General features: G+C 38.9%; 6 protein-coding genes and 1 long non-coding RNA gene across 9 annotated transcripts; 3 read left to right on the top strand and 4 right to left on the bottom strand.

Annotated features, from left to right (window-relative positions):
- Positions 1–22,787: 22,787 nt before the first annotated feature.
- Positions 22,788–29,672, bottom strand: LOC138879140 (uncharacterized). Its single transcript, XM_070158728.1, has 3 exons — positions 29,361–29,672; positions 24,134–24,345; positions 22,788–22,944 (listed from the first exon to the last, which is right to left on the bottom strand). The coding sequence occupies exons 1-3, from the start codon at positions 29,670–29,672 to the stop codon at positions 22,788–22,790; spliced, it is 681 nt and encodes a 226-aa protein (XP_070014829.1).
- Positions 29,673–31,575: 1,903 nt separating this feature from the next.
- LOC138879139 (uncharacterized) lies at positions 31,576–33,321 on the bottom strand. The gene is made up of 4 exons (XM_070158726.1): positions 33,216–33,321; positions 32,439–32,620; positions 31,986–32,370; positions 31,576–31,883 (listed from the first exon to the last, which is right to left on the bottom strand). Exons 1-4 carry the CDS (start codon positions 33,319–33,321, stop codon positions 31,576–31,578), a joined length of 981 nt encoding a protein of 326 aa, XP_070014827.1.
- A 31,414-nt stretch (positions 33,322–64,735) lies between these two features.
- Positions 64,736–90,411, bottom strand: LOC104228159 (uncharacterized). Its single transcript, XM_070158725.1, has 7 exons — positions 89,388–90,411; positions 89,140–89,171; positions 88,729–88,927; positions 87,535–87,920; positions 87,108–87,214; positions 66,749–67,341; positions 64,736–65,559 (listed from the first exon to the last, which is right to left on the bottom strand). Exons 1-7 carry the CDS (start codon positions 90,409–90,411, stop codon positions 64,736–64,738), a joined length of 3,165 nt encoding a protein of 1,054 aa, XP_070014826.1.
- A 3,924-nt stretch (positions 90,412–94,335) lies between these two features.
- On the bottom strand, positions 94,336–104,532 carry LOC104228157 (protein TORNADO 1). Of its 3 annotated transcripts, none has more exons than XR_711271.2 (6): positions 104,255–104,532; positions 101,496–103,008; positions 100,162–101,402; positions 98,609–100,025; positions 96,056–96,162; positions 94,336–94,728 (listed from the first exon to the last, which is right to left on the bottom strand). XR_711271.2 is itself a non-coding variant. In XM_009780562.2 (4 exons), exons 1-4 carry the CDS (start codon positions 104,294–104,296, stop codon positions 98,640–98,642), a joined length of 4,182 nt encoding a protein of 1,393 aa, XP_009778864.2. In that variant the 5' UTR covers positions 104,297–104,532; the 3' UTR covers positions 98,542–98,639. The 3 variants fall into 3 exon arrangements, 1 of the variants encoding a protein (XP_009778864.2); XR_711272.2 differs by having other exon boundaries at positions 96,056–96,145; XM_009780562.2 differs by lacking the exons at positions 94,336–94,728; positions 96,056–96,162 and having other exon boundaries at positions 98,542–100,025.
- Positions 96,172–98,253, top strand: LOC104228156 (uncharacterized). The gene has a single exon (XM_009780561.2). The coding sequence runs from the start codon at positions 96,647–96,649 to the stop codon at positions 97,574–97,576; it is 930 nt and encodes a 309-aa protein (XP_009778863.1). The 5' UTR covers positions 96,172–96,646; the 3' UTR covers positions 97,577–98,253.
- A 27,909-nt stretch (positions 104,533–132,441) lies between the features above and the next one.
- On the top strand, positions 132,442–135,330 carry LOC104228155 (F-box/LRR-repeat protein 25-like). Its single transcript, XM_009780559.1, has 2 exons — positions 132,442–132,966; positions 134,227–135,330. The coding sequence occupies exon 2, from the start codon at positions 134,229–134,231 to the stop codon at positions 135,141–135,143; it is 915 nt and encodes a 304-aa protein (XP_009778861.1). The 5' UTR covers positions 132,442–132,966; positions 134,227–134,228; the 3' UTR covers positions 135,144–135,330.
- A 603-nt stretch (positions 135,331–135,933) lies between these two features.
- On the top strand, positions 135,934–137,748 carry LOC104228154 (uncharacterized). Its single transcript, XR_711270.2, has 3 exons — positions 135,934–136,164; positions 136,461–136,634; positions 137,236–137,748. It is a non-coding gene; the product is annotated as an uncharacterized lncRNA (long non-coding RNA).
- The last annotated feature ends 6,431 nt before the right edge of the window (positions 137,749–144,179 follow it).

Genomic DNA, 144,179 nt, shown 5'->3' with positions numbered 1-144,179 from the left:
ACTCATGTACTACGTCGTTTCCCTGGTCATGGGAAATAAAGGCTTTGGGCCGGGTATGGGCATGGTCTGGACGGGTTTTAATGGGATTTTATGGGCTTATGACAATGATTTTGGCCCAATTTCACAAGACAAGTCAATTTTCCAACTCCTTCTTCTATTCTTTATTTTTTTCTATTTCAAATTAACTCTTTTAATTTCTTTTAAATTAAAACTAAGAATAAACCTAAATTAATTCCTACTCAAATATCTTAGCAAATTAATTACCACAATTAGTAAATTAAAGAAAAACTACTTAAGATCCAAATTAGAATTAAAAGGTGCAAATGACCATTTTTGTGATTTTTCTTTTTATAAAATAACTAATTTACTACTTAATTCAAAAGTGCAAAGTTAAATCCTAAATGCAAATGCAACATATTTTTATATTTTTATTAATTAAATAGAATAAACATGCACTGATAAATGCAAACAATTGACAGAAAATGCCACAAAAATTCATAAAATTGCAAACAATGGAAAAAAATATATTTTATTTTGAATTTGTAGGAGTAATTCATATAGGGCAAAATCACGTGCTCACAGTAGTCTTATGCAAGTTGGATGGAGACATCGTTTAGTCTCGAAAGGCAGAATGGTTGCCTTATTCAAATTGGAAGGCAGAAGGGTAGCCTTATGCAATGCAAATGCAGATGGAGACAACATTTAGTCTCGTAAGGCAGAATGGTAGCCTTATGCAAGAAATAAAATAACAAATGACAGTAGAGTTTTCTTAGTTGATAACAGATTGCGGCGTTGTGATTACTGGGAGCATTGTGACATACAGAACATCACTGGTGTGTGCTGATAGCAAATGTTGGCAAGTGCAATGGTTCTAAGAGTCGTATTTTGAACATTGTTTGTCCCATGGGCGTATAATGTGTTTAATGATTTCGCAATCCTAATGCCTGCATCCAAAGAAAAATCATGAGTTTTGTAAGGGGTGGGGCTAGTTCGTATCCCCGCTGGCTTTTGCTTGACTCGTTCGGCTTTGATCGGGTGATATCGTCTGTATTATTGGGGTAGCATTGCTAAACAAGCAGTTTCAATAATAAGCATGCATGATTTTGTAAAAGTATGATATAAATTAAAAATAAAGTTTAGATGAACCAACGACTATGACGTAGCTTGGGACATTGCATCCTCTCTTGCTATAGAGTTTTAAGGGTCCTTCTCAAAATTCTGCCCCAGTTTGATGGGTTGACGTTTCTGATTGTTGCTCGTGCGGCGATTGGCTGAAATTACTTCAGAATTTTGAGGGTCCTCCTCAAAATTCTGCCCTAGTTTCCAATTGCGGGGGGAAATAAATTTTTTATTGAATTGTGACCGAACCCATAGGGCTTCCTACATGTCCCCTCTTAAACGGGAATCAGGTCAGGCATAGTTCAATTTACATCATATAAGGAAAGTATAAAAATTACACATAGTAACGCTTGACCGCATCTGAATTGATCGGCTTTGGCCAGACTTCTCTGTCCATTTCTGCAAGTATGAGGCTCCTCCTATCAAAACCTAGTGAACCATGTATGGGCCCTGCCAGTTGGGAGAGAACTTCTCTTTGGCTTCATCTTGATGCAGAAAAATTTTCTTTAACACCAGCTGCCCTGGTGTGAACTGTCCTTGCTTGACTCTTTTGTTGAAGGCTCTGGCCATTCTGTTCTGATAGAGTTGACCATGGCAAACTGCATTCATTCTCTTTCCATCTATAAGGGTTAGTTGCTCATAACGACTTTTTACCCACTCCGCATCGTCGAGCTTAGCCTCTTGTATGATCTTTAGGGAAGGAATTTCTACCTCAGCGGGAATGACAGCCTTTGTACCGTAAACCAGCATATAGGGGGTTGCCCCGGTTGATATGCAGACTGTGGTGCGATACCCCAGTAGAGCAAATGATAACTTCTCATGCCACTGCTTATGCTTCTCTATCATTTTCCTCAATATCTTCTGGATATTCTTGTTGGCGGTTTCTACAAATCCATTCATCTGAGGCTTGTAGGCTGTGGAATTCTTGTGTTTGATCTTGAAAGTTTCGCACATAGATATCATTAAGTCGCTATTGAGGTTGGAGCCATTATCAGTAATGATTGACTCTGGAATTCCAAATCGGCAAACAATGCGGTCGCGGACAAAGTCTACCACGACTTTCTGAGTCACTGCTTTGTAAGATGCTGCTTCGACCCATTTGGTGAAATAGTCGATGGCTACCAGAATAAACATGTGTCTGTTGGAAGCAGCAGGCTCGATTAGTCCAATAATGTCCATTCCCCAGGCGGCGAACGGCCACGATGAGCTTATTGTGTTAAGCTCGCTTGGGGGTACCTTTATCATGTTTGCATGTATCTGACAGTGGTGGCATTTCCAGACATACTAGATGCAGTCTGTTTCCATAGTCATCCAAAAGTAACCAGCCCGTAGTATCTTCTTTACTAAGACAAAACCGTTCATACGTGGATTGCAGGTCCCAGCATGAATTTCCTCTAGCAGCCTGGATGCTTCCTTTGCGTCTACACATCTTAATAATCCTAAATCTAGAGTCCTCCTATATAGGATTCCTCTGTTGTGAAAGAAGTTGTTGGACAATCTCCGAAGTGTGCGTTTTTTAGTAGGATTTGCAAGCTCTGGGTACTCTCCTTTTGCCAAATATTCCTTGATATCATGAAACCAAGGCTTTCCGTCTGCTTCCTCTTCGACATGGGCACAGTAAGCTGGCTGATCATGGATTTTCACTGGAATGGGATCAATGAAATTCTTGTTGGAATGCTATATCATAGATGATAGGGTAGCCAATGCATCGGCGAACTCATTCTGGATTCTGGGAACATGCTGGAATTCCGTCTTCGTGAACCTCTTTCTCAATTTCTATACGTGATGGAGATACGGGATTATCTTGGAGTTCTTGGTTGCTCATTCTTCTCGTACTTGATGTATAAGTAGGTCTGAATCTCCAATCACTAACAGCTCTTGAACGATCATGTCAACGGCCATTTTGAGTCCTAAGATGCAGGCTTCATACTCGGCCATATTGTTGGTGCAGGGGAACCTGAGTTTGGCAGACACCAGATAATGATAACCGGTTTCTAATATTAGGACTGCTCCTATGCCAACTCCTTTGAAGTTTGCTGCTCCATTGAAGAACATTATCCAACCGTCATAGGATTCCACAATGTCTTCTCCTATGAATGATACCTCATCATCAGGAAAATACATTTTTAGGGGTTCGTATCCTCCATCCACGGGGTTTTCAGCAAGGTGGTCTTCCAGTGCTTGTCCCTTGACCGCTTTTTGAGTTACGTAAACAATGTCGAACTCACTCAACAGGATTTGCCACTTGGCTAACTTGCCGGTGGGCACGGGCTTCTGAAAGATGTACTTCAAGGGATCCATTATCGATATGAGACATGTTGTATAGGTGCAGAAGTAATGTCTCAGCTTCTAAGCTACCCAAGTCAAAGCACAACAGATGCGTTCCAATAGAGAATACTGGGCCTCTACGGGGCGAGTTTCTTACTGAGATAATAAATGGCTTGCTCATTCCTCCCTGTTTCATCATGCTTCCCCAGAACGCACCCGAAAGCTCTATCCAACACTGCAAGGTAGAGTAATAAGGGTCTACCTGGCTCGGGCGGGACTAAGACCGGTGGCTTTGATAGATACTTTTTGATTTTGTCGAAGGCCTTTTGGTAGTCATCGGTCCATTTGGTGGCGGTGTCCTTATTCAACATCTTAAAGACTGGCTCACAGATAACTGTAGACTGTGCTATGAATCGACTGATGTAGTTAAGCCTTCCCAAGAAACTCATCACATCCTTTTTGTTCTTTGGCGGTGGTAGCTCTTGAATGGCTTTGACTTTCGATAGATCCAGTTCTATTCCTCGGCGACTCATAATAAACCCAAGCAATTTCCTAGCAAGAACCCCAAACGCGCACTTTGCGGGGTTTAGTTTTAGGTTGTATCTCCGCAGTCTATTGAAGAACCTCCTCAGATCTTCTATGTGGTCAGTGGCCTTCTTGGATTTTATAATAACATCATCCACATATACCTCTATCTCCTTGTGTATCATATCATGAAAGATGGTAGTCATGGCCCTCATGTAGGTGGCCCCTGCATTCTTCAGGCCGAATGACATCATCTTGTAACAGTACACTCCCCACGGAGTAATGAAAGCCATTTTCTCAACATCTTCCTCATTCATCCAGATATGATAATAACCAGCGAAGCAATCTATGAATGGCTGCAGCTCATGCTTGGCACAATTGTCAATCAGGATGTGTATATTTGGCAAAGGGAAGTCGTCTTTCGAACTGGCCCGGTTGAGATCCCGGTAGTCGACACAGACTCTAACCTTCCCATCCTTCTTTGGCACTGGCACAATGTTGGCTAACCATGTGGGGTATTCTACTACCCTGAGAACCTTAGCTTTGATCTGCTTGGTGTCTTCTTCCTTGATTTTCAAACTCATATCAGGCTTGAACTTTCTGAGCTTCTGCTTTACTGGTAGACACATTGGATCGGTTGGCAGTTTGTGAGCCACAATAGACGTACTCAGACCAGTCATGTCATCATACGACCAAGCGAATATGTCCTCATAATCCTTTAGAAATTCTGTGTATTCTTTCTTCTCTGATGGCGATAGGTGAATGTTGATTCGTGTTTTCTTGACATTTTCTGCATTTCCCAGGTTGACAATCTCGGTCTTGTCTAGGTTGGACTTAGGTCTGTTCTCAAAGTTCTCAACTTCTTTGACAATCTCGTCAGGTATGTCATCTTCCTCTAAATCAATGTCCTTTTGTTGCGTTGTCTCATTTCATGTCACAGCCGTTGGTTCATCAAGACAAGTAATAGAAATGCTATATTGGTAAAGCAAGGAGAGAAAACGATAGCAATAAATATTAATTCATAAGAAAAATAAAAAATGCTTTTGATAAACAGAATATTGTTTTGAACATCGAAGATCTTATTGTGGGAATTGAAAAATGCGAAAAGAAAATCATTTAGTAAGTAAAACAGTGAATAATGTTTGTTTTACCCTTGCTACCCCGAGGCTCGTCGGGCTTTGGTTGTCCTGATGGTCCAATTCTTGAGATGTTCCCCTATGCTTACAGCCTATATAGAAGGGCCTTCCTCCCGCTCCTCCTCAAGAATAACGCCTTTCTTCTTGTCTTTAATGGGACTAAGAGAAGGAGTAGGTGGAGGGCCCCTGGATCTTGTGAAATAAGATGACGATGCCAGAGTGCACAAACTAACCTATGGGGAGGGGGAATAATAAAACAAAAAAAATAAAAACAAAAGGTAATTAAGTTAGTGAGGATTATGAAAAGTATTGCAATATTTAAACACATAGTGCGGAAGTGTAAAGAGTGTCCTAATTTGGGAACCTCTTTGTGTCCGAGGTAGGCCTAGCGACAAATAGACTTGGAAAACTTTTAATGCTAAATGCCTCATTTTATTGATAAAGATAGGTGATTCCCAAAACGACACTAAATAAGCAAGAAATAAAAGTCACTAATGGCCATTGGCCTTATTACATTTGGAAAGCGAGTAAACCTAATCTATTTGGCCTCAGAAGGACCTTCCTCAGGTTGAGTGCTCTTGTTGATCAAATCCTCCAGCTCGCATAGGTTCACCAGTAAAAATGCCTTTGCCAGGTGTTTTCCTTCGTTTCCCTCAGCGTTCTGGAAGTCGGTGACTCTCTTCCTCACTTTTCCTTCAAATTCCAGTAGACTGTATTCTAGATATTCCAACTTTTCGCTAGCTTTGGCGGCCCTCTCTTTCCACTCATTGATTTGTTCATTTGATGGAAGACTCCTCCACCAATCTAGTAAGAGTGAGAGTGTGCTAACCATATCGAAGCTGGGGACCTCGTTCTTCATTTTCTGCAAAACAAAAGGGTTAAGACCGTACCCCCACCGGACTCGACTATTTAACATCAACAATTAACACGAAGCATTTAATTCTCCAAATAAATGCACAGAACGTGATGATGTCCGTTTGGGTTTGGGGAAACCAAGCGGACTTTTGGACAAGGCTATCTTAAAGAATCATTATGTGGACAACATAACTGACCCGGCTAGGTTTTACCATGATGCATGCACAATTTAAACAGAATAAGATTTCTATGGGGTTTTAGACTGGTACCTTGAGCGGACAGCTCAAGGGGGAAGGTACGGAACTGTCGACTGCATCGCTGATCGACTAGTTTTACTGCAAATAAGCCTTTCCGAATATAGGGGGTAATGATATAGGAAGGGCGCAACCACTCATCAAACATTTCTATAGTATTTGTTTGGCACGAGTGGAGTATGATGTTGAGCATGATTATACAATAATTAAAAGCATGTTGACATGTATTTGCATGTTAAGAAAGTGATAAATATAGCAGTTTTATAATTTAAAGCAGCAGTAAAGGAAGGAAACAAGAAAGATATGTCAGTTTTGCTTTTGAAAAAGAAATTAAAAGATTAAAGGAATTAAACAAGTAATTGCGCATAGGAGAGGTAAAAATTCACAAAAACTGTATAAAATGGTAAAAGCCTAAAAATCCCCAGCAGAGTCGCCATGCTGTCATGCCCCTTTTTTCCTCGCGGAATCGGGTTCATGACATTTTTGGTTTGGGACAACTCTTACCTTTTGGGAAAGGGGGTTTGTAATTTTAAAGAGTCGCCACCTAACGATTTAAGGTGCGTTAGGGCACCTATACAGTTCATCTGTAACTACGTTTGGTAACCAGAGATAGGTTAGGGCTTGAAATTATCCCAAGGGGAAGGTGTTAGGCAACCCTCAGGATCCACTAGTGTGGTCCCCGGCCAAAGAGTTTTTGTGAATTTGTACAATTAGCAAATAAACAAGTATGGATTAAATAGTAGGGGATTTAAGTTTAAGAACACAGATGTTTGAAAAGCAATTAATGAAAAATAAGAGTTTAAAAGAATTACAATCTAAGAACATTTGTAAATGTAAAGGAGGGTGTCCTAGGTTTGTTTATAATATGGATCACATCAATACAATACCCGGTATGACACTCCTTAGAGAGGGGATACACGTGGTATTAACGCACCGGTCATCATATCCATATCTACCCTTTCCCGCCCCGTGAAGGTAATTAAAACATGGGTTGGTCTCGACCCCTATTGCATATTGTTACCCGTCCCTTCCTATCAGTCCCAGAGGAATTTAGGACTCCTATCCTATGAAAGGGGGAAGTTCTAGGCAGACCCTTAAGTTTAAAGGCAAAATACTAAGGCGACATATAATAACAAGTAGGACTTCAATTAAAGGGAGAATGAAAGATAAACGAAAGGCTCAAATATACATGCACAAGTAATGCACATAGACAACACGACTCATACATAGATAAGGTCTGAATTCAAATTCTAAGCATGGTATCTAAGTGATAACAGTAGAACCAGATTTATTACATGACTCAAAATAGAAGTCCGAATCAGGCTTGCCTACTGATTTTAACATGCTGACAGTTAAACAAAGGCGGATCTGGTTTTAAGTTATTACCTAAGGCTTGCCTAGGCGTAAAGTAATATGCAGTAGTTATACGGTGTGGAGATTATTTTTCTTTTAAAAAATGTTGTTCTAAGTATTGCAAAGACACGCAGGGCTTATTACCAGTTTGTTTAAAGCAAGATGAGACTGTTGATACTCCTTTAGTAGTTAACTAAGCGTAGCTGAATAAGGATGAACGAGAACCTAATCATGGTATCTAATGATTTATATGCAGGATTCCTAAATCAGGATTTCTAAATGCATAGAATAATTGCAGAATTTCCTAAGAGCAGGATTTCTAAATGCACAACATGGTTGCAGAATTTCCTAAGAGCAAGATTTCTAAATGAAATTTCAGAACATGTTTACGTGGGCAGAAATACATAATAGCAACTTATTTTATTGTTATTATCTACCCTATAGATATGATTTCTAAGAATAGATGAGATGCTGAAAAAGTACATATAAATCCTAGATAGCATGATAGCTAATGCATGGAATGATTGGCATGTTGTACCTAAACATGGATGCTATTGCGCATAGAGAAAAGTAAACCTAGGAACATGATTTCTACCCTGGATTATACTACATCATGCATATTACCCACCCCTTTTCACTATCCAACCCCAATACTTGTTTACAAATTATTACAGACCAACACTGAAATGAATTACATAAGCAGGAAAGAAAGATAAAAGTTACACTATAGAGAGCCTAAAAACAAGCCCAAACTTTCAGCACCTGATTAGGACTTCCTCCCTGAGTTATGTAATAAATCACTTCAAGTGCCAAGATTGTTCCTTCTCATACCTGGGTGTGTGAAAGTTACCTAAGGACCTCAAGGGATCTCGGGCAGTGCTCACACCCAAATTTCATAGCCTAGACAGAGTAAGTGCAGTGTGGAAAGGCCAGTTTTTTTGTGTCCAAGTTCATAGGGAGCTCAAGGGTCCCAAGGCAAGGCTCACACAAAAGGTGCAGAACCTAGTGGTCTAAGAGTATGTGTGAGAGGGCTTGACATAAATTTAAAAGAGTTGAGTTGGAAACAGTTTGAAACAGCATGTTTGAAATAAGTTTGCAAAAACAACAGGCGAGTTTCTTAGGGAAAAACAGTTTTGAAAGGTGAAGAGGATAGGAGCAACAACAACTTGAAGCAAGTCGCACACACAAAACAAGTTCAAAGAATAATACAGTTTCAAAAGTCACAAACAGAGAAGTAAGGGGTTGGGGCCAATTATGAAACATATAAACATGGATAAGAGGAGAAGCACATAAACTAGTAAGTACAAAGAACAAGTAGGAACTAATATGCCTCCAGACCACAAACTACTACTTCGAAGTGTTAACAAAGGGATCATGCTTGAAATTATAATAGTAATAGGCAATGAAACATAGACACAGGGTATGAGAGTAGTCATGTTGAGAGCAGGAGTCTATTACACACAATTAGTCATGCCACTTATTTCAAACAGACAGGGAGCACATAGAGTTGAGTTTCAAAATTGAACTAGGAACATACCAGTTAAGGAAGCAAAAGTGCAGAAAGTAAAGCAAGTAGAGTTCCACAGTCTAGCCTTGGCTTTTAGCTGGCTAGACAAGCAGCTAGCACAAGTAGTAGAGAAGGAAGAGAGAGTTTGAGTGTGTGTGTGTGTGTGTGTGTTCTGAACTAGTTGTTCGTGTGTTAAGACTGTAGAAGAGAGTCATTTATATAGTAGTTTGAAAACTGGTTCAAAATAAGGCAAGAATCAATTCTTTAGTAATTATAGAACTCAGTATCAATTAAGAACGAAAATCAGCCAAGTATCCCTTAATTAGGGGAGTAATTTACCAACGGTAGAAAGTAGGTAACAGATAAGGAAAGAATCCAAGTAACATAGGTACATAATATGTAAATTAGAGCTTGATACATAAGAGTCTAATTAAGGAAATAACCGTAGAAATCAATTAAAATATAGTCAATCACATAAAAAGGTAAGAAATAATTTTAAGGGATAGGAAAAATAGCCGAAAATCTGTATAAGAGCATCAACACTGTAAATCAAGGATTTCAAGAATCAAAAAATAGTACTAATATTAAGGAAAATAGTATAGACTTCCATGAATAAACCAATAAACAGAGTACAAACAGGAAGAACCAAATCGGAACCCTTAATAATATATCACTAGGATGAAAATCATAGAAATACTCTAACTAATCACAGCATATCCATGAGAATCGCACATACAGACAAATCGACTGAACGAACAATAAAGACGAACTCAGAATCACAAACTAGAGCCAAACAAATTAGGGTTTTCAACGTAATTAGTCAGATAAAGGAAAAACATAAATAAACCATTTAAACGTAGTAAAAATCATATGATAATACTGAAAATCAGAGGAGAAGTCATTTAAGAAAAGGTTAAGAAACCCTAGTCTTGAAGACGAAGGGTTACTTTAGAGAAAATCGGAAAAACCCTTCGAGGAAAACAACAAAAGCTCATAATATACACAGATCTAAGATAGATCTAAAAGAAATCAGAGGATCTCAAGAGTTAGGGTTTCATAGAACCTAGAGAAGATGAGAAAACCTTAGAACGTTACCGGTTTTAGCCGGAAAAGTCATGGATCTTACTCGAACATCCATGGATGCCCGAAAAATGGCATGAAAGACCATGGTTAGGAGTTGAACTACTCCAGGTTCACCTGAGGACCTCAGGGTAGTGTTAAACCTGCGTGAGGTGAAGCAGGGGCTAGGAGATGATGAGAGGCCATGGTTTCCGGCGAGGGAGATGGCTAGAGAAGGTGGACAAGGTCCATCGGAGAGGATGGGAGAAGAGAAGGTTCTAGAGAGAACCAGAGATAGAGAGAAGGAGATAAGTGTTGGTTGAGTGAATGAGAGAATAAGGGTTTTTTGGGGGGGGGGGGGGGAGTCTTAGGTTAATTATGGTAAGAGTGAATCCGGGCCATTGATCAAAATTGATCAACGACCAGGATTAACTCAGGTCTGTGCCAGGTATGGTTTGGGTTTGGGCTTGGGTCCGGTGGGATTTTTAATTGGGTTGGGGGTCCGTTGGATTTAGGCTAGAATTGAAAGCCAATTTGGCTATAAGTTAATAGCAAGTTTTTTCCCTATTTAATTTATAAAAAATAGTACATAATTTCTAAAAAATAATTTAAAAATGATAAATGATTTATAATACATAATTAGCAATTTAAAAATATAGGATCCAATTTTATGCATATAAAACATAATTAAATCTGAAAAGGGCTAATATTGCAATCATGTGCAATCTAGCTTTTAAAAATATTAAATGTAATTATAAAAATTACCTTAGCCATATTTTGGCATAAATATAGAAATCCAATAGATGAATTATTAAAACAATAATTTTAGAAATAATTATTGGGAATTTTATGGATAAAAGGAGAGAAAATAAATCAATTTAAAACCTTATAATTATGAAAAAAATAATAAAAACCTTGGACATACTTGTATATGCATATATATGCTATTTTGAAGGAATTTTGCATATTAAAAAATATATAGGAAAAAATTGGTTATCAACAAGGACTTGAGGCCGGAATTGAGCTCTGAGGCGTTGATCGTGTGAGCATGTGCTTTTGGATCTATATGTCCGATAGTGCCCCTATTAGTGGGAGTGATGATTGGATAGCTACATGACAGGTGTGATGTGACTGCGAGATTGTTCATATGAATTGAATGAGACGAGAAGGGTCTGCCTGAGGACAGAAAAGACTATTTGGTGCTTGATTTCCATCTTGATTGATGTATAGCCCCGAGGTATGGGAGTGTGAAGAATCTTTTTATGTTTTCTAGTTGGGGAGTGAAGTAAATTTCATGTTGCGACATGAGTTCGGACTCAGGAAGATTAAGTGACTGTGAAATGTTTACGACAGTGGAAGGGTATAAAGAGATGTTAGTTTGAGGCGAAGTAGGTGGGTTATCTCCTGCGGGTATTTTGAAGTTTGTACGATCCTTATGTTGTCAGTTGGAAGATCTCATTTACAAGTGAAATATATGTGTTGCAATTTAAATTTGGGTCGCTTAAGAGAGTGGGTTTAACTTTTACGAGAGTGAATGCGAGATTTGCAGAAGATTTAAAGTACTAGATGGTCTGTGTTTCACCAGCTTATGAAGGATTGAGTTTAATATCACTATGGTATTATGGAAATAATAGAGTATATGCATTATGAGTTATTGTGTATGTTTTGATCTATGGCTTCGAGCCAAGTGGGGGAGTCTGCTATTGATTAGTTAACTGCACGGTTATGTGCTATGTTGGTTCCAGTTTGAAGCGTACGGGTGAATCATTTATGGCTTACGGAGATTGAGACCGAGGATGGCTCGAGCAAAGGAAGATTTTGACAAAGGTTATATTATGCTTCATAGGTGCATGAGAATCACGGAATGTCTTGAGTGGTTATTGGTAAAGGATGTGCGGTGCATAGAGCAGGAAGTTGCTTGGTTGTAGGTGAGGTTACATTCTGCGGTGTTAGAGTGCTAATGAGGCACATGTTGTTCGGTTCATTTGATCAGTCTAATTGAGGTTTGAGTTGAGTGGATGACTCTCGAGAATGGTTATAATGAGTTCAAGATTTTACATTTAGTAATTGGAGGTTTTCAAGTTGTATATTTGGCTAGAAACTGAGTTTTTCATTGAAGGGTGTCAAGACTCGTGGTTTTTTTATATCGTCATGGGATTCTATATATCAGTATCAGGAAGGTGAAGGAAATGACTTTGGGAATATTTAAGAGAGTATTCTGCGGCTTATGAGCCTTAGACGGTGTGGTTTTATGTTTGGGTCTCGTGTGGTGAGTCTAGGTTGAGGAATTGTGGTGTTATAGCAAGAAAAAGTATCAAGTTGAAGTTAAATCAGAAGGAACATGGATAGATGGGATAGCTTGGTAGTAGGCCGGATTGGCATGGTAAGGATATGATTAGTTCTTTAGATACGTACGAGGTAATGTGTTCCTACAGGTATTTTGCAGAAATTCTCTTGGGTTTTAGTGACTTGCGTAGCTTGGTTAAGTTAGAAGGATTCAGTCCTGACGGTTTAGTTTTGTGCAAATGGAATTTGGAGAGTTCTTGATGGTTTCAACCACGGTTGGCGATGCATATTTTCTACGAGTGTGAGGAGCATGGGATGTGTAGTGATTTGCTTCTAGATGGGATCAATGGAAAGTTCTTGGCTAGTTGAGTACGTAGCTGTTTGTGGCCCGGAAGGGATATGAAGTTCTCATGTTTCTCCTAGGGTGGTATGGTATATGCAGTATGTTGTGTAGGATTAAGATTTGCATGTGTAAGGTCACGGTTCAGATTTGAAAAGAAGGTCACAAATTCTTAGATAGCATGGGCAGTTTTAGATGACTAGATAAATGAGATCACTGATTGGTATGGCTTGAGGAGGGTATACATTTTAGAAAGGGTGATGTGTTTGAGTTGAGGATACATCATTAGTATTGCGGCACTCTCTTGTTGAATCGACTGTTGATATTCGAGTTGCTTGGTGGCACAGAAGAATTATAGGAGTACCTCTCGTGGGATGATTGGGTATTAGAGGTGTGCTGTATATTCGGACAGCGGTGTTGGGATCGGATATGGTGATTCGCATGCTGTATGGATTCGGAGACTGGGAGTTCTCATAGATAGGTTAGGTCATGGTTGTTGACCACGTATATCGGCCTTATGTGGTAACTATGGGAGGTTTGGAGACCCAAGTGGATCTTTGTTGCTTGGTATTTTAGGTTTTAGAGGTGATATTGGGTATAGACTGTTGTCTCAATGTTGTGTCATTCTGGGCTGTTACGCTAAGACGACGGCGTTGGCTATGCCGGGGATGCCATGGAGTGAGTGGCGAGGTTCGACGGATTATGTTCTCAGTGGGGTAGTTTTATATTTTGAAGACCCAATGGATGGCTGGGAAGGATTCTCTTCTTATTTGGGCCTTCGTGATGGATGTCAGTGCAGAGACTCCTACCATTGATTCAGTTCTGGGGGTGAGGGATTTTTTGGATGTGTTTCTTGCGGCCGAGCATGTCGCCGGACAGGGTTGTTGATTTCGGTATTGATTTGGTGCCGGACATTGTATCGTATGGCACCGACGGAGTTAAAGGAGTTGAAAGAGCAGCTTCAGGAACTCATTATAAGGGGTTCATTGGTAGATCAAAATGGATGTGTGTTCTACATCGAGTTGGCTTGGTTGACTTCGAGTCGTATTGTTGAGGGATGTGTTGATTCAATTGTTATTGAGCTTATTAGTGATCTAGGGAGATCTATGAGTTACCTTTCTGTGTTGCGAGGCATTGGGGTTTGTTGGTTATAGGCACATGTGGTGCGGTCTTATTGGGGTCTCTCAGTGGAATTCGAGCGAAAAGCGCATTGGGTATTGCTCGGCGGAGGGCGTATCGGTTGTGTACCCTTCAGGTTTGTGTAATGTTATGTCAATTTCTTCATCGTGGTTATGATGATCTGCTTGGTTCTAAACATCAGATTGCGCGTGGTGGTCGATATTTAGCATAGTGACCTAAGGTATTTCATGTGGACAAGTATTTGGACAAGGTCGCGCATTATAGCGAAGTTATGTGGAGGTATGACCCTTCGGGTTAGATTTGTGTGTTCTATTTCTATGATATGTGACGGGAACCCAACATTTTGTTGTGGTGGTACTGGTGAGCTTGCGGTACAACTCTTTTATTTGAGTCATTTTTATGATTTGAGTATGTTCGGTTATTGTTTATTGGTGAGTAGAATGCACGAGTTGTGGCTTTAGTTTGTATTGATGTGTCATATCACTGGAGTAGTTGTGTTGGATTAGAGATCTTTGGGATCTATAATGGATACAAACGGATTCGATTTCAGCATGTTGGAAGGATAATATCGAGGTTCGGCTCATAAATTTGCTATTGTCCTTGCCAAAGGAGAACTGGCTTCGTGAATGGTTGATCTGAGGAATGGTTATGACTTACTGCATGTTTCAGTTATCATTGACAGTATACAGAAATATTGGAATAAGGCTTTATTGGATAAGAGGTATTATCGGTATTCGGTTGTTTTGGGCAACTGCTGTGATTAGAAGTTATCACTGCGAGTGTTTGAGTATGTGGTATATCATGTAATGGCATTTGAGTCTGCGGGTATGGTTTGTTACAGCTTGTTCGGACTTATTTAGAGAATAGATGTGAGGTTCTGATCTTGTAGACGATTTCAGAAGTGGAAATGTGGTTCTAAGGTTTATGGGCTAGGTTGGATTGTACAAATATCAGTTACATTGTGTTATCGGACCTATATGAGATAGGGTGATGTGGGATCACCCCCGGGTATGTGCATGGTAAGGTTTCACAGTGATTTGATGGTTTTCGGAACAATGTTGGGCACGTTCGAGGATGAACGTATGTTTAAGTAGGGGAGGATGTAACGACCTGACCGGTCGTTCTTTTGAACTTCGCTCACTAGTTCTCGGGCATGACTAGCCCCGTGTGATGTATTATGACTTATATAAATCATCGGTTTACGTTTTCAGGGTAATCAAAATGAATTTGGAAGAACAGTTCTCAATTTTAAGCATAAAATTTGAAAGGTTTGACCAAGTTTTGACTTGTTTATATATGATCTTGGATTGGAATTTTTATGATTTTATTAGCTCTATTAGGTGATTTTGGACTTAGGAGCGTGATCGGAATGTACTTTGGAGGTCCGTGGAAGGTTTAGGCTTGAATTGACGAAATTAGAACTTTGGCGTTTTCCGGTTGATAGGTGAGATTTTGATTTAGGGGTAGGAATGGAATTCTGGAAGTTGGAGTATGTTCATTGTGTCATTTTTCATGTGTGTGCAAAATTTCAGGTCATTCGGACGAGGTGTGATAGACATTTTGATCGAAAACGAAATTTGGAAGTTTTGGAATTGTTACGCTTGAATCCGATGTGATCTTGGTGTTTTGATGTTGTTTTGAGCGTTCCGAAGGTTGGAACAAGTTTGAATGATGTTATGGTATGTGTTGGTATGTTTGGTTGAGGTCCCGAAGGCCTCGGCCTTATTTCGAATGCTCAAACAGGCAATTTCGGCCTTTGGGGAGCTGCTGTTTTTCTGGTGTTTTAGCAGCAGATTTCCCTTAATCGCGATCGCGGGGTAATTGTTGCGATCGCGTAGAGTAAGGATTGAGGCAGGCAGATTTGTTCTATGAGATCATGTAAGAAGGTTTGCGATCGCATAGGTGGGTAGTCCTGAGCAGTGCGGTCGCGTGGGTCTCCTTGCGATCGCGTAGTAGAAAAGAGGGGCGCGTGAGGTGGAGCAGTTGTTCTTCGCGATCGCGTGAGGGAGTACACGATCGCATAGGTTAGTGGGTTGCAGCTTCGCGATCGCGTGGGCAAGTGTGCGATCACAGTGAGTAAAATTTAGAGGCTGTGAGTTTGTTCTTCGCGATCGCGTGGGTGGTCCCGCGATCGCAGTGTATACCTGGGCAGTATTAAATAGCCAATCCACGACCCTTCTTCATTTTTTTCACCATTTTTGAATGGGATTAAAGCTTTTGAGAGGGATTCTTGAGCAAACCAAAGGGTAATCTCTTGAAGGTAAGATTTTTGACTTCATAACTCGTTTATATGTGATTAAAGGCCTAATTAGTGGTGAAATTTTAGGAAAATCAGTGCAAAATGGGTAATTAGAGCTTGAGATTAAGAGATCTTTGAGTGGGGATTTGAGGGGCCATTTGAGGTCCAATTTTGATGTTCTTGATATGTATAGACTCGTGGGAGGATGAAGATTCAATTGATATAATTTTTGTCGGGTTCCGCAATGTGGGCCCGGGGGTCGGGTTTGGCCAATTTCGGGATTTTTGAGTTAATTCGATTATTTTCACTTGGGCTTTATTACTTTAGCGTGTATTAATGATGTGGAATAGATTTTGGTTAGATTCGGAGCAATTGGAGACTAATTCGAGAGGCAAAGGCATCGCGGGCTAGAGTTTGGACCGGATTGAGGTGAGTAATGATTGTAATTGTTGTCCTGAGAGTATGAAATCCCGGATTTCACATCGTTGTGATATATTGAGGTGATACACACGCTAGATGACGAGCGTGGGGCCGTGCACTATTGGGAATTGTGACTTAGTCCATCCCGTATGATTGTTTTACTACGTATTTGATTGAAAATTGTTTGCTATCATGTTTTGGGCTGAATGCCATATTTGAGCCTCGTGCCAACTGTTTGGACCCTTAGGGTATTTTTACTGCTATTTCCTCACTGTTTTGATTTTATATCTGTACCCAGTCATGCTATATTCTATTATTTTTAATAACTCCGCCATGTTTACTTTGTTTTAACATTTTAAATGATATTTGGGCTGAGCATCATGTTTTACTATGCTCGAGTGGCTTTTAGAGATTTTTGACTGAGTAAGGCCGAGGGCATGTGTTGTGAGGATTATTATGGGATCGGGCTGCACGCCGCAATAGTGTTGTATTGATTATGATTATGTTGTCAAGGGCCTGAGTTGTATGCCATAAGGTAGCTTGATATGAGGCCGAGAGCCTATTAATTATGCCACGAGATGGCTTGATATTGCGCTTGGGCCGTAAGGGGCCCCTCCCGGAGTCTGTACACCCCAATGAGCGTGGGTACCCTGAGTGAGTGATATATTGATTATGCCACGAGATGGCTTGTTATTACACTTGGGCCGTAAGGGGCCCCTCCCGGAGTCTGTACACCCCCAGTGAGCGGGAGTACCCAGTGTGTTATGTGATATAGCCCAAGGGGCTGATGTTGTTCCATGTTATTGCCCGAGGGGCGGTTCTTTATTTATGTTATGCCCGAGGGGCTAATTACGAGTGATTGTGAGGCAGCCCAAGGGGCTGGTTCTATTGGTATTATACCCGAGGGGTGGTTTATGGTACATGTTTTGCCGAAGGGTTGTTTATGTTTCTATCATGTTTAGTCACTGTTTTATCACTCATTTGAAACTATTGAAACTTGTTTTTAAAAGGTTTTCACCGAAACTGAGCATGATTTACGAAGTAAATGATTTCTGTACTGTGTTGGAAATATCGTGTATTTGTTATAGCGTTTTGACGTGATTTTCGTGCTTTCTTACTGCTCAGCTTTCATTTATCTTTATTACTCACTGAGTTGGAGTACTCACATTACTCCCTTCACATTGTGTGCAGATTCAGGTATTTCTGAACCCGGTAGCGGGTGTTGATTGCTCGAAGGCAGAGTCATCAGAGTTTAGCAAGGTAGCTGCCCGTCGTTCACATCACTGCTTTTCTCCCTCTTGTTTTCGTGAGACTGTATTTAGTACACTTTCAGATTTTCTATTATATTCAGACCTTGGTAGATGCTCGTGACTTGTGACACCCCGATGTCGGACTTGTATATTATTTCTGCACTGTTCATTTAGACTTATATTATGAAATGTTTGTTTAAATGAAAGGCTTACTCATGATTCTTATTGATAAATGGTTAATTTGGGAGTTGTGTCGGCTGGCCTAGTTTCACGATAGGCGCCATCATGACCGGGTCGGTTTTAGGGTCGTGACACTATGGCAAGTAATACTACTACGAAATTTTTTGATGATGCTGCCAATTTTGGTGTTGTTCCCGCTGCTACTGTTCCAGTTATCCCGCCAGATATCCATGGTGTTGCAAATGCGTTATTGCATCCACAACTTTGGCAGATAATAATATCAAAATACAGGTATGTAATAAATATGGTTACATATCCAATGCAAATATTAAAACCTTAAAAAAAATGTGCTTCAATGCAAGAGAAGAACTTGGATAAATGACAATCTCGCTAAGTCATAAATTTGATTAAAGCGGATAATATAATTGTTGCGGTCATTTCTCAAATAAATAATGTGTGAAATGTGAGAAATTGGATGATGGACTCTGGTGCTACTAGGCACATTTGTGTTACACCCAAATTGAGGAAGGAGAAGAAACTATTTATCTTGGTGACTCAAGAACAACTCACGTTCTTGAGAAAGGAAAAATTCTTCTCAAACTCAGATCTGGTAAAACTCTAGCATTGAGAGATGTATTACATGTTCCTAGTATCCAAACCAATTTGGTTTCTGTGGGGTTATTAGAAAAATTTGGAATGAGGGTTTCCTTTGAAAATAATGAGGTCGTATTGACCAAAAATAATATTTTTGTGGGCAATAGATATTGTAACCATGGTTTATTTGTGCTTAATATTTCTAATACTAGCAATGTCACGACTCAAATCTCCCTCCGTAAGATGTCGTGAAGGCACATAGTCTCTACGACTAGGTAAGCCTACCAAATTTGCGGAAATAACGAAAATAAAAGTAAAAACTTAATAACTAACTGCAGCAGATAATTAAATAACCGATAACAATGCCGCTCGGCATGTTCAATAACCAACACTCTAATACACAGTACTCCCAAAATCCGGAACATCATAAGTCACAAGCTACAGAAGAAATATGGTATCTCTATACACCATAATCTAAGCAAAAGGTACGAAAAGGTAAATGACATAGGAGGGAATAGAGGGGGACTTCGAGGTTTGCGGACGCGGCAGATATACCTTGAAGTCGCCAAAGTCTCACTGGTCGTTGATGACGGGGCTAATATGAAGTACCTGGATCTGCACACAAAACATGTGCAGAAGAGTAGCATGCATACACCACAACAGTACCCAGTAAGTACCAAACCTCGGTCGAGTAGTGACGAGGTCAGGTCAGGGCCCCACTAGTATATAATAAATAAGGCAGAAGAATGTAATAATATAATAAGAGATGGGAAATCTAACAAGAGGAATCTACAGAAAAATAATAGCACAGAATACAGGAGTAACAGCAGGGGATCTCCCGAGATACAGTCTCATAGTCCCAAAAGTAAATATGCAAGGAGAACTCCGAGGTATCGCCTCGTGGTCTTAAAAGTAAATGTGCAGGGAGATCTCCCGAGGTACCGCCTTGTAGGCTCAAAAGTAAATGTGCAGAGAGATCTCCCGAGGTACCTCCTTGTAGTATCAAATGTAAATGTGCAGGGGGGTCTCCCGGCGTACTGCCTCGTAGTCTCAAAAATAAACACACAGCTCGAAACCGACGAATGCAACTATTTACAGCAAGAAAACTTACAGTTAAGACTGATTAAGATAAAGGAAAAATAGAAAATCAACTAAGCATGCTGCAAAGAGTTCAAATAAGTATTTAAGACACGTAGACATGCGAAATTAGGCTAACAGTATAACTACACATGCTGGTATAACTCAATTAAGGGGAAACAAGTTATTACTTAGAAGAAATCAGATTTTACAACAAATATCACGTGTACGCGCTCGTCATCTCGCATATACAACGCTCACATAACACAAAATTATCACAACAGTACCAAATCCTAAGGGGACTTCCCCCCACACAAGGTTAGGCAAGCCACTTACCTCGAACCAAGCTCAATCAATCAGTAAGAACGCATTTTCCATGATTTTCTAACTCCGAATGGCTAAAATCTAACCAAAAGCAATTACATACCATAAATATAACTATAAGGAACTAATCTAATTAACGAAATCAAGACTTTTGCAAGAAATTTGAAATTCCTCCAAAAAGTCGACCCGAGCCCATGTCTCGAAATCGGGTAAAAGTCACAAAATACGAACACCTATTCACTCATAAGCTCACTCGTACCAAATTTATCCAAATCCGATATCAAAATATGAATCAAAACTCAAAAACTTGGTTGATGAACTTTCCAATCTTTTTCCTAATTTTCTCAACACAATTCCTTAATTAATAATGAAATCAGCTATAGATTAGTGGAATATAACCATAAAGAAGTTAAGAATCGTTAGCCAAAAGCTTTCTCTGAAAATCCTTCAAATAATTGCCCAAATTCGAGCTATCAAAGTCCCAAAATGAAAATGGGATACAACCCTTGAACTTAGCCTTTTCTACCCAGTGATCTCGCACCTACGGGCTCTTAGTCGCACTATCGACGCCGCACCTGCAGAAAAACCATCGCAGGTGCCGATTCCACTTATGGCCAGGGTTTCCGCATCTGCGGACTAGGGATCACATCTGCGATCTTGCTTCTGCATAGACCCTTCCGCTTATGCGATCCCAAAGCCTCCCAGGCCTCTCTGCTTCTGCGTTCAAGCTTCCACAGATGCGATTTCGCTCCTGTGACCTCCATGTTGCACTTGCGACCACAGGCCAAGCTCACCCAGACCGTACCTGCGATCCACCTCTCGCACGTGCGTTCCCGCACTTGCGGCCAACCCCACCGCAAGTGCGATGACACCAGAAGTTGAAAAACTTCAGCAGTCCTCCCAAGTCCAAAATGAATCCGAAAAATGATCCAAAACACACCTGAGGCCCTCGAGACCTCAACCAAATATACCTACAAGTCCTAAAATATCATACAAACTTAGTCGAGCCCTCAAATCACATCAAACAACGCTAAAAACACGAATCACCCTCCAATTCAAACTTAATGAACTTTAAAACTTCAAACTTCTACAACCGATGCGAAACATATCAAATCACGTCCGATTAACCTCAAATTTCGCACACAAGTCATTATTGACATTATGGACCTATTCCAACTTCCAGAATCGGAATCCGACCCCGATATAAAAAAGTCCACTTCCGGTCAAACTTCCCAAAAATTTAACTTTCGCCATTTCAAGCTATTCAGCTAGAGACCTCCAAAACACATTCCGAACATGCTCCTAAGTCCAAAATCACCCAACAAAGCCGACGAAACTCCATTCTGGAGTCATCTTCACACAGTTCTGACTACAGTCAAAATCCTAGAACTTAAGCTTCCATTTTAGGGACTAAGTGTCCTAACACACTCCGAAATCAAAAACAGAACCTCCCAGCAAGTCACATAAGCAAAAAAAGATACGGGGAAAGCAGTAAATAGGGGATCGGGGCTACTAATCTCAAAACAACCGGCCGGGTCGTTACATTATCCCCCTCTTAAAACAATCGTTTATCCTCGAACGAGTATAGAGACATACCTGAACTGGTAAAAAGATGAGGATAGCAGTTGCACATATCATGCTCGGTCTCCCAAGTCGCCTCCTCGACTGGATGACCCCTCCACTGAACCTTCTCGAAAACAATGTTTTTTGACCTCAGCTTTCGAACCTACCTGTCCAAAATAGCCACCGGCTCCTCAACATAAGACAAATCCTTGTCCAACTAGACCGAGCTGAAATCCAACACATGAGACGGATCGCCGTGATACTTCCGGAGCATAGAAGCATGAAAGACCGGATGGACTCCTCAACACCTTGAATAGACCAATAAAACTTGAGCTCAGCTTTCCATTCTTCCCGAACCTCATAACACCATTCATAGGTGACACCCGGAGTAGGGCCCGCTCTCCAACCATGAATGCAACATCCCGAACCTTCCAATCCACATAACTCTTCTGTCTGTACTGGGCTATGCAAAGTCGATCCTGAATCACCTTAACCTTTTCCAAAATGTCCTGAATCAAGCCTGTACCCAAAAGCCTAGCCTCGCCCATCTCAAACCAACCCACTAGAGAGAGACATTGCCTACCATACAAAGCCAGCCTCGCCTGGCTCAAACCAACCCACTAGAGAGCAACATCGCCTACCATACAGAGCCTTATACGGTGCCATTTGAATGCTCAACTAATAACTGTTGTTGTATGCAAACTCTGCAAGTGGCAAGAACTGATCCCAAGAACCCCAAACTCCATCACACATGCACGGAGCATATCCTCCAGTATCTGAATAGTGCGCTCAGACTTTCCGTCCGTTTGAGGGTGAAATGCTATGCTCAACTCAACCCGAGTACCTAACTCATTCTGTAAGGCCCTCCAGAAACGTGATGTAAATTGCGTACCATGGTCAAAGATGATAGATACTGGCACGCCATGAAGCCTGACAATCTCGCGAATATAAACTCGAGCCAGCTGCTCGAAAGAATAAGTAGTCACCACAAGAATGAAATGAGCTGACTTGGTTAGCCTATCCACAATCACCCAAACTGCATCAAACTACCTCTGAGTCCATGGAAGCCCAACAACAAAATCCATAGTGATCCACTCCCATTTCTACTTCGGAATCTCTAACTTCTGAAGCAATCCACCTGGCTACTGATGCTCATACTTCACTTGTTGGCAATTTAGACACCGAGCTACATATTCCACTTTGTCTTTCTTAATTCTCCTCCACTAATAATGCTACCTCAAGTCCTGATACATCTTCGCAACACCAGGATGAATGGAGTACTGCGAACTGTGAGCCTCTTAAAGAATCAACTCACGTAAACCATCTACATTGGGCATACATAGCCTGTCCTGCATCGTCAATGCACCATCATCTCTAATAGTGACCTCCTTAGCATCACCATGCTGAATCGTATCCTTAAGGACAAGCATAAAGGGGTCATCATACTGACGTTCCCTGATACAATCATAAAGAGAAGATTGAGAGACCACACAAACCAACCCTCGACTCGGCTAAAAATATCCAATCTAACAAATTGGTTGGTCAAGGCCTGAACATCCAATGCCATCGGCCTCTCTACTACTGGTAGATATACTAAGCTCCCCAAACTCTCAGCTCTGCAACTCAAGGCATCGGCCACCACATTGGCTTTCCCAGGATGGTACAAAATGGTGATATCATAATCCTTAAGCAGCTCTAACCACCTCCGCTGACGTAAGTTAAGATCCGTTTGTTTGAATAGATGCTGCAACTCCGGTGATCAGTGTAGATCTCACAAGGGATACCGTACAAATAGTGCCGACAAATCTTCAAGGCATGAACAATCGCTGCTAACTCAAGGTCGTGAACGGGATAGTTCTTTTCATGCACCTTCAGCTGTCTGGACGCGTAGGCAATCACCCTACGGTCCTGCATCAACACCGTGCCAAGACCAATCCACGACGTATCACAATATACAGTATAAAATCCTGAACCTGAAGGTAATACCAATATTGGGGCTATAGTTAAAACTATCTTGAGCTTTTGAAAGCTCTCTTCACACTCCTCCATCCACCTGAACGGAGCACCCTTTTGGGTCAGCCTGGTCATAGGTGCTGCAATAGACTAGAAACCCTCTACAAATCGACGGTAATACTGCCAACCCAAGAAAAATTCAAATCTCCGTAGCTGAGGACGGTCTGGGCCAACTATGCACTGCTTCAACCTTCTTTGGATCCATTTTGATCCCATCACTCGATACTACATGACCCAAGAATGCCACTGAGTCTAGCCAAAACTCACACTTCGAAAATTTTGCATATAGCTTCTTTTCTCTCAAGTCTCGAGCACAGTCCTGAGGTGTTGCTCATGATCCTCCCGAGTCCGGGAATACACCAGAATGTCATCAATGAATACGATGATGAAAGAGTCAAGATAGGGTCGGAACATATTGTGCATCAAGTGCATGAATGTTGCTGGGGCGTTGGTCAGCCCAAATGACATCACAAGGAACTCGTAGTGACCATACTGAGTCCTGAAAGCAGTCTGTGGAATATCTGGCTCCCGGATCTTCAACTGATGGTAGCCTGGACGCAAGTCAATCTTGGAAAACACCCTGGCACCCTGTAACTGATCAAATAGGTCATCAATACGAAGTAATAGATACCTGTTCTTCACTGTAACTCTGTTCAACTGGCGATAATCAATGTACATACGTATAGAACCATCCTTCTTCTTCACAAGTAAGACTGGGGCACCCAAAAGTGACACACTGGGTCGAATGAAGCCCTTATCAAGCAATTCTTGTAACTGTTCCTTCAACTCCTTCAACTCAGGAGGATCCATATGATATGGAGGAATAGAGATGAATTGAATACCCTGCAACAAATCAATACCAAAATCAATATTCCTGTCGGGCAGTATGCATGGAAGATTAGCCGAAAATACATCTGGAAAATCCCTCACTACTAGAACTGACTCAACTCTAGGGGTATCAATACTGACATCTCTCACATAAGCTAGATACGCGTCACAACCCTTCTCAACTGTCACACCTCCTCTTTACCTACACTCCCGTAAAGGGGTATATAAGGGAATTTTTTTTCCAACTTAAAGTGACAATCGAAACGGGATTTATTTATTAATTTAAGTTCAGAGTCACCACTTGGGATAATTTATGATGTCCCAAGTCACCGGTTTAAATCCCGAATCGAGGAAATGATTGACTCTGTTATATAGTCCGCGAACCAAAAATCCGGGTAAGGAATTCTGTTAACCCGGGAGAAGGTGTTAGGCATTCCCGGGTTCCGTGGTTCTAGCACGGTCGCTCAACTGTTACAACTAACCTAGTATCTGATTTTAGTACATGTTTTAGCATATGGTGCAATTTTGAACTTTATAGCCTCTTTTATTCATTTTTTTTAAGGAAGACTGCAACGTCATTTATAATATGTCTTGAACCACGTCACATAAATGCACCCGCAGTCCGCAACACATTTTGTTTAACATTGAGATTTGGATTTGGGTCACATAAATGCGCACCCGAGTTTAGGAAGGTAAGTTATTAAAATAACGCGCCTAAAGCAACTACGCATTTGTAATTTTGCGAGGGCCATGAAAATTCGCTGAACGACACGCCTCGATTTCTAAGGATAAACAAGATTAATTAAATGAGGGCCATGCACTATAAGTTTTACGTATGGCACACCTCAAATTATTCTAAGAAAAGGCTTTACTCAACTAAAACAAACTACGGATGTTCATGAGTTATCATTTCCTAAGCTCTAAGGTTATTGTGAAGCCATGCAAATGTACCTACGAGATAATTGCAAAAAAAAACCCATGAAACAGAATTTGAGATTTGAAAAGAAGAATATCAAATGAAAAATGAAGGATATCAAATGGAAAAGAAAAATCCTTCATTTCCAAGGATTGTGTGATGTACTGTTCAACTCCTTTGAATACCGTGAGAAACTCAAGTTCTGTTTCCTTGAGAATACTAAGGTTCAGACGTTAACATGGCTCAAAAAGAAATATATCTAGCAAACATGGCTCCAATGAAATTTTAGATCATATTGTCCAAGTAGCTTCTAAATTCGATCAAATAAAGCAAAACTTGGCGCTACATGTAATATCCTTTTCAACAATACGGTATAGTCAAAAAATAGTAATTTTCTGCACAAGAAAGGAACATAACAGTAAATCAAAGAAGCACTAAAATAATATCACAGCCTGAAGGGGAAAGAAGCTGAATTCCCCATGGAACAAACAAAGAATAAAATAAAATCACAAGTTCTCCAATGGAATAGCAGCAAGTGTCATATATATCCATTACTACTACCTATGCATCTGGACAAATCGGTTTGTGAAATGGGCCAAGCATGATTCAAGTTATTTGAGCCCACTGATTGTAAATTGCCAAACTCAAAATAATCTCCAATTTATCAAATTATGGCTGCTATACAGAAAAGTTCACTTGCTTTCAATCCATAAGATACCAAAGATTAACTTTAAGTACTTTTACGCTAATTTCACCAAGCCATAACCAAAGATACATCAAACACCACCAAACAAAATCACGGCAGCCATTGAAACCAAGGAAAAACAAAACTTCCAATTTTTATCATTCTCCAATAGTTCTCTCATACAATTAACATACAAAAAGCAATGAATTGGCATAACACATTATCAAGCAAAAATAGTAAACAAAATGCATATGACTCAAAAGTTGCAACAGAAAGATATAATGTGAATATGGAAAGTGAGGGAATGACCTTAAGTGTTTTCTTTATTTCAGAAGCTCATTATGAAGTGAGGGTCTTGCATTTGAACGAACTTGGAGCAAAATGTTTAAACCCCAAACAATTAACAAGAAATTTGTTTCCAAACTTAAATGGATAAGGGTCTGATTCAACGATCTTAGCAACAGATCCTCAAACACTAGAACCTTAACAGGTTACTTGTCACGATCCATTTTCTGAACAAGTCGGGACCGGCACTCGATCACTAAACATGATCGAGCGGACCATCTCTACTTATCAAATCTATTATAACCTCAAACTTATATGCCACAAGGCACTACTGTAATACTTTTAAATAATTTAAATATCTAAAATAAGTCAATTTCAAAATTTTATTCGTAGTAACCAATAAAATGCTGCTAAGTTATTATCAAAAACATTTGAATCGTAACCCAACGACTATGTCTATGAAGCCTCTACTGATAAACTGACGCACTGCTCAGGACATGAGATTTCCTGGCCAGTTCTCTAAGTAACAAAGAAATAACTAAATAAAGATGACTCTAAGGAATATTCCACGAACAAAAGTGGAGCTCACCAATAGCACTGGAAGAGAAGGAAGTCGTAACTCGTAGCCTGCTCGCCTGCAAATCCGGTTACTACGTTGTACCACAGACCAACGTAGGTTCCCAAAAGAGAACGTCAGTACCATCCATTGTACTCAGTGAGTCTCAACAACAGGGGCGAAACTTTAATAACATATACATTATGAGCAAAGTTTCTAAATGCATGTAAAACATAAAGCTTATAAGAATAATTCTAAAATAATTGCATAATAGCAGTTCATGAATATTCTAAAAGAAATTCTTTTCTTTTTCTTACTTATAAAAAAAATACTTCATTTTATACTTTGGGAGTTCCAACTATCCTGACTTAATTCTGTCTCAGTCACCGTGTGATCAGCACAGGTTCGATCCCAACCTGATCGAATAGGCCCAATCCACAAGGTGTCACTCGCTTCATGGTTCTCAGCGCTCATGTCTCATACCTTAGCATGACTAAGTAAGTTCTCAGCAACGAGACCCTCAGCTCGTGTGCTCCCTACTTTGGCACAAGTAGTTTCAGGAAGTCAACGTCTTGGTCAGGACCCTAGGCCTGGACGATGACCCCTTCTCAGAATAAAAGGTACTCCAAAAAAATCTTTTCTTTCTAAAACTTCTTCTTGTGACTTTTCAAGTCTAAATCATTTATACATACTCATACTGGTATCCTTAAATGTAAAGCATGACATAAGAATGAAATAAACATTCAAAAGTATTTATAAAGGTTCTTGATCCTTCATGAATTTTCAACATGAAAATGACATATAAGAATAACATAAAAATCTGAAATTTATGCACATATATCCAAATAATCATCTAAACTTTAGCTAGAAAATAATTCTAAGCTAATAGGTACTTACTACTCCCATTACGTATATATTAACTCTTTTATGCAATTCATCAAACACCTTGTGTGCGTGTTTTTTTGTGAGTTAAACCATTTTAGTAGAGAGTTATATCAACTCACCTCAATACTCCTTGAGCCAATACGTAGACCCCTGTCCGATTTATACCTGTCAAACAATTGATTCTACAACAACTAGTGCATTTTAATTAATTTCAAAGTTTCACACTTAAACATGGGATTTACTGTTGATACAGAGAAAGAAGGGAATTAACTATTCAATTCTTATCTATTACTACTGTAGGGTAATTGAGAATAGAGAATTTTATATACCTTAATTCAAGAATAAGTGAGTTATGAAGAACCCTAGAATTTTTCGAGCAATTTCTGGCTACCTCTGTTCCTATCCGTGCGTCTGTGTTTCTGTGTTCTCCGCCTCTTTTTTTTTCTTTGTTTTGTTTGTTCGAAATAGGCTTCTGTCGTTTTGCCTATCCGAATGAGAAGTACGTCATTCTCATTCTAAGGCTTTAAGCCTTTTGTTTTGTTTTGTTGTATTATTTTATTTGTCCCCCCCCCCTTTTTTTGACTTAACTAGTCATTAATGATACTCACTTTTAATAATTAATAATATTAAAATTATTAATATTTTCCTAATTGTATATCCAATTATTTAAGAGAGAGTGTGTGTGTATATATATATATATTCACTATAGGCAAGAAAAATAATAATAATTTAATTCTATAATTAGCGTATCTTGAAACTTTTATAAATTTGAGGAGTGTTACAATCTCCCCTCCTTAAAAACATTCGTCCTCGAATGTTGCTAGGGCCTTATTCTTAAGCTAACAATCATTTCTTAGGTCCTTGAACCTCTTACGTTTTCTTAGCACTACTGACTTTTCCAAGGGACTCAACATTTTGGCTAACTCCCTAAATTTTCAAAAATTTCAGCAGAGTTTCCCTTGTAAATTGGATTATCCAAAAAAATATCCCTGTCACAAATACCACAACTACACCAACAACAACCAAATATACCATAACAGGCCATTCATAGGCACCATACATAGCTCATAAATTAATTACTCACACTCCGGCAAGGAGGTACCACAATAACCAACAATTATCTAAAGCACAACACTTTAGCAAAAGTAAATCACTTTAATGAATTAAATATACTCTGGCGTAAACTAAATCACTACAACAACTAAATATAATCTAGGAAGGACATAAACACTTGCTAACTTGTATTTAATACATGAAATATAAGTGTCAAGCCAAACCTAGGTTCACATACCTTGTTACTCAAATAAATAAGGATACTTCTTCCTCATATCTTCCTTGACCTCCCACGTAGCTTCTTTTGAATCATGATTTCTCCACAAAACTTTTACCGATGCTATATCTTTTGTTCTCAACTTTCTTACTTGTCTATCGAGAATTTCTATAGGTACATCTACATAAATCAGGCCTTCCTTAATTTCTATGGTATCGGCAGATATTATATGCGACTTATCATGGATGTACTTTCTAGGCATAGACACATGAAAGACAGGATGAACAAAGGACAACTCAACGGGTAGCGCTAGCTTATAAGCCACGTTTCCTTTCTTTTCTAGAATTTTATAAGGTCCGATAAATCTAGGGCTAAGTTTCCCTTTCTTACCAAACCTCATAACTCCTTTCATTGGTGAAACTTTCAAAAACACCTTATCACCAACCATGAACTCTAACTCACGATGCCTCTTGTCAGAATAAGACTTTTGACGACTCTGAGCCGCTTTAAGTCTTTCTTTAATTAGCTGAACCTTCTCTAAGGCCTCACAAACAAACTCTGGACCAATCAACGACACCTTTGCTGGTTCAAACCAACCCACTGGAGACCTACATCTCCGCCCATATAACGCTTCATAAGGAGCCATACCAATGCTGGCCTGATAGATGTTATTGTAAGCAAATTCTATAAGTGGCAAGTGATCATCCCAATTACCTCCAAAATCTATAACATACGCACGCAACATATCTTCGAGAGTCTGAATGGTCCTTTCTACCTGGCCATCGGTCTGTGGATGAAAAGCGGTGCTTAAATTGACCTTAGTACCTAATTTTTTCTGAAATGCCTGCCAAAAATGCGCCGTGAACTGAGGGCCTCTATCAGATATGATTGAAAGTGGAGCACCATGCAATCGGACTATTTCTTTGATGTACAACTGCGCATACTGCTATGTGGAGTTTATCGTCTTTACTGGTAGGAAATGTGCGAACTTTGTCAATCGATCTACAATAACCCAAATTGAATTATGTTTACGGTATGTGCAAGGTAGACCTACTACAAAATCTATATTAATCATCTCCCACTTCCACTGTGGTATCTCTATATCTTGAGCTAGGCCACTAGGCCTCTAATGCTCGGCTTTGACTTGCTGGCAATTTAAACACTTATCCACATGATCTGCTACTTGTTTCTTCATGCCTTTCCACCAATACAACTCTTTCAAATCTAGATACATTTTGGTAGCACCTGGGTGGATAGAGTACGTCGAACTGTGAGCTTCCTTCATTATGGCCTTCCTAAGACCATCTACATCAGGCACACATAACCGATCATTCAACTTCAAAACTCCGTCATTTCCTAGAGTGAAAGCAGTGATTTCTTTGCTTCTGACTCCTTCTTTTAATTTCACTAAGTACGGATCTTCGTCTTGCTTAGCCTTAACATACGCAACAAGGGAGGATTGTGCTAAGGTATAAGCAGTTATATCTCCTTCTTCGGTCTCATCCAATCTAATTCCATCATTTGCTAGTTTTTGAATTTCTTGACCCAAAGATCGCCTTTGTACTGCAAGATGGGACAAGACACCCATTGACTTCCTACTAAGTGCATCTGCTACCACATTAGCTTTGCCCGGGTGATAAAGGATATTGATGTCATAATCTTTCAATAGCTCGAGCCACCTACTCTGTCTCAAATTTAGTTCTTTTTGCTTGAAAATGTACTGGAGACTTTTATGATCTGTAAACACTTCAGAATGCTCGCCATAAAGGTAGTGTCGCCATATTTTTAATGCAAACACCACTGCTGCAAGCTCCAAGTCATGTGTGGGGTAGTTCTTTTCATGATTCTTTAACTGCCTTGAAGCATAAGCAATAACTTTTCCATTTTGCATAAGAACACAACTAAGGCCCACTCTGGAGGCATCACAATACACTGTGAACCCACCCGAACCTGTCGGTAAGGTTAACACAAGTGCAGTGGTCAACCTCTTCTTTAACTCTTGAAAACTCTACTCACAAGCATCTGACCATTGGAACTTAACTACTTTCTGAGTCAACTTAGTTAATGGAGATGCAAGTGAGGAAAACCCCTCTACAAACCTTCTATAGTAGCCAGCTAACCCCAAGAAACTCCTAATTTCGGTTGGCGTTGTCGGCCTAGGCCAGTTCTTGACTGCTTCTGTCTTTTGAGGGTCTACTTTTATTCCTTCACTAGATACCATGTGGCCTAAGAATGCTACTGACTGCAACCAGGACTCACATTTTGAAAACTTGGCATAAAGCTCATTCTCCTTCAAGGTCTGCAAGGCTATTCTAAGGTGTTCTGCATGTTCATCCTTGCTCTTAAAGTATACCAAAATATCGTCTATAAACACGATAATAAAGGTATCTAGGAATGGCTTGATAACTCTGTTCATGAGGTCCATAAATGCAGCTGGAGCATTTGTCAACCCGAAGGACATTACTAGAAACTCATAGTGCCCGTAGCGACCTAAAGGTTGTTTTAGATATATCTTCTTCTCTGATTCTCAATTGATGGTACCCCGACCTCAAGTCTATTTTTGAAAAGTACTTTGCACCCTGAAGTTGATCAAATAAATTATCAATTCTTGGCAGTGGGTATTTGTTCTTAATGGTAACTTTATTCAACTACCAATAGTCGACACACATTCTGAGAGACCCATCTTTCTTCTTGACAAATAGGACCGGGGCACCCCACGGTGAAACATTCAGCCTGATAAAGCCCTTGTCAAGAAGGTCTTTCAACTGTTCTATCAACTCATTAAGTTCTGTTAGAGCCATCCTATAAGGAGGTATGGATATGGGCTGAGTGCCTGGCATAAGATCAATGCTGAAGTCTATGATTCTTTCGGGAGGAAGTCGGGGAAGATCATTTGCGAAAACTTCTGGAAATTCTCGAACAACTGGCACTGGCTGAAGAGCTGGTGGTTCTGATTCTGGATTAATAATGTGAGCCAAATAGGCGAGACACCCCTTACCGATCATTCGTTGTACCTTAAGATAAGAAATAAACTTACCTACAAGCGATGCTTAACTACCGTTCCACTCTAAGACCTCTTCATTTGGAAATTGGAACCTGACTATCTTGGCATGACAATCTAACATGGCATAGCAGGAAGACAACCAATCCATACCCATGATCACATCAAAATCCACCATTTCTAACTCTATGAGATTGGCTTTGGTGTTGCGACCTCGGACTGAAACTATATAACCTCTATAGACTCTGGTGACTTTCACTTCCTTACCAACTGGAGTAGATACTAGGAATGGCTCACTAAGTTGTTCAGGTTCTAGTCCGAGGTTAATTGCAAAGTATGGAGTCACATATGAAAACGTTGAACCTGGATCCATTATGGCATAAGAATTATGTGAGCAGACTAAAAGTATACCTGTAATAACTTCTGCAGATGCTTCTGCACTCTGAAGATCAAGTGTAGAAAACAAACGGGATTGTCCCCCTCCCTGAGTAACTCGGTCTACACCTCTACCTGCTCCATGCCTGGTCTAATTATGAGAACCACGAGCCTGGGGGGTGCAACTGCAGTAGCTGAGGAACTAGAAGGACGAGTTGATCCATCACTAAAATTATGTCGCAACTTTGGGCAGTTGGCCTTTATATGACCAATGTCTCCACAATGGTAGCAACCATGAAACCCAAGCTTGCACTGACCTGAATGTTGCCACTTACATGTTCCACAAAGACTTTGCTAGTGTGAATGTTGCTCAGCATGACTCTGGCTATGTAGGATGATGTCCTAAATTCTGATTCTGGTAAGACTGATTTCCATAACTCTGAGTACGTCTGGAAGAAGACCCATCACCTGACTGATGACTGAACTGAGTTGGTGCTAATGAATCCTTATTAGAGGAATCCCTTCCACCTCAGCTAGATGTACCATTAAACCTGCCCGTTGTCCGGGCTTTCTTGTTATGCTTTTTTTCTTCTCTCCTTAGTTGTCTGTCTTTCTCTAAGTGCTTGGCAAATCCCACAACAAAGGAGAAGGCTTCCATCCCTACTGCTGCAGCTTATGTCGTATCCTTAATGTAATAAGCTAAACCACCAACAAACCTGCGAATCTTTGCTTTTTCAGTCTTAACCATGTGAGGAGCATGCTTAGTTAACCTTATGAATTCCATGTAGTACTCTTGCACACTTTTATTCCCTTGCTTGAGCTGTTTGAACTCTGTAGCCTTAGCTTCCCTATCCTCTTCTGGGATAAAGTTAGCCATGAAGGCCTCTTCAAATTCTTCCCAAGTAGGCGGACCATCATCTTCATCTCTTTCCTTTTCCCACATCTCAAACCAAGCACCGACCACATCTCTAAGCTGGTAAGCAGCTAGCTCCACAGCTTCATCATCAAATGCTTTCATCACTCAGAGGGCTTTCTTGACACCCTCCAGCCACAACATCGGATCTTCATCAACTATAGAACCATGGAACACTGGAGGACTCAACTTCAAAAATTCATTCACTCTTGAGGACTCAGAATTGCTCTGTCTATTTGATTGAGGTAGAATCTCATCTCTTCTCTCGTTCTGGTTGGCCATAAAGGCTTTAAACATCTCCATAGTACTATTGACAGCATTAAACATCTGACCCACCTCGGGAGATATAGTTTCCTGAGCCAGAGCTGTTGTTGGGGCGGTACTGGATCCCGAGGTACTGGATCATCATGCTCCACCCCTTTTTCTCGTTCAACCCGGGGTACTTGGACTCCCTTTGTGGATTTTCCCCTCCTTTTCTGAGTCGAAGCCTTCTTAGTTCTACTTTGAGCCACAACAGTAGCGATAGTTTCTTGAGCAACATCCTGAGTATCGGTGTCAGAGTTGCGAGTACGAGCCATTTTTGTGAGTTTTGGAGAAACGAATAAATTAGATAATTTCTTAGAGGTAGACTTTATTGCACGATCTAAAGTATGAAAAAAGAGAGACTTTTCTTAAATGCTTGTAGCCTCCTGTTTATAAGTATGGCGCGCTTCATACACATAAACAAGACTCTACTAACACGGCTTCATAGACCCCTAGAACTCCATAAACCTGAGGCTCTGATACCAAGTTTGTCACGACCCATTTTCTGAACAAGCCCAGACCGGCACTCGATCACTAAACATGACCGAGCGGACCATCTCTGCTTATCAAATCTATTATAACCTCAAACTTTATATGCCACAAGGCACTACTGTAACCAAATACTTTTAAATAATTTAAATATCTAAAATAAGCCAATTTCAAACCTTTATTCGTAGTAACCAATAAAATGCTGCTAAGTTATTATCAAAAACATCTGAATCTTAACCCAACGACTATGTCTATGAAGCCTCTACTGATAAACCGATGCACTGCTCAGAACATGAGATTTCCTGGCCAGTTCTCTAAGTAACAAAGAAATAACTAAATAAAGATGACTCTACGGAATACTCCACGAACAAAAGCGGAGCTCACCAATAGCACTGGAAGAGAAGGAAGTCCTAACTCGTAGCCTGCTCGCCTGCAAATCCGGTTCCTACATTGTACCACAGACCAACGTAGGTTCCCAAAAGAGAACGTCAGTACCATCCATTGTACTAAGTGAGTCTCAACAACAGGGGGCGAAACTTTAATAACATATACATTATGAGCAAAGGTTCTAAATGCATGTATAACATAAAGCTTATAAGAATAATTCTAAAATAATTGCATAATAGCAGTTCATAAATATTCTAAAAGAAATTCTTTTATTTTTCTTACTTATAAAAAAAATACTTCACATTATACTTGGGGAGTTCCAACTATTCTGACTTAATTCTGGTTCGATCCCAACCTGATCGAATAGACCCAATCCACGAGGTGCCACTCGCTTCGTGGTTCTCATTGCTCATGTCTCATACCTTAGCATGGCTAAGTAAGTTCTCAGCAACGAGACCCTCGGCTCGTGTGCTCCCTACTTTGGCACAAGTAGTTTCTGGAAGTCAACACCTTGGTCAGGACCCTAGGCCTGGACGATGACCCCTTCTCAAAATAAAAGATACTCCCAAAAAAATCTTTTCTTTCAAAAACTTCTTCTTGTGACTTTTCAAGTCTAAATCTTTTATACATACTCATACTGGTATCCTTAAATGTAAGGCATGACATAAGAATGAAATAAACATTCAAAAGTATTTATAAAGGTTCTTGATCCTTCATGAATTTTCAACATGAAAATGGCATATAAGAATAACATAAAAATCTGAAATTTATGCACATATATCCAAATAATCAAATAAACTTTAGCTAGAAAATAATTCTAAGCTAATAGGTACTTACTACTCCCATTAAGTATATATTAACTCTTTTATACAATTTATCAAACACCTTGTGTGCGTGTTTTTATGAGTTAAACCTCTTTAGTAGAGGGTTATATCAACTCACCTCAATATTCCTTGAGCTAATACGTAGACCCCAGTCCAATTTATACCCGTCAAACAATTGATTCTACAACAACCAGTGCATTTTAATTAATTTCAAAGTTTCACACCTAAACATGGAATTTACTGTTGATACAGAGAAAGAAGGGAATTAACTATTCAATTCTTATCTATTACTACTGTAGGGTAATTGAGAATAGGGAATTTTATATACTTGAGTTTAAGAATAAGTGAGTTATGAAGAACCCTAGAATTTTTCGAACAATTTCTGGTTGCCTCTATTCCTATCCGTGCGTCTGTGTTTCTGTGTTCTCCGCCTCCTTTTTTTTTGTTTTGTTTATTCGAAATAGGCTTCTGCCGTTTTGCCTATCTGAATGAGAAGTACGTCATTCTCATTCTAAGGCTTTAAGCCTTTTGTTTTGTTGTATTATTTTATTTGTTTTCCCCCTTTTTTTTGACTTAACTAGTAATTAATGATATTCACTTTTAATAATTAATAATATTAAAATTATTTATATTTCCCTAATTGTATATCCAATTATTTAAGAGAGAGAGAGAGAGTGTGTGTGTATATATATATATATATATACATACTATAGGCAAGAAAAATAATAATAATAATAATAATTTAATTATATAATTAGCTTATCTTGAAACTTTTATAAATTTGAGGAGTGTTACATTACTAACAGTAAAATGATGAGGACAACTTCAAATGCTAAATCACTTTAAGCACACAAGACAAACTTTAGCATACTCAAGCTAATTGAATAATTAACAGAAGACTCCAACATCCTTCTCATGAGAGCCTATTCAAACAGAAACTAATAACACCTCAAATACGTCGCTTCATACTCACACTGCCATGTTCAGAATCAAGCAAAGCAAAACCATGATTCAAACTCCCAGTTTCAACAAACAAAAGCAACTTTACGCTAACAGACTAACCAACTATAATAGGAAAACTCTACAAACATTAGGAGAACCAGTCGACTTAAACTAACAGAGTGTGACACCTTCAAGAATCCATACCATCTCAAAGCTGAAAGCAAACGTTCATTTGAAAATGACAAAATCTTGACTCAAATGAAAGATCGACACCATAATAACAGTTAAAGCATATAAGCATAGAGGCCGACCCCTCAAAATCAACCTTTATTGACTGAACATACTCAAATACATCACACCATTGAGAAGAGATTCACCAGCAAGAAATCCAATTACATAACAAAACCATTTTGGACAAAATCTCACAGCTCAAGACACTTTAAAACAGAGATGCAGAAGAGAAAAGAAATTGAACCTGAAATTTCAAACTTCCTTTAATAATTATAGACTCGACAATACACCTTTCGACTTCAAATCGTAGCGAGGTTCAGCAGTAACTCAGCAGGATAACAGTAGAAAAACCAAGCCGACGAATCTTGAACTTCAATTCATTTTATCTCTTTGGGAACTCGAAAGCCCGATTTAGAAATTAAAAATATATGTGTTTCTCTGAATCTTTGAAAGAAACTCTTCAAAGAGAAAAAAAGAAAAAAAACTTTAGAGAAGAGAAATCAGAAGCTAAAGAAGATCCTTCAACTTTTTCTCTCCCCAGTTTTTTTTACCAGCCTTTTTTTTCTTTTTTTTTTCTCAAAATCGGATGAGGTTCCTTTTTGAAAACGAACCCCTGATGAATGTGGGGCTCGGATTGAGTGAAATCAATCCAATGCCTCACATTCATCCAACAAATCATTCTCAGAACCTTCCAATCGTGAGATATATCTCAAATTCAAGCGAGTGAGAGGAGAGGGGAATCTTTGGCGTCAGAAACCGTTACAAACGGCAAGAGGAGAGAAGAAGGAACGCGTGGTTATGGGTTTAGAATCACTCGCCATGGATTTGGGCTGAAATGGGGCTGGATTCGATTTGGAGAAGAGTAACAGTGTTTCCGTCTCTACGCTTGGGATTTAGGGCTTTGTGAGTCTGTATATTTGGGGAGTGGGTCGGGTTTAGGGGGCGGGTGGGGGGTGAATCAATTGATGAGCCCAAAGCTCAAATCCTCTTGCTTCAAAATCTTTTTCTCTTTTTCAATTTCAAGCCTTTTTCTTTTCTTTTCAAAATTAAAATTAAAAATAAAACCTAAATTAAATCTCAAACCAAATTATCCCACCAAATTAGATTATTTACTCAAAATAATATTTACAATAACTAATTAATTACCAAATTAAAGAAAACTACAAGATTCGAAGCTAAGGGCAAAAATGGGTTATTTTTTTATTTTTTTATTTTTGTAAACAATTAGATTACTAATTGACACAAAAATGCAAAATTAGATCCTAAATGCAAATGCCATGTGTTTTTGTATTTTCATGAATTAAACTAAATTAAACATGCACGGACAAATGCAAACAAAAACTACAAAAATCTACGAATTTGCAAATAATGGGAAAAATTAATTTTTGTTTTGAATTTATGTGGGTAATTCATATAGGGCAAAAATCACGTGCTCACATCAACCATTCATTGAGCTTTAAGAAATGAAATAACTCTGCGGGAAGTATAATCTAAGGTACCTTTCCACTCTAACCATAGTAAGCTTGGCATAGCCAGCGTCACTGTCTTGGCGTGACAATCAAGAATAGCACGATGGGGCGACAACCAGTCCATGCCAAAAATAATATCCAAATCTACCATACTGAGCAATAATAGATCGGGTATGGTCTAAAAACCACTAAGAACAACCAAACACAACCGATACACATGGTCAACAACAATAGAATCTCACATTGTGTAGACACATAAAAAGGAGAACTCAAAGAATCATGAGATACGCCCAAATACAGGGAAAAATAAGAGGACACATAGGGATAAGTGGAGCCTGGATCAAATAAGACCGACACATCTCTATGAAAGACCGGAATAACACCTGTAATGATAGAGTCAGAAGCAACTACCTTTGTGCGAGTAGGAAGAGCATAATATCTTGCTTGGCCTCCCCCTCTAGGGTGACCTCTACTTGCCCGACCTCCACCTCGAGCTGGATGAGCAGGTGGAGTGGCGGCTAGTGTTGTAATCATGGCCTGAGGACTCGGTGGAGCACGCGGTACCTGAGAAGTCTGTGGAGGTGCACCACTCCTAAGTCTAGGGCAATCCCTCACTATATGGGGGTATTTCCACACTTAAAACAAGCTCTCGGATGGCGTGGTTGTTGTGGCTGGCTCGGGCCAGGTTTGCTGGACTGACCACTGGAAGCACCCCATGAAGGAGGTACACTAGACACTAGCGGTGCATAATAAGGCTCCTGGGGCCTAGGAGTATATGGAATACCATTGGAAGCTGGAAGTCCTGAATGAATATGGCGACTCAAATAGCTCCTACCATGACGAACTGCAGTTAGGGCACGAGTACCACTATAAGTGCCAGACTCTCGAGACATCTTGGCCTCCCTCTCCTCTCTCCCGAGCAAGCATGCCCTCCACTCTCCTGCAATACTCGCAACCTGTTGGTACGAAATATCCATATTCAACTCACGGGCCATGCTAATCCTGATGCTGGGATGGAACCCCTCAACAACTAACAGACCCTCTCTCGAATGTAGCAACCAAGGCTGAAGCATGCCTAGACAAATCAATAAAGCGAACCGCATACTCTAATACAACTATATCACCCTGGCGCAACTGCTCAAACTCGGCACGCCATGCATCTCTAAGACTATAGGGAACATACTCCCTTAAGAACTTATCCGAGAAATGAGTCCAAGCAAGTGAAGCTACCTCAGCCGGACTACCCAACTCATAAGAACTCCACCACTAATAGGTTACTCCTCTAAGCTAGAATGCATTGAAAGAAATCCCACTCGGTTTCGCTATACCCATAGTATGGAGGATACGGTGTCACTCCTCAAGAAAAACCTAGGCATCTTTTGATGCCAATCCACTGAAAGTAGGAGGGTGATACTTCTGGTACCTCTCGAGCCTGAGCTACTCCTCCTCAAAAGATGCTACCCTACACTTGGACCAAACTAGAGCTACCAGCTGCATCGATATGATCTCTAGAACCTGGTCTACCTGAACCCGTTGCTCTAGGGTACGGACGGCGGGAGTCTATGATCCTCCCCCGGCCTGAGTTGTGGCAAGAGCAAGTGGAATCAATCCAGCCTGAGCCAATGTTCTCAACATGCTCAAGAGTTGTACGAGGGTCTCCTAAAGAGCTAGTGCAGTAACAGACGTCTCAGGTGCCTGCGCTCTGATTGGAGCTACTGGTGGCTCCTCTGTAGCAGCTCGTGCGGGTATGAGGGTAGAATATAATCTCATGTTTTAGTCGATTATTAAATTCTAATTTACTGCACATTAGTTGAGTTTGAGCTTTAATCGCTAGTGTTTTGAACTAATTGTGTGTTTTATGCCTTGTAGGAGTGATTCTGAGCTATGTGAATGTTATGGAATGAATTCAAGTGATTAAGAGCTTTGAAGTCTAAGTAAAATCCCAAGAAAGTAAGTCGGGATCGTGTTTCGGGATCAACGAATGATAGTTAAGAACGAACGAAGAATCGATCAGGCATACTGCGTAGTGTCCAGTAAAATGCACATAACTTTTCGCTCAGAACTACGGTTTGGCTCCACAATATATTATTGGAAAGATAATTCAAAGGAATACAACATTCATGTTTTAAATTTTTTCAAATTCCTAAAAAAACTAGGGTGAAAAGTGCACGGCCAGTGCAGGCAGAACAATGTGAAAAGTGCGCGGCCAATTGTGCGAGCACATTTCCAGGTGCGCGGCCGCGCATGTTCTGTCCGGGAAAAGTGTCATTTTTGCGTAGGAGAAGGTGTATGTGTTGGTCCTGAACCTACTTGGTATATATACATGGAAAACGGTATTTTTGGGACTTTTGACACATCTAAGACCTAAGGAGGCTAAGGAGAAGTTTGAGAAGCAAGAGCACAAGGAATCCATCATTCAATCCCAACTCAATACAAGGGTTTGGATTGTTTTATGTTTTTATTTACTTTAAACTTAATTGTGATGAATTACTCCATGTGTATGGAGTAGTTCTCTTTAGGGTTTAATGGATTTGGTGTATTGATACTTGTTTGTGGATAATTAACTCTAGTTTTTATGTATTGAATCGTTTTGGATGTTCTTATCATTGCATCTATATTCACTAGTTCATGTAATCGAGAGAGGCATAACTTGTGATATTTTTGCATTCTATCTTGTTGGTTAAATTCATTAATTCTTTTTAGTAATCGAAAGAGGCTAGTAAAATTATTATTAAACCAAGTTAGGAGGATAATCGAGAGAGGTTCTTCTAAAGACCAATCCATTATGAATTCTTGCATATCTTCACGTGCTTAAAAGTGGTTTATTTTGTGAGGTTGAGACTTAATGGAGAGGGGAGTTTCTAATAATCAATTGAATTAATAACTAAGTGATTTCGAGAGACTCACTTGAATATAAGAAGTTAATTAACTAGAGTTAAATCCCAAACATTTGTCTTGCACCTATCCTATCAACCCTATCTTCTCCCAATTGTATCTTCCTTTACTTAATACTTGTTTTGATTGTCATTAGCCCATAGCTTACACTCTTATTTAATTTTAGTTTTAAATCACATAAATCTCAACTGTTGATCATCTTGGATAGCAATCTAGCTACAAACTACGATAATAACTGTTTAACTCCAATCCCTGTGGATACAATATTATAATTACTTTATTCAACTAGCGAGCATATTTAAGTATGTTTTGCGCTCGTCAATTTCTGGCGCCGTTGTCGGGGATTGGCAATCAACAGTGTTTGAAATAGTTTATAGTGCTAATTCAGGAATTAGGTTTTAGTTTTTCTTTTCTCTTTTCTTTTCATTATTAGTTAACATTTTTTCAAGATTTGTTTTGTAGTACCTAAAAAGTTGGAGAAGATACTGTAGATATTGAACTCTAAATGTTGTGAAGATGGAGTACAACCAGCCTAAGAAAACGGTTAAAGATTAGAAGCTGAATACTATTAGCGGTCTACTATGTGTTTTAAATGCGGTGGAAATTATCTATGGGTTGAATGTCAAGCAGGTACTCATTCTTCCTTATGGTTCGTAGTTTAAACAGTCTCACTCTGTTTCTAGTTCGTACATGTATAAGAATTCATATGGGCACGATCTTAACTCTAGTTGGGATGAATACCCATATAAGAGTGAAAGCAAAGTGAGACAACCACCTCAAGGGGAGAATGATAATTTGGAAGAGCTTGTGTATAAGTTTATAAATAAGCCGGTAGAGAGATTTACACAAGATGATGAAGCCATGAACAACCTAACAATGCTAGAGAGTCAAATAATAAGTACACTATCAGGAAGCTCATTGTGTTGTGATGGTGAATATATGGAGGAGATACCTTGTGAGAATGAGCCTACCCAGAGGATGAGCATCCACAGAGAGAGATTTTCATTGTTCAAGATGACTCTGATTCAACTGAGATGATCAAAAATAAGGCTTTGTTTGAGTGTGAAGCAACGGAAAGAGTTCAAACCCCCATCCACCTTACCACATCTCCAACATGTAGTAGAAGAGAATGAGAAACAAATGGTTTTGGATATACTGGAGGAATATTCACTTGACCTTTCGTCCTTGTTTTCTTATTCTAAACTTGATCATGTGGATTTTATTTTTGGGGATTTACAGGAATATGTATGGATTGATCCTGTGAAAGAATGCATGAACAAGTTGAGGATGATCATGAACAATCAATTCAACGCTCAAGATGAGGACAAGAAAGAAAGAAAAGAGCAAGTCTTGCAAGTATCATCAAAAGAATTGGGCTTAATGAGCTCCATAAAGAATCCCAAGGAGTGAAAATGAGGATGAATTTAGAATTAGGGGCGGAGTTCATAAGTTCTCGGAAAAGAAAAAAATTCAGGGAAGTTTTCTTTACCTTATACTTTTTAATTGTATGTCATGGGGACATGCCACAACTTAAAGTGTGGAGTAGGGGATATATTTGTATGATGTATGTATGTTGGTTTTAGTTTTAGTTTTTGTTAGTTTAGTAGTAGAGATAGAGAAAAAATTGAAAAACCATAAAAAATTTAATATTTTAAACAAATTTCCTGACAATGGATATCATTCGGCGGGTTTCTTTAGGGATTTAAGTCAAAAAAAAATACAAAAAGATTTTATTTTGTTAGGTAGTGTACGAATTCCTCCTTGATTTTTCTTTATGCCGCGGTTCTTTTCCAAGAGTTTTGTTTAAACCGGGTGTAGTTAGTTTTTATTTTTGTTAGGAGTAGGGAACCTTGTGCTATGATTTGAAATGAAAGCAATATCTCTTGACTTGGTTATGCCTTGAGAATAGTGAGTGCTTTAATGGTGATGCTTAGGCTCAGTTTTTTACTCATGTATAGTACCCTAAATTGTATGATCTTAGCTTTGCTTAACTGCTTTGACTAGAGTATCTTGATGAGTCCAATCCTGAGTGAATTATGTGCCATGTGTGTGAGGTTTATGTTATTCTGTGCATTACATTTGATATCTAGAACTTGCCCCGTATGCTTTCAAAGAGAAATAGTAGTTTAGTCCGTCTTGAAAGTGATATATGCATTTCCTTGTTGAGCCAGATATATGTGTTGTACGCACCTAATTGCTATGTATCTTAGTTTACCCTTTGAGTCTGTAATCTTGTTTCTTTGATAACCACATTACAAGTCGTACCCAATTATTTTAGTTGACAATCTATTTGAACCGTACCTCTCTTGAGCAATTGAATTTATTATGAACTTTGTAAAAAATGAAGTGTGGGGTGAATGGTTTGGGTTTTGATTGGAACTACTGATATAAGGAGAAAGGTGCATTGTTTTGAAAAAGTAAGAGCCACTTGAATTGAAAAAGAAAGAAAAAAAATAGTTGTATTACTATGAAAAATATTCTTTGATAGTGGTGACTCTTGTTGTATTTGTGCTTAAAGAATAAGGGAGTTAATTGTATATTGATGTAGAGGTGGAGTTATGGTTTGACACAAGTGTGGGGTTTGGAATGTTAAAGTGTATGTATTAAAGTGCTTAGGGAGGTGTAGTCACTCTTATATATAAATGTATCCTACCCGTCCCACAGCCTATGTTACAACCAATTAAAGTCCTACTTGATCCTTGACTAAATGAGATTAATTAGTAGACTAGTACACTACGGACAAGCCTATGGCGCATCTTTTGTGGCACATGAATGTCGTTTCTGAGAGTGAGTGGATTCTTTCTATCTTGAGTTCCTAATTGTTCTTGAATTTTATTATTTGTGGAACTACTCTCTTTTGTTGTGTGAGGGCACTTGATTCATGAAGAAAAGGTAATTCTTGATCTCTATGTTAGGGTAAGTGAGTAAGTTGTGAATAATGCGTGGTGCTTGTGAGTCAATTCTTGAGATGAAGATGTTACACTATTGTATTTAGTCTATTTTAAATATTGTAATGCGTTAGGAGAGTTTCTTAGTAAGGTTGTGTCTATATAAAGTGTGGTTTGATTGCTCGAGGAGGAGCAATGGTTTAAGTATAGGGTGTTGATGGTCGGCTATAATCTCATGTTTTAGTCGATTATTACATTCCAATTTACTGCACTTCAATTGCGTTTGAGCTTTAATAGCTAGTATTTGCACTAATTGTGTGTTTTATGCCTTGTAGGAGTGATTCCGAGCTATGCAAATGTTATAAAATGAATTCAAGTGATTTGGAGCTTTGAATTTTGAGTAAAAGCCCAAAGAATTAAGCCAGGATCGTGTTCAGGGATCAGCGGATGATAGTTAAGAACGAACAAAGAATCGAGTAGGCATACTGCGCAGTGTCCAGTAAAATGTACATAACTTTTTGCTCAGAACTACATTTGGGATCCACAAATTCACAGAGATACAACTTTTATTTTTTAAAAAAAAATTCAAATTTCCAACGGAACAGGGTGAAAAGTGCGCGGCAAATGCGTGCCGTGCACTGGCCGTACATATGGGGCAGAACAGTGTGAAAAGTGCGCGGCCAAGTGTGCGGGCACACTTCTAGGTGTGCGGCCACGCATGTCCTGTCCGGTAAAAGTGTCCTTTTTCGCGTAGGACAAGGTATATGTGTTTGGGCCTGAACCTACTTGGTATATATACATGAAAAATAGTATTTTGGGACTTTTGACACATCTAAGACCTAAGGAGGCTAAGGAAAAGTTGGAGAAGGAAGAGTACAAGGAATCCATCATTCAATCCCAACTCAAGGCAAGGGTTTGGATTGTTTTATATTTTTCTTTACTTTAAACTTAATTGTGATGAATTACTCCATGTGTATGGAGTAGTTCTCTTTAGGGTTTGATGAATTTGGTGCATTGATACTTGTTTGTGGATAATTAACTCTAGTTTTTATGTATTGTGTCATTTTGGATGTTCTTATTGTCGCATCTATATTCACTAGTTCATGTAATCGAGAGAGGCATAACTTATGATATTTTTGCATTCTATCTTGTTGGTTGAATTCATTAATTCTTCTTAGTAATCGAAAGAGGCTAGTAGAATTATTGATTAAACCAAGTTAGGAGGATAATCGAGAGAGGTTCTCCTAAAGAACCATCCACTACAAATTCTTGCATATCTTCATGCGCTTAAAATTTGTTCATCTTGTGAGGTTGAGACTTAATCGAGAGGGGAGTTTCTACAAATCAATTGAATTAATAACCAAATGAATTCGAGAGACTCACTTGAATATTAGAAGTTAATTAACTAGAGTTAAATCTCAAACATTTGTTTTGCACCTATCCTATCAAACCCTATCTTCTCCCAATTGTATCTTTCTTTGCTTAATACTTGCTTTGATTGTCATTAGCCAATAGCTTACACTCTTACATAATTTTAGATATAAATCACATAAATCTCAACTGTTGATCATCTTGGATAGCAATCTAGCTACAAACTATGATAATAACTGTTCAACCCCAATCCTAGTGGATACGATATTATAATTCCTACATTTGACTAGTGAGCATATTCAAGTGTGTGTTTTGCGCTCGTCAGGGTGCTCTGGCTGTACCACGTGAACGTCATCGGCCTTTACCCCAGTCCTGGCCTCTTGCAGCTCTAGTGGGGGGCGCGGGTGCCTAGTCATTAGATCCACCTATGCATGTCCTCACCATCTGTGATAGAATAGAAGATAGAAGTTTAGAATTTTGAAGTCAACAATTTCGCACGACAAAGAATCAAAAGAAGTGAAATTTTCCTAATAGTTCCATTGCATCCTGAAGATAAGTACAGACATCTCCGTACCGATCCACGAGACTCTACTAAACCTACTAGTGACTCATGACACCTATGAACCTAGAGCTCTGATACCAACTTGTCACGACCCAAATCTCTATCCATAAGACGTCGTGACGGCACCTAGTCTCTACGACTAGGTAAGCCTAACAAATTTATGAAAATAACAAAAATGAAAGTAAAAACTTAACAACTAACTGCAGCAGATAATTAAATAACTGACAACAATGCCGCTCGACATGTTCAATAACCAACACTCTAGCATACACAATACTCACAAAACCCGGAACATCATAAGTCACAAGCTACAGAAAAAATCTAGTATCTCTATACACCAGAGTCTAAGCAAAAGGTACAAAAAGGTAAATGACAAAGGAGGAAATAGAGGGGGACTCTTAGGTCTGCGGACGCGGCAGATATACCTTGAAGTCTCCAAAGTCTCATTGGTCACTGATGATGGGGCTAATACGAAGTACCTGGATCTGCACACAAAACATGTGCAGAAGAATAGCATGAGTACACCACAACGGTACCCAGTAAGTGCCAAGCATGACCTCGGTTGAGTAGTGACAAGGTCAGGTTAGGGCCCCACCGGTATATAATAAATAAGGCAGAAGAATGTAATAATGTAATAAGAGACTGGAAATCTATCAAGAGGAATCAACAGAAAAATAAGAGCACAACACACAGGAATAACAGTAGGGGATCTCCCGAGATACCATCTCGTAGTCTCAAAAGTAAATATGCAAGGAGAACTCCGAGGTACCGCCTAGTAGTCTCAAAAGTAAACGTGCAAGGAGATCTCCCGAGGTACCACCTTGTAGTATCAATCATAAATGTGCAGGGGGTCTCCCGAGCTACTGCCTCGTAGTCTAAAAAATAAACACACAGCTCGAAACCGACAAATACAACTATTTACAGCAAGAAAACTTATAGTTAAGACTGATTCAGATAAAGGAAAAACAAGAAATCAACTAAGCATGTTGCAAAGAGTTCAAATAAGTATTTAAGACACGTAGACATGCGAAATTAGGCTAACAGTATAACTACACATGCTAGTATAACTCAATTAACGGGAAATAAGTTATTACTCAGTAGAAATTGGGTTTTACAACAAATATCATGTGTACGCGCTCGTCACCTCGCGTATACAACGCTCACATAACATAAAAGTATCACAACAGTATTAAATCCTAAGAGGACTTCCCCCACACAAGGTTAGACAAGCCATTTACCTCGAACCAAGCTCAATCAATCAGTAAAAACACATTTTCCACGATTTTTGGCCCAAATCTAACCAAAAGCAATTACATACCATAAATATAACTACAAGGAACTAATCTAATTAATGAAATCAAGACTTTAGCAACAAATTCAAAATTCGCCCCAAAAAGTCGACCCGGGCCCATGTCTCGGAATCAGGTAAAAGTCACAAAATACGAACACTCATCCACTCACGAGTTCACTCGTACCAAAATTATCCAAATCCGATATCAAAATTCGAATCAAAACTCAAAAACTTGGTTGATGAACTTTCCAATCTTTTCCCCAATTTTCTCAACCCAATTCCTTAATTAATGATAAAATCAACTATTGATTAGTGGAATATAACCATAAAGGAGTTAAGAATCGTTATTTAAAAGCTTTGTCTGAAAATACTTCAAATAATCGTCCAAATTCGAGCTCTCAAAGTCCCAAAATGAAAATGGGATAAAACCCTCAAACTTAGCCTTTTCTCGCACCTGCAGGCTCTTAATTGCACCTGCGACGCTGCACCTGCAGAAAAATCATTGTAGATGCAGATTCCACTTAGGCCAAGGTCTCCACTTCTGCGGACCAGGAATTGCACCTGCGGTCTAGCTTCTGCGGAGACCCTTCTGCTTTTATGATCCCAAAGCCTCTCAGGCCTCTCTGCTTCTGTGTTCAAGCATCCGCAAAAGAGACTCCGCTCATGCGGCCTTCATGTCGCACCTACAAACACAAACCAAGGTCCCCCAGACCGCACCTGTGATCCTCCTCTCACACGTGTGTGCTCGCACCTGCGGCCAACACCACCGCAGATGTGATGACACCAAAAGTTATAAAACTTCAGCAGTCCTCCCAAGTCCAAAATGAATCCGAAAAATGATCCGAAACACACTCGAGGCCTCCGGGACCTAAATCAAATATACATACAAGTCCTAAAACATCATAAAAACTTAGTCGAGCCCTCAAATCACATCAAACAACTCTAAAACACGAATCACCCTCCAATTCAAACTTATTGAACTTTGAAACTTCAAACTTCTACAACCGATGCCGAAATCTATCAAATCACGTCCGATTGATGTCAAATTTCGCACACAAGTCATAATTGACATTGCGAACCTACTCCAATTTCTGGAATTTGAATCTGACCCCGATATCAAAAAGTCCACTTCCGATCAAACTTCACAAAAATTCAACTTTCGCTATTCAAGCCTAATTCAGCTACATACCTCCAAAACAAAATTCGGATATGCTCCTAAGTCCAAAATCACCCAACGGAGCTAACGGAGCCAGAGAAACTCCATTCCAGAGTCGTCTTCACACAGTTCCGACTATGGTCAAAATCCTAGAACTTAAGCTTCCGTTTTAGGGACTAAGTGTCCCAACACACTCCGAAATCCAAAACAAAACCTCCCATCAAGTCACATAAGCAGAAAAAGATACAGGGAAAGAAGTAAATAGGGGATCGGGACTACTACTCTCAAAACGACCGGCTCGGTCATTACAAGCAATAAAATACATCTTCTTTTGCTTATATGGTTGGGTCAATTTCTTTGTGGCATGCTAGACTAGCACATGTTAATGTCGCATATTTAAAGAAAATGTAGTTGCTAGGATTAATATCAGGCTTAGACTCAAATAATATTAACAAGTGTGAAATATGTGCTGAAGCTAAAAGTACTAGAAAGACTTATTTTTCTATAATTAGAGAAACTGAATTATTATCCTTGATTCACACTAATTTAGGCGATTTAAAGTAGACTATGGCTAGAGGTGGTAAAAGATATTATGTGACTTTTATTGATGATTTTTTGAAATATACTAAGTTGTATTTGCTTAGAAATAAAGATGATACTTTTAGTGCTTTTATTTCTTGTAAAACTGAGGTTGAAAATCAACTTAGTAGAAAAATCAAGAGAATTAGATCTGATTGAGGTAGAGAATATATATCTTTGAATGAATTTTGTGAAAAGAATAGAATAATTCATGAAGTAACTCTGCCTTATTCACCTGAGTCAAATGGAGTAGCTGATAGAAAAAATAGAACATTGAAAGAGACGATGAACTCTATGTTAGTTAGTTCTAATGCTCCTTATAATTTGTAGGGTGAAGCTATTTTATCTGTATGTCACTTACAAAATAGAATACCATATAGAAGAACTGGCATAACTCCGTATGAATTGTGAAGGAGTTATAAACCTAACTTGAAATATTTAAAAGTTTGGGATTGCCTTGCTAATGTTCTTTTGCCTGAACATAAAAAGAGAAAAATAGGTTCTAAAACTACTGATTGCATGCTTATTGGATATGCTGAACATAGTGTTGCATATAGATTTCTTGTTTTAAAAAGTGATGTGCTTGATTGCAATACTATAATTGAGACAAAGAATGCTGAGTTCTTTGAATATATTTATTCATTGTCTGATAAAATTTCTCATACACTTGTTGAAACAAATAGTGAAATTACCTCTAATGAGGAACTGAGAAGGAGCAAAATGCCTAGGAAAGAATATTTTTCTTATGGAAATGATTTTCAAACTTTTCTTGTCGATAATGAACCATCAAATTATTTTAAAGCTATATCTTCTTCAAATGCTAAATATTGGAAAGAGGCAATAAAATTTGAAATCGATTCTATTTTAAAAAATAATACGTGAATTTTAACTGATTTACCTCCTGGTGCAAAAACTATTGGGTGTGAATGGATTTTTAAAAAGAAATTTAATCCTGATGGATCTTTAGATAAATATAAAGCTTGGTTAGTAGCAAAAGGATTTTCTCAAAAATAAAATATAGATTATTTTGATTCATTTGCACCAGTGACTAGAATTTCTTCTATTCGAGTTTTAATTGTTTTAGCTTCAATCCGTAAGCTTTTCATCCACCAAATGGATGTAAAAATTGCTTTTCTAAATGATGATTTAGAAGAAGAAATTTATATGGTTCATCCTGAAGGTTGTGTCATTCCTGGACATGAAAATAAAGTTTGTAAATTAACTAAATCTCTTTATGGCCTTAAACAAGCTCCTAAGCAGTGGTATGAGAAATTTGAACAAGTCTTATTGAGAGACTTTTTTTCTTCAGTTGAGGTGGATAAATTTGTTTATACTATAGTGGTAGACAATAATTATGTGATAATATGTCGGTATGTTGATAACATGCTTATATTTGGTACAAGTTTAAATATTATGCAAAGTACTAAATTATTTCTGTCTGCTAATTTTGATATGAAAGATCTAGGTGAAGTAAATATGATACTAGGAGTTAAAGTTATAAGGAGTGAAGATAGCATAATATTGTCATAAGAACATTATGTTGAGAGACTTCTTAAGAAGTTTGAACATTTTAATTTCACACAGGTGAGCACTCCTTTTGATGCTAACTTTCAGTTGAAAAGAACAATGGTGACCTAGTTGCTCAGTCTAAATATGCGCAGATTATTGAGAGTCTGATGCATTTAATGAATTTTACAAGGCATGATATAGCCTATATTGTATGTAGACTGAGGAGATATACTCATTATCCCAACAGAGAGTATTGGTCTGCATTAGATAGACTAATGAAATATTTGAAAGACCATGAGTTATGGTATCCTATATAGTGAATTTCCTTCTAACTTAGAAGGATACAGTAATGCAAACTGGATCTTTGATTCAGATGGACAAAATTCACTAGTGGTTATCTATTCACCCTTGGTGGTGATGCAATATCGTGGAAATCAGCTAAACAGATGATCATTGCTAGATCGACTATGGAACCAGAGTTTATAGATCTAGAGTTAGTTGGTTCTGAGGCTGAGTGGCTAAGAAACTTCTTAGCTAATATCCCTTTAATAAAGGACGTATTGCCTCATGTGTCTATACACTGTGATTGCCAAGCGGCAATAGCTATAGCAAAGAATAAATCTTATAACTGTAAAAGTAGACACATGAAATTGAGACATGATGTCATAAAAATGTTGTTGAGAGAAGGAATAATTTTCATTGATTATGTGAAGTCAGAGATAAATTTGGCCGATCCTCTGACTAAACCTGTGGGAAGAAAATTAATTCTTCAAACCTCAAAAGAGATGGGGTTAAGGTCGAGATGTTGTCAATAGAGATGGTAATCCAACCTACGTGATTGGAGATCCCATGAAGTAGGTTCATATGGGTAATAACAAGTTGATATTGGTATTGATACACTAAAAGAGAGTGCTTGACTGCTACTAATTAAGAGGTTGAGTTATAACTCTTAATGAAATTCATAGTCCTTATGGATGGTGTATTTAAAATCAGTATACACTTGATGAATTCATCTATATGAGAGTGGAGTGGGCCGCTCCTATGGGATTTTAGCCAAGTCTCTAGAGCTCCCATGAATAACCAGGCATGCGCATGGCCTATTGGGTGCTAAACCGCATTGAACAATAAAATTAGCGGGGGTCAAGATGTGATTGATAAAATCTCTGACTAACAATAAGAATTATTGGTTCATAGAAATATTATATTTTACCAGTAATTTTGTGAGTTAAATTTTATTGGTATAAGTTTGGTTCATAGTCCAGAAGACATCAAACTTATTATATTTGGACTATGCAAATCCAGCAAGTTAATTCTTCCATTTTTTTATCCTTCTCTTATAAATTTTGAAAATATGTGGGGATTGTGGGAGTATTTTCAAAATTTTGTAAAGCCACGTGTCCTTTTAATTTTACAAGTGTCCTATATATTTCCAAGTGTCTTCTTGCATGAAGCCTGTGGCCTAATACTTTTAGATAATTGGTACATGGCAAGAGTTTTTACGTGTGGCATTGTTTTAAATGATCATTTGATAAATGGCTCTACTAAGCCAAGTGGCTATGAATATCAAACATGTGGCCTTTGCATAAAGATATGTGGCCAAATGGCTAAACCATAAATAAGTGGTAATCATCTTTAATGCAATTAAACAAAGACCTCAAGTACCTCTATAAATAGCCTTCTTGTTCATCCGTAAGAAATCAACAAAAAATGGTCTTTTTACACTTTTCTTGGCTAATCATTGCTTTCTTCTTTAGCTAATCATTATTTTGTCACGATCCCGGTTCGCCCTCCGTGAACCATCGTGACAGCACCTAGTCTCTATGACTAGGTAAACTTAGCAATGCGGAAAATAAACCAATTTGCGGAAGAAATAATAAAAACCGAAATAGTGAATAAAACAGTGTTGAAAAGTATCGCTCGGCATACACAATATCAACTCTCAAAAACTAAACTTTTCCCAAAACTCGGAATCTCATAATCACAAGCCTTTGAATGTCTACAAGTATCTAACTCCCAAATATCTAACAAAGGAAAGAAAATACAGAAGGGTTAATACTAAAAAGGGAGAGTAGAAAGGGACTCTTCTGTCTGCGGACGCGGCAGATATACCTTGGAGTCTCTACAAACGCCTCGTCTCAAGCGTGATAAGTTTGAGTTGAGATACCTGGATTTGCACATGAAAAACATGCACAGAAAGGGAATGAGTACACCACAACGGTACTCAGTAAGTGACAAGCTTAACCTCGGTCGGGTAGTGACGAGGAAGGTCAGGGCCCTACTGAGATTAAATGAAATATAAGGTGAGACAGTATAAGATAAAGCAGTACAGTTGAAAAATAACAATAAGAATTAATACAGGATAATAAGGATAATTATAACTGAAACAGAGGCAAAAACAATCACCAGGAATACAACTCTTTACAAGGATAATAACCGGGGATCTCTCAGTATCCCGAGGATCTCTTAGTACCCTCAATATATGTCAGGGATCTCTTGGTATCCTCAATATATGCTGGGGATCTCTTGGTATCCAGAGGATCTCTTGGTATCCTCAATATACGTGCTGGGGATCTCTCAGTATCTCGCACCTTAGCTCAAATCATAAAATACGTACAGGGAATCTCCCGGGATGCCGTCCCGTAGTCCAAAAGTAAAACACACAGTAATAACACAAAGAATACTCAATTAAACTCAATTTTGTACCAAAGCAAAACAGGTAATTCTAACCTAACATGCTTCACATAATACAAATAAGGCAGTTCAAGCAAAAAGGCAATTAAGTCAATTAAACATACTTTTCTAAGCTAACAGCGGGCTTAAATTTCAAGTAGAATAAGCAGGAAAGGAAAACACAATTAAAGCTACGTTAGTGAAAACAAGATTTTCAACAATTAGCACAAGTACGCACTCGTCACCGCACGTACAAGGCATTTCAATTACTATAAATACCAAATCCTAAGGGGAATTTCCGCCACACAAGGTTAGGCAAGCGACTTACCTCGAACCAGCTCAAATCAATCTGAAACAACGCTCTTGCCACGAGTACTCGACTCCAAAAGGCCCGAATCTATTCAATTTAATTGCATAATGTAAATAACACTGCATGTAACTGATTCTATAAATAAATTCTAAGCTAATACGCGAATTTAGATAAAATGACCAAAATGCCCTCCAGGCCCGCATCTCAAAATCGAGTAAAATCTACATTTTCAGAATCCTCATACTCTCACGAGTTCATTTATATCAAAATTATCCCAATGCGACATCAAAATCGTGATCCAAATTCAAATGTTTGGTCTAAGGACTTTTCCAACTTTTCTTCAATTCTTTCACCCCAAATTCGAACTTAAAGGATGAATTTAAACATAGATTCGTGGAAAACAATCAAAACCGAGTAAGAATTGCTTACCCAAAACACCTAGGTGAAAATCCCTCTCAAAAGCGCCAATCCCGAGCTCCCAAATCAATTTCTAACTTTTTGAAACTAAACCCTCGAAACTCTGATTCTCTGCCCAGCAAATCTGCATCTACGCTACTGCTTCTGTGGTTAAGGACGTCGCTCCTACGATTTCCACTTAAAACCCCTTCGCCACATCTGCGACCTAGAATCCGCATATGCGGTCACGCAGGTGCGGTACATCACCCGCTTCTACGGTTCCCTGCTTTTCCTCAGCTGGCCGCTTTTGTGGCTTAATTCCACATCTGCGGGAGTTGCATCTGCAGCCTCTCAACCGCAGATGCGGTTATGAAGCTGCAAACTCCAAGTTTCCAACTTCCCGTTAACCACCCGAAATCATTTCGAGGCCCCCGGGACCTCAACCAAAAGCACGGACAAGTCATATACCACTATCCGACCTTATACAAATCTCCAAAACACCTCAAACAACATCGAATCAACCAATTAGCATCGGATTCAAGCCTAAAAACTTCAAAAACTTTAAAAATACACTTTCGATCAAAAAGTCTATCAAACCTCGTCTGAATAACTTGAAATTTTGCACACACGTCACATTCAACACTACGAAGCTACTCCAACTTCCAAAATTCCATTCCGACCCTTGGATCAAAATCTCATTATCGAACCGAAAACTTCAGAAATTCAACTTTCGGCATTTCAAGCCTAAATTAGCTATGGACCTCCAAAACACAATCTGAACACGCTCCTAAACCCGAAATAACCCAACGGGTCTAACAAAACCATCGGAATTCCATTCCGAGGCCGTCTTCACACTGTTTCGACTACGGTCAAATTTCCAAAACTTAAGCTCTCATTTAGGGACTAAGTATCCCAAAACTCTTCGAAACTCCAAATAATTCCTCCCAGCAACTCACAATAGTAGAAACAAACACAGGGAAAGCAGTTAATAGGGGATCGGGGCATAAATTCTTAAGACGACCGGCCGGGTCGTCACATCCTCCTACACTTAAACATTCGTTCGTCCTCGAACAAGCATAGAGACATACCTGAAGTAGTGAAAAGAAGAGGGTAGCGGCTGCACATATCCTGCTTGGTCTCCCAGGTCGCCTCCTCGACCGGCTGACCCTGCCACTAAACCTTTACTAATGCAATGTTCTTTGACCTCAGCTTTCTAACCTGCCTGTCCAATATTGCCACTAGCTCCTCAACATAAGATAGATCCTTGTCCAACTGGACCGAACTGAAATCCAACACGTACAACAGATCATCGTGATACCTCCGGAGCATCGAAACATGAAACACCGGATGAACTCCTGCCAAGCTGGGAGGTAGGGCAAGCTCATAAGCAACCTACCCAACACACCGCAATATCTCAAGAGGACCAATAAACCTCGGACTCAACTTTCCTTTATTCCCAAATCTCATGACGCCTTTCATAGGTGAAATCCGAAGCAGAATCTGCTCTCCAACCATTTAGGAAACATCACGAACCTTTCGGTCCGCGTAACTCTTCTGTCTGGACTAGTTGTACGAAGTCTATCCTGAATCACCTTAACCTTCTCCAAAGCATCCTGAACCAAGTTTGTGCCTAATAATCTAGCCTCGCCCGGTTCAAACCAACCCACCGGGGATCTACACCGCCTGCCATATAAAGTCTTATACGGTGCCATCTGAATGCTGGACTGATAGTTGTTATTGTAGGCAAACTCTGCTAACGGCAAGAACTGATCCTAAGACCCTCCAAACTCAATCACACACGTACAAAGCATATCCTCAAGAATCTAAATAGTGCGCTCGGGCTGTCCGTCTGTCTGAGGGTGAAATATTGTACTCAACTCCACCTGAGTACCCAACTCATGCTGAACAGCCCTCCAGAACAGTGATGTGAACTGAGTACCTCTATCTGAAATGATGGAAACTGGAATACCATGCACACGAACAATCTCCCGGATATAAATCTCCAACAATCGCTTCAAAGAATATGTAGTACACAAGGAATGAAGTGTGCGGACTAGGTAAGTTGATCCACAATCACCCAAATGGCATCGAACTTCCTCAAAGTCCGTGGGAGCCCAACTACGAAGTCCATGGTGATCTGCTCCCACTTCCACTCCGGAATCTTTATCTGCTAAAGTAACCCACCCGATCTCTAGTGATCATACTTCACCTGCTGACAATTGAGGCACCAAGCTACAAACCCAACTATATCTTTCTTCATCCGCCTCCACCAATAGTGCTGCCTCAAATCCTGGTACATCTTCGCGGCACCCGGATGGATGAAATACCGCGAACTCTGGGCCTCCTCTAGAATCAACTCCTGAAGCCCATCAACATTGGGTACACAAATCCGACCATGCATCCTCAATACCCCATCATCACCAATAGTCACATCTCTGGCATCACCATGATGAAACTTGTCCTTAACGACAAGCAAATGAGGATCATCATACTGACGCTCCCTAATACGATCAAATAAGGAAGACCGAGAAACCACACAAGCTAGAACCCAATTGGGCTCCGAAAGATCCAATCTCACAAACTGGTTGGCTAAGGCCTGAAATCCATCGCCATAGGCCTCTCTAATGCTGGTAGATAAGCCAAACTCCCCAAACTCTCTGCCCGGTGACTCAAAGCATCGGCCACCATATTGGTCGTGCCCGGGTGATACAAAATAGTGATATCATAGTCCTTCATCAACTCTAACTACCTCCTCTGGCGCAAATTTAGATCATTTTGCTTGAACAGGTGCTGCAAGCTCTGATGATCAGTATAAATATCATAAGGAACCCCGTACAAATAATGACGCCAAATCTTCAGGGCGTGAACAATGGCAGCTAACTCAAGGTCGTGGACAGGATAATTTTTATCGTGAACCTTCAACTATCTGGATGCGTAGGCAATCACACTACCATCCTGCATCAAAACCGCTCCAAGGCTAATCCTCGAGGCATTATAATAGACAGTGTAAGACCCCTAACATGTAGGCAATATCAAAATTGGGGTTGTAGTTAAAGCTGTCTTGAGTTTCTGAAAGCTCACCTCACACTCTTTCGTCCACTGGAACGGAGCACCCTTCTTGGTCAGTCTGGTCATAGGGGCTGCAATCGATGAAATCCCTCCACAAAATGATGGTAGTAACCCACCAAGCCAAGAAAACTGCAAATCTCTGTAGTTGAGGATAGTCTGGGCCAACTCTGCACTGCCTCTACTTTCTTTGGATCCACCTGAATACCCTCACTCGATACCACGTGGCCTAAGAATGCCACGGAATCCAACCAAAACACACATTTCGAGAACTTAGCATATAACTTCTTTTCTCTCAAGGTCTAAAGCACTATCCTCAAGTGTTGCTCATGATCTTCCCGACTCCGGGAATACACCAGAATATCATTAATAAAGACAATGACTAATGAGTCAAGATATGGCCGGAACACACTATGCATCAAATGCATAAAGGTTGCTAGGGTATTGGTCAGCCCAAATGACATGACAAGGAACTCGTAATGACTTTACTGAGTCCTGAAAGTAGTCTTCGAGATATCTGGCTCTCGTATCTTCAACTGATGGTACTCTGAATGCAAGTCAATCTTAGAAAACACTCGTGTACCTTGTAGCTGGTCAAACAAATCATCAATACGAGGGAAATGATAATGGTTCTTCACTTAACTTTGTTCAACTGGCGATAATCAATGCACATACGCATAGAACCATCCTTCTTCTTCACAAACAAAACGGGAGCACCCCAAGGTGATACACTGGGCCTAATAAAACCTTATCAAGCAATTCCTATAACTAATCCTTTAACTCCTTCAACTCAGGAGGAGCCATACGATACAGAGGAATAGAAATGGGATGAGTGCCCAGCAATAGATCAATGCCAAAATCAATATCTCTATCAGGCGGCATACCCGGAAGATCAGCGGGAAACACATCAGGAAAATCCCGTACTACTGGGACTGAATCAACTGAAGGGGTATCAATACTAACATCTCTCACATAATACAAATACGCATCACACCCCTTCTCAACCATTCGCTGAGCCTTAAGGAAGGAAATAACTCTACTTGGAATGTGATCTAAAGTACCCCTCCACTCAACACGCGGTACACCTGGCATAGCCAGCGTCACGGTTTTGGCATGACAATCAAGAATAGCATATGGGGCGACAACCAGTCCATGCCCAAGATAATATGAAAATCTGCCATGCTGAGCAACAATAAATCGGCTCTGGTCTCAAAACCACTATAAGCAACCAAACACGACCGATAAATGTGGTCCACAATAAGAGAATCTCCCACGGGAGTAGAAGCATAAATAGGGGAACTCAAAGAATCCCCAGGTACACCCAAATGCGGAGCAAAATAAGAAGACACATAAGAGTAAGTAGATCCTAGATCGAATAGAACCGATGCATCTCTGTGACAAACCAGTATAATATCTATGATAATAAAATCGGAGGCAACAACCTCGGTATGGGAAAGAAGGGCATAGTATCGGGCCTGGCCTCCCCCTCTAGGGCAACCTCTACCTCCCCGACCTCTACCTCTAGCTGGCTGAGCAGGTGGGTAGCAACTGGAGCTATAACCATAGTCTGAGAACTCTACGGGGTGCGCTATGGCTGAGAAGTCTATAGAGCCGCACTCCTCCCAAGTCTAGGGCAATCCCTCACCATATGGCGTGTGTCACAACACTCAAAACAAGCTCTAGGAGGACGTGGTGGCTATGACTGGCTCGGGCTAGGTCTGCAGGACTGACCTCTAAAAGCACCCCGCGCAGGAGGCTCGCTAGATACCGGAGGTGCATAATAAAGCTCCTGAGGCCTAGAAGGAGTTGGAATACCACTAGCTGCTGGAAGAGCTGAATGAATAGGGTGACTCATATAACACCTACAATGATGACCTGCAGCTGGGGCACGGGCACCAGAATGATGGCTCGAATATCGAGACCTCTTGGCCTCCCTCTCCTCTCTCTCCCTAGCATGCATGCCCTTAATCTTCCTAGCAATGCTCACCACCTGCTGATAAGAAATATCCATATCCAACTCACGAGCTATGCTAGACCTGATGCTGGGAATAAGCCCTTCAATAAACCGGCAAACCCTCTTGCGAACAGTAGAAACCAAGGCTGGTGCATGTCTAGCCAAACTAGTGTAACAGACAACATACTCTGAGACAATCATAGCACCCTAGCGCAAATGCTCAAACTCTGCGCGCCATGTGTCCCTGAGGCTCTGAGGAACATACTCTCTCAGGAACAGATCTGAAAACTAAGTCCAAGTCAGTGAAGCAGCCTCATCCAGACTGTCTAACTCATAGGTGCGCCAACACTCATAGGCAGCTCCTTGAAGCTGGAAAGTAGTGAAGGAAACCCCACTCAATCCTGATATACCCATGGTACGGAGAATACGGTAACACTCATATAGAAATCCCAGAGCATCATCCAATGCTAGACCACTAAATACAGGAGGCTTGTACTTCTTGAACCTCTCAAGCCTCAGTTACTCACCTCGAAAGTCGCTACCCTGTCCTTGGGATGATCTCGGACTGCAGGCTATATATGAATAATCTCAGGGACCTGCACAACATGCACTCGCTGCTCAGGAGAGCGGGCGGCGGGAGTCTATGCTCCTCCCCCGGCCGAAGATGTAGCTGCAGCAAGGAGAAGCAACCCTGCTAGAGCCAAAGTGGTGTACATGCTCATGAACTATGCCAGAGTCTCCTAAAGTGCTGGAGTAGTAGTAGCGGTAGGCGTATCAGGTGCTTGGACTCCGGCCGGAACTACTAGTGGTACCTCGGTGGCAGCTCACGCATGTGCTCTGGCTGCACCACGTGCGCATCCTCGGCCTCTACCCCGGACCTGGCCTCTACCCCGGCCCCAGCCTCTAACGGCTATAGTAGGGGGCGCGGGTGCCTGATCATCTCAGGTAGCACGTGTCCTCACCATCTCTGAGAGAATAGAAGATAGAATTTTAGAATTGTGATATCAAAATCTCGCACGACAAGGAAATCAAATGAAATGGAATTTTCCTAACAGTTACATAGCCTCTTGTAGATAAGTACAGACATCTTCGTACCGATAAGCGAAACTCTAATAAACCAGCTTGTGATTCATGACTCCTATGAACCTTGAGCTTTGATACCAACTTGTCACGATCCCGATTCGCCCTCCATGAACCATCGTTACGGCACCTAGTCTCTATGACTAGGTAAGCTTAGCAATGCGGAAAATAAACTAATTTACGGAAGAAATAATAAAAACCAAAATAGTGAATAAAATAGTGTTGAAAAGTGTCGCTCGGCATACACAATATCAACTCTCGAAAGCTAAATACTTTTCCCAAAACCCTGAATCTCATGATCACAAGCCTTTGAATGTGTACAAGTATCTAACTCCCGAATATCTAACAAAGGAAAGAAAATACAAAAGGGCTAATACTTAAAAGGGATAGTAGAAAGGGACTCTTCGGACTGCGGACGCGGCAGATATACCTCGGAGTCTCTACAAACGCCTCGTCTCAAGCGTGATAAGTCTGAGTGGAGGTACCTGGATCTGCATATGAAAACCATGCATAGAAAGGGCATGAGTACACCACAGCGGTACTCAGTAAGTGCCAAGCCTAACCTGGTCGGGTAGTGATGAGGAAGGTCAGGGCCCTACTGAGATTAAATGAAATATAAGGTGAGACAGTATAAGATAAAGCAATACAGTTGAAAAATAACAATAAGAATTAATATGGGATAATAAGGATAACTACAACTGAAACAGAGGCAAAAACAATTACCAGGAATACCACTCTTCACAAGGATAATAACCGGGGATCTCTTGGTATCCCGAGGATCTCTTGGTATCCTCAATATATGCTAGGGATCTCTTGGTATCCCGAGGATCTCTTGGTATCCTCAATACACGTGTTGGGTATCTCTCGGTATCCCGCACCTCAGCTCAAATCATAAAATACGTGCAGAGAATCTCCCAGGATGTCGTCTCGTAGTCCCAAAGTAAAACACATAGAAATAACACAAAGAATACTCAATTAAACTCAATTTTGTACCAAAGCAAAACAGGTAATTCTAACCTAACATGCTTCACATAATACAAATAAGGCAGTTCAAGTAAAAAGGCAATTAAGTCAATTAAACATGCTTCTCTAAGCTAACAGCTGGCTTAAATTTCAAGTAGAATAAGCAGGAAAGGAAAACACAATTAAAGCTACATTAATGAAAATAGGATTTTCAACAATTATCACAAGTACGCACTCATCACCTCACGTACAAGGCATTTCAATTACCACAAATACCAAATGCTAAGGGGAATGTCCCCCACACAAGGTTAGGCAAGCCACTTACCTCGAACCAGCTCAAATCAATCCGAAACCATGCTCTTACCACGAGTACTCGACTCCAAATGGCCTGAATCTATTCAATTTAATTGCATAATGTAAATAACACAGCAAGTAACTGATTATATAAATAAATTCTAAGCTAATTCGCGAATTTAGGTAAAATAACCAAAACGCCATCCGGGCCCGCATCTCGAAATTGGGTAAAATCTATATTTTCAGAATTCTCATACTCCCACGAGTTCATTCATATCAAAATTATCCCAATGTGACATCAAAACCGTGATCCAAATTCAAATGTTAGGTCTAAGGACTTTTTCAACTTTTCTTCAATTTTTCCACCCCAAATTCGAATTTAAAGGATGAATTTAAGCATAGATTCGTGGAAAACAATCAAAACCGAGTAAGAATTGTTTACCCAAAACACCCAGGTGAAAATCCCTCTCAAAATCGCCAATCTCGAGCTTCTAAATCAATTTCTAACTTTTTAAAACTAAACCCTCAAAACTCTGATTTTCTGCCCAGCAAATCCGCATCTGCGGTACCGCTTCTGCGGTCAAGGGGGCCACTCCTGTGATTTCCACTTAAAACCCCTTCACCGCACCTACAACCTAGAATCCGCATCTGCGGTCACGCAGGTGCGGTACATCACCCGCTTCTGCGGTTCCTTGCTTTTTCCTCAGCTGGCCGCTTCTGCGGCTTAATTCCACATTTGTGGGAGTCGTATCTGCGGCCTCTCAACCGCAGATGCGGTTCTGACATCAGCCCAAAGAACTTCAGTTGTAAACTCCAAGTTTCCAACTTCCCGTTAACCACCCGAAATCATCTCGAGGCCCCCAGGACCTCAACCAAAAGCACGGACAAGTCATATACCACTATCCAAACTTCTACAAATCTCCAAAACACCTCACACAATATCGAATCAACCAATTAGCATCGGATTCAAGCCTAAGAACTTCAAAAACTCTCAAAATACGCTTTCGATCAAAAAGTCTATCAAATTTCGTCCGAATGACCTAAAATATTGCACACTCATCACATTCAACACTACGGAACTACTCAAACTTTTAAAATTCCATTCCAACCCTCGGATCAAAATCTCACTATCAAACCGGAAAATTCAGAAACACAACTTTCGGCATTTCAAGCCTAAATTAGCTACAGACCTCCAAAACACAAAACACGCTCCTAAATTCGAAATCACCCAACGGAGCTAACGGAATCATCGGAATTCCATTCCGAGGCCGTCTTCATACTGTTCCGACTACGATCAAATTTCTAAAACTTAAGCTCTCATTTAGGGACTAAGTGTCCCAAAACTCTCCGAAACTCCAAATAATTCCTCCCGACAACTCACAATAGCATAAACAAACACGGGAAAAGCAGTTAATAGGGGATCGAGGCGTAAATTCTTAAGACGACCGGCCAGATCGTCACAACTTTTTCCTACAATCATTACCTATTATTATTATTATTATTATTTCTTCTCTCCAAACTTTTGAACTACTGGATTTATTATTTTATTTTGTTGATTCCTGTATTCTCTAAATAAATAGAGATGTGCTTGTTTAATCCTGTGAAAATATTTCACATTACTAAAATAGATTCTTAGGACAATGCCTAGTACGACTCAAGCCAATTCATGTATCTTCTTACAAATAATATTATTGCAGTATCATTATTATTATTATTTCATGTTATTTTCCTACAGTAACAACCAAAAATACCATAAAATGTCTAACCTTTAATAATAATTTCTCTCAAAAGTTAATTTCTCCTTCCAAATCAATCATTCCCCTCTCTCTCACGGCTGCAGTCACTGATTTGCTACATTAAAAATCCATCTTTGCTTTTCTTTCGTTACTACTCTTCTTTAATCTCATTGCTGCTCTTCCATTAGTTTGGTTTTTCTTCTTTTTTCTTTGTGCAATGGCCTTATGGTTTATTTCTCTTTGAAGCCCCACCCCAATTATTTGTTTGTATATAAACCTTTCCACCGTCGGCCGCCAAAGCCCACTTCACTCCTTTTTTTCCTGATAAACCAAATAAAAATCATCCTGGCCCATTTGATTGATATATTTTTATCAGTGAAGAACCGACTGTCAGATCTAATTGGGGCGAAATTGGAAGGTTTTAGATGGGATCTTTTTGGCTTTTCAAATTCGGGGTCAAAGAGAGATTGAAGAAGTGATAGTGGTTTTGTGGTGGCGTAACAATGGAGATTTATTTGGGTTTGTTTAGTGGTTGAAACTGATTATGGTGGTGATAAAAGTTGTGTTCTTGATGTGCATATTTTTCTAGAATGGAGGTGTGGAAGGTGTAAAAGATAGTTTGGGGTAAAGGCACAAAGGATGGTGGAGTAAAGAATTGGAGAAGAAAGGTGTAAGAATTAGGTGTGGTCCCTATTGATTTTAGGGATAAAAAGAAAAGGATAAACCTAATTTTAAAGAGCTTCACGCGCTCAGATCTGAGTGCAACACACAAATTTTGTCATGTCAGCGTAAGGGGTTTAAGACATACAGTACTTCCAAATAGAAGTGTATGTGTGGTCATATGCCAAGTTAAGGTGTTCATCTGATTATTGTGGATGAAAATATGGGGGTAGAATTGCTTGTTTTAAAAATAATTATTATAAGTTGACTAGTTTTTCAATTAGTCGACTAGATGTAATAGCGAGATATTAAGAGGTGCATAATTAAAATGCAGAAGTAAAGTGCAGGAACTAAAGACACCGGAATTTTTATACTTATTCGGATTCAATGTTAATCCTAGTCTAGTCCCCTTAGGTTGCAAGGGGGTTCTCTTTCAGTGATTGAGTTTCTTGAGTACAAAGTGAATGGTGTAGTTTACACCAACAACTTAGTTTCTATGTCACTTGTCTTTTCTTGATACAATGCCTCACCAGTATTTTTCTCTCTTTCTTCTCTAACTTGTTACATAACAGATCTAGTAGAGCTACAATGTTTGTTTGAAATAGAACAAAGAGAGGGTAATTGGTTTAATCAAAGTATGACTCTCCAGGACTTAAGGTTGCGTATAAATACTTTGTAGGAGACCGTTCATACTGAAGAGATTTAGCAACCCAAGAGATTTGATCCTTGGAAGAAATTGATTATTTCCAAGAATAAGGTTAATTCTCGTTACTCTTCCTTGACGTGTGGACTTTGACAGCTTTCCATCTTTAAGTCTTGTTAGCCACCGGATTTGCTCCTTAAATCTGGGTCCTTTTAGTAATATCTTCTGATTGATTATCCTGCCGGATCTTCAGTGCTTCTTTTCCTTTTTAACGCTTTAATCAATCTCTGATTGATTATCTTGTCGGATCTTAGTGCTTCTTTTCCTTTTGAATGCTTCAATCAATCTTTAATTGATTTCTTCCTTCAGCTTTGATTGCTTATCTTCGATCTTGGTTGATTTCCTTGAGACCCTACACCAAACAAAATTATATTATTTTTTATCATTAAAACTAAAATCTAACAATTTCCCCCATTTTGATGATGACAAAAAAATAATATATGTAAATATTAGTTAACTTCCATATATTTTACTCCCCCTCAATAAGTGCAGTTGACTCCCCCTCAATAGGTGTCGTTGGGACTACTTCCGTTAGTCGACTTCTCCTATAGGATTTATAGTTGACTCCCCCTGCAATGGATGTACCTGCACGAATATATGTAAGCTTTCTCCCCCTTTTTGACATCAGCAAAGAGGGAAAAACTACACCAGATACTAAAGCAGAATATGTAGCATAAAATGCATGAGAGGCATGCAGATTCATAGCAAAACAAAGCAAAAAAATCATCCAACGACTGACTGGTTATCCAGTCCAAAACAACACAGCAAAAAAATTGTTTGAAACTTCCACACTAGCGACGCAAGAAATAAGTAAGAGTGTTGCAAATTGCCTCTTTTAGTTGTTCAAAGCTGGCATTAGCTAAGACGGTCACTCCATCAAGCATGTCATCTACTTCCTTGAATGCCTTGATTGTGTTTTCCCTAAATCTAAGAATTGCAACCCTTATCTTTGAAACATCATACCTTGTCTCTTTGGAGATTGCATGTATGTCCCCAACAGTGGACTGAGTAGCAACAAGAAGATCTTTGATAATGTTCAGTTGGTTGTCAATGGTAGTCAATTTCTCAGCAAGGTCACGATTACTAAGACTGTGATGGGAAACAGAGGCTTTGGTCTTGGGATTAGGTTGAACATGCTTGACTTCACCTTCCTGTTTCTTAACCCAGGTGCCTTTCACACACACATACCCCATACTAGCAAATGCCCTAGAATTGTAAGATTTTGAAACAGAGACGAAGGGATATTCAGAGATAGAGATATTATAAGCTTCGAGAATGTGAGTGATGGACATGCCATAGGACAGACTGGTGGGATCATCAACACTTTCAATCATAAAATTTATGACCCAGGAGGACAATTTGATCTTGAGTTTGGTCATGAGGTAGTAGATAAGAAAGGTATCTCGTTGAGAGAAGGTGGAGGAAGAGCCAGTACGAGGGAGCAGAGAAGTTGCAACAATGTGGGCTAGAACACGAGTTTCAAAGCTAACATCACTTGGACCTAACTGGTTAGGGAGGGATTCAGATGAACACTCAGAGATACAACGTTTTGCTTGATCAAAGGTGATTTCGAAGTCATCAGGCCAAGAATTTTTAAAAAGCATGGGAAAACCTTCTACTTACACTGAAAAATTGAGTCAAACATGGCACAATCAAGAACTATGCGCTTTCCTAACACTAAGGATTCCAACTTGTCAGATTTACTAGAGCAAATATTGGCATACAATATTCTCACCAGGGGATCATAGACTTTAGGAGGGGGAATAGAAAGGAATTTTGACCAGCCTTGATAAACAAATAGATCTTTTACCTTACAGTTTAGGGCTTCCATGTCATTAAGGTCGACTACTTGCCATGAGAGATTGGCTTATCTTTCAGAGCGATAAAAAAATCCCTGTTTGGAAAATCCCAGAAATTTAGGTCAGACTCCAAAGAACTTGAGAGATTTATTTTGGATTTTTTTCGAGTAAAGGATTCATGAGGTTCTTCCAAAGGCCTTTTTCCTAGGGCTTTTTCTCCTAGATGATGAGAATGATCTGAGAGTTCTGCCTAAGAGGAGGCAAAACCTTCTGAGTGGTCGGACCTTAGGTCTACTTGTTCTGGAGGCTGGGAAGAGGGTTTTACTCTAGAACGAGTACTTTTCCTGGTGGAGGTTGGGGGATTTTTAGAGTGTTTAGCCATGGATTAAATTAGTTGGAGAGATTTTTGGAGGGGTTTCTAAGGTGGTTTCCAGGCGATGGGAATGATGGAGATTGAAAGAAGGTTTCAGAGATTAAAAAACGTTTTCTGACGGTTGGGTACAGGAAAGGAAAGGGTGTCAGTTGAACAAGTGTGATGATTGATTTTCCTTTATTGAACGCTGCAACTGATGTGAAAAGAGAGAAAAAGAGAGGGAATTCGGAGGCGCTATTAATGAATATGAAAAGACAAAATTTAAAAATTAGGCATACAAGATATAACAATATCACATAGGTCCTAATATTAATGATCAATGGAAATAATACCAAGTAATTTTCTTAAAAAGCAAAATCTATCTTCAAGTAAAGGCTTAGTGAAATATCTGCTAATTGATCAGTAGTACCAACGAAATTCTATATTTCCCTTAAGAACATGATCTCTAATGAAATGATGCTTGATTTCTATATGCCTAGCCCTAGAGTAATGCACATGCTTTTTTGAGAGGCATATAGCACTAGAGTTATCACAGAAAATTGGGATGGTTTTAAAGAATAGTTCATAGTCACCCAATTGATGAGACATCCATAATAATTGTGCACAATATTGTCCAATGGAGATATACTCACCCTCAATTGTGGATAGTGCAACTGATCCTTGATTTTTACTGTTCCAAGATATCAGTGCTTTTCTAAGAAATTGACATATTTCGCTGGTGCTTTTTCTGTCTTCCTTATCACCTGCAAGATCAGCATCTGAAAAACCTTCTAGTTTAAAATTGTTAGAGCGTGGATACCATAATCCATGAGAAACAGTTCCAATGAAATATCGAATAATTTTCTTTACTGCAGTCAGATGTGATTCTTTAGGAGCTGACTGAAACTTGGCACATTTATAAACACTAAACATAATATATGGTCGACTAGCAGCTAGATAAAGAATGGAACCAATCATTCCATGATATTTAGTTTCATCAACAGGTTTTCTCTGTTCATCTTTGTCAAGACTTGTTGAAGGACTCACTGGTGTGCCAATAGCTTTAATATTACTCATACCGAACTTCTGAATCAACTCCTTTGTGTATTTTGTCTGACATACAAGCGTTCCTTCTTCAAATTGTTGAATTCGAAGTCCAAGAAAGAACGTTAGCTCTTCCATCATACTCATTTCGAACTCACTTTGCATAAGATTTGAAAATTCCTTGCACAGAAGAGGATTAGCACTACCAAAAATAATATCATCAACGTAAACTTGAATAATGAGATTAACTTCTTATGATCTTTTAATAAAAAGGGTAGTGTCTACTTTACCTCTTGTAAATCCGTGATCAAGAAGAAATGAGCTGAGTCTTTCATACTGTTACACCCATCTTTTCGTACATGAAAGTACTCTATAAGTAAATTGATGGAAGCTCGAAAATGATATGTTACATCCCGTATTTTCGTACGTTAAAGTTTCGTCGTAAGTTAGTCGACGTAAGCTCGAGAATGAGATTATTTTGAGATTATCAGTATTATGCTATTTCAAAACAAGTGATAAGTAAATTCGTGAAGGTGAGAGGGTAAGCGAATCAAAGAAAATGAGTTTCATCGAAGTTTGACATTTTGGGATAAATACGGTCTGAGCTATAATACCCGGTATTTATGGATTAGTGCCATAAAAGGTACCATATGACCATGATAGCAAGATGTATAAAGTGTGATAAATTTGAGATAATTCTTAATTATGTGGATAATTGGGTAATTATTAATTTTTAGTGGGAGATTAACATGTAATTAAGATTGTTGGATAAGATTAAGGAAATGATGGATAGGGACTAATCTCCCAATGTGGCAGCCAACAAAGTCACAAAATATTACTCTTAAACCATTCTTCAAGGTGGCAAAGTTTGTGAGATTATGTAGCTTGGTCATCCTAAAGTGGGGCCCACTCTCTTTGATAAAAGAAACCACCTCCCTAATCCATTAAGGGGAGTTGGAGAAAGGCTTCTCTAAAAATCACAAAATGGAGATGGTCATATTCACTAAAGTGACGGATGAGCTTCAACAAAGAAAACTTATACAAGATTAGGATCAAATTCATAAGAGAGATATATCTATCTTCATAGTAACATGAATTACTTCAACAAGAATTCATACGAGACTTCTTATCATAATAGCAATGGGATTTTACGATTCTAAGGGAGTACGGTGCAATCTTTCTCAAGAATATCATACGGATTTTTCCCTACTTCAATCTGTCGTTACATGTTATCGAAATTGACGTGTGTTGGAAGGATTGTTAAGAGAATCGACTCAAGTATGTTAAGACTATCCTTCTTTTCTTTCGGCATGATCCACATGATACAAACGAAATGAGCAAATGCACAATTTTCATAAATGACTATATTCATAGAAATGCTAGAGATGCTTATGTTCTTGATTCCCCATGTGTCCTATTATTCTATCATCTTCTCATAGGTCTAAGAAAATATGTAAGTCGATAAAGTTTACTTCATGATATTAATCAAGGCATAATGGTCTTATGACATTCTGAAAGATTTTATTGACGTACTTCTCATGCATGGTCTTATGCATTTATTTATTGTCACGACCCTAAAACCGACCCGGTCGTGATGGCGCCTATCGTGAAACTAGGTCAGCCGACACAATTCCCAAATCAAACCATTTTTTATATAAAAGTAATTTTAAGCCATTAATTTAACAGGAAATCTCATAATAAAGTCTAAATAACCAGTGCGGAAACATAACACAAGCCCGACATCGGGGTGTCACAAGTCACGAGCATCTACTAAGATCTGAATACAATGAAGAGTCTGAAAAAATACTATAACAGGCTAAGAAATATAAGAGGGAGAGAGAGAGCTAGCAGGGCTGCGAACGCTGGGAAACTACCTTGCTATCTCCGATGAATCTGCCACTGAGAGATCAACACCCATTACCGGGTTCAGAAATACCTGAATCTGCACACAAGGTGCAGGGAGTAATGTGAGTACGCCAACTCAGTAAGTAAGAAAAGTAAATGAAAGCTGAGTAGTAAGAAAACACATAAACCACGTCATAATGCTACAACAAATTTAGTACATTTCCAAAACAGTATAGAAATCATTTATTTCGTAAATCAAACTCAGTTTCAGTAAAAACCCTTTCCTTTTTGAAACATCTTCCTATAGTTTCAAACGAGTGATAAGACAGTGAGTAAAAATGATAAAAACGTAAACAGCCCCTCGGGTAAAACATGTATCATAAAACGCCCCTTGGGCATAATATCAACAAAACCAGCCCCTCGGGCTACCTCACAACCACTCGTAATCAGCCCCTGGGGCATAACATAAATCAAGAACAGCCCCTCAGGAAAAACATGGATCAAGATTAGCCCCTCGGGCAACAACATGAAACAACAACAGCCCCTCAGGCTACATCACATCACTCACACTAGGTACTCGTGCTCATTGGGAGTGTTCAGACTTCGAAGGGGCTCCTACAGCCCAAATGCTATAAAACACCATCTCGTGGCATAATAAATCAAGCCCTCGGCCTCATAACAACAAGCCACCTCGTGGAATAAATCAAACAGGCCCTCGACCTCACAATATCATGAATCAGTAACAACCTACTATGGCATACAACCCAATCCCATAATATCCTCACAACACAGGCCCTCAGCCTCACTCAATCAGATATCTCTCAAGCCCCTCGGGCAATAGTAAAACATGATGCTCAGCCCAAAATATTATTTAAAATATAAAAACGAAGTAAATAAGGCTGAGTTATGAAAACAGTGGAATACAATATGACTGAGTAGAGGTATTAAGTCAAAACAGTGAGAAATAGTAGTAAAAAGCCCCTAAGGGTCCAAAACGGTTGGCACGAGGCCCAAATATGGCATTCAGCCCAAAACATAGTAATAATTTTCCAAAATGCAATGATATCAAACACTTTTTAATCAAATACGCGACTTAACAGTCGTACGGGATGGACCAAGTCATAATCTCCAATGGTGCATGACTCCACGCTCATCATCTAGCGTGTACATCACCTCAAAGTAGCACAACGATGTGAAATCCGGGGTTTCATACCCTCAAGACAACATTTACAGTCAGTACTTACCTCAATCCGATCCAAACTCTAGCCCGTGATGCCATTGCCTCTCGAATCGGCCTCCAAATGCTCCGAGTCTAACCAAAACAAGATTCATACCATTAATACGTGCTAAAGGAACAAATCCCAAGCAAAAATAATCAAATTAAACTCAAAATCCCGAAATTGGCCAAACCCGGCCCCCGGGCCCACGACTCGAAATCCGATAAAAATCATGACAAAATCATGGGATATAACCAAATTTAAGTGAAGAACACTTACCCCAATCAATCCTCTAAAAATGCCCTCCAAAATCGCCTTCTCCCGAGCTCCATAGCTCCAAAAATGCAAAAATGACCGAAATCCTCGAAATAGAGTACTTTATAAAGCTGCCCAGGCTTCCTCTTTCGCAAACGCGGGACAACCATCGCGTCCACGATAAAGAAAAATATCGGCTCCCAAAAAATGCACTATGCGTTCGCGGCACAAGCCTCGCGGACGCGATACCTACTGAAGACATAACTACGCGAACGCGACCATCAAAGCGCGGACGCGAAGAACACAACATCAACACATCGCGAATTGACCCCTAGAGTGCAAACACGAAGAACAAAATTCCCCACATCAAAGAACACTCTTCGCGAACGCGAGTCCCTGACCGCGAACTCGAAGAACAAACTGTTTGCAACAAAATACCAGCAAAAATCTGCTAGCTATTCAAGTCCAAAGATGACCCGTTGAGCATCCGAAATACACCTGAGGCCCTCGGGACCACAACCAAACATGCCAACACATCCCATAACATTATTAAAACTTGTTCCAAACTTCGGAACGCTCAAAACAACATCAAAACATCAAATCACCCTCGGATTCAAGCCTAAGAATTCCAAAACTTCCGAATTCCGAATTCGATCAAAAAGTCTATCAAACCTCGTCCGAATGACCTGAAATTTTGCACACACGTCTCAAATGACACAACAGACCTACTCCAATTTCTAGAATTCCATTCCGACCCCGATATCAAAATTTCCACTGCGACCGGAAATGCCAAATTTCCAATTTCGCCAATTCAAGCCTAAATCTACCACGGACCTTCAATACATTCCGAATGTGCTACCAAGTCCAAAATCACCTAACGGAGCTAATCAAATCATAAAAATTCAAATCTGAGATCGAATACTAAAAAGTCAAAACTTGGTCAAACCTTTCAAATTTAAAGCTTCAAACTGAGAACTGTTCTTCCAAATCCATTTTGATTATCCTGAAAACCAAAATCGACGATTTACATAAGTCATAATACATCATACGGGGCTAGTCATGCCCGAGAACTGGCGAGCAAAGTGCAAATTCTCAAAAAGATCGATCGGGTCGTTACATTTATACATGTACATTGACCCATGACTAGATGGCAGTATATACGTGTATATATGTATATTATATGTATATGGGATATGGGAAAAGGTTACGGCATTATATATGCACCACTACCTGATCACCTGGTAGACATTGATGATTTTGCCCACATTGGCCGAGATGATATGATGGGATGCCCTTAGAGGCTTGATGATGTTATGAACACATGTACCTATGCACGACATGACATTCATACGTATATGCATGACACTATAATTATTTTATGATTTATAGAGTTATCTAGACTTACAGGTTGAGTCATTTACTCCATGTTTCTTCCATGTCTTATATATACTTATTTATATGCCTTACATACTCGGTACATTATTTGTACTAACGTCCTTTTGTTGGGGACACTACATTCATGCCTGCAGGTATAGACAATCAGTTTGTCGAGCCCTCATAGTAGACGAGGTTAGCATTCAGTGAAGGATCAGTAAGACTCCACCTCATTCGGAGTATAGCCGGGTCTGAGTCATCATGTTAGAATTTTGCTACAAACTTATGGGTAGGTTGGTACCCTATCTCATTTGATGTCAAATACTCTTAGAGGCTTTGTAGAAAGAGGTTTATTTTGTACAGTATGTCTGTAACCCGGTCAGTCGTTCTGAGAGTTATAGCCCCGTTTTCCCCATTTTTGTTTCTTTATATGTTGTTCAGCTGTGTTGATTTGTGTCGAGTTGGTAGGTTTGGGTTCGGAGTAGTTTTGGAGTGAAATGATCATTTAATCTCTTAGTTAGAAAGCTAAGTTAGAAAAGTCAATCGGAAGTTGACTTATGAGTAAATGAATTTGGATTTGGATTTTTATGATTCGATTAGCTTCGTTGGATGATTTTAGACTTAGGAGTTTGTCTGGAATATAATTTGGAGGTCTGTGATAGAATTAGGCCTGAATTGGCGAAAGTTGGAAGTTTAGAAGTTCTTAGGCTTGAATTCGAGGTTGATTGGGTGTTTTGGTATTGTTTTGGGTGTTCTGAAGGTTCGACTAAGTTTGGATAGTGATATATGACTTGTTGGAATTATTGGTTGAGGTACCGAGGGCCTCGGGTGAGTTTTGAATATGTTTGGGTTGTGTTGAGCTTGTTTTTCTTATGTTTCGACGTTGTTTCTTCAAGCATAAATGGTATCATATTGAACAAACGAGCTCCGATTTCTTTTTTGATTGAAGCATTAGATTTGTATCGTAATTATGGACTCATAGCAAAAAGAATGGTCAAATTTGGACATCGTATGAGGATTTTATGATCATTTTACTAAGAATTAGGTTGCCAGATTTTTCAGATTAATTACGACATTGCCACTGACGGCGTATTTAAAAATCTACACTATTTGCAAATATTGAAACTAACATATCGCATTCATTATAAGGTCAAATTGAGTAATTCAAAAGCCTAACTTGACTATAATTTCACAAGGAATTCATTGAATGCATAAAAAGCATGTTTCAAGATCATTTGGTACGAGAAACAGGGCAGAATAGCTCGCAAAAAATATATAAAATAAGAGTTTGTTCATTCGGTCATATTTTGAGTTGGGTAGCTCGGATTTAGGCGATTTTGGAGGCGATTTTCACCATAGGGATTGGGGTAAGTATTCTCTACTCGATTTTGGTTATATTTCATGAATCCATCTTCGTTTTTGGGATTTGATTGATGATTTCAAAGTGAAATTGGGGGAGTTAGGGCTTGAGTTTTGGAGAGTTTTAGGTAGGGATTTGAGGGTCCAAACGGAGTCTGATTTTGATAAATTTTATATGATTAGACTCGGTAGAGAACGAGGTTTATTATTCTGCTATTTTTGACTGATTTCGAGACGTGGGCCCAGGGGCCGGGTTTTGGCCGATTTCGGATTTCTGGCATATTTATGTAGTTTTTATTGTGGAATTCGATTCTTTAGACTATGTTCATACTAGTATTATAATTATGGATAGATTCGGAGCTTTTGGAGACTGAGTCCAGAGACGAAGGCATCCCGGAGTAGCATTTCATGTTGTTAAGGTAAGTAACAGTTTTAACTCTGACCTTGAGGGTATAAACCTGGAGTATTTGATATCATGTGATTGTTTGGAGGTAATACCCATGCTAGATTGACAGGCGTGTGGGTGTATACCTCGAAGGATTGAGACTTGGTCCATCCCGTGAGGCTACGAGGCCTAATAACTATTATATGTGGGTATGTGTTTACTTGTTGTTGAACTTGTTTGCTTTCATGTTAAAGATCATGCTTAGGCTTTATTCATGATCACATTATTTTTACTCAGTCATAGAAATTATTGTACATGTTTACCAGAGTCTCTATTATTTGCTAATATGTTGTGATACTTGATGTGGACTGTGTTCCCTTATTTGTTGATGATGGTGAGGCTAGTGAGATACATGACTGAGTGAGGCCGTGGACCTAGTTGTGAGGATATTGATACCATAGCGCATGAGTTGTCCATGAAGCACGTGAGTTGAACGTGCGGATCCAGGTATTGATACCATAGCGCGTGAGTTGTCCACGTAGCACATGAGTTGATTGTGCGGATCCAGGTATTGATATTATAGCACGTGAGTTGTCTATGCAGCATGTGAGTTGTCCATGCTTAGCGCTTGGGCTTTGGGAGCCCCATCCGGAGTCTGTACACACCCTCAGTGAGCGTGGAGTGTTGAGTGTTTTGAGGGTGCTGAGTGCGAGTGATGAGTGATGGAGTAACACTGCTGTAAGGTTGTATTTATTTGTGCTGTTGTTGCATTGATCTGTTTAATTTCTTTGTGGCATTTACTGAGATATGGAATTTACATGTTTATTTCTATTTTTTCTTAAAATTGTGAAAATACATAATTGGACTGTTTTACTTAGCTATTCACTACTGCTCAGTTCCTTAGTTATTTCTGTTACTACTGAGTCGATTGTACTCATACTACACCCTGCACTTTATGTGTAGATTTGGGTGAGCTAGAGCGCGGCGATCATTGAGTTCAGGCCGGCTATCTGTGGAAATTACAAGGTAGCTGCTGGTGTCCGCAGGACCTTGTTACTCCGCTTGTCATTTCTTCTTTTGGACAGTTAGACAGTTTATATATCTTTGTTTATAGTTTTAGATGCTCATGACTTAGTGACACCCTGATGTTCGGGGCTCGTTTCCGTATTTTTCTATATTATATTAAGAGTTGATTTAGTTTATGAAAAATTTAAATGTTGAAATGTTTTATTAATTTCTTATAATCGGTTTAGCAGTAATATTTTGGGAAGTAGACTTGCCTTGTAACACGATAGGCGCCATCACGACCATGGTTAGATTTTGGGTCGTGACAAGTTGGTATCAGAGCCTAGGTTACATATTTAGTAGAGTCTTGCGGATCGGTATAGAGACGTCTGTACTTATCTTAGAGAGGCTGCAGAACCTTTAGGAAAACCTCACCTTCCTGAATTCTTATCGTGTGGTATTGATTCAGCTTGAAGTGTAACTCTTTGAATTCCTTCCCACATGAGCGCTCGGTATCAGTTGTGCATCGACGAATTGTGATTCCCTGGATGAGGTGTGAGATGTGATTTCTGTGTGTTGATGTTTGGCCAGTCTGGAGGACTTGAGGCTGGGTTTTGACTATAGATTGAGCACTATGGTGTTGATTATGTTAACACGTGCTTGTAGACCTATATGTCCGGTAATGTCCCTATTAGTGGAAATGGTGGTTGGATGGATACGTGATGAGTATGATGTGACTGCGAGATGAGTCCATATGATTTGAATGTGACGAGAAGGTATTGCTGAAGGTTTCACCTATTTGAGACTCCAGGTATGTTTTTAGACTCGTTTGAGGATGAATGTTTGTTTAAGAGGGGGAGGATGTGATGACTCGGTCAGTCGTTCTAAGAGTTATAGCGTTGTGTCCCCCATTTTTGTTTCTTTATGTGTTGTTCAGCTGTGTTGAATTTTATCGAGTTGGTAGGTTTGGAGTGAAATGATCACTTAGTCTCTTAGTTAGAAAGCTAAGTTAGAAAAGTCAATCGGAAGTTGACTTATGAGTAAACGAATTCGAATTTGGATTTTTATGATTCGATTAGCTTCGTTGGGTGATTTTAGACTTAAGAGTGTGTCTGGAATATAATTTGGAGGTCTGTGGTAGAATTAGGCTAGAATTGGCAAAAGTTTGGAAGTTTAGAAGTTCTTAGGCTTGAATTCGAGATTGATTTGGTGTTTTGGTGTTATTTTGGGTGTTCCGAAGGTTCGACTAAGTTTGGATAGTGATATATGACTTGTTGGAATTATTGGTTGAGGTCCCGAGAGCCTCGGGTGAGTTTTGAATAGGTTTGGGTTGTGTTGCGCTCGTTTTTCTTATATTTCGACGATGTTTCTTCAAGCATAAATGATATCATATTGAACAAACGAGCTTTGATTTCTTTTTTGATTGAAGCATTAGATTCGTATCGTAATTATGAACCCGTAGAAAAAAGAATGGTGAATTTGGATATCGTATGAGGAATTTATGATCATTTTACTACGAATTAGGTTGCTAGATTTTTCAGATTAATTACGAAATTGTCACTGACAGCGTATTTAAAAGTCTACACTATTTGCAAATACTGAGACTAAATATCACATTCATTATAAGGTCAATTTGAGTGATTCAAAAGCCTAACTTGACTAGAATTTCACAAGGAATCCATTGGAGGCATAAAAAGTGTGTTTCAGGATCATTTGGCATGAGAAACGAGGCAGAATAGCTCGCAAAAAATATATAAAATAAGGGCTTATTCATTAAGTCATATTTTGAGTTGGGGAGCTCGAATTTAGGCGATTTTGGAGGCGATTTTCACCATAGGGGTTGGGTTAAGTATTCTCTACTCAGTTTTGGTTATATTTCATGAATCCATCTTCTTTTTTGGGATTTGATTGATGATTTCAAAGTGAAATTGAGGGAGTTAGGGCTTGAGTTTTGGAGAGTTTTAGGTAGAGATTTGAGGGACCAAACAGAGTTTGATTTTGATAAATTTTATATGGTTAAACTCAGCAAAGGACGAGGTTTATTATTCTGCTATTCTTGACTGATTTCGAGATGTAGGCATGGAGGCTGGGTTTTGGCCGATTTTGGATTTCTAGCATATTTATGTAGTTTTTATTGTGAAATTCGATTCTTTAGACTATGTTGATAGTAGTATTCCGATTGTGGATAGATTCGGTGCTTTTGGAGACCGAGTCCAGAGACGAAGGCATCCCGGAGTAGGATTTCACGTTGTTAAGGTAAGTAACAGTTTTAACTCTGGCCTTGAGGGTGTAAACCCGGAGAATTTGATATCATGTGATTGTTTGGAGGTGATACCCATTCTAGGAGATGGGTGTGTGGGTGTATACCTCTAGGGATTGAGACTTGGTCCGTCCCGTGAGGCTGCGAAGCCTAATAGCTATTATATGTAGGTATGTGTTTACTTGTTGTTGAACTTGTTTTCCTTCATGTTAGAGATCATGCTTAGGCTTTATTCATGATCACACTATTTGTACTTAGTCATAGAAATTATTGTATATGTTTACCTTAGTCTTTATTATTTACTAATATGCTGTGATACTTGATGTGGGCTGTGTTCCCTTGATGATGGTAAAGCTAGTGAGATACATGATTGAGTGAGGTCGATGGCCTGGTTGTGAGGATACTAATACCATAGCGTGTGAGTTGTCCATGTAGCACGTGAGTTGACGTGTGGATCCAGGTATTGATATGATAGCACGTGAGTTGTCCGCGTAGTACGTGAGTTGACCGTGCGGATCCAGGTATTAATTTTATGGCACGTGAGTTGTCCGTGCAGCACGTGAGTTGTCCATGCTTAGCGCTTGGGCTTTAGGAGCCCCTCCGTAGTTTGTACACACCTTAGTGAGCGCAGAGTGTTGAGTGTTTTGAGGGTGTTGAGTGCTGAGTGCGAGTGATGAGTGATGGAATGACACTGCTGTAAGGTTGTATTTATTTGTGTTGTTGCTGCATTTATCTATTAAATTTCTTTGTGGCATTTACTGAGTTATGGAATTTGCATGTTTATTTCTATTTATTTTTTTTAAATTATGAAAATACATAATTGGACTATTTTACTTAGCTCATTACTACTGCTTAGTTCCTTTGTTATTTCTGTTACTACTGAGTCGGTTGTACTCATACTACACCCTGCACTTTATGTGCAGATTCAGGTGAGTTTGAGCGCGGCGATCATTGAGCTCAGGCCGGCTATCTGTGGAGATTGCAAGGTAGCTGCTAGTGTCCGTAGGACCTTGTTACTCCTCTTGTCATTTCTTCTTTTGGACAGTTAGACAATTTATATATCTTAGTTTATAATTTTAGACGCTCATGAATTAGTGACACCCCGATGTTTGGGGCTCGTTTTCGTATTTTTCTATATTATATTTAGAGTTGATTTAGTTTATGAAAAATTTAAATGTTGAAATGTTTTACTAATTTCTTATAATCAATTTAGTAGTAATATTTTGGGAAGTAGGCTTGTCTTGTAACACGATAGGCTCCATCACGGCCATGGTTAGATTTTGGGTTGTGATAATGTCAGAGGCCTTGACGGTCCATATGTATTCATATTTTAAGAAAGATGGCTCATTGATATAGCGCTTTCCCACTTATAGTTATATATTACGAGTTGTGGCCATGTTGGCCCAGTTACCAATGATAGTACTATAAGAAAGATATGTTACATTGGTACTCGATTGAGTAAGGCACCGGGTGTCCGTCGTGACCCTTCAGTTTGAGTCGTGACAAAAGTGGTATTAGAGCAGTTCTATCATAGGGAGTCTACAAGTCGTGTCTAGTAGAGTCTTGTTTATGGGTGTGTTGTGCACCACACTTATAAGCAGGAGGCTACTGGCATTTAGGACTGTCACTCTTTATTCTTACTCTAGATCGTGTGGTAGAGCTCAGTCATAGGAATTAAAATTCCTAAATTCTATTTTATTCATAATAAGATGATGCCTACATCCAAAAAGGCAGTTGGTAAGAGATTACATGTGGCTGTGGAAGAGTTGAGTCAGAGGATCTCAATTTTTGCATCATGCTTATGATGGATAAATATGAGGTATTCAGCAGATCATGTGTATACTAAGATGTGTTAGCTTCTTGATAAGGATCCCTAAGGCAAGAATGCCTATCCACCCTTACGGTAAAAAGGAATAAGAGAATCAGAAGGTAGACACAAGTTTCAGCAAGTAAAAGAAGCAAGGTGAAGAAGGGTACGAGGTACCCAGTTAATAAAGATTAACAGTATTTTCAATTCAAGTAGAGAAATATAAGCATTTTGAGTTACCTTCAATTGTAACAGAGGTATGTACAATTGGCCACACCCACCTCATTTATGCCCTATGGAGCTAACAGAAGTAGTATAAGAGAAGGACGGATATCAGGATCCAGTTGGGGCTAGTGACCCAAAATGGTGGAGACCCAAAATGGTGGATGGATTGTTTGCATTAGTTGACATTTCTGAAGGATGTTGCAAATGTGCTAATAGATCTCCTTGTAAGACACCCAGATGGTGCACTCTAAAATAGTATAGCTAGATATGAGTACTACAAAGATAGGCAATGTAAGCCTTGATGGGATAAATATTATCCTAGTGTGGCACCCGTCCCTAGTAGAGCGAGAATGTTAGGCAACCCGAAGAGCGAGTATATGGAGCAAGGGGAGCTAAAAGTAAAAAATGTCTTGTTAAAGTTTTCAGAATAAAGTGATAGACATAAATATTATAGGGAAATAAGAAGGGAGATAACGAAGCATTATGAGTAAGATGTGATACATGGATGACAACGGTAGAGTACTACAGAATCTATAGTCAAGTGAAGGAAGAGACGAGAGGTGATAGGCCTTAAGACAACAAAAGAGTATAGGCCATACAGTCATATCCTTATTTCGAGAAATAAGTTCTTGACTCTAACGTGATTACCAAAAGGAAAAGTTAGACCCCGGAGTAATAGAAATCAGTATGGACTAATGAACAAGATAAACTAAACCTGAATTGGGGACTGAGTAATAATCAACATCATAAGAATTTCATATTTGTGTTCTGGCAATAATAGAATAGATAACAGAAGAATAACCTTTAAAGGTCATTCAGGAGCTTCCCTAAAGCAAGCAATGTGAGCAAATTTAAGCTTAAGGGACTGTATGTACCAGTTACACTAAGTGTCACCCTCGCAAGTAAGGAATTTTTGTTTTTCTTGGTATAGAAGGATTACCACAAGGCGAGTAAGGGTCATCGATAATGTGAAAAGACGCCAAAGATGAGGAGGTAAAACATCTATAGGTAGATCGTCGTAACGCTAAATCTTAGTACTCCCCTAAATAGGGGGAATATGGAGTGATGTGGCATTAAGTCATAATTAAGTGGTTCTAGTAACTATGGAATGGAAAAGGAAGAATGCAGTAAAAATGAGAAAGGAAGGAGATTGCACTTATCCAAATCCTACGAATATGTTACGATTCCAGAACATTATGCAAGCACGATGTCAAGGAAAGGAAGTTAGGGTTTCTGCCCGAAACATTTCGCGGAATATAGATATGAGAATGGGCCAACGAGTAGTTAGTAGTTGATTCAGGAAGAGCTTAGTTATGGCTAGACAAGAAAATACAGACAAATCAACACATCGTGCAAGATAAACATAGTGAACCCCAACATGGGGAATGCAGTCTCGCAGATATGACATCGTGATCCTTGAGAAATATTCAAATAGTAGTTGGGATAGTTAAAGGTAACATATGAGTGTTACTGAAATAAAAGAGAATGTCACTGGGAAGACAGTCAAAATATCAAGTTCAGAAGCAACCCTACAAACACATGAGCGTAAAATACGTATAATTATAGGCGAGGAAGGACATCAAAAATTTCGTCGAGTATTTGGTTTAATAAGCTCGCAGCTTTACAAGAGCCAGAAGGTCTCCTAAAGTACTACAGAAAAAGACTAGCCGAGAAAATAAGGAAGAAGGCTTCAACTTATGCATAATGACATAAAGAAGAAATGGTCATGTAACAATAGTTTCACTACAATATTGTATGCACCCCATAAGTAAATGGCACCTATCGTGGCTATGAACGGAAAGAAGAAAAAATTCAAAAGTTGATATTCAAGATCATATGGGTTTTACGGAATTCCAATATATGTGGGCACTAAGATAAGCCAAGTATTCATGCAACAAGTGGCAGAACGACCAGGAAAAGCAATTGCTTGCCTTTAAAGAAAGTTGAGAAGGAACAAAAGGAATTATTTGATCAATGATCCAGAGTTAGTTACGTTATGAACGCACTTAAGATTTCGGAATATTATACATGCAGTATATATATTGATAGTCATACAGTCGTAGAAGATTCCGGTATAAGTTAAAAAAAGAATTGATCCCACATAGACAAAGGATTGAATTGTTAGAAGATTGTATCATAGATATTTCATAACGTCTATGAAGGGCTAAAGTAATAACTAATACCAGGAGTCACAGATAAAGATAACTTAAGCATACATAAAGGCTGATCAGAAGGAAGATGAAACTAAAGAGTTACATCAATGAAGTAAATCAGGAGTCTGAGTATTAGATCCAGAAAATTATAGAAATCATGATTGAGAACATAGCGGAATCACTCTTAGTATCAGAGGTGCAAGAGAGATCGTACAACCACCATATTATATAACGGCCCTATGATAGAGCTAGTTAGAAGAGTACTAGCCTCATAAAATGTCAGTATGGAGCTACCACCAGATTGTGTATGCACCAGAGGTGCAAGTATTATAAGAGAGCTTCAAGTTGTGGATGTGAATTATACCTGTGTGAAAGGGAGGTCATGAAAGAGATAGAAGATGTGATGCAAGATTTTAAGGTAAGTAAGGTAAAAGTGAACACTGTTACGAGATACTCAAATACAGAAGGTTATGAATAGTCCATACATCGGATAGAAGGCTAAAAGCGCGGGGATTTAGTATCCAGGAATGATAGCGGCGTCGTTAGTGGCATATCTTCCAGCCTATGGTCTCTAGGTATCGAGAGGTCTAGTTAAGAGAGTCAAGAAGAGTTAGAAACGATGTTATGTCTCGCTTGATGTTCCAGAATAACATAAGGAAATCTATGGTGCAAACAAGTTGAAGGAAGGTTACGAGTAGTATTAATAGATATATGTAGGTCGTAAGCTAAAGTATAGTAGAGCGACAAAGTGTTAGGAAGATAGGAGTAAGGATTAAAAAAAAGGCAAGTGAGAAGGTGACGAAAATGGATAAGTCCTCGGGATTAAGCCTATGAAAACAAGAGAGCTGATAGTTTCTCTAAGTTATAGAAAGCTCAGTATAGCCTGAATGAACTCAAATGAGTCTAAGACTAAGAGCATTTAGAAGAGATGGAATGTTACCCTGGTAGTAGAATGAGGGTGTAATTGTGATAGATGAAGGATGACGTTTGTGATTGAGTAATGATTTCATAAATTGTACAGGATTAAAATACCCACGTAAGGTAAATCACATTGGGATGCTATGAAATACGGTTATGGAAGTATAGTATCGTATCGCCCTCAGGTGGATCAGGAAAATCACTTCTAATGTTCCTCAATGCAACGTGAGCCCTAGTGATTACGTAAGAGGTTTCAAGTTATCAATGGTAGGTTACAGATCAATATTGAGGTGAATCGACAATAGATGGACTAGAGTCACAAAGTATGAGATGAGATTAGGTTGTCATTCTTAAGATGAACAGTAATGAGGAAGCATTAAAGGACTTAGATTTATACATATAGGATAAGCAACGAGAGTAACCTGGAGTTTGGTAGTAGACCTCAGTAATGATAGATCAAAGTAAGAGTTATGGTATAGTATGACCTACCTAGATGCAATAAAGTCACTCGGATGGATAACCGGGACTATGAAACAAGATATAGCAATAGTCGTAAGTTCGACAAAGTACCGAGCAAAGAACTTCAATACACCTATAGAGGCCCAAAGGGATATCTCGTCAAGTTCTGTGAGTGAGGCCTAAAGATTGGCTAAAAGCTGAATGGAAGAGTCGCATAGGCGCACATACAAGGAAAAAGTCATACAAGCTGCATGATAGAAAGTAGCAATAGTTACGAGTTTATATGCATCCTGGATGCCATTTCTACCTTTAGGCCAGTTTCAAGGTGTTGTAGTCTATCTATTTGTGATTAGGTTGCTGGATTTATCATCTAGTCTATTTGTGAAGCATTTGCCTGACACTTTTAGTTCAGTCATGATGCTGTTGTGCATGTATCTTTTAGCATTGTATAACTTGTCTTCCCCAAGCAATTGGAACAAAAGATCTACCAGCCACAAGACCAGTAAACACATCTAGTCTGGCTTGGTCTTTGGACTACATTTGGAGGACAGTATCAACCCATGACTGGGGAGCATTGTGCCTAATAGGAGAGCAAGGGTTGTTCACATGTAGGACTTGTAGTGTTGAGCCTTTGTCTGCTTGGTGAAAGCTGCTGCCACATTTGGGGTTGGTCTGCCCTTGGGCTAGAGTGAAAAATACGAGAAGAGAGTGAGAAAATGATGGAGTCCTTCATTGGCTTGTGAGAGTACTTTGGCTTTTGGTGTGGTTTAAGAGATCTGCTTACATGTATCCCCTCAACTATAAGAAATAGAATAATCAAAAGGAAATAAGGAAATGATAATAAAATAAGATAACTGACTGTAACCCCCTCCAATAATGCAAATTTGTTTGCTATAGACAAAGGAGCAGTAGACTTAGGCTCCGCAGCGCCAACTCCTCTCCTACACCATCATTTCATTTTTCACTGTTATTACTCTTGGTACAAGAATTCTTGTTTTTATCTAGTTCCTTTTTCTGTTGATTGTCCTACTGCGAAGAATAATTATTTGAATGAATTTGGATATTGTAACAATTTGCTCAATTATCAGTGTTTTCCAACTCCATCAATGCGCTTTTCATGTGGGGTGAGTTTCTTAAAAACACTTTTTGGTAATGTTGCCGTTAGATCCTCTGTACTGATTGATGCTAGTGATAATATTTTAGACTTGTAATCATTTGTGGCTTTTCTTTATTATTTTGATGTTTCAAACTCCTTTATCAATTAGTTGAAGATCACATGAATATTAATCGTGATACGTCAAACACCATCTAGTGTTGCACATTCAGAGAGTAGACGGATTTGGTTTACTATGAAGTTTTTGTACTCAAATTCTTTTATTGTAACAATTGCTGAAGTCCCAAGTCTTTTAGGTCATAATCGTGAGTTTAACATAATTAAAGGCTTCAAACCTCACAGCCCTGCATAATGTGCATATGCTAACTTAGAAATGAGCTTATTGAGATCTGCTTATATTTATCTGTTTATGGTTGAGGAGGTGTACTTCTTTTGATTATTTCCTTTTACAATTTGCGCTTTTAGTTTCTAAAATTTTGATAAGTTCTGATAGTTATCAGAATAGAGTAATGAGTTTATTTATCCTCTTTTATAGGTGGAGTAGATCAAGAAATGGAAGAAGATAATGGCAGTGAAGAGCTAGACCTTACTTGAGATGACTTTTGAATTGCTATAGATGAATGTTCTATAGGAATCTTTTGTTATCTACGTTTTTGAAACTTACTCTCTTGAAATGTATTAAACTTATGCATTTTGCTTTATGGATATTATTTGTTTGATGGATAATTTATATATTTAATAGTTTCATTTTATAATTTATTTAAATTTTAGTGTTATTATATTTATTATATATATAAATATTTATTTATAACTGGGGCTATATTTTTGTTTTAACTGAATTGTTACAATATCCTACTAGAACCATTGCAATAGGAGACAAATGACGTTCCATAATACAATACAAATCATTGCAATAGGTCCTATAAACCGTTCCAAGACAAATAAAATCGTTACAATAGCTTAAAGAAATCGTTGTTATATCTATACATAACCGTAACAATAGCTTACATAAGTGTTGCATTAAATAATATGGTAACGGTTAAGAACTGTTGCATACACAATATAGTAACGGTTTTAAACCGTTCCAATTGGAAAAAATAATCATTCCAATAGAGAAAGGGAAAACCGTTGCGATAGACGTATCTATAACTACGACGACACAAACCGTTGCAAGAACCGTTCCTATAGACCTATTGACACGCAGGCTGATGTAACGGGATGTAAACCGTTCCAATATCTCTATGGCAACGGTTTAACAGTCTGTGGGAACGATTTTCCATGCATTACCGTAGGCCAATTTTTTAGTAGTGGAGATTGAAAGGATTTCGCCCACAAGTCATGGTATGAGAAAGAGGCCTAATGGGGAGAATGCCCTGACCTTTAAAATTATTCACAGAACAGTTGCCTAGATGGCAAGAAAAGTACTAAAGTATTCGGAAGACATAAGTTATATGTTATGAAAATGATAAGTGCATCAGTCAACATTCGAGAACGAATGTTCCAAAGGGGGAAATGATGTTACACCCCATGTTTTCGTACGTGAAAGTACTCCATAAGTAAATTGATGGAAGCTCGGAAATGAGATGTTACATCCCGTATTTTCATACGTTAAAGTTTCGTCGTAAGTTAATTGACGTAAGCTCGGGAATGAGATTATTTTGAGATTATCAGTATTATGCTATTTCAAAACAAGTTATAAGTAAATTCGTGAAGGTGAGAGGGTAAGCGAGTTGAAGAAAATGAGTTTCGTCGAAGTTTAACATTTTGGGATAAATACAGTCCGAGCTATAATACCTGGTATTTATGGACTAGTGCCATACAAGGTACCATATGACCATGATAGCAAGATGTATAAAGTGTGTTAAAAGTGAATAGTATTATAAGTAATTTGAGATAGTTCTTAATTATGTGGATAATTGGGTAATTATTAATTTTGTAGTGGGAGATTAACATGTAATTAAGGTTATTGGATAAGATTAAGGAAATGATGGATAGGTACTAATCTCCCAACTTGGCAACTAACAAAGTCACAAAATGTGACTCTTAAATCATTCTTCAAGGTGGCAAAGTTTGTGAGATTATGTGGCTTAGTCATCCTAAAGTGGGGCCCACTCTCTTTGATAAAAGAAACCACCTCCCTAATCTATTAAGGGGAGTTGGAGAAAGGCTTCTCTAAAAATCACAAAATGGAGATGATCATATTCACTAAAGTGACGGATGAGTTTCAACAAAGAAAACTTATACAAGATTAGGATCAAATTCAAAAGAGAGATATATCTATCTTCATAGTAACATGAATTACTTTAACAAGAATTCATACGAGACTTCATATCATAATAGCAACGAGATTTTATGATTCTAAAGGAGTACGGTGCAATCTTTCTCAAGAATATCATACGAGTTTTTTCCTACTTTAATTTGTTGTTACATGTTGTCGCAATTGATGTGTGTTGGAAGGATTGTCAAGAGAATTGGTTTAGGTATGTTAAAGCTATTCGTTCTTTCCTTTCGGCATGATCCACACGATACAAACCAAATGAGCAAATGCATAATTTTCATAAATGACTCTATTCATAGAAATGCTAGAGATGTTTATGTTCTTGATTCCCATGTGTCCTATTATTCTATCATCTGTTTATGGGTATTAGAAAATACGTAAGTTTATAAATTTTCTTCATGATATTAATCAAAGACATAATGGTCTTATGACATTCTGAATGACTTTATTGACGTACTTCTCATGCATTACATTCATTTATACATGTACATTGACCTATGACCAGATGGCGTTATATACGCGTATATATGTACATTATATGTATATAGGATATGGAAAAGGGTTACGGCGTTATATACACATCACTACCTGATCAGCTGGTATCGTTGATGATTTTGCCCATAATGGCCTAGATGATATGATGGGATGCCCTAAGAGGCTTGATGATGTTATGAATACATGTACCTATGCACGACATGACATTCATACGCATATGCGTGACACTATAATTATTTCATGATTTACAGAGTTATCCAGACTTACAGGTTAAGTCATTTACTCCATGTTTCTTCCATGTCTTTTATATACTTATTTATATGCCTTACATACTCGGTATATTATTCGTACTGACGTCCTTTTGTTGGGGATGTTGCATTCATGCCTACAGGTATAGACGATCAGCTTGTCGAGCCCTCATAGTAGATGAGGTTATCATTCAGTGAAGGATCGATAAGACTCCACCTCATTCGGAATGTAACCTAGTCTATGAGTCATCGTGTCAGAATTTTGATACAAACTTATGGGTAGGCTAGTACCCTGTCCCATTTGATGTCAAATATTCTTAGAGGCTTTGTAGACAGAGGTTCATTTTGTACAGTATGTCATAAGCCTTGACGGTTCGTATGTATTCATGTTTTAAGAAAGATGGTTCATTGATATAGTGATTTCCCACTTATAATTATACATTATGAGTTGTGGCCATGTTGGACCAGTTACCAATGATAGTACGATAAGAAAGATATGTGACATTGGTACTCGATTGAGTAAGGCACCGGGTGCCCGTCGTGACCCTTCGGTTTGGGTCGTGACACGTACCATGCTCGTGGAGCTAGTTTGAGTCCATACAATGCTTTGGTCAATTTGTACACATGGTAGGGAAACTTTGAATCTTCAAATCCAGGAGGTTGTTTTACATATACCTCCTAATCAATGAAACCATTTAAAAAGTCTCTTTTGACATCCATCTGAAAGAGCCTAAGTTTTTTAAAGGATGCGTATACAAGAAGAATTTGTATTGATTCCAGTCGAGCTACTAGAGCAAAGGTTTTGTCATAGTCGACTCCCTCCTGTTGTGAGTATCCTTGAGCTACTAATCTGGCTTTATTTCTCACAACCTTTCCATCCTCATTCAGCTTATTTCTAAAAACCCATTTTGTTCTAATTACAGGAACGTTTTCAGGCTTAGGCAACAGTTTCCACACTTGATTTTTTGTTCAAATAGATCTAGCTCTTCCTGCATTACTTGTAACCAGCTTGAGTCTTTCTGAGCTTCCTTTATTTTCTTTGGTTCAATCTGGGAAATCAATGCTATGTTTGCTTTCTTCTTGAGAGCTCCCCTTGTTTTTATTCCTTCGTTTGGGTCTCCTATGATAAGATTTTGAGGATATTCAGGTTCACTTCTCCGTTCATTTGGACGAATTGTACTTGTATGAGTAGTTGACTCCTTCGGAGATTCTGATTGACTGTTCATAACCTCATTAGTCGACTCCATGACACCATCAGGTTTATTAGCTGACTCTTGGGATTTGCTTGTCTCCTGAATTTCTTGAATTTGATCTTCATCACCTGCAATAATTCCTTTCTTAGCCGAAGTGTTATTTTCATCAAAGATAACATGTAGTGATTCTTCTACACATAGTGTGTGTTCATTATAGATTCTAAAGGATCTACTATTTAATGAATAACCCAGAAAAATACCTTCGTTATTTTTTGGATCGAATTTTCTAAGATTATCCTTACCATTATTTTGAATGAAAACACTTTCTTTCAAATGGATGAAAGTAACTTATATTGGGTCGTTTACCTTTCCACAATTCATAAGGAGTCTTCTTCAGGATGAGTCTTATGAGGCATCAGTTGAGAATGTGACACATTGTACTTACTCCTTCTGCCCAGAAATGATATGGCAATGAATATTCTAGTATCATAGTTCTTGCCATATCTTGCAAAGTCCTATTTTTCCGCTCAACAACTTCATTCTATTGGGGTGACCTTGGAGCAGTGAAATTGTGGGTGTATCTTTGATCATTACAAAAATCTTCAAATGCTTTGCTTTCAAATTCTCCTTCATGATCACTTTGAATTGTTGTAATAAGATACCCTTTTTCTCTTTCGACCTTTTTACAGAAGATCCCAAAAATTTTCAAGGCTTCATCTTTGTGAGATAGAAAAATCACCCAAGTAAAGCGTGAGTAATCATCAACAATAACAAAGTCGTATCGTTTACCTCCTATGCTAGCAGTTCTAGTAGGTCCAAATAAGTCCATATGAAGCAATTGCAAAGGCTTTGAAGTAGATACAATATCTTTATTTTTTAAAGAGTTTCTAGTTTGTTTATCAATCTAACATGCATCACATATATGATTTCTAGAGAAATTGAGTTTAGGTAAACCAATAACTAAATCATGCTTGGAAAGTTTCTCTATCAGATGTATACTTTCATGACCAAGTTTCTTATTCCATAACCATGGATCATCAGATATGAATGTTAAACAAAGATGACCATCTATATTTTCAAAACTATCAAGAATATAGACATTTCCATACCTTTTACCTGGGAGGATTATTTTACATGTCTCATCTTCAATAACACAACCTGTTTTCTTGAACTTTACTCCATACCCTGAGTCGCATAGCTGATTTATACTCAGAAGATTATAGTTAAGTCTGTCAACTAAATAAACCTCAGTGATATCACAGTTATTATTGAAAGGAACTGTTCCGGTACTGACTATTTTTCCTTTTGAGTCATCACCAAATTTGACACATCCTCCATCTATTTTTTTTAACTTCTTTAAATATGTTTTTGTCACCTATCATGTGACTGGAACACGCACTATCTAAGTACCATTTTCCTTTGCAACTCCTTCTGTGGTGTTCCTGCAAAACATAATTATCACTTTCTTTTAGGTATCCAAGCTTGCTTGGGTCCTTGTTGGTTAGTATTACTAGACTCAGTATTGTTTTTGGGTTTCCAAATCCACCCCGAGACATTTGATTTACGAAATCGACAAAAAGAATATTTATGTCCACTTTTGTTACAGTAGTGACACGTAAGTCCTGATCCATTTTTGGATCTTTCATTTGTGTTAGTACTAGTGGACTCTATTCTGGCTGGTCCTTCTCCAGTTGACTTGTAAGTCACCTGGTTCGACTTGACAGAACTATGACTGGTGGATTTGCGCATGCCATTGAGTTGCATTTGCAATTCCTCAAACTCTTCTTGAAGTACTTCTTTTTCAATTTCGCATACTTCAAGATTGAGTTTCCAGTCTTTTACTTCTTTGTTGAGTCTTTTTAGTTCATTCATCATTTTTTGATACTCTTTCAAAGTAAGGTCAAGAATATCCTGCAATTCATTACATATTTCACAGTTATAAGATCTTACCTTGTTTGTTTCACCTCGTGCCATGAAACAGTTCTCATTGTCATCTTTGCATTCGTCATCTGAAGTGTCCTCATCTGTCCAGCACCCTGAGAGTTTGTTCATGTCGTTTTCCAGAATTGTCATGAAGCATAGATTTGCTATCTCTTCGTGTTCTGAACTGTCTTCATCGCTCCGGCTTCCAAATGATTTGTTCTTTTTGAAACCTCTGAAAACTTTTCTTTTAAGATCAGGACATTCAGCTTGAACATGCCCAAATCTTCCACACTCATAGCATTTGCCATCATTTTTGTCTTGTTCGTTATATTGCCTAGTTCGCCTGGATAGTATCATGCCTCTTCTTGTATTCCTGTATCTCCTCATTAAACCATCCATATTCCTTGATACCATGGCAATTTCTTCTTGAAGAGCTTCAGGGTCGACATCAATATCATTGTCTACTCTTTCAGTTGTAGCCTTGAAAGCAACTGTTTTCTTCTTCTTCTTTTTTGGGCTTGTTTTCTTGAGATGAGTTTTCTCGAAAGCTATAAGTTCTCCTCGAAGTTCATCGCATGATAATTTGTTCAAATCCCGTGATTCAAGTGTAACTACTTTTGTCTGCCAAGTAGTGGGTAGACTTCTCAGAATTTTCCTAACTTGATCATCACTTGAGTATGGTTTGCCAAAAGCTTTTAGATCTCTAATGATTTTGCTAAATCTGGCAAACATCTCTTCAACGGATTCTCCTTCTTTCATCTGGAAGAGTTCGTAGTCATGAACTAATATGTTGATATGGGTTTCCTACAATTTACTAGTTCCTTCATATGTAACTTCAAGTTTATCCCACATCTCTTTGGTTGTATCGCAACTGGAGATTTTCTCATATTCCTCACCACTTATAGCATTATAAAGCAGATTCCTTGCTTTAGCATTAACTTGCACAACTGCCATTTAATCATCTATGTATTCATCTATATCTTCAGGATCAACAGGTGGTTGAGCAGCAGCCGGCAAAGGGTAGTTCCCCTTTTTGATAACTCGCCAGACCTTGACATCATAATATTTTGCGTATATTACGCACTTTCTAGTAAGAGAAATGTTGTCCATTGAAATACGGTGGCCTCATTTGCGATGTTCCTTCTTTGAAAAGTTCTCCAACAATAAATTGATCAGCCATGATCTTTCTCACAAGTTGTTAAGCAAAAGAAAAATGTGAGCCTCGCTCTGATACCAATTGAAAGTACAAGAGGGGGAGGGGTGAATTGCTTATTTTAAAAATAATTATTATAAGTTGACTAGTTTTCCAATTAGTCAACTAGGTGTAATAGCGAGATATTAAGAGGTGCAGAATAAAAATGTAGAAGTAAAGTGTAGGAATTAAAGACACCGGAGTTTTTATACTGGTTCGAATTCAATATGAATCCTAGTCCAGTCCCCTTGGATTGCAAGGGAGTTCTCTTTCAGTGATTGAGTTTCTTGAGTACAAAGTGAATGGTGTAGTTTACGCCAACGGCTTAGTTTCTATGTCACTCGTCATTTCTTGATACAATGCCTCACCAGTATTTTTCTCTTTTTCTTCTCTAACTTGTTACACAGCAGATCTAGTAGAGCTACAATGTTTGTTTGAAGTAGAACAAAGAGAGGGTAATTGGATTGATCAAAGTATGACCCTCTAGAACTTAAGGTTGCGTATAAATACTTTGTAGGAAACCATTCATACTGAAGAGATTTGGCAACCCAAGAGATTTAATCCTTGGAAGAAATTGATTCTTTCCAAGAATAAAGTTAATTCCCGTTACTCTTCCTTGATGTGTTGTCACGGCCCAAAATTTCCACCGTCATAATTATGATAACGCCTAACATTTCTCTTGCTAGACAAGCCAATGTTAGAAAAATCTACTCCTTTTAACAGTTAAATTAGATATTAAAGAAGAGCTGAGATAACTGAATAAATTTAAAGTAACAATGTAGAAGCTGAACTAGCCAAATATCTATTACAATTCCCTGAACCTGGTGTCACGAGTGCATGAATTACTAGAGTAATACACATAAGAGTCTAGAATAAGTAACAATATGTTCGAATGAAAGTATAGAGGATGGGGACTCCAGGAGCTGCGGGCGCTGAACAGCCGTACCTCAAGTCTCCGCAAATGTATGATCCGAGCTCGCTAATAACCAACGCTGGGACCGTCTCCAAAATCTGCATAGTGTGCAGAGTGCAGTATCAATACAACCGACTTCATGTACTGGTAAGTGTCGAGCCTAACCTCGACGAAGTAGTGACGAGGTTAAGGCGGGTCACTTACGCTAAAACCTGTACGCAATATATAATAATGACAGAATAATTGAAATACAGAACAGAATTAAACATCCAGCAGGAAATGATAATCACAGCCTCGAAAATAAACTAGTGTCGTCCAGAATTTACCAATTTTACTAGTTCAAACAAAATATCGGAAAAACAACGCAGCTCAAGAAATAGAAGCATATAGGTTGTTGCGGCACGCAACCTGATCCCACCAGACAACACATAATCCTCCCTTATTCTACCATAACAATATCAACAACAGTAAATAATATATATTTATTGTGGTGCGCAACCCGATCCCACCATATATCAATCAATATTGTAATTTCACCATATCAATTCACCCTTATTTCACCTGTTGCAGGATCGGGTATATATATATATATTCACCTTTATTTCACCGTATCAATACTCCCTTATTACACCTGCTGTGGCGTACAGCCCGATCCCACCATATCAAAACCAGACACTCAATGTACATAGTCAAATCAACATGCTAAATCACAAGGCCTTTACAATAAATAATTACCAAACTGAACCAAGAAAATAAAACATCATTCAATACAGAATCTGTACAAATAATACTGTACAATGAAACCAATCTAGGAAATATGCCTTGAAAGTACTGATAAACAACTTAAGCAAATAATAGGAGGCAACAAAACTACGGAATAACTAATACTTTCAGCAAAGAGAAAGAATGTCTAACAAGTAGCAATTAAGCATGGAAATACAAGTAAAACATGTAGTAATTAAGACAGAAAAAGGCAATATAAGAAGAACGGGAAAGAAACAGGCAAAACAGATAAATTGGCGGCGCATAGGTACTCGTCACCTCACCTATACACCGCTCACATGGATTTCATATAGCAAATAAGTCAAGGGTTCCTAATCCCTCGACTCAAAGTTAGACACGACACTTACCTCGCTCCGCGGGCAACTCAATGCTCAATTATCGCTTTTCTTCTATTATCCACCTCCAAACCACTCGTATCTAGCCACAATTAACTCAACAACATCAATTATTGCTAAAGGAATCAACTACCATTGCATAAATTTAGATTTCCCAAACTTTCCCCCAAAAAGTCAAAAATCGACCTCGGGCCCGCTGGGTCAAAACCTGAGGTTCAGACCAAAATCCATTTATACATTCACCCCCTAGCCCGAATATATAATTGGTTTTGGAATCCGACCTCAATTTGAGGTCTAAATTCCCAATTTCTCAAATCCCTAGTTTCTACCCCAAAACCCTCCAATTCTACCATGAACACTCTAGATGTTAGGTTAAATTTCATAAAATGCAATGGGTAATTGAAAGAGAGTGGTTTAGAATCACTTATCAACACTTTGGGAAGAAATTATCTTTAGAAAATCGCCCCGAGGTCTTCTAGCTTTTGAAAATTTGAAAGAATGGCTTAAGTCCCGTTTTGGGACTGTTTTATGAACTGGGGGACAGTGTTCATCGCGTTCGCGAAAACATTGTCGCGTTCGTGAAGAGCTGCCTTGCTAGGTTTATGAGATCGCGAAACCTCCACCGCGTTCGCGAGCCCGTGCTCGCGTTCGTGTAGTCGGAAGGTCTGACCCCTCCCCTAGGTCCCAAATGCTTCGCGTTCGCGATGAGCGGGTCTCGTTCGCGAAGGGTTAAGCCCCCATCACTCCGCGTTCGCGATCAGTCCTTCACGTTCGCAAAGAAGAAAAACTCACCCTGACCAGCCTACCCTTCGCGTTCGCGAGAGTATCTTCGCGAACGCGAAGAAGGACACACCAGAACAGCTGCTGCAGCTAAAATACCAGATTTTCTATGTTCAAAACATCCCGTAGCTTATCCAAAACTCACCCGAGCCCTGGGGGCTCCAAACCAAACATGCACACAAGTCCTAAAACATCATACAAACTTACTCGCGCATTCAAATCGCCAAAATAACACCTAGAACTACGAATTTAGCACCAAATTGAATGAAATTTTCAAGAAAGTTTTAAAGCCTCTATTTCACAATCGGACGTGTGAATCACGTCAAACCAACTCCATTTCTCACCAAATTTCACAGACAAGTCTTAAATATCATAATAAACCTGTACCGGGCTCTGAAACAAAAATACAGACCCGATACCAATGAGATCAAACATTAACCAAATTCTTAAAACCATTTAATTTTCAAACTTTAAATTTTTATCAAAAATTCATATCTCGAGTTAGGGACCTCGGAATTCGATTCCGGGCATATGCTCAGGTCCCATATTTCAATACGGACCCACCGGGACTGTCAAAATACGAGTTCGGGTCCATTTACTCAGAACGTTGACCGAAGTCAACTAAATCAACTTTTAAAGGCAAAAATTATTTTTTTTTCATCAACTTTCAACATAAAATCTTTTCGGAAATACGCCCGGACTGCGCACGCAAATCGAGGTGGATAAAAATGAGATTTTAAAGGCTTAAGTGCGCAGAATCGAGTTCTAAAACATAAGATGGCCCTTTAGGTCATTATATGTGTGGACTTTGACATCTTTCCATCTTTAAGTCTTGATAGCCGCCGGATTTGCTCCTTAAATCTGGATCCTTCTAGTAATAGCTTCTGATTGATTATCTTGTCGAATCTTCAATGTTTTTTTTTCCTTTTTAACGGTTCAATCAATCTCTGATTGATTATCTTGTTGGCTCTTCAGTGCTTCTTTTCCTTTTGAATGCTTCAATCAATCTCTGATTGATTTCTTTATTCAGCTTTGATTGCTTCTCTTCGATCTTGGTTGATTTCCTTGAGTCCCTACACCAAACGCAATTATATTATTTTTTATCATTAAAACTAAAACCTAACAGTGGACAACTTAAAGGGGATATTTATGTATTTCGCCTAAATTTTTTCCAAGACATGTTGAACATACCGAGAGGACTGTAGCTAGTTTGTTAAAGTTCAACTATATGATTTAATATCTTTTATAGAAAACTATAATTTCGTCTAGGCTCTCTACTTTTTGGTATATCTTGTTGCAGAAGATCGTGGGTTAACTAAAACACAATCATACACAAAGTAAATAGAGAAGAAAAATCAACACAAGAATTTAACGAGGTTCGGCTAAGCCTAATCCTCGAGGCAAAAGCAGAAAGAATTTTCCATTATGAATGAAAAGAAAAGCACAATACAATCTATAGAATCCCCAACTACAACCCCTATATATAGATCCCAAATAGTCTCAAACCTATAAGAGAAAGGTTTTCCCAATCCTGACAATAAGTTTTCTTTTCCCAAACCTATTAGAACAATGGGCTTTCCCAAACCTAAAGAGATTATAGATTTTTTAAAAATATAAGGAAATAATTTAAGCAACAAATAACATATTTCTTGAAGGATTTTTTTCCGGGTAACATATCTGTTAATAGCTATAGTTTCTTTATGGAGACAGTGCCAACAGAGACGATAAGTGGATCATATTTTGTAATATCAGATCAACTTATGCCTTTAGTTGATCGACCAGGAGAAGAATTTGTGTATGCTGTAGTGTTAAGAGTACTTACACTTTAGGAAATTATTCCAGAAAGTAAAATGCATTGGTTTCTAAAAATTAAAATGGAACTTTAGAATCCACCATTGAGGAACTAGGACTTATTCTAAATACTTTTCTTTCGTTGGCTGCATTTATTTGAAAAAGAATACCCTATAGAAATGAAAGGGATTGTCATTCCTAACCAATGTTAAGAGTTATACTGGTTATAATTAGCTCTAAGATTTTTGAGTGTTTCTTTAAGAGTTTCAATCCATGCATTCTGTTCACATAATCAGATAATAGCATTTACAAAGCGTATACTATTGGAAACCAATTAACTAATATGCGTTAAGACAAAATCTTTCATGTGATATAATCTCCCTGAAATATTTTTCTTGAATTTAGCCGTATGACTCTTTTTAGAGAAAATAAAGGGGGGAAAATAAATCTCCTTCAACACTATTTTTCCGAATTTTGCTCCCTATGGCTTTTTCCATGCAAAAATTGACGAAAATAAATAACAAATAAAATATAATAGTAAGTAATAAGAAATACTCTCGAACAAAAAAAAGAAGAAATATTTACGTACTTAATTATGATAATACTTACTCGTACTTGATGTAGCAGCAATATTGCAGGCTTGTAAAATATTTTCTCACATTGTGGCCTTCCTTCCCGGAAGCCTTTCGCCCCCTGCCTCTAGCAAGAGACATTTTCTCCACACAAAAAGAAAAAGTTAGATCCAAAAAAAAAAAAAACTATTGTCTAAATTTCCTTCTTTCCTCCACCAAATAACACTAACTACCCTTTTCTTGCAAAATTTCTCCAAAATTCCCAGTCCACAGCCAATTAATCTCTTTCAAACTCCCAGTTTTGCATTATTTCAATTCAATATTGTTATTGCCAACCCCATTTAATCAAGCTAGGCATTGACATGCCTGAAAATGGCACATATCTTGATGAAAATCTGAGTATAATATTTTCTTGTATGGTGACATGCATGTTGTTTCCAATTCCTGTGGAGATCTGCTAAAAGAATACAATTATATTCAACGTTGGATGTATATGAGTGGCTCATCAACCTAGACATTTACGTATAGCGTACAAAGATATATTTATTCCATGAGTTCCATCACCTTTAAATTTTGTTTTTATTCAGTTGATGAATTGAGAAGTTGGGCAAAAAGAATATTCTAAAAAATGGCTTATCATGCTACTACAAGGGCACAATCATCTTCTTCTTCTCAACCGCCCATCATTCAAAAACTAACAGATGATCCTGTAAACCCTAAGAACGCGCAAAGTAGCGTTACATGTGTTTATCAATCTCATATTGGAGGTTATTGGCGTAACGTGACTGTTATATGGAGCAAGAATCTAATGAATCATTCCGTGACCCTAACGGTCGATAGCGTTGAAAGTGATTATCATCAAACATGCAAGATTGATCTTAAACCTTGGCATTTTTGGGCCAAAAAAGGATACAAAATTTTTGAGGTTGATGGAAATCAATTGGAAGCATATTGGGATCTAAGATCAGCAAAATTTTCTGGAAGTCCAGAACCATGTTCGGATTTTTACGTTGCCTTAGTTTCTGAGGAAGAGGTTGTGTTATTATTAGGAGATTACAAGAAAAAAGCCTATAAGAAAACTAAATCAAGGCCAGCTCTTGTGGATGCTTTATTATTTTACAAGAAAGAACATGTTTTTGGTAAGAAAAGTTTCTCAACAAGAGCTAAATTTGATCAAAGGAAGCAAGAAAGTGATATTGTTGTAGAAAGTTCAACTTCAGGGCCTAGAGATCCTGAAATGTGGATAAGCATAGATGGAATTGTTTTGATTCACATAAAAAACTTGCAGTGGAAATTCAGGGGAAACGAAACGGTATTAGTAAACAAACAACCCGTGCAAGTCTTTTGGGACGTGCACGCTTGGTTGTTTTGTTCACCAGGGTCAGGTCATGGCCTGTTTATTTTCAAGCCAGGGGCGTCTGAGGACGACAGTGACAGGGAAGAGAGTAGTGTGGGTGGTGGCAGCGATTGCAGTGATCATAGCAAGTATTATTCAACGTTAAGCTATTCTAAAGCTTCACCATTTTGCCTCTTCTTATATGCATGGAAAATTGAGTGAGGACTAAGAATTGCTAAAGTGGTATAAACTGTAAAAATTTAAGAGCTTCCAGTTCCAAAGAAATAGTAACTGGACAAGTGAATGAATTGTGGAGATCAGCAGAGTAAGTTTTTGGGGTGTTTTTTACTCCAAATTAATTTATGTGAAAATGTTGTATTCTATATAACTCTATTCTTTTTTCACCTCGGCGGATGCAGGAGAGAAGGGACACACTCTCATATATGTATATTTGGACAAATTTAAGAGATTTATATTTATGTTTTGCCCGCACCAATTTGTTATTGAGAAACTAATGAGTTTAGTGGTATTTCGCATTCACTAGATTAAAATCTTATGAGCTGTGCTTTTCACTTCTTCATCTTGATGCTTGACCCAAATTTTCTCTCTTTTTGAAGTTATAATTAATTGAGTAGTTAAACAGATGTAAAAGGTAAACATGAGGAAAACAGTTTCTCATGAGTAGTTGTAGAATTCATTGTTTAGCATTTTAATTGAGTGAATCATCAGTAAGGTTCCATGTTCTAAACGAATATATGTAACACAAGATTAAATTGCCATAACATACATTTTCTTTTTGCGATGCCTTTGTTGGTGCAAGGTTAACGAACTAAATTAAAGTTTAGTGAAATCTGAAAATAGTCATATCTGATAAATATCTGATGCAAAATAATGAGAAGAAGATGGCTGTGTTAGCTTTGCAATACAATGAGAAGAAAAAAAAAATAACGCAGACAGATGCAGAAGGTGGAAGACAATGAACGGAAAAGGTAGCAAGGAAAATGTTATACTCCTTCACATAATAATCTCATAGCAATTTTATGATGGAAATAATGCATGAACGGACGAGATTATTTCACTATTGATACCATATAGATCATTGTAATTCCTACCATGTGTATCTCAAAAACAAATAATCTCATGAAGATTAAACTGAGAAGCACTAGTAAAGGGGAAAATGGCTAAAATAAAGACAATGAGCATGGGAATCTTGATAGACATATGTTTCAGAATGTTTAAGAATTGGAAACTTACTCTCTTGGTGCTATATGGCTAAAGCTAAACTTCAAAGTGGGACTTCAATTACTTCATTTGCTCTTACGTACATATGCCTCCTACAGATCCATGCAATTTGGCCATTGTCTCGGTACCTAACTCTCCATAATCCAAACTTTTCAGCAATATCTCTTCCACCAGAGCACCTTTGATCCCTCAAGAAATCAACAACCCATTGTTGTGCTGCTTTAAGATCTTGTTGGATGTCCCTTGAACCCCTATTTATCTCCACACGTCCTGCTGCTGCAACTCCAACAACACCAGCAGCTGCAGCCCCCGCTGCACTATATGCAGCGGGAGATTCAAGCAGATGTGCGACTTCTCTACTCAAATCTGGTATCATTTCTCCCATCCCTGCCGCTAAATGAGCTCCAACCTTGAGAGCAAATGTGACCAATTTCATGAACTTCTTCATGTATGGAGCTAGGCATTTCACTGCCCTGTTATCAACTTGCATCACTTCACAACCTATCTGATCTTCAACCACGTGCATTTCTCCCCGATACTCGCATAACATGTGCAGCCGGAGAGCATTCATTCCGGAAATCATGGTGGTGATCAGTCTCCTTGAGTAATTCTCGGTTCTTGCAAAATAGAACATGTTTGGCACTTTTCTTTCTTCAACTTGAACATTGTAGTTCACAAGGTAGTTCATTTTGCAGTTTAACTCGATAAGAAGCCTGTGCTCGTAGTATCTGAGGCCTAGGATTTCTTGTTTTATATCCCTAAGTTCTTGCTGTATAATTGTAAGTCTCTGCAGAACTTCTTCAACACCCTTGGCTATTCCAGCAAATGATGGTTCAATCTTTCCTTCAGTTTCTTCACTTGTAGTAGCAGCGTGATTCTGTCCATCCTGGTTGTTATCCAAAGGAATTTGAAGCTCCCCAGCAAGGTTATGCAGATCATGGTACCTGCATTGAAGGACTTCCCGAAAATCATCATCGGATAAGAGATCCCGAGCATAGTCAAAACCAGCTCCAACGATAGTCCTTCCAGAATCTGTTACCAAATCCCAAGTGTGCTGATAGTCATACATATTGTCTGCCGACACTGAGAGCAATGCCTGCTTTAATTGCTTGAGAGGCACAAATTGGTTTCTCCTGTACCTTGGTGGTATTAGATTTCTTACACATTCTGGTCGGATAATGTGTTCAGTCGGTCTGACCCCATGGCAAAGGCTCTGGATTGCTGGTATTATAAGCTGCTGGAATAGCCTTAGGGTTTCTGTCAGGTGCTTTGTGGAACAAGCAAGCACATCAATGTAATAGCCTAATTGACCCCCAAGTTCTACACGGACATAGATGCCATTGATGCTCATTGTGATGAGGTACTTTTCAAGGCTATAAGTTGCTCCATATTGATTCTTCAACCCCATTATTTTGTTGTGCAAATGTACCTAAACAGATATAGCGAATAATATTCTTATCCGAGATGATGAAATAAATAAAAATAAAAGGGCTGCTATTTCATTACCACCATCATAGTATTCGAGAAATAGAGAATAGAGTGTAAAAATAGATGAGAGATCTTGCCTGTAAGCAGGGGAAGAAGCCTGGTGTTAGAAACATGTGGCTTGAGTCATCACCCTGGAGGTGCCTTCCTGCATAAACGCATTCGCTTGAGTTTATCTGCCACTTTGGTGGTTTTCCCCTACCTTCTTCAAGAAAGCAGGGTATCAACATTAGTGAATTGGGATCTGAAGGATCTTGTTCATAGCATAATTCAAGTTTCAGCATCATTCTCACAAGATCACTTGCATCCAAGTTATCGAAAACTTTTGGGCCTATCCCTGGAATCTGGCTATCAAGACTACTTTTAAGAACTTTTTCCAATTCTTTTCTACTTATGAATCCATCTCCAACTGAAGTCTGCTTTTTGGCATCTATTCTTATAAGCTGACCAAGTACTTCACCACAAAACCATTCACAATCTAGGATTAGGAAACCAAGTCCATCAAAATAAATCACCTCGCCAATGTGATGAAGGCACGTAGCAACAGACTTTCTCCTCTTTTCCACCTTCTCCTTATTATCGAGTCTGGAACGAACCCTGAGCGATGGAACCTTGACTTGGCATAGATCACCAAACTCCTTCCACTTTATCGCTGGCTTATTATGGTTTTCCAATCTCCAGTCTGACAGAATTTGCATGAGGTCATCGCAAAGCTCATAGATTCTAGGAACCCTTTGGAGAACCGTCTTGCTTGTCTTTCGGAGGTGATGGGCGAGTTTACTTACTGATGCAGACGATCTTGCATCAACTGTAAATACAGTTGGGTAGAATTCAACAAAGCCTTGAAATTTGTCTCGTAGCCTTTGGATTGAGTTTACAATAAGCTGTAGGTTCTGTGATGGTTGATTGATTTTGTCATAGTGAGTAAGAACAACAGTCACATTTGGCAGCATGCACTGCTGAAGAGCTCTTCTTGAATTGGAAACAATAAACCTCAACCAGTACTGCAGATCTTCTTCAACTTCATCCGGGGTCTTCTCTTCTCGGTTGTTTGGTTTCCCGAACAAACTAGAGATGACCAGGAAAAGGGAGGCGCTTCCATGTCCTGGGAACATTAGATCATGAAGTGCATAAAATTCTTGCTGCCCGGCAAGATTCCAAATTGATATCTTTGTGTCTTCATCCTTGAAATTTTTTATCTTCATCCCTGTGGGTCTAACAGCTTGCTCAATTGGTTTTACGAGAGTTCTCACTTGGTCAATGTAGGGTAATTTTGAAGAAGAAAAGTGATGATGTACAGAATTGCATAGTGTAGTTTTTCCTGCAGATGCAATAAAGATTTAAAAAAGTTACCAAACAAAACAATATTTCTAATCAGTGATATAGTTGAATTAATATTACTTTAGTGACTCACCAGCATATTCTTGCCCGCAGAGGAAGACCCTACAGCTCTTTGGCACTGTCATTGGCATGTCTTTGAGCAAATCAATCTCTGGTTCGGCCTTGTCGTTCTGACCCAATCTCTGATATATTGCTTCTGTTTTCCCTGCGTTCTGCAGTGGAGTTCTTGAAAGATCAATGTCTTCAATCCAAGGATTTACTTGTAAAACATCCATGATAGTTTGCAAGACTATTTCACCATCCACCCCTTTACAACCTCGTAAAGATATGCTTCGTAATGTACCATTTTTTTCCAAACTCCTAAAGATTCTGACTATATCAACTTGTCTTAAACTCGCATCATCATATATTCCTAAGCTGGTAAGGCTTTCATTACTAGTCAACATCTGCAGGATTGCTGCAAGCCCATCCCTACCAATTTTGCTTCTTTTTCCTCCAAAAGTTAGTGATTTGAGAGTGACATTTGCTTGATATTGCAGCGCAGAAAACCGGCTTAAAGGGCAAAGTAAATGTTCTACGCCAACACCTCCAAACCAATTTCCATTAAGATACAACTTCTGCAAGCTCTGGTTCTTAAAAAGCCCAGCTGCAACATAAACAACTCCTTTGTCTTTCAAGCAAGTGTTTAACAAATTTACCTCTTTGAGGATCCTGTTCTGTTCCAAAATCCATCGGAATTCCTTCGCCCAACGGGAGTTCAACCGGACTCCTGTCAGATCGAGTGACTTCACGGTTGAATTCATTCCTAAAGCACCAGCAACTCTACAAGCACCTGAAACATCAAGGCGATATATCCGAAGAGTGCTGTTTTCAGGTACAAATTCAACCACCTTTGAAGTTTTCTCATTGTTTTGTCCACTCCATATGTGTACTTCCATTGACCTGTTTCTAGCAAGAACTGCTGAAATCAAAGGTGTGGCAGTAATAGACTTGGAATCAAAAATAGTGAGTAGCTTCAACGTTGAGTTAACTTCTATCATTTTGGACAGCTCCTCTGCACCCTTTGAGCCAATGGAGTCTTCCCATATTTGTAAATTTTCTAAGCTTCGATTCACCTTAAGTGCTGAAGCAAGAAGCGAAGCTCCAACCGAACCAATATTTGATTCTGACAGCATAATTTCCTTGATCCCTACATTCTTCTTTAAAACTTCCGACAGCTCAGATAAACATTCCACAGTGAGAGTGTTTCTCTTAAACACTAATTGGTTAATACTTGAGCTACTTTCAAGTAAACTTCCAAGATTTCTCACTTGCTGCAACTCCCATTCAACCTGGTGGAACTCCAAGTTACTCAAGGAAGCTTGAGTACTTTTTAATGTTGTCAAAAGCACAAGGAGGTCAGACAAGTAGGAAAGGCTCTCTTTTGATATGTTTATGTTGATGGAGTTCTCGGTTTCTTGATGACAACCTGATGTAGGCTGAGAAAGATAGAAGGAAATACTATGTAGATTGAGACTTGCTGATGTGATCGCTTGATAACCCCATTGAAGGTCTCTTAGTTTCTGACTTGCTTCCATTTTCTTCACCTGATGAACCATTCGAAAATCCTTTAGTTACTGATGTGGTGTCATTCAGCCATTGTACTAACAGACCATTCACAAGCATTGCTACAACAGTAAAGGCTAATTCGTCAACAATAAACGGCAGCTGGTGCACAAAGCATCCCGCTTTTATGCAAGGTCCGGGGAAGGGTCGCACAAGGGGGTGTGATGGAGGCAGCCTACCCTAATGCAAGCATCAGTGGCTGATTTTACGGCTCAAACTCGTGAGCTATAGGTCACACGGAGACAACTTGACCGTTGCTATATACAAGGCTCCCTTCTAAGTCATCAACAATAAATTTCTTTTTTATGATGTTTTCTTTACTTTGGTGCCAAATTGGCATCAAAGATAGCCTATCTTATTGCTTTTAAGCTTTTTATAGCTGTAATGACATGCCCTTATATTCTTGGCTTTTCCTATTGGGAAAGTTGGGAGATTTCACGCTCAGCAAGCAAAAGGCAAGAAAGTGCTTATTTGAAGGAATTTTTTCTTACAATTGGTATAACTGGCATATAATGTGCTCTAAGATTTCAACAATCAAGGGCGGACCCAGGATATTTATGTGACAGGGACACAATCTTCTGCTCAACCAGTGCCCCCTAAAGGCGTTAGTGTTCAGGTTGCCAAGTATTTTAAATTAACCATTTTCAAGGTATATGCTAAGCTTAAGGGTCCGATGACCCCTCACTATAACACATAGGTTCGCCTCTGTCAATAATACCCTTTAGGCCCTTACTCTCCACCCTTTATTAACTTTAAACTTTGAACTTCTTTTTTTCTCTTTTTGCTTTATGCATTCGATATTCAAAACTTACTGGGCTGACTAATTTAAATTTGTGCAGATAGGACGCGCTAAAGGGAAAGCACTCCCTAAATATTTGTCGACTCCTCTAGTTTTAACCTATGTAAGGCATCTTTAATATTATTTTTTCATTTTGAACCTATTTACTAGTAAAACAAAATATTTTTTTTTAAAACTGATGCAAATAAAAGTGTAAGCATCGCATTATCACTACATATGTAATAATGTAAGTAGCATACAAAATGATTTTTAAGTTCAACATTTGGTAAAAGGACGAGTATTTTCTCGTTTTGTTTTTTACTCCCTAGACTAGATCACTTAAATAAAGGTGGTTTTTGTTATCTAACACATTGTAACTCTTAAGTCTAAATACATTGTGTCAATAAGTTGTGTACCATAAAGGAAAACTAGAAAATGTAGTTACAAACCTGAGTTGAAGTAGAAGAACAAGCCGTATCAATGCCGGACATTGTATCAGCAACAGACGATGAATCACCTGGAACTGAAGACTGCTGCCCTTCTTCTCGGAGCTCAGGCGGAGCTAGAGTATTAGGTAAGAGTTCGGACGAACCGACTAATTTTTGCTTAGACCCTGTATTTAACTCATTTTTGTTCTTCTCTGAAACTGACTTTGGTAGAAGACAAGAGATTAGTGAAGCTGAAATGAAATGTTTTTTATTTAACCTGTTCTTTGACGAGCCTGTCATTTTCCATGAGAGGAAATAGTGGGAAAAGGAAGGAGGCAACTTTTTGACAAATTTATACTGTTCCGAGGGAAAAAAGGAAAAAGTGGTTGCTTTTTTTAATCTTCTTTCGGCGGTTTGATTAAGACAGCTAAGAATATTATTTACTTGTACCGATTGAGAAGCCAAGAATTCTATTTCTTGATTACACAGTATATAATCTATGTAAACTGGCTAAGAAAAATAAATAGTTAATCTAACTGGCTATTTGTAAAAAGATTCCTTACCAAAAGGAGATCCATTAACTCCAAAAAAATTACAGAAATATGATACTTTTTGGGGTGGTCTTTGACTTTTGATCCTCACTTATCCTATGAGCAGAACTTCCAGGTCAAAATTAAAGGTATTGCCCATGGGATAAGCGAGGGACAACACTTGTTAAAGTCGAGACAAAAATTGAAGATTATCCACTTTGAGGGTTCTTTGTGTACTCCACCCCATCACCTCTACTCCAACATAATTTGGATTAGCCATTTTTTCATGTCAAAATAGAATATGAATAAAAATACCCGTAAATAATATGCTGGAGTTCGAGGTTTTTACATATGAGATTCCAGCATAGTATGCTGGAATGTACATTGTGTTGGAATTCTAACATAATATGCTGAAAGTTTATACGAAGGAGTTTCATAATTCCACATATTATGCTGGAACTTTTTGTGTTTTAGCTATGGTACTTTTGTCTAAATTTTATCTCCGTATTAAATAGTGACTGTTTTTCAATAACATTACAAACACCGACTATTTTTCAATTACCAATCTAAAAATTAGCTAGCCCATGTTATTTTGGCCTACTACTATAGTGGGATCTTTGCATAATAGCTGGCTATATACGTTGTTTTCTTTTTCTAGCTATATACATAAATTATGCATACATTATACCTCCATCGACTATTTTTAATTTAAGTGGTTGGATGAACAGCTATTTGGGTTAATTTATAAAGCACTATCTTTTAGTAGTAATTAGTCATCTATAGATACCATTTGTTATATTACGGATTATAGATACCTTTTATGTGATTATAAGATGTATTTAAGTTATTGTATTCATGAATACATTAGCAAAAATAGGCGTGAATCAGAGAAGTCTAGCTAATCAGTTGTTGTATTCGACTGTATTCATGGAGTGAAACATGGGATTACAGCTGAACAGATTATTGTATTCGACTGTATTCACGACGTGAAATAGGGGATTACATTGTTTTTAAAAGAGAAAGTGAATCAATTAACATAATAAACTCCTAATATAACTCAACAAACTCAACTATAACACACAATTTCTGTATTTTCAGTTATAAAAAAGATTCTCAACCGAAAAATATCCCAAAAACATAGCAATTTTCAGAAAAATTATATAATACATCTGAATACATAAATTATATTAATTAAAAAAATATATGAATACATTTGTGGCATATAGCGAGACAATGAATACAATGAAATACATAAATACAACGAGATACATTGAAATACAATGAAAACAAAATAGTGAATACAATGAAATACATGGAATACAACGAGATATATTGAATTACAATGAAAAAAAGACAATGAATACAATGAAATACATGGAAAAATATTGAAATATATTAACAGAAAATCAAGTTGCTCAGCCCCAAACTCCGTCGTCTTTGTTCAAGAACAAACCCTAATTTCCGGCGAATCTTCCTCGTTATGCCATCAGAATCATTATCGCTCTCCGATGGATCCAAAGTTAAACACTAATGTCGCTCTCCGATGGAATCACTGTAGCTACTCTCAGAAATTCAAAACTTTACACGTATTAATCAACTGGGATTTGACAAGAATATAGATATATAATATGTAGATGTCTTACCAAGAATTAATCTTCTCCACACTAAATAGTATTTTACGGAGCTTATAGTGTCAAAGTGGTAAAATATTATATGGGGTTTCTGCAGATTGAGAGGATGTATAGAGTTTACGTGAGCAGTTAAAAATGGCTTTGGAATAATGGAAGAAGGGGAAAGAGAATGGGATGTATCAAAGTAGAGAGAGAGAGAGAAAATTGTGTAATTGATTAGCATATTTAGTGGCTTGGGGCTAGGAGGTAACCAAAATTAAATATTTTGCTATAAACCTTAAAAGGTATTTATAGAATATAATTTTTTTAAATGGTATTTATTTAAAATAAATAAGGTGTTAACCTTTGCTATAGGAGGTAAAAATTCATTAATTCTTGTACTATAATAACCTAAGCACAAAGGGCTTTGGCCCATTTAACAATTTAAAACAAAGGGCCTGCTGACCCGTCAGTTACAATTGGACGCATCTATACCTGCTTTTTGTGTCACATTTTAACTTATGCCCGCTTTGCAAAAAAAATTACAAACGTGCCCGCTTTTTCGCCTAACTTCAGCACACGGGGCTGAAGTAGCAAAGGCAATCACGCAAAACTTCAGCATTCTAGTAGTCGAACCTGAAGTTCAGCTCTAGAGCTGAAGTTTTTGTGGTGTAACTAGGAAACTTCAGCTCTAGAGCTGAAGTTTTTGTGTTGTAACTGGGAAACTTCAGCTCTAGAGCTGAAGTTTTTGTGGTGTAACTGGGAAACTTCAGCTCTTTTGTGTTGTAACTGGGAAAATTCAGCTCTAGAGCTGAAGTTTTTGTGTTGTAACTGGGAAAATTCAGCTCTACAGCTGAAGTTTTTGTTCTATATTTGATTAACTTCAGCATGTTGTAGGCCTCTTCGGCATATTAGTCTTTGCAACCTTGCTCTTCTCAACCTTGGATTAACTTCATCATGTTGTAGGGTATATTAACATGGAGAATTAATATAATGCTTCTATAATTGACTTTAGTGTATTCCCCTCGATTTAGTCATTTTCCAGTTTAATACTTTCATTTGAATCGACATAGACAAGGCAACTATAAAACAAATTATAAAAAGACCTGTCAGATTTACCTTTTTGCAAATGAAAGTATTAAACTGAAGAACATTGATACATATAATGTTTCTGGGAAAATGTTGTTTCTCCGTAGAAGAAGAAGAAAGAAGAAGAAAAATGAAGGAAAAGGGGAAAGAGGGCTGAAGTTATTTAAAAAGTGGGTACAAATTCAAAGTTTTACAAAATGAGTATATGTTAAATGGGGGCGACCAAATAGGGCGCCCCGTGCAATTTTTACGTTACAATTCACACGGCAGAACAATATTGAAACGGAAACCATTGAAGAACAACTTGAAGCTGAAGGCTGAAGCTCTCTTTCTCAAGCTAAGTTGGATCAAACTTCAATCAATTTCTTAATCATCTGTTACAACAACGAGTAGTAATATTTATTGTGAAAGATATAACCTTTGGCAATAACAATAAATTGAATAAATACATGAAAGAATAGAAAAAAAACCAAGCACAAGACTTCTAATTAAGTTTCTTGGTTTGTTTTTTGGGAATGTATTCCTGTTTGAGAAGTAAAGGAAAGTTGTGATCCGTTCCTAGTATTAATTGGAAATTAATGTTAATAAAAAGTATTCCTTTCTTATAGCAGAACACATAAAGACCAGCTCAGGTTATTGTGCCAATTCTGCTCGCAGATCTAACTGTTGAGTTGTTAGATCTTCGTACTGCTCCTGCAAATTCATGGGTTGATTTCCTCATAACAACGTCAATAGCTCGTCGAGGGTCCATCGTCTACCAAGCTCCGATACCAATTGATACTCAATTGTAGAGTATCAGCTGATAAATCAATGAAACAGTAACAAAGAGAAGAGAAAAGAGGAGCAGAAGAAAAGAATGAAGCAGAGATAGAGAGAGAGGAGAGTGAGAAAAACTCAGATTTTCTCATATAATGATAATTGTGTAAATACAAGTGCTATACTCTATTTGTAAGTGCTGGAATACATAAAGGAATTACAGAATTTTGAATTAAAACTACTAACTACTTTTCCTGCCACTTTTAGCTCAACTAAAAACTAATATTCATATCAATTCCCAATATTTATTGGAATAATAAAAAGTCTTCCTTTCTTTTAGCAGAGCACATAAAGACCAGCTCAGGTTATAAGGGCAGCATTAATTCTGCTTAAGATGGCAGAAATAGTTCATGGGGAGGATAAAATATCGGAATTGCATGTGCATATCATTTATCACGTCTTACGCCAGATAACTAAACTTAACTTGGAAGATACTACCCGAACTAGTGTCTTATCCAAGAGATGGTACTATTGTTGGACTTCGAGACCTAATCTGGTATTCAATCGATTAAGAGAAAACTCCTCTTGCGATATGTCCTTGGAAGAGTTTGTCAAGTTGGTTGATCAATCCCTACAACACCATATTGAGCAAAAGTTTAGTCTTGAAGAATTCAGCCTTACATATGATGATCCAAATTTGGCTTCTCATATGTATCGTTGGATTGAATTGGCAGTTAAACTAAACGTCAAAGAGCAGGAAATTTTTGATAGTTAGGATTTCGATCAATCATACTATATTTTGCCTGATGTTATTTATGCTGCTAAAAGTTTGAGAAAATTAAGGCTAAGCAGGTGCATAGGCTAAGAATGTGCAAGTTTGAATTTGGTATTAGCACCACTAACATAAGATTTGGTTTTCTTAAAGATCTTTTCTTGAGTCATGTCCATATTTCAGAGGAGCAATTGCAAAGAGTTTTAGACAGATGCTCGTTCATCAGGAATATACAACTTACAAGTTGCGAAGGGATAAACAAGCATGTTTTTAGCCTAGTACATCTAGAGAATTTGGTCGTTGGATTGCGCAAACTAGAAGGTGTGATAGTCCAGGATCCAAATCTTCTTTTTTTTAGAAGATAGATACTGATATTAATATTAAATATTGTTCATAACATTACAGACCCTTTGTGTCTCTTGGTGAACACATAAGTTCCCAGGACTAGCTAACAGATTACATGCACCTTCAGAGAGGTGTTTAACAAAAGGAGAATAACCAAGCTTATCTAAAGAAAGTTGATGCATAACGATAGGTGGAGGTGTAGCAAAAATTGATAGTTTCCCGATTCTGGATTGATTAGAGGCTTCCTTGGCTAGCATGTGTGCCACCATATTTCCTTGATGGAAATTATGTCTGATCACCATCTCCTCCTTCTTCTAGGACATTAACAACCTGCAAAAGTGTATAATATCATTAAAAATATCATGATTTATTGTTAATACATGTATTACCTCAGTAGAATCAGTTTCTACTTCAAGTGAGTAGAGTCCATTCTGTTTTGCTATTGTGAGACCTGTTTGGAGAGCTAGAAGCTCTGAGTGTAGGATGGTCACAGCATGAACTTGTTGGTTGAAACCTATGATCCAGTCTCCCGAACTAGTTCTGAAGACTCCTCCTATAGCGGCTGATCCTTTCTTTAAAGCACCATCAATATTGAGGTTGTGCCAGTTTCTCAGAGGCTTATGCCACTGAACCTCAATTTTTTTCTGGGCATGCATGACAGTTTCATTTTCGGCAAAGAACTTGTATTCTAAGGTGTGGTTGATCACAGTTTTGACTGTTAAAACGAGAGTTATATTATTATGGATGTTGTTGTTTCTGTTAACCCAGATGCCCCATAGGGCAAAGGCAAACAAATCATCCCAAGTAATTGGGAGATTGGGCAAACCATGGTTTAAATTTTTAATGGCGAGTAACCAATGTTCATTTGTGTTTTGTGGAATGTGGTGAATACCTAAGGCTTGCCAAAACTTGAGAACAAAAAGGCAGTGTAAAAAGATGTGCTCGATAGTCTCTTCTGCCTCTCGACATGCTGTGCATTGTTTGTCAATATTGATCCCAATATAAGCGAAGTAGGATCTTGTGGGGAGTTTATTATGTAACACCTGCCATAGGAAGTATTTGATCTTGTTGGGGCAGTTTATTTTCCAAATCCATTTTGAAGTTTTTCCTATTATGTTAAAGATTGCTAATGTTGGTATAGCAAGAAGTTGTGTTGAAAAGACCACTTCCAATATTTTCTTATATAGCAATATCTTTGTGGTTTTGGGTTAAAGGGAGAGAAATTGTATTAATTATTCTTTGGATTGGATCTGGAAGATTGAAAGACAGTTTGCTTAGGTTCCAAGTGTTATTAGCAATAAGATCAGTTATTTTGATGGAGAGATCACCTTTATTGAGGGGACCCTTTATACAGTTTCTAAGGCATGGCATGGATGGAATCCATCTTGAGTTCCAGATGCCAATGTTAGATTTTTGTTAGGAATCCAAAGAATGTCTTTGTTACAGTAATACCACCCTTTGAGGATACTTTTCCATACAAAAGAGGTATAGGTTGTGGACTTGCATGAGGAATAGGAGCATGCCAACGTTTTAGCCCGAGGAGAGTTGATTTATGAGATTAAGCGCCAAGAGACACCCATTAACATAGCAAGATTTTTATCTTTAGCTGCCTTTATTCCAAGCCCACCAAATTCCTTAGGGGCGGTGATGATTTTCCAATTAATGAGGTGAAGCTTCTTCTTTTCTTTAGTAGATACCTACATAAAGTCCCATTGGATCTTATCAATCTGTTTATGAATCTTAATGGGTAGTAATGTATATTGCATAATGTAGTTAGGGATAAGGGTAAAGTTCTCCCTGCAATATTGAGAAAATAAGTTTTTCGACTAGCAACTTTGGCTTGCATGTTATCAATAATAAATTGGAAATCCTTTAGTTTGGGATGGTGATGGAGCATAGGAAAGCCAAATATTTCCCAAAATTCTTTGATATTTTAAGGCCAATAAGATTGGCGTAATGCTTGGCCTTCTCATTAGGGCAGTTGTTTGAAAAAATAATTTTAGACTTATTGTAGCTTATTTTTTGCCCTGATAAAGAACAAAATAATTTTAAGCAATCAGAGATACATGCGCAACTTTTGTCACTGGCCTTTGAAATCAAGGTTGGTCATCGACAAAGAAGAGATGAGATAAGGATGGACTCTTATTTTTTATACTAACGGGGTCCCAATAAAGAGTATCAACTTTATGGGAGATTATACGAGAGAGCATTTCTAGACTTAGGATGAAAATGTAGGGAAATAGAGGGTCTCCTTGTCTAATTCCCCTACTAGGGCTAAAAAAAATTGTGACAATCTCATTAACTAAAACTGCTATGTTGCTAGTGGAGATGCAATTCATAATAAGACGAGTTATTGACGGGGGGAAGTTGAAGTATCGAAGAGTACGATAGATAAAGGACCATTCTAAGCGGTCAAAAGCCTTTTCCAGATCAATTTTTAAGATCATATTAATTTTGGATCCTTTCATAGTACGGAAGTAATGAAGGAGCTCTTGAATAATAATAGCGTTATCACAAGCTTTCCTATTTTTGATGAAACTGGATTGGAAAGGGCTGATCAAGTATGGGAGAAAGGGTTTGATCCTGTTAGCTATGATCTTAGTAATGAGCTTGTAGCTAGTATTACACAAACCTACTGGTCTAAAAAAATTTATATTATTAGCATTGGGAAATTTAGGGATTAAGCATAACATGGTGTTATTAACAAGGTTAGGAATAACTTGTGTATGTAAGACATTGTGGCAGAATTGGAGTACTGAGGGGCCAACAATATCCCAATATTTCTAATAAAAGAAGCGGTGTAAGCCATCCGACCCGGGTGCCTTGAAGAGTTTAAGAGCAAAGAGGGCATCCTTAACTTCTTTTGTGCAAAGAGGTCTGTCTTAAGATGAGAGATAAATTGGGAAGAAATTGGTAGGGTCATTTTAATACTTAGCCAATTTGTTTCAGAGTGATCAGTTGTGAACAATGATTGGAAATAGGTGAAAATATGATTTTGAATGGAGGCTTGATCGTTAATCTAGTCACCATTACTGTTTTGAAAAGAGACTAGTTTGTTTCTTCTTCTTATATTGGTAGTGGATATGTGAAAAAATTTAGTGTTAGCGTCACCCTCATTAATCCAAAGAATCCTAGACCATATATAGTTTCCAATAGTCCTCTTCCATTTGGAGGATAATATTGTATTCCTCTTTTAGTTAGACCTCTAGGGTATGAAGAAAAGTGCTATATAAATAATTAGGGGATTGTTGGATTCCGTGAAGTCTAGCAAGCATCTTACTTTTTTTAAAAAAGAATTTCACCAAAAGTGTGAGACTTCCAAGATTGAATTTTATTAGTGAAGACATTTGTAGCACTACATAAATTGTTACTTCTTCAGCTTTCCTTAACAATGTCTCTAAATTGAGGGTGGCTGCACCAAATTGTTTCTAGTCTAAATGGCTTGGAGAGATGGGAAAAAGTTTTAGGGATAAGTTCAACTAAGAGGGGGTTATGATCTGAGTAGGCTCCAAATCTTTGAGGCTTTGGATATGGCGACGTTCCTTCTGCAACCCAAATTTTAAAACGTACTAATAAGGACAAATTTCTTCCTTGCAAATTTGCTATTGTGGATGCTTACAATACTTTACAAACACTCAAACTGTATGGTGCTAGCATCACAAACGAGCAGTTTCAAGACCAGTTCTCTAAATTCCCTAACATTTCAAACTTGCATCTAGTAAAATGCTATAATCTGAAAAACATAGAGATTGTGAGTTAAAAACTCAAGAAATTCATCTTATCACAGTGGAGAAATCTAGAACAAGTCAAGATTCGAGCTCCAAATTTGACGGAATTCAATTCTATGGATCCTTCCTGTTCAAAAGGATTGATGTTGTAATCTTTTTCCACAAGGTAAGACTTTTTTTTTTTGCTCCATGGGTAAAATAAATTGCAGTTGTTTGCTTTACTTGATATATGCATTACGTCTTGGATTTTCCTTTAACCTATGTCATTGACAAAATTATTGCAGTCTAAAAGCATCCTTATTTACGAAGATCCAGGAGAAATTGCTATTCTGCCAAGTGATGATGACAAGATACTCGTTGCGCCTATGCTGCGTCTTGAAACAATCATAGATAATTTAATGTCTGAGCGTCCCAAGATCATGTCCATACTTCCATGTACAAATAGCAAACTACTGCAGGTAACCATTTATAATGAGTGAGATTAGCAACCAGAAGAATCTTAACCTACTACAGCAAGTTAAAATACGTGTTAATGTATATAATCTAAATCCAAGACGTAAACATTGAATAGCCATTTGCTTAATGTAGATTGTTTGTCTCATAGTCATTAGTGTATCCTCTATATCTTATATTTTTGTTTGAAATATAGGTGCTGCCTGCGTTAATAGGATTTCCTCAGAAGCAAAGTTCTGGTAAAGAATGTGCATTTAATACTGCGTGTTTCTATTGGTAGCGTGAATTAAAATATGAAGTCAGCAATGTTATAGACTCAGCTGAGGATGAAATGACCACCCTAGTATTCTTGGTTGAAATCGGCGTCTCTGATTGACCAAGTGACTACTTTCATGTTCAAATTGAAATAACAATCTTAGCTCAGAGATTTAAAGTTTTATCACTTTTATGTTTCAGTAGACCTGGTAGAGCAATTGCCCACTATAGGATAGCTGCAGCATGACTCAGTTTCAATCAGAGATTGAAAACTCGAGGGGATGAATTTGGGGTCTTTTTTAAATTATCAGTTGATTTTAAATTGATTTTGTTTATTTAAACTGATTCAGTTGATTTTAGGAGATCTTCCCTTCCTTGATCTTAAATTCTCTTACTATAAACAACTATTATTTTCCTGATTTTCATAGTACAATCCCATCATTCCCTTTCTTTAAAGAAAAATGCTGCAGTATATCAATTTCAAACTTCAAATATTTTCATAATTAATGTCATGGGCGGCTTTCCAGCCGTGCCCCATGACCCCTTGGGCGCGCCCCGTGGCGTCCTAGCAAGCCTTCCAATGCCTAGCGCCACGGACGGCCCCGTGGCCTTGGTCGCGCCAAGTGACAAGCGCGCATGTGCCTCTGTCGCCCCACCGATATCCCTCGCCAGCGCCCAACCGCAGGCAGATGCCAACAGCGCCGCGCGCGCAGACAATGCCGCGCGCGCAGATCCTGATGCCAAAGACTATGCTGCCGACAACGGCCATGTTTTCTGCCTTATAGCAAACTAAGTCTTTTTCATTGTAAATATAGAGTAGTTTTATTCCATGTAATTTCATTATGTTTCTCTAGCTTAATCAAGTCTAGTCTTGTAGCTTTGGATTATTTTTTTTAAGCATTATTAAGGGGGACCAAACAATCAAAACTTTCTAGCAAGCAAACAATTCTCTGTACTGGTGTCTCTCCCCCTCGACACCGCATTTCCTTTCTGTAATAGCTTTCATTAATGCAATCAAGCTTTCTTTCATTCTCAATTCTCATTCCTGTTCTCTCAATTTCTCTTGACATTGGTTTTCCCGTACGGCACTGACAATCTAGTCTAGCGTACGGAGGGGACCTCAGTTGGCGGACAGCAACTGCACTGACATCAGTTGCTTAGCCTTACGTCGCCCTTCCAAGGAATCTCAGGAAGGCGCCGCGTAACAGTTGGTATCAGAGCCTAGGCTCGACATCGGACGAGGGAACGCATTGCCATTACCACCATTTCTGACCATGGTGAATCATGGGGACCGCATTGCGGCCCTTGAACAGACGGTTGACGGATTACTGCCCATCATGGATACGGTGCCTGAACTAAGAACCAGCCTAGGGCAAAGGTTGGATGACCTGGACCGCAGGGTGCTCCAGGCCGAAGTTGACATAGAAAACATCAGTCGTGACTCCGAGGGAGATCGGCAAACGGCAGCCACAGAGGCAGCCGAAATTTTTGGCAAATTCGAGGGACTCCAACAGGAGCGTGCCGAGGATTTAGCTTACAGGGCACAAGAGGCAGATAGGGTGACTGCCATGCAACAAACTATTGACGACTTGACAGACAAGCTCAATGTTGTCAATGCTGCCTTACAGGGCCTACTGCGAGGCGGTGGAAACCAGGTCGGGGGCGCTGCAAACCCCACCTCCGCGACACAAAAATTGAAAATTCCTGAGCCAAAGCCATACAGTGGAGCTAGGAATGCCAAGGAAGTGGAGAACTTCATTTTTGATGTCGAACAATATTTTGATGCTGTTGGGGGCCTAGAAGAAGCCAAGAAGGTAGCAACTGCTGCCATGTATCTTCAGGGTGATGCTAAACTCTGGTGGCGGGTGAAATACGAAGCTATCAAGGCCGGTGAAGATGCTCTCGAAACATGGGCAGAACTGAAGGCAGCCATCCGCCTACAATTCTTCCCCGAGAATGTTGAATACAATTCAAGGAGAAAGCTACGGGAGCTCCGTCAGACCAAATCTGTGCGGGACTACGTGCGGGAATTCTCCGCGCTCATGCTAAGCATACGCGACATGGGGGACAAAGACAAGCTCTTTACTTTCCTAGAAGGGCTGAAACCTTATGCCCGTATGGAGCTACAAAGGCAACGGGTAGATACCCTGCCCAAGGCGATCCAAGCAGCTGAATGCCTTGGGGACTATCAAATGGAAGCCCGGAAGGATAGGCCTCAACCGCCTACCCGAGCGGGATTCAAAGGGGGCCAGTCTAGCAATGGTGGCCCTAGCAGAAGTGGGGGAGATCGGAGCTCAACCAAACCTAAGGCTCCCTCCACAGGCAGCAACAGTGCTGCATCTAACAACAATGATCGGGGGAGGAAGCCTCCTTCAGGGTGCCGTCATTGTGGCGGACCACATTGGAACAATGAGTGCCCACATGCACAGATGAATGCCCATCAGACTTTTGATGATGGGACAGATGACGATTCAGACGATGCGGATCAGACTGAACCCGTAGGTGCCTTCAATGCAATTGTTGGCTCCATTTCTGAGGCATTAGCAGAGACTAGTGCTGGTATCCGTAAGAAGAAGGACCCATGTCCCGTCACCAAGAAAGGGAAAAAGAAGGCGGATGATGAGACTCCTCTTAAGCACGAGAGGACCTTAATGTTCGTTGAGATGAAGGTGAATGGCAAGCCCATTCGGGCCATGGTAGACACGGGTGCTACCCACAACTACTTAGCCTCGACTCAGGTGGAGCGCCTTGGTCTAGTCGTAGGGAAAGGTAGAGGCCGTGTCAAGGCTATCAACTCACCTCCCCAGCCAGTGGGTGGAATAGCCAAAGAAGTACCGATGAAGCTTGGCCCTTACGAAGGAAAATTCAACTTGCGTGTGGTGATCATAGATGACTTCGAGTTGATAGTTGGATTGGAATTCCTGAGGCAAACCAACACCATGCCTGTACCGTATGCTGACATGTTACTGATGATGGGAGCAAACGGGGCCAAGCCCTGCGTTATCCCGTGCATGCCCATGAAGATGGCCGTTGAAAACATCTCGGCCTTGCAGTTGAAGAAGGGGGTCAAAAGAAACGAACCTACGTTCCTGGCAACCCTCTGCATCGAAGATGTAGAATGCTCCTCGGGTCCCATTCCTGAACCCGTGAAGGAGCTACTACTAGAGTTTGAAGATGTCATGCCACAAGACATGCCAAAGCGACTACCGCCTAGGCGCACTGTGGATCATGAAATTGAGCTGGTGCCGGGCGCGAAGCCACCTGCCCGGGCGCCTTACAGAATGTCACAACCCGAACTCACCGAACTTCGGAGACAATTGACGGAAATGCTAGACACAGGGATTATCGTGCCCTCCAAATCCCCATACGGGTCCCCTGTGCTATTCCAAAAGAAACATGATGGTAGTCTACGACTCTGTGTGGACTATCGGGCTCTAAACAAAATTACTGTGAAGAACAAGTACCCTATTCCGTTAATGGCAGACTTGTTCGATAGACTGGGTGGCGCGACAGTGTTCACCAAAATAGATCTGAAGACAGGTTATTGGCAAGTTCGGATTGCAGAGGGTGATGAGCACAAGACGACCTGTGTGACAAGATATGGCTCGTACGATTTCCTAGTTATGCCATTCGGCTTGACTAACGCCCCAGCTACATTTTGCACTTTGATGAACCAAGTCTTCCGGGAGTACATTGATGAATTCGTGGTGGTCTACTTGGATGACATTGTGGTATATAGCAAAACATTGGAGGAACACCTGATGCACTTGCGGAAGGTCCTAGCTCGATTGCGGGAGCATGAACTATATGCGAAGCTATCTAAGTGCTCCTTTGCTCAAAAGCAAATTGACTTCCTCGGACATGTCATTGGGGAAGGGCGAATCAAGATGGACCAGCAGAAGATTCAGGCAATCACAGATTGGCCGCCACCTAAGGATATCCATGCCTTGAGGGCGTTCCTTGGTCTATGCAATTTCTATCGGCGCTTCGTGAAAAACTACTCCCTCATTGCAGTACCATTGACAGAACTCCTCAAGAAGATCACGCCTTGGGAATGGGGACCCAAGCGAGCGGAGGCCTTTAATGCATTGAAAGCGGCTATGTCTAGTAGCCCCGTCTTGGCCCTTCCTGATCTGGCCAAGCCATTCGAAGTACAAACAGATGCATCTGACTATGCCCTCGGTGGCGTCTTGCTACAAGAAGGGCATCCTGTGGCGTACGAGAGCCGGAAGCTAAAAGATGCAGAGCGGCGCTATGCCGCCCATGAGAAAGAATTATTGGCTGTCGTCCACTGCTTGCGCCTCTGGAGGCACTATCTGCTGGGAACCCCGTTCGTGGTCAAGACAGACAACACAGCTGTTAGCCATTTCATGACCCAGCCGAAGTTGAATGGTCGACAGGCCAGGTGGCAGGAACTCCTAGCTGAATTCCACTTCAACCTGGAATACCGAAGTGGGAAGACCAATCATGTTGCTGATGCGCTCAGTCGGAGAGCTGATCTAGCATCAGTGTGCTTACTCGCCACCCTAAGGGGGAGCGAGGTAGCCACCTCCATCAAGGACCAGATACAAGATCTACTCATCAGAGATCCTGCTTCACAGTATTTGGTTGATTTGGTAGGACAAGGCAAGACTCGCCAGTTCTACATGGAAGATGGTTTTCTGAAAGTGAAAGGGAACCGACTTTATGTTCCTAAAGGAGGAGATCTACGAAGGACTCTTCTAGCGGAATGTCATGATACTCTGTGGGCCGGCCATCCCGGTGAAGAACGCACCATGGCGTTACTTCGCCGTGCATATTATTGGCCTCAAATGGCCGATGACGTTGCTCAGTATGTGAAGACTTGTCTAGTATGCCAGAAGGACAAGTCAGACCGCTTAACACAGGCGGGACTTTTGGAACCACTAGCTGTCCCAAAGAGACCTTGGGAAAGTGTTTCCCTGGATTTCATCACCGGATTGCCCAAGGTCGGGGATCTAACAACTATCTTGGTTGTGGTAGATCGGTTTTCCAAATATGCTACCTTTATTGCTGCCCCACAATATATATCAGCAGAAGATACAGCTCGACTCTTCTTCTCTCATGTCGTCAAATATTGGGGCCTACCCAAAGATATTGTTAGTGATCGTGACTCACGCTTCACTAGCAACTTTTGGACCCAACTCTTTAACTTTTGCAGTCTAAAAGCATCCTTATTTACGAAGATCCAGGAGAAATTGCTATTCTGCCAAGTGATGATGACAAGATACTCGTTGCGCCTATGCTGCGTCTTGAAACAATCATAGATAATTTAATGTCTGACCGTCCCAAGATCATGTCCATACTTCCATGTACAAATAGCAAACTACTGCAGGTAACCATTTATAATGAGTGAGATTAGCAACCAGAAGAATCTTAACCTACTACAGCAAGTTAAAATACGTGTTAATGTATATAATCTAAATCCAAGACGTAAACATTGAATAGCCATTTGCTTAATGTAGATTGTTTGTCTCATAGTCATTAGTGTATCCTCTATATCTTATATTTTTGTTTGAAATATAGGTGCTGCCTGCGTTAATAGGATTTCCTCAGAAGCAAAGTTCTGGTAAAGAATGTGCATTTAATACTGCGTGTTTCTATTGGTAGCGTGAATTAAAATATGAAGTCAGCAATGTTATAGACTCAGCTGAGGATGAAATGACCACCCTAGTATTCTTGGTTGAAATCGGCGTCTCTGATTGACCAAGTGACTACTTTCATGTTCAAATTGAAATAACAATCTTAGCTCAGAGATTTAAAGTTTTATCACTTTTATGTTTCAGTAGACCTGGTAGAGCAATTGCCCACTATAGGATAGCTGCAGCATGACTCAGTTTCAATCAGAGATTGAAAACTCGAGGGGATGAATTTGGGGTCTTTTTTAAATTATCAGTTGATTTTAAATTGATTTTGTTTATTTAAACTGATTCAGTTGATTTTAGGAGATCTTCCCTTCCTTGATCTTAAATTCTCTTACTATAAACAACTATTATTTTCCTGATTTTCATAGTACAATCCCATCATTCCCTTTCTTTAAAGAAAAATGCTGCAGTATATCAATTTCAAACTTCAAATATTTTCATAATTAAGCGTGTCAAATGGGCGGGTGGGCTGATTTTGGGCGCGTCAAAATAGGTTGAGTCAATGGGCTTGAACCGTCCACAAGTTATTTGGGCTGAGATGAGCTAGATCAAAATATCCTAAAATTTGGGTCATAGCCCAACTCATTCAACTCTTACCAGGCTACTATGTGTTGTTTTTTCCTTATGAATTGTTTTAATTATCAAATAAGATTTTTTTTTCTTTTGTTATGGTCGTATAATATATCAAACAAAAAGAATTATTTTCAAGATATTTTAGCAAAGTTACTCATGGATCAATTTGGACTAAAATCTAGATGAGTTGAGTTCAACAAATGAACGGGTCAATGACCGGTCCAACCTTAGAAGTTGGGCGGGTTAAATAGGTTTGGACTCAAATTGCCACCCCTATTCATAACTCTAGCAAATCTTACTTCCATAATTATAGGATATCTTGGTCAAACCTTGTATTTCTTACATTTCCTTCCTTCCAGAGGTTTCAGATTGCTCATTCAATATCTCCATATTTTCCTTGATTCCTCATAATGCAGTGTAAGTTTCACACATAATTTCCTTCTTTCCATGTATGTCTTGGATCTTCAATGAATGTAGCCCTTCTTTTCAAAAACCTTTCAATTTGCGCAAATCTTATTATGTTGGTGCATGCACTGGATGCAAGTAAGTATGTTCACTCTCATTAATTAAAATATTAAATGCCCTCTTAATGGAGCTTGCTGAGATATTTCGTTACCATCCAAAGATAGAGATATTTTTGGAATGTCTTGCCAGAGAGTAACTTTTCCCTTTTTAAGAAGGAAAGGAATGTTGCAACCAATTCCCACTAATATACTGACAAGATTGTATAGGTCCAAATTTGGTAGCCACGGTGATGGATAGGCAAAACAAAGGACGGGGTCGACCACGATACAATGACTGAAGGTCAACCTCATAAAGGCTGATGCCAGAAGCGAGCAGTCGAGATAAGAGAGTAATAGCAGCATAGGTTCAGAGGTGGATATAAAGAATATTCCTTTGGATATTCTTTATGCTGTACTTTTTAGGGTTTTTGGAAAATATCCCTTAAAATAGGAAAAATAGGGGAACAAAAGGGGATCTGCTCTTTGGACTAGAAAATATTGTAAAAGGTTGACAGAAGAATATACGAAGAAGTTGTCTTATTCATTGATTTATTCAAGCATATGTTGTTTAATCTTTATCCATAAATCTCAAGATTCCATACCCACCTTGACTTCATACTCTTTCGCATCGCCATCAGAGAAAAGGATCATCCCAATCGTATAATAATTGGGTGGTAAATCCTTCCTAGTGCATTCCTTGTCGTTATTTATAGTTATTACACATTTGTGCCATCATATTTATTGTCAATCCTAACACATTAAATTCGCTATTTAATGCTCTTAAGCCCTGCTCGTTAAACAAGTGCTCTATCTACTCGGTCTAGAATTTATTAGGGTCAACTAAGATTCACCCTTTAACTCATCACTAATTGGTTTAGTAATTATTTACTCAAACAATTTGGCGCCTTCTGTGGGGAAGTTTTAGTTGAAACTGTAGTTCCTTCTAGATCGGAAAAAAAAAAGAACTGCCATCTTTTCTTCATTTTGCACAAACTAACGATAGCAGGAAAAGGAGATGAAAGACTGAAAGCGATAGCAGACGTCACTACCAACATTTTGAACACCATCAACGAAGATGGCAGGGAAGACAATGAGAATGTGACACCAAACGCTATGCCAGGCGAAGTGATTCACCTCCCCCTTACGAAAGCGTGACAGCTTCACGTGAAAGGGGAGCCTCCACGTTTACAGCTGAAGAAGCACCACCAGCAGTGAAAAAATTACTGGAAGAGTGGCTAACAAGCACTCTAAAAAATATACTCGACAGACCCGCTCAAAGGAAGAACAGAAACACCGCGCAAGCAGATATCATAACAACCACTGGCGAGCAGCCCATTCCTCAAACAGGTAACACTTACACCACTGTTGATGCAGGTAATGATGCACTCGCAGCCATTCTAAAGAAAATGGAAGAAATGGAAAACAAAAACAAGGTGCTCCGCGATCAGATGAGGGAGTATCAAGAAAGGGTCGATAAGATACCAGATGCCCCAATGTTGCTACCGAAATGAGACGTTGGTTGGTTCATCGAACAACCGTACAGCGAGGAAGCGGCTCCACATACCATTCCCAAAACATTCAAAATGCCACTGTACCTGAAGATATATGATGGTACTACAGACCCCGAAGATCACATCATCCACTACGTCACAGCGGTGAAGGGCAACGATCTTTCAAATGAGCAAGTACCATCAGTGTTACTGAAAAAGTTCGGCAAAACCTTAACAGGGGAGCCTTACCCTGGTATTCACAACTATCGGCGCGGTCAATATCAACGTTCGAGGAAATGGCCGACAAGTTCTTCACCGCCCATGCAGGGGCTAAAAAGGCGGAAGCCAGGGTGAATGAAATATTCGTCGTTAGGCAATCACCTGGAAAGGGACTCAGAGACTTCCTCGCCCGGTTTAACAGGGTGAGAATGAGCCTACCAAACATATCAGAAGGGATGGCGGTAGCGACCTTCCAGAACGGGTTGAGCAAGAACAGATTGAGAGCAACCAGAAAACTATTAAGCAGGCTCATGAAATACCCTCCCACCACTTGGGAAGAAATTAACAATACCTATTGCGCCGAGGTGAGAGCCGACGAGGACGACCTTAACGGTCTGACCCAACGGCTAACGTCAGTTCAAGTAGAATTGAGGAAAGATCATCGTAACAACGGTCGAAGAGATCAGTCCGGCCCCCATCTCAATTGAGAAAGACATCAGCCCTACATCAGAACAGCCATCCCACCGTCTCCTAGACATACGGAAAGGCCGGCCAGGCCACACAAAGGGACTCAATGAAATGAAAGAGGTATGCCTCCAATCTTATCCGCTCACAATTTTTGTGTTTCCCCTTCAGAAATAATGTACGCACTAGAGAAGCTTGGCACAAAGGTGAAATGGCCATAAAAGATGAAGTCTGACCTAAGTACTCGGAAGTCGAAGTCCTCTGTGAATTTCACCAGGAGCGGGGTCACAAAATCGAGGACTGCATAGCTCTACGGCAAGAGATAGTAAACATGCTGAACCAAGGGCACCTAAGGGAACTGATGAGCGATCGTGGATGAGCCAACTTTGCCCGAGGGCATGAACAACACCAGGAACCTCCAAAGCCACCCTCTCCCGCCCGCACTATCCAAATGATCATCAGTGGAGGCGATGAAGGAACGATCAACCATGTGAAGTTCGCTACTGCACATAATTTGAAATGATCGATCACCCACGAACGGTACGGCAACCTCGGAGACAATATCATCTTCGATAAGTCGGATACCGACGATTTGACTTTCCCTCATTTTGATGCTCTTCTTATTACTTTATGTATCTCAGATACTGATGTAAAAAGAATAATGGTAGACGAAGAAAGCGGTGCGTGTATTATCCGCCCTCGAGTCCTTGCACAAATGAGACTTGAAGACAAGATAGTACCGCATTGCATAACACTAACAGGTTTTAACAATGCAGTTGAGCGAACCTCTGGGGAGATAACGCTACCTATTCTGGCCGGGGGTGTCACCCTAGAAACAACATTTCATGTAATGAACCAATACACAGCTTGTAACGCCATCATAGGGCGGCCATGGTACACGTCATAAGGGCCATCCCGTCAAGCCTCTATTAAGTAATCAAATTTCCTACTCCATGGGGAATATTTTGTATCCGGGCGAACAACGCACCGCCCAAGAATGCTATCGTATCGCCCAGGATTGCACGTACACCCAACAGTTGAAGGGAACAGACGCAGAGGCATAGCAATTACCAAAGTCAGGACCGAATTCGACGTACAAACAGACGTCATCAGGGACCCCGACATTGTGGAAGCCGCTAAGTCAAAGGTAGAAGATCTCGATCTCGTCCAACTGAACAACAGTGATAGCAGCAAAAAGGCTTACATCGGACATAAACTCTCAGAACCAAGTAAATTTCACAAGTTTTTAATTGACAATGCCGATCTATGCACTTTTTCCCATGCAGATATGTCGGGTATCCTGAAAGACGTTGCCATACACAAGCTGAATGTCGATCCATTCTATCCACCAGTGCAGCAAATAAGAAGGAATTTAACGCTGCAATCAATAAGGAGGTCGTAAGTGATGAACTGGATAAGCTCTTCGCCAACGGTTCCGTCCAGAAATCAAAATACCCCCAATGGGTTGCCTATGTGGTCATAGTAAAAAAGAAAAATGGGAAATGGAGGATGTGCGTAGATTTCATAGACCTAAACAAGGCATGTCCAAAAGACTCATTTCCCTTGCCTCACATCTACCAGCTCATCGACGCAACAGCAGGACACGAATTGCTAAGCTTCTTGGACGCCTACTCGGGTTACAACCAAATCCTCATGGAAGAGGACGACCAAGAGAAAACTACTTTTATCACCCATCACGGAACGTACTGCTACAGAGTCATGCCATTCGGGTTGAAGAATGCAGGGGCAACGTGCCAAAGGTTGGTCACCAAGATGTTCAAAGATCAACTCCGCATAACAATGGAAGTTTACATCAACGACATGTTGGTCAAATCAAAAAGGAAAGAAGACCACATCGATCACTTGAAAGAAGTATTCGGTATATTGAGGCGGTACGACATGAAACTAAACCCCGAAAAATGCACCTTCGACGTAACCTCGAGCAAATTTCTCGGTTTCTTGGTATCACAAAGAGGCATCAAAGTCAATCCAGATCAAATCAAAGCCATTGAAGGGATACCTTAAGTGTTAACTAGCAAGAAACAGGTGCAAAAACTGACTAGCCATATAGCCGCCTTGTCAAGATTCATCTCGCGGTCATTCGACAGATGCCAGAAATTCTTCAACGTGCTGAAAAAAGACAACGGGCTCCAGTGGAATTCAGAATGCATTGATGCCTTAAGAGAACTAAAGTCATACTTGTCCTCGCCCTCACAACTTGCCAAAGCAGAGCCTGGCGAACGGCTCCTAGTATATTTGGCCATCTCAGAAGTCGCGGTAAGTGCATTGCTGGTCTGTGAGAACAAAGATACGCAATCTCTAATTTATTATATTAGCAAAACCCTGGTCGACACCGAAACAATGTACCCCACCTCGAGAATTTGGCCTTAGCATTGGTTATAGCTTCACGAAAGCTTAGACACTATTTTCAGTGCCACCCCATATCGGTGGTGACGACCTTCCCTCTTCGGAGCATCCTACATAAACCCGAATTGTCGGGAAGACTGGCCAAGTGGGCCATAGAACTGAGCGAGCACGATATAATATATCAGCCGCAAACATGATAAAATCGTAGGTACTCACCGACTTCGTCGCCGATTTTAGTGCCAAAATGCCCGAGATCGAGCATGAAGCTTCTCATGCCTTCCCCGGGCAACCCGACCTCTGGGTCCTTTACACCGACGGCGCATCTAACGTGTCGGGATCTGGACTGGGACTCGTACTCGAGGTCCTAACAGGGGAAGTTATCCGCCAATCCATATGGTGCCCCGATATGACTAACAATGAGGCCAAGTGCAAGGCCGTAATTGTTGGGTTAAAGCTAGCTCTCAAATATGGAGCACAACAAGTCGTCCTCAGATGCGACTCACAACTCGTCGTCAACCAAGTTACAGGGACTTTCCAAATCAAAGAGCAAAGACTATAAAAGTACCAGGCAGAAATTCACAAACTACTGCCGGAATTCGATGAATGTCGGCTCGACCAGATACCTCGAGCTCAAAACATCGATGCAGATAGCCTCGCCAAACTTGCAGCAGACACCTAAAAATATCACTAAAGAAAACGTGGTCACCCTCTTCCACTCGTCAATAGACCAACTCGAGGTACATTCCATAAATTTGACTTGGGGCTGGCGCAACCGCATCATAACATATTTGCAGGAGGGAATACTCCCACAAGACAAAAAGGAAACCAAAAAGCTTTGAATGTAGGCGGCCAGGTACAACATCATAAATCACGACCTGTATAAGAGAACTTCCGGGGGGCCCTTGGCGAAATGCCTAGGGTCGAGTCAAACAAGGCGCGTGCTCAAAGAGATACACGAAGGTCATTGTGGTTCCCATACAAGCAACCGAGCCCTCGTGAGATGCCTCATTCGGGCAGGATATTACTGGCCCACTATGTAAAAGGAAGCCGCAGATTATGGCAATAGATGCGAGCAGTGCCAAAAGTATGCTCCTATGATACATCAAGCGGGCGAACATTTCCACTCTGTCACTTTGCCATGGCCGTTCATCAAATGGGGAATGGACATCGTCGGACCCCTCCCAACGGGGCAAGGTAAGATACGTTTTCTTTTGGTTTTAACCGACTACTTTTCCAAATGGGTGGAAGCAAGTGCGTTCACTCAAATACGCAAATAGAAAGTCATCATATTCATATGGAGGAACATCATATGCCATTTCGGCATCCCTAAAGAAATCAGTTGTGACAATGGACCCCAATTCATCGGGAAAAAGACCACCGAGTTCTTCGAAAAATGGTACATCAAGCGAATACTCTCCACGCCATATTGTCCCGCCGGCAACAGTCAAGACGAATCCTCCAATAAAACAATATTGAACATCTTAAAGAAAAAAGCTTAAGGATGCCAAAGGGGCCAGAATTGCTACCAGGGGTACTATAGGCCTACCGCACTACGCCAAAAACAAGCACAAGCTAAACACCATATTCACTGGTCTACGGGACTGACGCCATGATACTCATCGAGGTCGGGGATCCCAGCCTAAGATACTCCAATGAAAGAGGACAAAACAACGACGAGAACAGGAAACAAGACCTCGACAAGGCAGAAGAACGAAGAGACATGGCTTACGTAAGAATGGTAGCCCAAAACAACAAGCAACAAAGTACTACAACAAAAAAAGCCAAAATACGACCGCTCAAAGTCGAAGACTATGTTCTCAAAGCCAAAACACAAGCGAGTAAAGACCCAAAAGAAGGTAAACTAGGAACCAATTGGGACAGACCATACAAAATCACGGCAGCAGCAAGCAAAGGAGCATTCCAACTAGAAATAATGGAAGGAAAACTACTACAAAACAATTGGAATGTCACCCACCTCAAATACTTCAACTTCTGAAAAAGGACACCCCTCAAGTCGTACTTTTTTCCCTCACCCGGTTTTGTCCCAATTAGGTTTTTTCGGGGAGGTTTTTAACGAGGTAACGAAGGGGACGTCTCGAAGTTCAAGTATGATTCATCGCTCCACCTGCCGACTACTTCTTCAGGCCGAACGATGAAGGAACTAGATACATGAAAAATTCTCCAATATATGTATGAAACAGACATGTATAGTATTGTCCAGCGAGTGAAAAAAGCAACATTCTGTACTCTCCACCAAGATATTCTCCAATGAATGAAATAAAGCAATATTTTACTCTCCATCATCATTTTTTTCACATTTAACATTCGACCTCGCTTAAATTACTTAACATTCAACCTCGCTCGAATCACTTAATATTAGACCTCACTCGAATTACTTAACATTCGACCTCGCTCGAATCAGTTAACATTCGACCTCCCTCGAATCACTTTACATTCGGCCTCGCTCGAATCACTTAACATTCGACCTCGCTTGAATCACTTTACACTCAACCTCGCTCGAATTACTTTACACTCGACCCTGGTTGAGTTACTAAGATCTACGATCGACTACGCCAAAACATTACACACAAGCGGCTGAAAAGCAAGGGACCCCCTCACAGCAAAACAAAAATAACAATTCGGAGATACACAGCAAAAAGTTAATCATTCCATTACAACTGCTATATTACAAAACTAATTAAAAAGGGCTCGAAGACGCCCTCACAAAAATAGCAAGGCAACACAAAATAAATACAACGGCCCTACGCCGCGTCGTCCCCCGTGGCATACTCCTCGTTATACCAAGAATCGGAGGCGAGCCTATCCGCATCATCATCGACATCGTCCTCGCCAGGCGTATCGAAATCATAACCACAGGTTTCACGGGTTGCACGTGCTTTAACACGAACACCCTAGAGTTCTGCCTCGGAAACCTTCCTGTTGGCCTTCAGGGACTTGTACACATCAAGCTGAGCCTCGGCATAAACCCACATCTCATACAACTCCCATGGCTCGATGGGATCAATAGAAGTATGAGACGTGGATGGCTACGACTGCCGTTGCACTTCCTCTGCCTTCAAAGCAACAACCTTCATTCAATCCGGACAAATCCGCCTCCAGATCTTGAATCCGCTCTTCTAACCTCGCTACCTTGAGCGCCGACGTCTCTACCTTATTTTTCCGCTCATACTTACAAACGCGAAGAGTATCATCCAGGGCTGCTGCTTCAGATATGGAAGGCACCCTTCCATTTTTGGAACGAGCCAATTCATCGACTTTAACGCTAAACTCACCCCTAAGATCAACAACCTCTGCTTCTCTTCGCCCAAGCTCAGCAGTTAAAGAGGTCACCCGTGCCTGAAAATCGGCGTTCTCGGCCATCACCCCCTTGATCACCTCGAGCTCATCATCCTTGGACTAAAGAGCCACCTCAAGTTTACAACATCGACCTATGGCCTTCATCAGCGCATCATCCCGCTCCTTTAGCAGTTCAGCTCTTCGACTTTTTGCGCCAACTCTGTTTAAGCCCGTCGTGAAATAGCTGAAAATCGCTATCTTAAGTAAAGACATCGGCCAACGCACGGTGCTTGGTGCAATACTCTTTATACTTGGAGGCCACCTTCTTAAAAACGGTCGTCCTCCGGTCGCGCTCGATCTCCATAATTAGAGCCTGACATGTAGAGGAAAGAAAGCCAGCATAAGCAGGGTACGCATGCAAAACAAATCCTAACAGGAAACACATACTATCAAAGCCATGTCAGAAATACTCCGCGATAGCTCTGCATCACTCATCGCCTGAAGCGACGCGTTCTCAGAAGTGGCACACAAGGGGACGAAGGACGACACTGCCTGCTCAGTGTTCACCAAAAGATCGTAACCCAGGGGAATGATTACGTGTTGGTTAGGACCCTCTGTCCTCACTCCACGCGGGTATTTCTCTCCAAAAAGGCCTGCACCTCTTCGGGATCGATGTCCTAGCCTGAACCATCGTCCTCTGTGAGCACCGCCCCATCCCCTCCAACCGCCGACGACGCGCCACCTTTAGTAGCCCGTGCAGGTTCCCCGCCTTGGCATATCCACTCGGCCCTAGGGGACCTCCCCGCCGTAATGACATCCACCTTAAAAACGGCCCTTACGTCTAGCATAGGCGAGGACGCCACTCTCGAAGCAACAAATTTTTTCTTTTCAACGCCGGTGACGAAGGCCCTCCCGAGCTCCATCCTCCTTCTCTTTCTCGACATCGACTCCTCTCCGTTAGAGGACTCATCTACAAGGTGGTAGACAGGCCGGGAAAAGATCTCATCCCGTACAGTGACATCCTGAGGAGAGGGGCCCCTTGTTGACAAAGTTATAGTATGACCTCCGCGGGCGGACTCAGCCAAAGTAAATTGCATCTCTGCCGATGCAACGGCCTGGAGAAATGCTGGCACTGGAGCTTTCTTTTTGGAAGCCCATCGACCTGTCACCACAAAGAGGTCGTATCAATAAATGGCGGCAAGCAACAGAAGGCCGAAACAAAAGTAACACTTACTAGACGGAACCTTCGGTCCAAAGTGTTTGTAGAAAATCGCCCAGTCTCGAAATCCCACCAAGTGACGTAACACGCGAGCCACCCAGTCCTCAATGTCGACGAAGGGAAAGGGTGAACACCTCTCAGCTAAAAAAACAATAGAGAGAAATCACATATGAATAAAAATCAAAAAGGATGAAAGAAGATAACAAACGTATGTCATCAACACCTACGATTATGATTCCACTGCTCAGGAAATCCAGTAGGGTTCGACACCAAGTGCTCCGTTTTGATAAAAAAGTAATTGTGCCAAAACTTCCGGTTCGTCCTATCATCCATTACAACTATCAACCCTCTGGTCCCGCGATATCATAGGTGTATCATGGTGCCTCTATAGAAACTTGGTGAAAACAAATATAATAGGTGGCGGATGTCGACCTCACAACCAGCCAACTTCGCATACTTTGTCAGCATAAGAAAAGCTTTATACAAATATGGAGACAGCTGTGTCGTGCAGACGTTGTAAAACCGGCAGAACTCCTCCTCCGCCGGCGAAAGAAGAGGGAGAGTATAACCAATCAAGAAAGGATAAACGTAAAAAGCACAGTACTTAGGTCTATGGACCTCCACGATGTCGCTCGCAACTGGAACCATCTCGACATGAGAAGGAATATGGTATGTAGATCGGAGTTCAGCTATATGAGACGGCCCGTTTTCGAAGATCACCGAAATGGGAGAAGGAGTGGGCTCCTTGTGGAAATCGCTTCTGGACAAGGGGTTTCTAGGAATTATCTCTTCTATGGTAGGAAAACTCTCACCCTCTTTAGCCACGAGATCCTCACCACCAGAGGGAGGAGCCACCGACAACGGATTAGCATCGGAAACTTCGTCATGTATGCGAAGGGTTTGTGACATCTCGATGATGAGAAGTGTGCTACTAAACCTAAAGAAAGAGGTGATGACTAAATAAGGAGAGAAACGGAATTGCAAAAACAAAGTTGATAACAAGAACTGGTAAAGAGGATCGAAGAAAGATAATGTTCATGCAAGGAGGAGAATGGCGGAAACTTCTGAAAAAATGAAACTCTCATCTATTTATAGTGCTGGATGGCGCGAGAACCGAAGCGAAGGATTGTTAATGGCACTAAAACCAAAGCGACAAGCACGCAGACGCTGTCTCGGGAAGATGTGTAATGATGACGCGCGTGGCAGTGACGTCACATCATGGTAATCATACCAATCATGACTCCACTGGTTGTGTCGTTCTCTCGATCTTGGTCGACCCGACATGATTTAATAGCCAAATTCTCCCGCAACGAAAATGAATGATGTCCGCTTATCGAGGACGTGCAGAGTTACAACCTCAACAAGCGGAGGGACTAACATATAGGTCCAAATTTGGTAATCACGATGACGGATAAGCAAGACAAAGAACAAGGTCGACCACGATACAACGACTAAAGGTCGTCCTTATAAAGGCTGATGCCAGAAGCAGGCAGCCGAGATGAGAGAGTAATAGCAACATAGGTTCACATGTGGACATAAAGAATATTTCTTTGGATATTCTTTATGATGTACTTTTTAGAGTTTTTGGGTAATATCCCTTATAAATAGGAAAAGATAGGAAACAAAAGGGTCTGCTCTTTGGACTAGAAAATATTGTAAAAGACTGACAGAAGAATATACGAAGAAGTTGTCTTATTCATTGATTTATTCAAGCATATGTTGTTCAATCTTTATCCATAAATCTCAAGATTTCATACCTACCTTGATTTCACACTTTTCCGTGTCGCCATCAGAGAAAAGGATCATCCCAATCGTATAATAATTGGGTGGTAAATCCTTTCCTAGTACATTCCTTAGCATTATTTACAGTTATTACACATTTGTGCTATCATATTTATTGTCAATCCTAACATATTAAATTCACTATTTAATGTTCTTAAACCCTACTCGTTAAACAAGTGCTCTATCTACACGGTCTAGAATTTATTAGGTTCAACTAAGATTCACCTTTTAACTCATCACTACTTGGTTTAGTAATTATTTACTCAAACAAAGATTATACAAGAAACCATCAGGTAGTACAAAAGACCACCAAGCCTAGCGTTATATTCTGCTCGATAAGATGGCAGAAATAGTTGATGGCGATGATAGAATATTAGAGTAGCCTGTGCACATCATTCATCGCATTTTACGCCAGGTGCTTAATTGGAAAAGCCTTTAGTTTGAATGTCTAAATAAAATATACTGACAAAAGTTTTGTAAGGGGTTGTATGCATTATGAAAACTTAATATATCAATATTTTCCATCTATTTCAAGCACTAAGGGGTCGTTTGGTGTGCATACGACTTATGCTGGGATAAGTTATACTGGGATTAGTTATACCAGGATTAATTATTTTGGTATTTATTTTTTATCCATTGTTTGGTATGTTATATTAAAAATGACAATTGCATAATTTCTAAGAAGAAAGTATAAATTATCCCGACACCAATTACCTCACTACCTACAGGTATAAGTTATCACGGTACTAATTTTAATCCCAGAATAACTTATAGTCGGTTTGCTAGCAAAACAAAGTAATAAGGTGATATTAAATTTTATATCAGCACTATATCTACTTATACCTTTTACCAAACGAATCAATAAATGTGAAATTTTATATATAATATATATGTAGGGTTTTGCTAACCTACTACATAGTTGTAGTAGGTTAGCATTGTATGCATAATTCATTTCTCAAAAATACCCTCACTATTTAATGCCACCACATAAAACTTAAGGGTTTTTTTTGTCCTTTCCTAAATTCCACAATTTTCCTAAAAAGTTAAACTCAAACAAATTCAGATCTCTCTCCCGTAGCCTCTCTACTTCTCTCCTCTTCTATTTCTATTCATTGTCAGCTTGCAGAGATAATCGAAAGCTTGCCACCACTCTTCCATTTTCACCGTTTCACATTTTAGACCATATTCACATTTCAGTTCAAATAGCCTGCCACCACAATTTTCCTACTTTACTCTGATATGTCTCTCTATTATTAACAATTGTTTAAAAATGTCCTTCGTTATACTATTTGGCCGTTTAAATCCCCATCGTTATACTATAACACAAATATACCCCTAATTTTAACGGAGTGCCACGTGGCAACTCAAAAATAAAAGGACCCATCCTCTGTTTTAATTGCAGGATCCAATTAAAACCAACCCCTAATTTTTTACCCATGCATTACCCTACCCAATTTGCTCAACTTTAAATTTTTTTCTTTTAAAAAAATTCAAAAGAACATCTCCATATCTCCAACTTTCCTTGAATCCCTAGTCCTTTAGATGGATTATCCACAATAATAAATGGATGAGATTTGGAACAGCAACCAAAGCAACCTCCGCTCTGTTCAAATTCAGGTTTGTTTGCATATCCTAAGCTTTAAAGCTTGTTCTTTCACGATGGGCTTCGATTTTTTTTCCTAATTTTTTTATCACCAATAATTTCTTTTGCTCAGATCAGATTTATGCCTCACGTCTCCCTTAAAAAATACTGTCACAAATTTATAATTCCAAAGCAAATGGGTTTTCAAACTTTTTTAACAATTATACCCGAAAATTGTGAAGAACTGAGAGTGGTTATGCTTTCTGATCTTTCTTTCTTCTTTTTATGGCGTTTTTCGAAAACCTTGATTGAAAAAATGTGGAATCTCACAAACCTAATTTCTAACCATTAGATATTATTTTTCCATTTTGGTTGGAGTGAGAAATAAATTGAAGAAATTTCCTTTCTTTGAAAATAAGGAAAATAAAGATATTCTAGAGCATGGAATTACTTCTTTTTCCTGATTGTTGAATCGATCAAGTGGTGAAACATGGAGCTTAATGGTAAACTTTGGTATGAAGAAGATGAAAATGGCGGTATTAGGCCAATTTGTCGTGAACTATGGACTGCATTTGACGCACATGGGTCGGGTAATGGGAAAAAAATTAAGGGTGGGTTTTAATTGGATCCGGCTATTGAAACAGAGGGTGCCTCCTTTTATTCCTGAGCTGCCCCGTGGCACTCCGTTAAAATTAGGGGTATATTTGTGTGACAGTATAACGGTAAGGGCTTAAACAGCCAAATAGTATAACGAAGGACATTTTTAAATAATTGTTAATAGTAGAGAGACATATCAGACCCTTTAATTTCCCTAAAAACCCATTGAAATGAAATAATCGATTGAAATGTGTTCTGTCCTTTATTTTCAACTTCAATGGGTTAATAAAAGCAAATTCTTCCACTTTAGTTTCTTGTCCAATTCTCCCATCTCCTCGTTAATTCTGCACAGAATTTGCGATGAAAAAAATAAGTTTTGTTGTCAAGGTCTTTAGTTCTTCTTTGCATCTCTAATTTTTATGAGTTCAATTTTGTGGTCATTGCAAGAACGAGAGGGGAATTGGATAGGGTAACAGAGGGACGGCGTGAAAGGGATTGAGGGTGACAAACAAACTTTGGGTTTAATTTTTTTGGAATTACCAAAAGACCTTCTCTATTACTCTATTGCAATACATTTATTAGGGGTATATATATATATATATATATATATATATATATATATGTGTGTGTGTGGTATATATTCTCACTTTAATTTGTCTGGTTACCCTAATAAAAGTGTTCCCTTATTTCTTATAAAGCAATGGAAGAATGGTGTACGACACCACCAAGAAAAGCAAAATGTAGAAAATTGCTTGAGATTATATTGCAGAAACAGTTCATGGAGAGGATTGAATATCAGAGTTATCGGTGCATATCATTCATCACATCGTATGCAACTTTAGCGGCTCAAACTAGTGTCTTCTCCAAGAGATGGTACTATTGTTGGATTTCTAGGCCTCATCTTGAATTCAATCAATTACCAGACAACATTCATATGACTCTGGAAAAGTTTGTCACCTTAGTCGATGAATCCTTACGATTCCACGTTGAAAAAAAATTACGTCTTGAAGAATTCATTGTTACATATCATGATCCAAAATTAGCTTCTAATACGGATCGTTGGATTGATTTGGTGGTTAAACATAATGTCAAGGTGCTGGAAATTCACGTTTCAGGTTCAGAATCACCGTACTATAGTTTACCTGATGTTATTTATGCTGGTAAAGAGCTAACAAAACTGGGACTAAGCAAGTGCAAGTTTGAATTTGATATCGGCACCACTAACATAAGATTTTGTTGTCTTAAGGATCTTCTTTTGCATGATGTCCATATTTCAGATGGGCAATTGCAAAGAGTTATCGATAGATGCCCGTTTATCAGGAATCTAACCATATTGGCTTGCGATGGTACAAGAAAATTGCATGTTTTTGGCCTTATACATCTGGAGATTTTGGCTGTTGCATCGTGCAAACTCGAAAGTGTGATAGTCGAGGCTCCAAATCTTCGAGACTATGGATATGCAGGAGTGCGTTCAATATTTTTCTTCCTTGCAAAATTGAAATTCTGGATGCTTACAATACTTTACAAATACTCACACTCACCGGTGCAAGCATCACAGACCAACAATTTCATGACATATTTTTTAAGTTCACAAATATTTCAGAATTGTGTCTAATAAAATGCTATATGCTGAAAAATATAGAGATTGTATGTGGAAAACTCAAGAAATTCACTTTAACACAATGGAGGTATATGAAAAAAGCTACGATTCAAGCTCCAAATTTATTAGAATTCTGGGTGTGTTTGGTATAACGGAAAATGTTTTCTTTATTTTCTTGGAAAACAAGTAGTAATCTTATTCATTTTTCGGTGTTTGGTACACAAATTAAGGAAAATGACTTCTCAAGAGTATTCATAAATAATTTAGATATAATAAACATGACGCCATAAACTTTGAGACCAACAACCTTCCGAACCCACAAATTTCATAAACTTTAGAACCACTAAACTTTTAAAACCACGGAATTTTGAACCCATAAACTTTATAATTTCTAAACCCGTAAACTTCCAAACACATAAATCTCCGAACTCATAATTTTGGAACTTGTAAAATTTTGAACCTTTAAACCGATAAATAAAAAAACTAAAACTGAAAAATATATTTAAAAAATATTTTTTCCGGGAGGGGGGAGGGGAGCAAAAAAATAAAAAAAAATAGAAATTTGAAAGGAATAAAGAAATATTTTTTTTGCGGTGGTGGGGTGGGGTAGTAGGGTGGGTGGTAACGAAAAAATTGAAATTTAATAAATAAAAAAAAAGGCTTTTTTGGAGAGGGGGGTGGGGTGGGTTAGTGAGGTGGGGAAGGTTGAGAAGGAGTTTTGGAAAATATTTTCTATTCTCTTGATAAGGAAAATATTTTCCAAAACATTGCCAACCAAATATGGAAAAATTAAAAAATATTTTCCGGAATACATTTTCCTTCCTACCAAACACACCCTCTATTTTGATGGCGATAAAATGCCCTTCTCATCTATGGATCCTTCTTCCCGGAAAAGAGCCAGTCTAGATTTTGTCTTGCGCGGCACAGTAATATCAAATTTTGGAGAGTGGATAGGAGTTGGTACACAAACCTTCCTCGCTTTGTTCAAAAGTTCAACTATTCTAAAGATTTGATATTAGCAGTATCTTGCCACAAGGTAATTAAGATAAAGTTTTTTCTTTACTTGATTTATGCACTACTTGAAGGGAGCCTTGGCGTAACAGGTAAAGTCGTTGCAATGTGACTAGGAGGTCACGGGTTCGAGCCGTGGAAACAGTCTCTTGCAAAAATGCAGAGTAAGGCTGCGTACAACAGACTCTTATGGTTCGGCCCTTCTCTGATCCCGCGCATAACGGGAGCTTAGTGCACTGGACTACCCTTATTTTGTTAAAAAAATTTATGCACTACTTCTTGAATTTCGTTTAAGCGATGTCATTGACAAAATTCTTGCAGATTAAAAGCATCCATATATATGAAGATCCAAGAGAAATCGTCATTCCCCCAAGTCATGATGTCAAGATAAACATTACACGTATGCTGCAAATTGAATCACTCGTATATCATTTAATGTTCATCCGTCCCAAGATCATGGCCATACTTCAATGCGCAAATAGCGAAGTACTCCAGGTAATTTCTTGCTTTACGTGGAAATCCTTTCAAAGATCGCCTCTGGTACTTGTAGATACTAAAACATTTAGAGTTTAACTTTTATATTTTGATGGTATAAAATAATTTTATACAATTAGGATATTTAAAAGATAACTGTAAGTAATTGTTCAAATAAGATGGATTAGTGTCCGTCAGTGGCGGATGCAAGATTTTCGCTAATGAGGTTCGAAAAGAAAAAAAGTTAAATAATTAAATGAGACTGTGGCCAGTGAGAATTGAACCAACAAGCTAGCAAAGATTTTGAACCCCTTTGATTACTAAGCTATGCTTTTGGGCCGTATCAAGAGGATTCATATAATATATAGAGCTACAAACCGGATTATGTTTTATATGTACAATGTAATTTTCTGGCAAAGCGAGTTCGAATGAACCTCTTTCTGCCCCTAAATCTGCCCCTGATGTCAAGATAAACATTACACGTATATATAACCATTTGCTTTAGGTTGATATATAAGCTAAATCGAAAACGTAACATGTAATAACCATTTGCTTTAGGTTGATTGCTTGTCTCATAATCATTAGTGTATTCACTCTGTCTTATGTTTTTGTTTAACTACAGGTGTTGGCTTCATTAAAAGAGTGTTGACAGAAGGAAAATTCTGGTAAAAGATGTGCATTCAATACCGAGTTTTTCAACTGGTATCATGAATTAAAAGAAGTAATCAATCTTACTGAGACAACTGAGGAGGAAATGGGCACCATTTGGTATTCCTGGTTGAAATCCACATCTCTGATTGATCAAGTGACTAATTTCATGTTCAAATGGGAAGAGTCGAGGTGAATTCAGCATTTTAGAGTTCAACCCGAAAGTGGTAACTTCAGTTGAACATATGGCACTCGTAAATTTAATAATAGAATTAAATTATTTTTTCTTCAGCAGTCAAACCACCGACAGATCAAACCAAGGTGTCCACTTGCATAGCCTCATATGATAGGAATGTTCCCCAAACAAGATATAGCGGCTGAATTTTTGTTGCTTTCAGTTAGCAATAACTTTTTTAGCATAATAAGTTGTTTAGTTTAGGATGAATTTCAATTTTAATTAAATTTCTATTAGATTATTTAGGTTAGTTGAGATATTTTAGATTTTTTGTATTTTAAATTATGTGGATTGTTTTAACCTAATTGGCTATTTAAAGCCTTGTTAAAATATTGAAAGACTTTTTCAATCAACACTTATAATTTTTTTTTGCTGTCCCATATTTTAGAAAACCCAACAATAGCACTAGGATGCGAAAACGCATCTTTGTAGTTCACAAGTCTAATTAAAATATGACGAGCATCGCCCTAACTATTGAGGAATAAGTTTTGGCAATTCCTTCATTTCAGAAACCTTGTCAATCATACCATATTGCAGAAGTTCATGTTGTGATAATTGGTGGAATTCACCCGAATCCGACTCAAATGCAGGCTCTGCATCTCGTAAGTTATGCTGTTTGATTGCTAATGCCACTACCGAAGGGTATTGCTATGTGGATAAAGGCTTTAGAAATCAAGTTGCTGGTAGGGACTATCGCCATCCATAAAGAAATTGGGATATTTTTCCTTTATATACAATATTTGAAATTTATTTATCAAAATTATCCTAGTTTTGTATATTACCCGCCCTAAACAAGAATTACTTACAAATTATATACAATCCATTATCAATGCCTTAAATTAGGGGATTCGGTTACACCTAGGAGTGACAAACGGGCGGGTCGGGTCGAAAACTGGTAATGAAAAAACGGATAAATTATCCGACCTGACCCATATTTAATACGCATAAAAAACGGGTTAACCGGCGGATAATATGAGTAACCATATTATCCATGACTTCTTGCATATGATCACTTTTGGGAAATTCTTAGTTTCTCTAACTTGAGGAACTCCCAATTTGAGACTTTATAAATGTAAAAGTTAGAGTCATTGGTTATCTATTGGTTATCCGCTTTCTAAATGGATAATATGGTTCTTATCCATATTTGATCTATTTTTAAAAAGTTCATCATCCAACCCATTTTTTAGTGGATAATATGGGTGGTTAACTATTTTCTTTCAACTCTTTTGTCACCTTAGTTACACCCTTTTTTTTTTCCCTCTCCTCTTTCCTTATTTTTCTTCTGCCTTAATATACGATAATCTATCTATCTATCTATATTATTATAAAAGCATGAATACAATATTGGTAGATCAAAATAGCCCTAAATATTATTATTGTTATATTATTTTTGTACAAAAACGTAAAAGTAACTCATTAATTATAGATTTCAAGTCAAATTGGTACATAGATACAAGTAAACTAAATTTTTGCGTTCAATTTTACCAAGTTGTGAAAGCGGACCCATATGTTTTGTTATTAATCAATTGCAACAGTAAAAAAAAATGGACTTATTATATAAGGAAAAAAAAATAAGTTTTCGATAACTTTTCCAGTAGGAGTATAAAATAACTCTTGTGATTGTTTCTGGTATTCTGAAAATAGTGCAGTAGTAGTTTTCAAAACCTTTTTTCTTTTTTTGTTTTTTTCTTTTATTATTGAGTAACTTGGTTTTAACTTCCAAGAGTATTGTACAATATTTTAGATGGTTAGCTTTATTTGTACAGTACGCAGTCTTTTGAATATTAATGTATTAGCATTTCATTTTTTATTTTTCATTTAGTTATATATTTACGATAAATGTTCAAAACATCTATTTTAGACATTTTTCCATCACGAATGCTTATTTTTTATTTTACATTTTTGTCTATGCTCACTATATTTTACTATATATACTACTCTTAATTAGATAATAGGTGATTCGTATTATAGATTTGCATAACACTTTTGAGGAAAATGTTTGCTCATACAACTTGCTAAAGTACACAACTAACTAATCTGGTGATCTTTTTTAACTTTCTTAAAATTAAAAAAATTCATCAATTAATAAATTTTTGTCTACTCACTCTTCTTTTTCTTTTTCTTGCGATTTCAGATTAATATTTTGTTGTACACTTCAATTATAAGTGAATTTCTCTTAATTTATGTGGCAAAGACAAAGATATGTTCAATGTTAATTTCAAAGTTTTGAAGAGGGAAAGAATCCGAATTATTTAGGCCCGAAAACAAATAGAAAACAACAAATGGAAAACAAAAAAAAGTAGCACTTTATGTCATACATTAAGTAAATTAATTTTTATGCCCTTTAAAAGCTAAATTATATATTTCTTCTAGAAAATAATTTTTCGTTGGATGGATCATAATATATAAAACTTTAGCCACTACGAAATTCAACCAAAAATCACAACTCACTAATAATATAATAAAATAGTTTACAAGTAAAAAAAATGTTCAAATATGATGCAAATAATGAATAACCACATTGATTATTTTGAGGAAAACAAATAATAACACGAGGTACATGAGTGATAAACAATATTTGGATATACTAAACTATTTCAGGCACAAGCATATATACTTATGGACGAGACACATGATTGAAGTTTAATCAATCAAAATTAAAGTTGAATTTAGAGATTAGATTATTACCTAATGACTTTTTATCTTGTATTCTTCGTTATTAATATATCTTAATCTAAAGAAATATGACTTCTATGTAGCTGAATTATTAAGGTTTAACTAAATTAAAGTAAATCCTCCAATCACAGAAATAATATTAGGTATTGTTGCATTCTTTAAGCGATTTACAACTATAATTGTATAATTATGTCATTTTAGAATGTTTATTACATTTGAAAAGTGTTTGGTAATAGTTGACATAAGATATTCGTGCATCGCACGATCGTAGAGACTAGTCAATTAAAGATGGATATCAAGCACATGGCACAACAATTAAAGGTTATTGCACAAATAAAACTACTTGAAACTAGTCATATGTAGCTTAGTAGAAAAGGCGTAGAGAATAATTATTTTCCCTATTGATTAGCTTCTGTCATGCATGCATACCGCAAGTAAATCAATACAGACAGCACAACTACGCTAAGGGCAACGAGCATTTCCAAATAGATTTGTGCCCTAACACTGTTAAATGTTTGTTCCTTAGTATAAGGAAACTTTAACATAAGGCACATAATTGTTACTTACTAAATATTAATTAGGTGATATATTGATTGTCCAGGGTTACCAAGGGTAAAATTTGTACTTGCTGCCTTAATTACTTTTAACAAAACTTGGCTCTATGAATTTTACAAGCATTTGCTTCCTTAATTGTCATCGTCATACATTGTTTGGATTAAATTTGCTATTGTTTTATTTTCCCGATATTTATTTAGTAAAAATAGAATATTGTTTTTATTTTATTCTACCACTTACTAATAAAATAAAAAAAAACTTCACGCGATAAATGATAATTTAAGTGACAGCAGCATCATACAAATTTGAATGGTACAACAACATATAAATTAAAAATAAATTTCGTACAAATTTGATATATCTACAACTACATATAAACTAAAAACAAATTTTATATAACTAATTATATAGTATAAAACTTATTTATAACTTATCTACAACTTTCATATATTATTTTTACCCAGTTAAATACAACTACAACGTCATGTAATTTAAATATAATTTTCATACAAATTTTATACAATATGTCTTTTGTATGGATTTGGTATATGATTTGTATATATTTTGTATGTGGCGTGTTCTTCTTCATTTTTGAAATTTCAATCAAAACTTCCACTCTTAATACAATTTTGATAGATATCAACAACTTTATGTAAAAGGACAGTATTTATAACTTAAATATAAATTTCATACAACGATTCATATATTATACAACTATTTTTCAACTTTCATACAATATGTAAATAAAAATATATATAACCGTAATATGATACAAATTAAATACAATTTACATACTATTGATGAATTTTATTAAAAATTTATTACAACAAGAAAGCATAAAAAACAGAGAACATCAAAGGAAGAAAAATTAGGAGGAAAAATAGAGAAGGAGAGATAGAGAGGGGGGGGGGCGGAACATAGACTGGGGGGAGAGAGAGAGAGAGCAGGTATAAAGGGATGGGGATATAACAGATATTCCTTATTCAATTCCTAATATAAATGGATACTCATTTAAAATTTATTTGTATATAATTGGTAAATTGTATATGACCATGTAATTAAGTTATCACTTGTTTATGGAAGGTAATAAAGTTTCATATATAGTATAGTAAGGTAAAAGTCCCACCGAAATTCCACTAAATAGAAAGCCCATCAGTAAATGCCTCACATTCAGTCATAAATTCTTTGAATTGCTAATTTAAAAGCTGAAACTTGTGATCTATTAACTTTCTTGCTTTATTTTTTTGGGCTGACAATGCACATGGCAATGTTCACATAATTCTTGGTGCGATAGGGCTCAAAAAGGTAATGCTTCATAACATAGACGAAAAACTTGACATGGCCAATTCTATTACATTTAAATGACAGAAAGGAAATATGCAACACAAAAATAGAGACTGGAACTAGTCTTTATTCAAATCCTTTTCTTGCCTCTTGAATCATCGTATTTCCTGATATTTTCTCAGTAACAGCTGGGTCTGAGATATAATAGAAAGTTTGACTTCAGTTCTTTCTTTCTTTGAAGGCCTTTCAAAGCCCCAAGATATATAGTTAGAATGGAACTACCCCAACCTCTCAAGGAAACACATAGAGTGAGATGTAGGGGTCGTTAATGGACACCCACCACTTTTTACCGGTTAGGGAGGCCCTCTTTAATACTGTTAACTTATATAAGTCCATCAAACTGTAGAGAATCTGATCCTTTATGAGTTTCTACTGAGAATACTTATGAAGCAGTAGGTAAAAGAGACAAGGGATTTTTACGTGAAAAAATCCCATACAAGGGGACAAAAATCACGACCTACATTTGTAGGCTTTCAACTTCACTAACTTGTAATCTCACTATTACAAGCCACTTTGTAATAACTCTATTACAAAGGATTCAACTCAACTAACTTGTGGTACTCTCACCACAAGCCACTTTGTGACTCTCTAGTTACAAAGACTTTAAACTTATGACTAATCCTAGTCACAACATAAACTCAGAAAGTTTACAGATTTTGGGTTTCTTAAAACGTAGCTTCAAAGAAAGCAAGATAGGAATTACAATGATGAATAAATAATAAGATTACAACTCAACTATGGATACATATAAACTCATTGTGAAACTGATCCTTTAGTGGAGTTGTCTTCTTGTTCTTGACACACCAGTGACTTCAATGCCGGATGAACACTTTGATGTTTGAGAGAATATCACTAAATGCACAAGTGAATGTGTTTTGCCTTGCACCAGGTTGTTATACTACAAAAGACATCATAATGGTGATGTCAAATCTTGGTACACGCTTCTTCCCAATGAGAAGTGATTGTTGCACTGTCGCATAAACAGTTGCGGACAGTCACTTTCTGCAGTTGCGTTCTAGTTGTATAGTTGACTTGTACTTCTGTCAGAGAACCCTAAGGGACCAGGTCCCTGTTGTGTTCCTCTTTGTAATAGTTGCAGATAGTCACTATCTGCTGTTACGTTCCAGCTGTACAGTTGACTTGTACTTCTGTCGGAGAACCCTAAGGGACCAGGTCCCTGTTGTGTTCTTCCTTGTGGTTGTTCACTCACTTACTGGAAGATCAGACTGAACATTGTTCATTTGAAAAGTACACCAGGTGGGTAAGATTCTTTATCTGATTCTTGACAATAAGTTTGTTAGATCATCAAAACATAAGAAGCATAAGGCAAAGACATTGAAAACCCATCAATTTTCCCCTTTTTTGATGATGACAAACTTAGGCAGTGATGGTATTTGTTTAAAGCAGAGATAACCAGATAAGGTACCAAAATCTACACAAGTTCTCCCTAACCTTTTGCTTTTGATTTCCTCTTAATCAGATCCCTTATATTTGCAGCAAGTTTCTACACAAGTTCCCCCTGACTTCCTGACCCCTGACCTTACTCCCTGACCTTTTTTCCCCTTTTGGCATCATTAAAAAGATACATAAGCAGGCAATTAGCATAACGAAGTCTAACACAGCCAACTCATGTCACATATGTGCACACAACATGACAGAAAAGAGAAGGCAGAGGAAAACAACATTGTACAAGCAAAAAGAGGAGCTATTTCATTAATATTAACAATGGACTGAGCAAAACAGGAGCAGTAGTGGTGAAATCCAGCATGCCTATCACAAAAAGACAAACAAAAAGAAAACAACAACCACAAAATATTAGAGCAAAAGATAGCTGGCCACTGAGAGGATCCTAGGGGGCACTAGAAGAGGGAGGCTTGGAAGAGGAGGCAACAATGGTTTTGAGAACCAGGTCCAGTCGGGAATTTGCATACAGTTGTTCTTCAAGCAGTTTTGCGCGAAGCTTATCATTTTCCTTTGTCAGGCGGACAACTTCTTTATTAATGGAATCGGGTCCTTTAACTGCTTGACTGAGCTGAGTTTCCAGTATGGCATTTTGAGCCCTCAACCTTCTGATCTCTTCAGAAGCTGCATTTTGAGCATTGATCAGC

This window comes from Nicotiana sylvestris, chromosome 10 (assembly GCF_000393655.2).
Source record: "Nicotiana sylvestris chromosome 10, ASM39365v2, whole genome shotgun sequence".
Taxonomy (NCBI): domain Eukaryota; kingdom Viridiplantae; phylum Streptophyta; class Magnoliopsida; order Solanales; family Solanaceae; genus Nicotiana; species Nicotiana sylvestris.
Note: the sequence above shows the minus strand (reverse complement) of the source record. Positions and strands in the feature narration are given on the sequence as shown.

What these genes read in the sequence shown, in the direction of transcription:
- LOC138879140 (XM_070158728.1), bottom strand. Translation starts at nt 29,672, where the DNA reads ATGTTGCGTGCGTATGTTATAGATTTTGGAGGTAATTGGGATGATCAC. An exon ending in AGTTCATGGTTGGTGATAAG is followed by an intron (nt 24,346 to 29,360) that starts GTGTTTTTGAAA and finishes GATTTGTTGCAG; the next exon opens with GGTATTCAATTCATCTCTAT. An exon ending in AGAGTTACAGTGAAGAACAG is followed by an intron (nt 22,945 to 24,133) that starts GTATCTATTACT and finishes TGATTGTATCAG; the next exon opens with GGAACGTCAGTATGATGACC.
- LOC138879139 (XM_070158726.1), bottom strand. Translation starts at nt 33,321, where the DNA reads ATGAAAGCATTTGATGATGAAGCTGTGGAGCTAGCTGCTTACCAGCTT. An exon ending in TTAGACCAGGCATGGAGCAG is followed by an intron (nt 32,371 to 32,438) that starts GTAGAGGTGTAG and finishes CTTGATCTTCAG; the next exon opens with AGTGCAGAAGCATCTGCAGA. An exon ending in AGAGGTCTTAGAGTGGAACG is followed by an intron (nt 31,884 to 31,985) that starts GTAGTTAAGCAT and finishes TTATTAATCCAG; the next exon opens with AATCAGAACCACCAGCTCTT.
- LOC104228159 (XM_070158725.1), bottom strand. Translation starts at nt 90,411, where the DNA reads ATGAAAGAAGGAGAATCCGTTGAAGAGATGTTTGCCAGATTTAGCAAA. An exon ending in TAAGAAACTTGGTCATGAAA is followed by an intron (nt 87,921 to 88,728) that starts GTATACATCTGA and finishes CACTATGTGTAG; the next exon opens with AAGAATCACTACATGTTATC. An exon ending in TGCACTATCCACAATTGAGG is followed by an intron (nt 65,560 to 66,748) that starts GTGAGTATATCT and finishes CAGTGTAAGTAG; the next exon opens with AAGGTTTTCCCATGCTTTTT.
- LOC104228156 (XM_009780561.2), top strand. Translation starts at nt 96,647, where the DNA reads ATGGCTTATCATGCTACTACAAGGGCACAATCATCTTCTTCTTCTCAA.
- LOC104228157 (XM_009780562.2), bottom strand. Translation starts at nt 104,296, where the DNA reads ATGTCCGGCATTGATACGGCTTGTTCTTCTACTTCAACTCAG. An exon ending in GTTCTTCTACTTCAACTCAG is followed by an intron (nt 103,009 to 104,254) that starts GTTTGTAACTAC and finishes ATGGTTCATCAG; the next exon opens with GTGAAGAAAATGGAAGCAAG. An exon ending in GCTTCTTCCCCTGCTTACAG is followed by an intron (nt 100,026 to 100,161) that starts GCAAGATCTCTC and finishes ATATCTGTTTAG; the next exon opens with GTACATTTGCACAACAAAAT.
- LOC104228155 (XM_009780559.1), top strand. Translation starts at nt 134,229, where the DNA reads ATGGAAGAATGGTGTACGACACCACCAAGAAAAGCAAAATGTAGAAAA.